This window comes from Amblyomma maculatum, chromosome 3 (assembly GCF_055883805.1).
Source record: "Amblyomma maculatum isolate TAMU_Amacu chromosome 3, ASM5588380v1, whole genome shotgun sequence".
Classification (NCBI taxonomy): domain Eukaryota; kingdom Metazoa; phylum Arthropoda; class Arachnida; order Ixodida; family Ixodidae; genus Amblyomma; species Amblyomma maculatum.
Window position 1 is genome coordinate 162110989 of NC_139346.1, and position 115738 is coordinate 162226726.

At 46.9% G+C, this 115738-nt stretch overlaps 3 protein-coding genes across 5 annotated transcripts; 2 read left to right on the forward strand and 1 right to left on the reverse strand.

The window, feature by feature from the left end:
• Window positions 1-596: 596 nt before the first annotated feature.
• On the forward strand, window positions 597-9297 carry LOC146196684 (nucleoside hydrolase-like). The gene is made up of 4 exons (XM_084596388.1): window positions 597-620; window positions 2165-2456; window positions 4168-4304; window positions 8936-9297. Exons 1-4 carry the CDS (start codon window positions 612-614, stop codon window positions 9278-9280), a joined length of 783 nt encoding a protein of 260 aa, XP_084452514.1. The 5' UTR covers window positions 597-611; the 3' UTR covers window positions 9281-9297.
• A 4805-nt stretch (window positions 9298-14102) lies between these two features.
• LOC146196685 (uncharacterized) lies at window positions 14103-46989 on the forward strand. Its single transcript, XM_084597054.1, has 15 exons — window positions 14103-14136; window positions 14656-14819; window positions 18551-18700; window positions 20776-21252; window positions 28356-28513; window positions 29195-29388; window positions 30062-30116; window positions 31116-31235; window positions 31744-31863; window positions 32285-32365; window positions 35356-35439; window positions 41555-41717; window positions 42028-42195; window positions 42984-43118; window positions 46831-46989. Exons 1-15 carry the CDS (start codon window positions 14103-14105, stop codon window positions 46915-46917), a joined length of 2190 nt encoding a protein of 729 aa, XP_084453180.1. The 3' UTR covers window positions 46918-46989.
• Window positions 46990-76408: 29419 nt separating this feature from the next.
• On the reverse strand, window positions 76409-115427 carry LOC146196686 (chromosome-associated kinesin KIF4-like). Of its 3 annotated transcripts, none has more exons than XM_084598460.1 (27): window positions 115155-115427; window positions 114356-114599; window positions 111723-111913; window positions 111056-111145; window positions 110361-110622; window positions 109611-109721; window positions 107411-107586; window positions 104070-104282; window positions 102796-102854; window positions 101469-101550; window positions 100891-100935; window positions 98935-99195; window positions 97657-97754; window positions 96299-96461; window positions 94489-94776; window positions 93034-93171; window positions 89942-90053; window positions 89262-89341; window positions 88454-88624; window positions 87807-87896; window positions 87646-87723; window positions 85773-85853; window positions 84835-84960; window positions 84096-84149; window positions 83028-83159; window positions 80684-80715; window positions 76409-77642 (listed from the first exon to the last, which is right to left on the reverse strand). In XM_084598460.1, the coding sequence occupies exons 2-27, from the start codon at window positions 114585-114587 to the stop codon at window positions 77564-77566; spliced, it is 3444 nt and encodes a 1147-aa protein (XP_084454586.1). In that variant the 5' UTR covers window positions 114588-114599; window positions 115155-115427; the 3' UTR covers window positions 76409-77563. The 3 variants fall into 3 exon arrangements, with proteins under 3 accessions (XP_084454586.1, XP_084454587.1, XP_084454588.1); XM_084598461.1 differs by having other exon boundaries at window positions 115289-115413; XM_084598462.1 differs by lacking the exon at window positions 80684-80715 and having other exon boundaries at window positions 115155-115426.
• Window positions 115428-115738: the final 311 nt, after the last annotated feature.

The window sequence follows — 115738 nt, forward strand, 5'->3', positions numbered from 1 at the left end:
ACCTGATGGAAAGGCCAAAACGCGCACTGCTAAAACCTACGCCCGAAATCCCATCACTTCACATTCATTCATTCATTTATTCTTTCCGCACCTTTTGTGTTCTGTCTTTTTTTTTTTCTCCAGAAACCGAGGTGCCGGATGTCATTCCTTTCGGCAAGTCAAGTTTTGAAATCTATAGTCGTTTTCTTCGCATATGCCGATAGAAAGCAGTTTTCTAATAGCGTTCCATCCATCGGCAGCAAATGTATCATTTCATTATTCCCATTGCAGAGAGAGTGCCAAACACGGACACCAACACTGCGGGCAAGTACGGTGTGGTCGCTTTGGAATTTGAATTATGCTGGCAGCTTGCTGCTATATAGTGACCGCCCGCTTGTCTTGTAGCAGCCCCCGTATCCACGCAAAAGGTGGCCCACTCGCCAGAGCCTTCACTGAAAGGCGGCCCTCTGCGTTTGATCATGGACGTAGACCCCGGCGTCGACGACGCCCTGGCCCTGATTTTCGCCTTGACTTCGGAACGTGCCACCGTGGATGCCATCACCGTGGTGGCAGGAAACACCGAGCTTGATGCCGCCTATGACAATACGCGGCGAGTACTTCAAGTCCTTGAGATGCCCGACGTAAGCATAGACGGCGCGTGCGTAATACATGCATGGCGTGCACGTTACATGCGGTGGGACGGAGCACCATACCTGTCTCCTGAAGCAACAATTGCATAATTTGCTGCTAGGCAGCGATGGATGCACCAATCCGAGAATCATTCACGCCCAGATGCACCGCCTCACTCTCTTCCCCATTAGAATGCTATTTTTGGGGCTAATGTTGGCATCATGACGTACAGCCTTTGTCAAAAGTGTAGAGCCCGGGGGGGGGGGGGGGGGGGGGGGGGGGGGGGGGGGGGGGTCTGCTCTACACTTTTAACAATGACTGTACGTTCACCTTTTTTAGGAGCAAGTTAGGCCTATCATTTTGGGCGTCAACCGCTCTCCTAGCCTGACACATTTTGCAAATACAAACCATTTCGGTGGTATGCCGGTGTCTGTACTGTTGAATTTCGCTGGATCGTATGAACAGCCTCAATGTCAATGTTTCATGCACTAATCGAGAACAACATTCGTCTACAGTGAACAAAAATGTGTGGCTGGTGGATCCAAGACATATGTTTGCCTGGTGTACGGACCCACTATAGGCACACCCACCATTACAAGGTCCATGGCAGTTATGCGCGCCAGAAAATGAAAGGGGAGTAGATGGTGCTACCTATGTACATGTGGTCCAGATTTGCTTGCTCCACAGCTCTCCAGGTTGTGCGATGTGTGGTTATTTCATAAAAGCGGGCCTAGTTCAGGTGAGATGTGGGGTCGGCGAACGCATGCTCAAAGTGTGGAAGGTAGCTGGGAATGACCTTTAATTTTCTTAGACCTGGAGGAGGGCAATATGTCCGAGCTTTTTTTGCCGCTGTGTTCGCGTCGAAAATGCAGCGGAAGTGTGTCCGACATGTGTTTCCGCGTATAATATGGATTCTTTTGCACTTGCTAGTTGAATAGCGGGAGAAACACCGGCGCGCCGTTCTGCCTCCTCCTGCGGCGGTTGTGGGCGCATATTCTATTGCTAATAACCTCTTGTTACATACCTTTGTGACACTCTGTAAAAAACATGTGCAGCACGTACAGAGGACGCAACCTTCCTTGTAGTGCGTTCACTTTGATTCGTCTTGTATGTGCGCGTGGATAGGGGACACGTATTGCTGAATCAAAGCGCATGCGCCGTGATACGACGTATGGTCACTGCACACGCCCAAACTATGTCAAACTGCTTCGAAGCGTTATTTGACGGCGCTTAAATTTTCAAAGTTGCAGGGAACTTCAGCGCTGCCGATGGCGGACTCGCTTCGGGGTTTAAGGAAAGAACTGCGCTAGCGAGGAGCGGACGAAGGAGAGGCAAAGACACACGCAATTTTACTTCGCGGAGAAATACAAAGCATATATAGAAGCGATCTCAGCGCCTCGGTTACAATCTACTTCGGGAGCTGCGAGCGCACTAAGGTTGGCCTATAGCTGCGAAGTCTAGTTTTCTGTTAATTGGTAGCGCAATACAACTCCTATCACCAACTGGATGTGTTGGGGTCATGTACCTCCGCCTTTCAGAGCCTTCTCTCCTGCAGGTTCCCATATACAAGGGCGCGAAACGACCAATCTCCAGGCAGTTGCATGTCGAGGAGACGTTTTTCGGCCCGGACCAATTCGGCGGCGTCAGCGGCAAGTACCCGGTGGCCCAAGTGCGGGAGAGCAACAAGCTTGCGCACATCGCCTTGAGGGACATGGTCAAGCAGCGGCCCAGAGAGTACACTCTGGTGTTCCTAGGCCCTCTCACAAACATGGCCACCGCGATACTTACGGATCCCAGCCTTACTGACGACGTAGCGAGGATCTTCATACTCGGAGGCAACGCCTTCGGTTGGTACCGAGCAGACAGCTGGGCAAGTGGCTGACATGGGGAGATGCGCCGGCGTCGCTTTGGGCTGGGAAGGGACTTATTCGTTGTTGCCACTGAAATTCATGGATCTCCACTAACTTTCCGTGTTAGCGCTTACAGTCCTAGCATATGATATCTGCAAAAGGCTCTTCGAGCGATTAAGTTCAAGCTGAGATGTATAGTCTCAGACACACGGTGCAGACGCGTTCCAATATTACGGCGCTAGCTCTATCAGCCTTGTTCCACCTCTTTCGCGTCGTCATGTTCCCTGCATGCTCTATTAATGCAGGACAACGATCGACATAATAGCCGATATGTGCAAGACTGAAGACGCTGGAACGGCTAAACATATATCAAGGACACTTTGCACTGGACTCCATCGGGCGGTCAAGGCGAGCTTGGGCAACCGAACTCAGACGAAGGCTCTAAACTAGACGGTTGCCAAGAGCACTTATAAACAACTACGGACCAGCGCAATCATTCATAGGCTCTATACGGCACCTATTTGTGCGTTTTCAGTGAGAGTGGGACACGTTTTTACCGGCAGTGGAAGTCGTGCGTGACATATCGCTTTTGGATGCATTTTTTTCTCAGACCAACTTGCTCTAGCCCCTCGGCTTAGGCTGAGAGAAAGCACATGCAAATTCTGGGAGCACATTAGCATTGCAGTAAGCTCACGTCATCAAATTTAGTGATTGGTTGTTAAATAGCAGTGTCTGGCTATCCAGTTTTGGTGTAGCGTTAGTTATAAGCACACAAGGCCAGGTGTCCTTTACGGTTCAAGAGCCACTGGTGCATATCTTCCTTACGATTATCATGTAGATAACAGGATGAAATAAAAATAAAAGCATTGGAGGACGCTTAAGCTTCGCCTTTAAATATTTTGTTGAGACAGTTGATAACAATAAATTGTGTTGATAAAAATCAACACAGTTAAACACAGTTCAACATAATACCGTTATCAGGCCCCGTTCGCAACGCCTTCTCATGCTCTTAATCCTCACAACGACATACTTCTCATGACACACCACTCCTTTTTTGTATTTTATGCAGGGTGAAATTTAACTTCTGCCTTGATTTTTAACCACCAATCAGATAACCTCGGTTTGGTTATTTCTTCCTGCTTAAAGTATGCAGTCTGTTTTCTCTCCGCTGTCCTTAAACCCTGAGTGCTATGAAGACTATGATATGAGGCTTTGAACTGGGTGGTGGTTCGCGCCATCTGTTGCGGCTGTGCCGTATGATCGAAGGAATTTTCCAGTCAGTGCACGTCGCATGGTAAGCAAAGCGGAAATGCTCTTTGCTACTCGCTTAACTATTACTTCCGCAGTTAGTTTGTTTCTAATGACGCACTGACACTCATAAGGCAATACATACATTAGGTCCACCTTCACTCGGAGAGAAAAAATGCGGTTCTGTGGCGGAGTTGTGTAGTCCTCCCTTCGCACTGCGAAGGAACCGTGTTCGACTTCGTGAGTTCCTGCAAAACATTTGTTATTTCTTTACTTTCTTCTGATTTTCGCGTTACAACCACAACGACAACACCGGCTCTTCAGCGATACGGGACTCTTAACACTATGGCGTTGAAACGTAGGGGAAGGAAAAAGCCGCTTCCAAATCTTTTCTTCCAGACCCGCGCGATCAAATCACGCACGTTCGCTGGTGACAGAAAAAAAAAATTGTATATTGCAGGCAAGGGTAACGTCCTACAGGGCGGCGAGTTCAACTTCGTCACCGACCCCGAGGCGGCACGCGTGGTTCTCCAAAGAGCTACTTGCCCCGTAACAGTCGTGACCTGGGAATCTGTTCTGCAGGCCGCAGTACCGTGGGTATGTCACCTTTACAAGCTCATCTTTCTTTCTTTATTGCCTCATTTTTTTTTTACAAGTAGCATGGCTGCACAACATATGTGCTATGAGTACGCTGCTTTAAATGCGGGCTGACTCGCATAAGAAACCAACGCATAGTCGTCAAGGAGGCTTGCCAGCTGACTTGAGACTTCAGCATCGTTAGTTGACGAAAGCAGCGTTTTCATAGGCAGTGAGTACCGGACGTGTAATCTCGGGAGGTTCACATGCAGGAACCCGTGGCTTATACGTGACAGAAGACGACAGGACTGACGACTGTCGCGAGATCACGTCATTTCGGGCAAAGCATACGACTTCCGCACAAGACATATGGACAACTGGTCCCATTAAAAAGACATTTGACTGAGTGTCATTTTATGAATTAGATGTCAGCAAAACATTTGACCCATAAACTTTATGCACATCCACCCCCATCGTATGGTTCTCTTCATCTGACTCTGAAACCAGAGCCACGCTGAGTGGACGCTTCATCAAATCTTTTGCGAGTGCGAGTTCTTGCTCAAGCAGAGCCCCCGATATCACAGATTCAAATTCGTACTCTCCGACAAATTACGAATGCGCGACAAGGCAAAAAAGAAGGAAACCATCCTCTGACATGATGGATGTGTCATGCGACCGCTTTCTCCCCATTCGTCGGCACTCGTTACCTCGCTCTTTGTCGCAATAAGACGCGCGTGACTGTTCTCTGGTCCAAAAAGACGCACTCCATATGGTGCCTGCAGCAAAGGGCGCCGCTCCCCGGTTTTCGCAAAGATGACCACGCCGCGCGAGCTTCGCGGGTCAGGGTCGACAATGGCGAACGGGATGCACTGAATGGACCAGGAAAAGTGGCTCGGCCGCCGGAAAACGAAGAGTGGCGCTGGGCTCGGTCGCGCATGGGAACAAGCTTGTGTATAAAGACAAATGCGGTACGACCTCCAGGTCATGGGTCAAAAAGATGGCAGCATCATCACGACCCTTGGCTTAGGGCAAAGACTGATCACGAGGCCGCTGCGGTAGTTGCCGAAGGGTATATATACCTAACGATCTATGAACAGTTTTTCGATATAAAATTTTCTGCAACACCGTATCTCACAAACGTTCCGGTGTCACATCTCAAATCCTCCTCTGAAACAATGTCAGCAGCCATACGTCAGGGCACAGCTGCCGCTCTTATTAAAACGAAAGCCTTTAATGCCTCATCGTTGTCGACAGAAAGTGGTCAGTAGAAGGTTGGCAGCAGAGGTGCCACGCTTTCGAGAGCGAGAGTTAAAAATAATCATAAACCTTGCCTCTACCGGGAATCGAAACTCCATTCCTTGGATCCCCAGCCCAGTGCTTTATCAACTGTGCCAATGGGAAAACTTCCGTAAAAAAAAAAGAAAAACTTCACTTGCACAACCTTGTTCATGTCTAAAGTTACCGGGCTGCTTAATACAAGCCCGCTATATCCCTAGCCCGACAATGCACTATCATCAAAACATCAATATTCTTGGAGGCACACACATGCACTAGATACGGCATCCAGTTTGCAGGTTCTTCGCGTGCAGCATATACACTCCTCACCAAAGCACACTGCTCCCGAAACACGGATTTGGACGATCTTGGTGGCTCGGCATGCCTGTCCATCATACGGCTTTTCCAAAAATTGAACAGTCCCATCAACACAAACAGATTTCTGTCAGGAGGCAAAAATCTAATTGTATATGGTGTAATTTCAATGTCCTTTTTAAGAGTTCTTTGTAGTATGTCCCAAAAGAACATAGCATCACGGCACAGAATAAAGCAACGATCAATTATCTCAGGCACGTTACAGAGACGGCAATTCACAGTCTAGGGCCCAAACATCTCCTTATCATGAAGAAATGTCTTGGCAGGCAACGTCGCGGTGTGTAGGTTGGAAAAGAACGTTTTTACGCCTCTGCAGCCTGGGCAGAGGCGTGGGAGTCATCTGTGGACACACAGACACCTACCACCCCTGTTAACCCGTGACAACCGGACGCTGACTAACCTGGCCGTGTCTTCTCGCTTGAGGCGAGCTAAGAGAGGCGGGATTAATGCAATGCATGCATTTCGAATGCCTAGAAGATTGTACGCAATTACTGTGCAGCAGTTTGTCGCGTCGGTGAAGCGAGGGACGTCATTTCGCCTAAAAGCACGCGTAGTCAACACTTCCCCTCATTTTCGCGTGGCATCCCGGCGAATATGGCAGCCGCGGAGGCTTCGCTCATGCGCAATATTGTTACTTGAAAAAGGCCCATTGTGATACGCGCCACTCTCTCATTGGCTGCAGCAGTGAGGCCTCTTCGCCTTCTCGCTGCTAAAAAGCGCGACGCGGCGCAACACTACCTAGGCTCATGACGTCGCCACCGTCACCGTTGCGCCTCAAGCTTACGGGGAGAGAGAGTAGGCGTCAGACCACCGCAAGCAGAATCCGTGATTGCAGCCAGAAGTGCTACGCACTGAAATTTCGCATTGTACGCATTATAGGAGGTTTTTATGAACACGAAATAGCCATTCACTCGAAACTGTTGAAAAAACAACCGCCGCATATAATTCCTCGATAATGAAAGACCCAGCTCGTCACAACTTTCCTTGTTGCCTGAACGAAAATTTAAACCGCCACATTCAGTGAAACTTCAGAAAGCAGATTTCGTTTACTGTGTTACTGCTGAAACAATAGGCTGGGCCGCTTGGAGAAGCAATCGACTTCTTGTTCGTTGAGTGGACAAGTTATGCGATCAGTGAAGATATCGCTTTGTCTGCTTGTCGATACTGAAGTTAGAAGCAAAGGCCATCGTTTCTCTAACTGAAGCATCATACAAATTCAAGAGTAACATTTATCAGCTCGCTCATCCAGCGCGCTATATACCTCTAGTTTGTTTCTCCATCCGGACGATGGAGAGGTATGCGGATCAGCTGCTTGGCTTGTGTCGCTTGCGCCAAAGAGAACTCTGCTGGCAGCCGGCAGCACTTCTTTGATTCCAGAAAATGTAAGCAAGCGCCGACGTTAACCGGCATGGCAAAGTGAGCCACATTTGCGCTCGATGCCAGCAGTTGTCGGACAGAATTGTTTTTTTTTTTTTTTTTTTTTTTTTACAGTGCAGCAACCAAATACAGAAATTCCTATCCTACTTCAAGCTTATAATTCTAGTTACACTTTTGCTATATAATTGGGGCTCTCCGCGCTGCTAATTTCAACGTAGTGTTTTAGGTTTGTTGCGAGAAAAATGTAAACATGCGAAAAATAAAAAAGAGCATTTCAGATATTTTTATCACAAATTAAAACTATGAATTTTTGTAATTGAAATCTTATTTGTACGAAGTTCCATAAACGTCGTTTCGATTAAATCACTGCTCAATGTGGCTAGTGGCAAATATCTCGAATAAAAATATCAGACTATCTGCTACGAATTATATCGTTAATATTACTCCTAAAGTCACGTACAGCCAAAAGACATATGAGGCATAATTGTAATAAAACTGCCCATTTCAAACCATTGTGAGCCTCAGAAAACGTATTTAGGTATTTATGTCAAATCTAAATTGGCCAGAGCATCAGCTGCTTTTATTACGACTTGTTTTGCCATTAACGATTAAAAGATTCTCCCATAGAGGACGCCAGCTACAACAGCGACGTAATGAAGCGACTATTCAGCGACTAGGCAGCCCTACTGCAGTCAAAATGTTAGTGCAAAAACAATCATACGTTCACCACCATCGCCCTATGTGGTGGTGAAGATTCCATGAAGACACCATGCAAGGTTCGGGGATGTTATATTTAAACGCCTTATAAAAGGCAGCGCTTAATACATCGGGAACCGGCCATTTCCCAGAGCTCAATTCGTCAATGGCTCTTTTAATTTCACCTACAGTGATGTCTCTTTCTAGGGCTATCGTAACTTCGAGGTACAACTTAGGCATGACCGGCCAAGGATCATCTCGAATCTCGAGTTTGCCTAGTATTCAGTGTCCAAAAAGCTATACACCATGATCATGAAAGGCGCTATTGATACGACTGGTCGTATGACAGCTACCCCATAGGAATCTTCAAGATCTCTTTTCTTCGGGCGTAAGCTTTCTCATCCGATAAGGCGCTTTTATAACTCGTTGCCCCACCGGCAATAAACAGCCTATTTCTCCGTGCTCGGATCATAGCACACCTGTACTTATCCTTGTCGAGGGTCGACGGGTGCTTTCATTCGTTATAACCACCTATAATTTAGGCTCAAACGTTCGCCGTTTGAAGCGGCGACTCCCAGATGGTACCACTGACCCTTCGCTTCTGCGGTCAAGTGTGCCGTTGCACCACAGCTGATCGCGGAGGCCACGGCTGAATCTGCGTCATTTGACACGGCGGTGCCCAGATGGCGCCACATGTTCCGCTTAAGCTGCAGCTTCACATGCGTTCGCATTATAATTCGTTTTGCATAGATAACCTCTGCCAATTTTTAGTGTAGTGACCCTGGTACGGATGCTACATCCTCGCAGCATTCTCTTCACTGCCCAAAAAGATGTAGCCGATTACAGCCCTCTACATTTTTGCCCAAAAAGTTGTGGTACAGTCTTCTACAATTTCTTTAACTCTTGCTTTGATCGGTCCCTTTTCACAGGGCGTCTACAACGATGTAACCGCAGAGGACATGAAGCTTGCCCGATTCATACGCGACATCAACAACCACACTATTCATTGCTGCCTCAAGCACGCCCCCGGGTACACACTGGGTGACTTCCTTGGCGTGCTGGCGGCCCTGGTGCCCGAAAGCGTGAAGGGTTTCATCGAGAGCCGCGTCGATGTCGAGCTCTACGGCGAGTATTCCCGGGGTCAGATGGTGCACGCATGGGTGCCCAACCTGCTGCCGCACATCAGGCACAATGTGACGGTTGTCCAAAGCTTCAACAATGACGTGGTGATCGAACACTTTCGGAAGATGCTCGGGACGGACGACGGCAAGTGACGGGGCAAGGGCAGGAACGTCTGAGTGTCTTCATATTCCTAGCCCTTCCGCACTGCCATCGAGTGACGACTGCGCATGCTCCTAGGCAATAGCGCATGTCTAGTCGGGATTCTGCGGCATTGCATAGCAGGCATAGCATGTGAAATCGCTAGATTGTGTTTGCGCTACTGAAGACGTTTACGAAGTGTTAACGCTGTAGGCGATCAGTGTTGAGTGAAGTTCGTGAGGTTTTTTTTTTTTTTGTTTTGTTTTTTTTCTACGAGCGCACGCGGTATCGTAAAAAAATACATTTGCGAAGTAACTTGCTTGAGTTTTATAGATATGGCGATTTGCTGCCAGAAATTTCCCTTTTTCACACTGCCGCTTATGCGCATGCGCGCACCTTTCCTCCTCGGACTATGGTTGAAAACAACCGCCGACTTACAAGCGCATAGATTGATGCCATCTTGAGTTCAATCATCACCTGCGATATACGACTGACGGTGGCAGCAATGAACCGTTCACCTGCCACTTTGCCATTAACAGGTACAGCTGGCACCTCGTACAAATGTATCGTAACATACTTCCACGTGTGTTTACGTTCAACCAACAGCAAACGTAATTTCATCAGCCCCTGAGGGCGCTACTTCCCGTGAAAAAGGCGGACTGCGGGCCTGTTTTTTTTTTTTTTCTTGATCAAATGTTACACCTTACAACTGAAGGTTTAGAGTATTAAAAATGCAGCCTTTTACTTTCGACTGACAGTTACAGTGCGTATGCAGACTACGCTGTCTATTTACTCGTATGCGTTTTATTTGGGGGTGACGCTGTCCAAGCATCTGAAGCAGTATTGCAACATAGCTCGGGATCCTTGCATTACAGTCGTTCATTCAGGCTGCAATCGCATCGCAAACTGCTTTACTTGAGGTAGACACTGCACCGGCGAATCGTATCTACTAATCAATTATAATGCATCAATGGAAGGAAGCAGAAGTTCCACATATAGAAAACGTATGAACGATGTGCTCAAATTTAAGTTCTGCTCCCAATTCGTGTCCCCTATATATTAGATTACTGTTGTTTATGATACGCCTCATCGAAGATGCGTGGTTTCGCTAATAGACATTTGTAATCGCAAACCGCACTGGTTAATAATAGCGTATACGAAGCTGCGGTTCTCTAAATACTTGTAAAATTTTGTACTGTACAGACCATGCTTGAAATGCCCATCTTGATTAACTCGTTGAATTAAAAGCAACGGAAAGAAATAAAAGGGTGTGTTTGGTATGATATTAAATGGTACGGTACGGCATGGTATGGTATGGTATGGTATGGTATGGTATGGTATGGTATGGTATGGTATGGTATGGTATGGTATGGTATGGTATGGTATGGTATGGTATGGTATGGTATGGTATGGTGAGTAATCTTTGTTTTAAATGAAGCTGCCATGATGCACGGGAGAAAGAGAATAAGGACACGGAGATCACATTTAAACGTCAATGCCTATGCCTCATGTGCAGGGGTCGGCCCCGAGCGTCGTCGCTGCTCGATGCAGTCCAATCAGGTGATAGGGTAACATGTTTTGGAAGGTATTTTTTTCTAATGTCGTGGTAACCAGGGTCGACCCAAAACATGTGCTGCATCTTTGCGTGGGCGTCTATATGTTGCATTTTCTGCACGTAACTCTGACCACGTATTCCTAGTTGCATTCTTGCGCGTGGTCAGCGTTGCTCTGCCGATCCTCTGGCTCTGCTGCGAGGTCATAGTGCTTGAGTTTCTTATTGCATAGCTATTTGGGAATAAAATTTGTATGGTATGGCATTGTACAATACGGTATGGTATTGTATGGTATGATATGGTATGGTACGGTATGGTTGGTATAATGTGGTATGGGTGTGGTATGGGTATGGTATGGTATGTAGTATGGTGTGATGTGGTGTATGAGGCATGGTGTTAGAAGTAGTTTAGGTGATGCGACGGCGCCTATGGAAGAGAGAGATTTCTCCCTACTTCCCTCGTCCGCCTCGAGATGGCACTAGCGGGAGTCAGGCCAACCGTTCCCGCTTCCGGGCCTGTTCCATGTTGTGTTCAAAAGAACACACAGGAAAGCATTAATTTGTCGAGAACTGGCAATAAAGAAAAAAAAGTGACCTATATGTTTCGTGGACTATGTGCACGTGTGCGCGCAGCGTGTGAGGTACGTGTAACGTGGGAGGTGGTCATTACTTACTATTTGGCGGCTCTGTGTCTTCATGAAGGCAATACAGGGTCTCGACCGGAAGCAGGCTCGTCCTGGCGCCTCTCTTGAGTGTTTATGTATTCGCGCGTCTGTCGCTTTCGGTCGCTCGCCTGTCTACTGTACAAAGCTGCCTATTATTGACAGTGCGCTCAACACTTTACTCGGCCCGACTTTTAAATTTTAACAACTTATGTCAAAACCCCATGAGCGATCCTGTGCACTCAAACGCTGGGGCATTGATTTACTCTGATTTACTTACCTTAAGCGGATATCATTAACGCTACATGTTATCATTGCTGGCATCTTGGTTTGAATGCCAAAAGAATATAAACGTTTTTAAACGTGAAATCGCAGTTGATCACGATGTGCTTATCTACGGTCGCAACGATCGTGTTGCTTTTAAAACAGCGCATTATTGTGTTTTAATATATTAAGTTTTGCCTCATTGTAATCTGTATTTTTCCACATGCGCAATGCCTCGCACTCGACTTCATGAGGCTGCGTAATATGTATCTATATTTCTAATATTTTAAAGCTGCTACTTGTGGGAAGACAGACAAGCTGCACATGTTATTCTGGAGCGTAGAGGAAACTAGCCAAGTGAGACACTTTGGCATGCACATGATTTATTTTGGCGGACGCCAGAGAAGCGGAGCAGTCATCAATAATGCTGGCACGTCTCAACAAGCGATAACGATGGTAGTGACAAGCTGTAGTGACAGAAATTTTAACAAAATAATTACAGAAGCGGCAGAAAGAAGATACGACGAATGGCAACGATATACCGTAAAAATATTTCTGTGCATCCCTCAGCTCATCGAAAAGTGAAGATCGTTGGTATGTAGGGCGTCCATAGCAAATAGGTGAAACAAGTAGACAAAATGCCTTGTAACGCAAGGCAGAAATCAACATTTTATGCAGGGAACAGGAAGCTTTGTAGGTGACGTGCAAATAATCATACCTCTTTTTTAAGCCCAGTAATAATATAATATTATACCCAGTGAGGGCTGTCAAGAGTCTGCACTGATGGTGTAGAAGTCTGGCAGCCCAACTTAAACATTTACTTCTGGTCCGTGCCCCGCGGGCCGTGCTCGGGCTTCAAACAACGCGCCTGGACTGGGCCGTATCACGGTTGAGGCTCGCGTGGCTCAGCCCACCGCTGACGCCAGTTATTAGGTTTGGGGTAGCGCGTGCCTGTGTTATCGTACCGCTGCCACCAGTTATTACATGTGGCGCGCGGCCCCTCGGTAGCGTTAGCCTGGCGGCTCCGTGGCTCGGCGGACGGCATCAATGGTCCCAGCAGAGACGAGGCGTCTTCTAACGAAACAACCTTTACTACAACATCATGAAGAAACGGGCAGAGAAGCTGACCCGGAGAGAATACAGACACTCTCACACAACTGGTGTCTAGCGTCGTGTCAACGGCGCATCAAAGTAGTCTCTGTCGCAGCGGAGTCTGCCGCTGCTTTTTATAGGCATGCCAGTTCACAGGGAAAGGGGGAAGCCCTCACAGGGAAGGGAGAGCCAAACACGTTTGGACAAGACGGGATGACTCAATCGCAGGTGGTCCGACCGCATCTCCACCTCCTGCAGACGGGCGAGGGCGACGCAATCTCCCTCGAGCTCCAGGCTTGGCCGGCGTTTGCCCACACACGCACGCACACACATTTCGCGCGTGTCAGGATCACGTCGAGACTTGCCCGCGGGAGGAAGCGTTGGGCGGCCTATGGACGGCGCCGAAATGGCCGATCCGCTATTCTGCCTGTTGCTATGCGGTGGCCGCGTCAGTTGTCACACTTGTCGACGGCGAAACGTAACAGCCGGAAAATCAGGCCCGTGCTGTGCTCTGATAGTGCCCTCTGGATGCACTGGCGACATGCCAACACACTTCGTAACAACGTGCGCCACGCTCTCCTGAACCTCTCCGCAAGCTCGGACGATAGCTCTTTGCACTGCCGGGGATGGGTTGAAGCGTTGGCGGTATACAGGAAGGTTCGGAGCACCCCCGCGCGCGACTCAAAAAGCAGAGTACTGTCTGTGTTGTTGTCGTAGTAGACCTCGGATGCCGCAGTAGACTTGTGCTCCAGGGTCAACTAGCTGAGCATGGCAGAGCGCCATTGGTCGATTTCTACTTTGCGCACGCGCTGTCGCGCCGCTTGGCTAAATCGCGGAGCGTCTGCTACTGAAGCGGCTGTGCAATGAAGCCGAACTTGTGGCTCAGTGTGCGCACTCGCGAGGTCCACGGGGTCTTGGCACTCCTGGAACCCATGTAGCGGGAAACCAGGCGCATTCATCCCTGGTCATCCATCCGGCGCAGCCGACCCTCGAAGGCCCGAATAAAGGTAGCGCTCTCTCTAAGCTTGCTTAGAAAGCTGAAAAATCGCACAGCCCTTCTTCCAGCCTTCACGAGGCGCGGCTCCCACGCTACCTCGTGCCTGCATGCGTCACGTTCAGTGAAGAAGAAGGTGGCTTGCGCTTACGCACTCCGAAGCCTGTCTTGCCAACAAGCTTTCCTCGACTGCCTTCGTGCTGTCTAAACGCTTCCCTATCTGCGCCAACTGCACTCCCGCATTCATTGCTTCTCAAGCCAAGGAGGTCGCCATGGTTCTGAGAAGTTCACAAGGCAAAGTAGAAGGTAAGTGTTCACACGATCCTGTGGGTCTCCATCCGCCCTATATAATGGGCTCGATTGGACATGCCGGGCTAAAAACTGTCTGTCAGATTTGTATACGCTAATGGGTCATGCGAAGCGACCGTTGAATCGGGCCAGGCCAGGCCAACTGGAGGCTGGGGGTTCACCCGGCCCGGACTGCTTCCCCGTAGAACCAGCGGCTCCTCTCTTTCATCCTTTCTGGCCAGGCAAGAGAAGAAAACCGGTAACTGTTTTTCTGGGCATCGCCGCTTCCCCCCCCCCCTCCCCAATGTCCTGTCTGAGTGTAGTATTCTTGCTCGACACTGGGTGTAGAGGCGGTCTCGATGCGACACACTGGTTTAGTCAACGCGGCACATGCAGCGCGCCCTGACTCAACACCCTAGCGTCGCGCTTTTTAAAAAAGGCTCCTTTGCTGGCTGGTTCGCACATTCTAAAGGTATTTTCCTGTCGTACAGCAAGAGCATAACTTACCTGGAGTCCATGCTTTGTTGATTTGTTCAGGCGATCGACCAGCATCGGCGGAGACACCGCGCCGACAGTCTGCTGTCTACTCACTGCGCTCGATGAGCCTTCCACTAGACGACCACAAGGAATGCCGCAGCTTGTCACACCTAGGCATCCTCATGCCACTCTACCTGATGCCGCTTTTCTTCCTGGGCACCAAGGTAAGATGCACAAGTTCCGCTCTGTTTTTAGGCATTACTCTAGGGGCTCTTGTCGTAACTCATAAACGAATGATTTGTCAAGTGAAACATTTTGCAGTCGATTGGGATAACTTATCCAAGCGTGAATTATGTCTGCTGCCTCGATGCGTTTCATTTCTGTTTTCGGTTCCAGACTACTCTTACAACGTTAGGCTTCAGGCAAACATCTGCGAAATTGCGGTCTGAGGGGCTTAGTTGTAGCACTCTAATACTTTGGCGCCACTTAACTCGTTTTGAGAGGGCAGTGCGATAGCTTTGTGTTTGGATCCATTGCTCAGTGAATGGAATGGAAGATGACAACATTCCAAGCACAGCGCGACAGAGTGGCTGTTTATAATTCGAGCGGTTACCGGCTTCCGTGCTCTGTCCAGCGAAATCGACACACTGTCTTGGCGCAGTTGCCGTTCTCAGATGGGAGGAGGTTTGGCTCCGGAAGGCGCTGCACCTCAAGGTCTCACATAACCTATCAGCTCGTCATCATTCATACGTCATCCCCGGCAATTTCCCCTCCTCCCGGATGTCCGGGGGGCAGATGTTTTTGTTTCGGGATGACGGCCGTACCCCGGCAAGGGGGCAGTCCTGTGGTGACACGCACACAGCTGTTACACCGAACACTATGCCGACAGTGTTTAAGGTCCCTACTGTGACAGCAGGTCAACACGGGGACACCGGACCTTCATTTGAACTTGGATGTCTTAAAGGACAACCGTACTCTTGGAGTGCTTCATATTGTTACTTATGGTACCCCCAGAGACCGTGCAGATAATCGGTGGCGTGCTCCACATGTCTATGAACGCCCGCTCGCCGAGGTGACGCTGCTCACGACTTAGGTGAAACCAGACCTCCCTGCGGACTCGTGCGAGTACCTCATAAAGGCCCGGGATACTGCGTCCAAATGCAGTGGCGCACCTGGCTAACCAGACTTGGTACGTGCACTCACTCAACGAGCAAGAGCACAAACTGCTTCACCTCATGCTTAGGCAACGGGTGGAGATACCTGACAGTCTGATATGGCCCTCCTGGAATATTAAATAAGGTAGCCACTCGACAAAGGAGGGCTGCTGAGAGGAGACACTGAATGTACAAAGATATGTACTTCGTCCTCGCGACCACCACAAAACGGGCATACTGGGCGCAAGCTCGCTAGTTTAAACGCCCTGCTGCGGATGGGGAGACAACCGTGTGCGAGGCGATACATGAACGTTGCCCTACTTGCATCCAGGTAATCCGCCAGTATCAATTTCAAGCTTGGACGCATGTCTGACCGGTCACTTCTACTGTACCTAGGGGGGGGGGGGGGGGAGCTTAGGCGTTAAAATATTGGCTAGATACTTTAACGGTACTGCCAGAATGTCTATGTCGGCCTTGAGGCCTCTGAGTCACTCCAAGCAGTTGGCTGCTTGTGCATAAAAGGGCGAAGGAGAGCCAGAACGGGGAACCCAATGGGATAATGTACTTTGAGAAAATAGACGTAGGCGGTTGCTTAGGAAGAACGAGGTCAAGCTTCGAGTCAGGGACATGTCTGAGTTCAGGGCGATCTGGGTCCATCTTAGGTGTAGCCCTGCGGTTACTATACCAGGTCCGGGATGCCGAGGCCTCCCTTATCCCGAAGCTGTTTCACCACAGGCCTCCCGATTTGATCCGTCATTCTACAAGAAACGGAACAGGATCCTATCAAGCTGGAGCTTTGTACGTGCCTGCAGAGGTGTTATACAGGCTACATACGTCAGGAACGAGAACAGAATGGACCGAACAACTGTAGTCCGTGCCATGAGAGGACACGCCAATGTCCCGTATTCTCTAACTTTCTTCTCAAGCTTCTCTTTAGCAAGAGGCCAGTTGGTCTCTGACAACCCGTCGGAGCGGAAGTGGAAGCCTAATATGTGAACCTAATCTCTCAAAGGGAGGCCATGAGGGTGATTCGGACTGGACGGTGCTTGCCTGATGTACAGGGCTGCACTCTTGGTTCTATTTAGCCTGGCCCCACTCGCCCTTCAGTACCCATTTATGACGTCCAGGACAGAGCACACAGATGCTTCATCCGGGACGACGATAGTCAGGTCGTCTGCATAAGCAAACATGGGGACAGGCGGAGAACCTGGCGGTAGTGGGAATCTGCCTATCTTGGAGTCTTGCTAACTTCTGGAGGATCGAGTGGTTCGATTGCAAGTACGTAAAGAGCAGGTGACAAGGGGCAACCCTGCCGAACTCCACGGCTTACATCGAAAGCCTGCGACACCGTTCCTTGAACTATTACTGCAGAGGTAGGCCTTGAGTACAAGACTCTCACCATCCTCTGGAAATCAGAGGCCAGTACACTCTGAAAACGTAGGCATGACTGATTATGTCAAAAGCTTTTTCCTGATCGATTGAACAAAGGATGCCTGACTGATTGTGCACATGCGGCCGAAGAAAAAGGTCTCTAAGGGCGAAACCATGGAGCTGGGTGGAGCTGCGACCATATTTATTTTGTTTCTTTCAGTCAAAGCCCTTTTTCTCCACGCCGACTGTTGCCCTTTCCACGAGCGGCGCAGCTGGCGGTGATCCCTCTCTCTCTCTCTCTCTCTTCTCTCTCATTTCACACACACACACACACACACACACACACACACACACACACACACACACACACACACACACACACACACACACACACACACACACACACACACACACACACACACACACACACACACACACACACACACACACACACACACACACACACACACACACACACACACACACACACACACACACACACACACACACACACACACACACACACACACACACACACACACACACACACACACACACACACACACACACACACACACACACACACACACACACAGAGAGCCCGGCTTAGCTAGCGGCTCAGCACAGCATTTAATATTTAACCACCCCCCGTCACCATAAGGAAGGCCCGCCGGTGCCTTTCCTCAATAGGTGTAGTTCTAAACGAGCATCGTAGATCTTGATCTACCGGAGTGTGATATATACAAGACTCTGTCTACTTCCATGAGGCGTCTGACTCGTAAGCAATTTGCGACCCACAGTTGCAAAGATCAAGCCATGCAAGAATTTGCTAATGTCGCCTTTCTACCAGAAAGGTTGCGCAACCTGTGCAACTTGTAAGTGTGCTCAATGTCGGAGTCGCCCGCCTTACCGAAGCAGCAATGATCTTCCTCCGTTCGACTGCAATGTTATAATAGGAGTGGCCTCGAACAGGAACAGAGACGCACATACGCAACAGGTCTTGTTTTGCTTGTTTACTGGTCCACAGCGAATGCGATGCGGAACTTCTACGGTTACTCAAGATGTGGCGTGAGGCCCTAGTTTACGGCGCGGTCGGCATTCACGCTCCGCTTCAAATTAAAACTTCTTTCGGAGGCTTTGCTCTGTAACCATTCCGCCATGATAGCTTATTTGCAGTGGCAACCACGACGGGATAAAATCCATGGTGTGCGCATGTTAGTGGCGATGAAATTCAAGCACGCCCATGCGAAGCCCGGTGTCAGTGCTCGTATAATAACTCAGGAAACCAATAATTAACATTAAGCATTTAAGGAGTCTCACACATTCCTCCACGGGCAGCGTAGAAGCGTCTACCTCACTTACTGTGTCATATACTACATTCCTGTGCACTGACAGCGTCGATCAATGTTACATTAATACGCATAACGCAGTACGGCGGCTGCCTGTACTGCGTGCTGCTGCCGCTTCTTCTGTGGGCCTTCAACTCACTCCCCAAGCCCAGTGCTGCCCTGGTGCACCTGGTAACCGTGCCGCTATTGGGACTCCTGGCTGCGGAAGACATTGCACGCCAGTACCTCTCCGTGAGTGCTAGTATATTAAGGCGAAAGCCTTTAATGGCTCATACTGTCGTGGACAAAGTATGTCCCGCTTTTGCGGCGGCTGTCGCGTGGCGTTCCTTGGCACGCGTTCAAGTGCGGGATTGCAGATGACAAGAACGCTAGACAAGATGAGACTGTCGCTAAAGTCCCTCGTAATGATTACTTTCTATTTCCATCGCTGCGCCCGCCTATCCTGCAATTCTCGCTCGCTCTTATTAACCTCGTTCTACTAAGAGGCGCTTAGGAACAGCAAAAAGAAAAGGTACAGGTACCCTAACCCGCTGCCTTGTTTATTTTAGACAAATATCTCCAGAGGCAAATCGAACGCATTTGTGCATGGTACATGTTTTGCAGCTCTCTAATGGTAGCCACAGAGAGGAGCCTTAAGCACTAAACAGTCCGCGCTTAGCGGTGACAGCCTGAGCGCATGTGCTGCTTGCTGCAGCAGAGCTTCGCTCGAAAAATTAGGCTCAAGGGCAAGGGGACATAAAATTGGTCTAACGTTTTGCGGAACCCGACTCATGGCTTGTTCACGAAAACTATTTAGGCAAGTACTGTTGGCGCTGCCCTATAAACGATTGCCGCGTTATGATGTTACTGTCTTCTAATAACGTAAAAGTTATGCTTGGCATGGTAAGCTGCTTGTCTCAGCTTATCGCAGGAAGCTGGCGTCTAGCAGATTTCTGCTTACACTAATACTACGGTATTGTTCTTAAATCTATAACTTTATCATACCTTCGATATTTATCGTTTCCCACTGATCAAGTATCGTTCGGTTCTTGAGCGTCCAAAAAACGCAAGTGAATGCGAAGATGAGACAGCAAAGTTTCTTCATGTTCGCTCTGGGGGCCACATATGTTCAATACTGAATAGTTATGCAAGTATGCTGGGAAATACTAGATATACGCCAACGCATTGAGTTTCGCTAAGCTTGTGCGCTTAAAAATCGAGAACTGCTGAAATGATGTCCTTTACGCAAGAAACCCTACGGAAGGAATGAATGACGAATTGAATTCACGCTTGTTAAAATTTAGTCATACATTAAACACGAATTTACGCACGTTTCTTTGCATTTCGCAGCTTCAGAGAGCCCGAGTCATGCATCCGGCATCCTACATCAGTTTCAGCAGTCTTTAAGGCTAATCCGGTATTATCCCTGCACTTTCACAATTCAGCACCAAGGAAAGCAAGATTAAAAATTCATGCGCACAACAATGATTGGAAGCAGTGGTGGAGCACCATCGCTTATGAAATGCTTCTCGACTTTCCCAATTACAGCAATTAGTGTCCTCTAATTTGTTTTACCTACCATGCACTGATGTAGTGTCCTCCTTGTCCTAACCTATAGACTTAAGTGGGCTGAAAGCGATCATAAATACAACACAATTAGGACATCCCTGGAGAACCACAACTGCAACTCAGGGCAATTGTTCTTCTCGTGAAATGAACGTTATCGGAAAAACCACACTGTACAACAGTTTAGCTAAAGCATATTAATGGCTACAGTGCGGGACAGTCATGACTGCAAAGCTTGGCGAGAAAGGCACGGAGATAACAAGTCTTCGTAAGCTTCGCAGTACGTTACATCTCATCTACGAGGATAAACGCTCCCCAAAAATAAATGGGATCGTCTGTAGCAAAAGGGGGAAGGGGTGAGGAGAGGGTACCGGATAGATGCGGAGAAAGTGCAAAATATATATCGAAGGGAAGGAGACAGTCAATAATATTTTCTGGTGTTAACAAAAATATTACAAAATTTTGGAGACGAAGGCTCTCACGGCGACAGCTACTTGCCTGGTGTCATAACTGTGGTCAATGAAGCATCTCAGTTTTCAAAGAAATTTGAGACATTCATGTATGAAGATTGTTAAGGTCACGCACTTCACGCTGTCTTTGCCTGTCAACAAAAAGATCGAATTCAGAAACTACAAGTCAAATGTGAATGGCCTAAGTCTGCAGCACGCAATGTCGACCCACTTCAAGCGTGAAAAGGCACACAACTACGTGTATTTCTGGGCATGGACTTCTGTCATTGAAGACCTCATCTTTCTGCGCAGGCCAATGTTCTAACCGTGGCCCTGGTGCTGTGCCTGATCATTGTGGTCGACCGGTGGAGCAAGCTGGTGCTCTTCCTTGCGTACGGCGTCTGTGCGCGCTTCGGTCTTCGGCGCAAACGACTTTTTGTCGGTACGTGTCTCTGCTCGTTCGCCTTCGCCTGGCTCTTCTCCGGACCTTTGGTGGCCGTGACGTTGCTCTACTTCCTGGACCGCGTGATGTCCACCATATTCAAGGAGAACATGGACCACACTCCGGACGGGGTGGGACGTTCCTCACGCCACGGCTCAGTACAGGAGTCGACATCTTTGCGCTCTGTGTCGGCAGCCGACCAGGTGCTCTTCGACCGGCTCGCGCATATGGCAATGTCATTGAAGAAGCTGGAGAGCAGAAAGTGGCCCTACAGGTTACCTCGTTCCGGGGGCAAAGCCGACAATGTCGCAGCGCCGACGGCATCTTGCAAAGACGCTGTATCGCAGGTTCGTGTGCACATGAGAAAGCACAATATGGCGGCTCTGCTTTTCTCGGTAGTAACTTCCCTATGCGCAACCAAAGATAAACCGCCCAATCACTGCAGGTGATAAACTGGCTTGTCACTTTCTGGCGTCCCTCGTCGGTGTCATATGTTGTTTCATGCCATACGGGCACTGTAGGTGGACCCTGTATTTCTCTTCTATTTTGAAGTATATTAAAGTGTTGACCTCACGGCAGTTAAACCGCATCACATATTTGCAGTTATATATTCCGCATTACTTTCCTTCTACCTGGGGCAGAATTATGCTGTAAGATATGTTAAAATTTAGTTGTTGTTTTTTTTTTCAATAGTAATGATATCTATGATGTGTTTTAGAATGCAGTTATTTTGGCACAAATTTCTATTGCGTCGATGCGTACTGTTGGGAGAAGGGGGGGGGGGGGGGGAGTGTCGTATTTTATAAAGATTTATTTCCTATGGATATTTATCTTTAATTTCATTGCGCTTGACATTGGCGGGGCGGACGTAGCCCACGATAGCATTTGCCACTCTCCGCTAGGTCCAGTTAAACATTGGCAGTGATAGCGTTGACAGCCGAAGAATGGTGAGCCGATGGTTAACCACTGTGCATATCTCAGACAATTATTAACTATTGGCTGCAATGTGGTGCCCGTGTCGAATCTTGGTCGCGAATGAGACAATGCTTCCGTCGCTTCCAATAGACGACTCAAAGCCTTGCTATATCACCGCCATCATTCTTTGGATGGTTTTCCTGACATTATCGTGTGCATTTCTGACCATCAGTCATTCTACGACCAGCTACGCGAACATCTTTTCAGATGATATCTTAACATACTGTTACCTTTGTTCTGCAGTATCACAGTGTATTGTTGTTTGTTTTTTGTTATCGCCTTTTGTTTTTGTGTCTTGTGCGTTTTAATTTTTCGACAGCTCACGTTGGCCTCCACCAGGAATCTATGTGTAATTTTTGCCATTATGCCATGTGCAATAGCTTTTATATATATATATATATATATATATATATATATATATATATATATATATATATATATATATATATATATATATATATATATATATATATATATATATATTAAATTTTCCTCTTGTATGTGTCATTTTGTCCCCTTACTCAATTGCCTTCTGGGCTGTGTAAGGAATCTTGAATAAATAAATTGACAGTGGCCAATGCCACAGAAGCAGAGGGTCGTCCATTGAATCCTCTCCTTGGTGGCCTCCGCAGATTTATTTAGCCCAAATGAATTCATTTTCCCCTCTGGGGTCGTCTAATTGCGACCTGTCGGCCACCAGCCTCGGTAGACAAATTTCAACGACTGTCCGACTCTCCCAGTAGGGTCACAAGCGGATATACGAAATGCATCAGCTGGTACAATATCAGCATCGGAGCTGCTCATTTGGGATATCACTATTTCAAGACATATTTGTGCGCACGCTTCCAAGAGATGGAGGGGACAGGGAGAGGAGGATGAGGGGAGAGTGGAATTTGTGTTCCGCCTTTAGTACATTTCTTTAAACGGCCGAGCTGGGGAAGTTAACGAGAAAAACCATGTTGGGAGAGAAATGGTTCGGAGTAATGCTCTCCAAGCAGAGTGCTTGTATTTGATCTGGGCGGTTTCGTAAGCACATGAACAGGCGAAAAGTCCGCAGACGTGCAGCCTGACCTTGAATGTGAGTTGCTATAAGTAGTCGGTACGTATGAATGCGAGGTCCACACACATTTACGCATGTGTCCCAACTCTAGAACACTGACTAGAACAGAGGTCGTCACTACAGCTTTTTGATTTCGTTGAGTCTGTTGTTACGGCACACTTTCAAAGGAACACGTTGAGGAGCTTTATTCGATTATAGTTCTAATGAAATTTGTTTATCCGGCTCTTTGAGGCTATTTTAACATTTGTCTATCACCTAAAGACTCATCTGTCACCTCATAACGTTGACTTCAGGCATTTTTATGAGAATGCCAGTATACCGTACACTGATTAGAATTGCTCGTCGCGCGCATATTATTTGCTAACTTAGGGGGCTGATGGCAATAACTGCGTTTTGCTTTGTTATTTCTTATAGCTTATAAACCTCCGGTACCGATGACGGTGGGCTTTTCCTGATTAGTAAGCGATATCATATACCTACAGACCAACTTTTGCGTCTTCTGAGTTCGTCTTTTCAGTGTCAGTAGTGGGCAATTGCACTGGTATACTGGCAGCATTGCTTTGACGAATCGCTGCGTATTGCACAAAGTGATATTGGCTTCGTGAATTGTTTACAATCGTATGCATAACGGTAACTCTGTGGAAATGGATGGCTGTAATGGGCACCCATGGACGGCCATATTGCCTAGTGTACCGTCGGGTAGGCGACGTAGACTACTCGTATCAACTAATGTTCTGTAGCACTCATCATCATGTGCTATTAAAGATTCCTCAGGTGGTCTTGCAAGTTTCGTTAATATATTTTGTTCATTTTTTCAGCAGGACAGGTGAATGTTATGAAATTCTCCTTCGAAAATAACAAAGGAATGGTTCAACCATATATCCATTTATATTACGGTATGGTGTTTGTCGTTGTGGAACACGGTATGGAATACGGTTGAGCAGTATTTGTAGAAAAACCAACGTTCCGCAGCCATACCAGTAGGCAGGGCTGCGGAAGTGAAACACAAGCGAGAGCGACATCAACTGATTTGAGCAACGTCGAATAGTTATACCAACCTAGTCTCAACAACAGAGCCTATGTATGGCAACAAAGCCTATATCTGTATGTATATGTTCTATAGCGAAGCATTTTTCCACTTATTTTTCACAAGTATAATCTTGTTTGTAGTATTCGCCAGTCCATGTGGCTTTTTAGAGTTGATTTAGTTAGCACATAACAACGGAGTTTCAGCGACGGTTAAGTACAATTTAGTTATAGGTGTATGCTATAGAGAAAAATACATAATAAAATTCGCTACTGTCCTGCCGCGATCAATAAATCAGTTCAAAAATGCAGAATTAGAATGCAATATGTAACACCACTGAGATTGATTTGTAGCGTTCCTTGAGAAATAATACTCGGGCGCATGCTTACTTGCCTTAAATAAAGCACGATATTAGTTAAAACAAACTGACAGAGTGAGGCACGTAGACAGCGCCTGTTACAACCAAGGTTCAATCAAGTTTCATTTGCTACCCCGTCACAGATATTGCAAGTTCCGTTGTGAGCTCAACAAGTACAAAATGTCACAACTAAAGAGTATTTTTAGTTAATATGCATTAACTTCATTTCTTCACAACTAACTCACAAGATATCCTGCGCTCAACTTTTTTACTATAAGGTCACGATTCTCGGAGACTCGAGCCCTCAAATTGCCTTAAACGCAGAGAAAATGAAGAGATCGTTACGCACAGCTACAGCTCACACATCCACTCCTTTCGAAAAATCGCCTCTAAAGAGTTAACCTTCCCGTGCTTCGCTTCACTGTGATCAAGGCCTCCGTGTATGCGCGGAACTTCAATCTTTTTCCTTTCCTTCACCTTTTTTAAACCTCTGACGAGTGTGTGCTTTGTTACGTCGCTATGAATTTTCCTCGCAGACGAGATTCCGTCGAACCTTGGAGCTGAAGCGCATTATAGATAATTGACTGCTGAATCCTACATACATCCTGATAGAATATGTTTTTCCCATTTAGGGAGGGCGTCTTTGCCCGCTTCTGTTTTAATGCCTAGAAGTGCGCTCTGTGTCAAAAATGCAGGAGCGAACTGAGGGAGTGCCCTCCTCTGCCGATCCAGTCTGGGCAGTGAGGGCCATAGAGGTACCTCCTTTGGAAGCGCTCGGTACTGGAGCATACCCAAGCGCCGCTCTTCCCTCCCTTCCTGACTCAGGGCTCACTACAGTCGTCACGGACCAAAGAGGTAATAGTTAAAAAAACCTTTTTGCCGTGTTAGTGCTCCTCTTTCTATCTATATGGAGTGTATTGCGAAGAAATGTGGTCTGAGCGTGGCCGGTCTTGCGGAAGAAATGTACTTTACCTCCGAGGTATAGTCGTCGGTAGGGGGGTGCACAACCCCCCCCCCCCCCTCTACCCTACGCCGCATAAGCCTAACCGGTCCCTTGCGCGCTGTGGAATCTCAAATTGATTGTTTCAACCCCCCTCCCCCTCATGCTGCGATGCAACGGGCTTGCCGCCCTCAATAAAAGATCCTGACGACACCATAGCTTTTGTTCGTACGTAGACCGCAAATGGATAGCCGGCATATTGGAGCGAATAGCCGGCATATTGCAACATTTACGAAACCATTTTTACTCTATGACCGAAGTCATGAACTTTTTCATTCATTGCGCTAATAAACACAAAGTTTTACGGCTGTTCGATGACGCTGATCTTACTTTCATTTTATCGTTCCTTATTCAATTGTACTCCTTCTATTTTCGGCCTTCATGTAGCAGTTTTAGTAAAGAAGTTAGCTATGGATGTATACTTGATGAGCTCACTGGTATAGAGCGGTTATTTATGCAAGTTGGTAGACACTCATTTTGAACGACCAGAGCACACCGACGACAGAAAGTGTGTTCTTAAGTTATTTTTTGCGTGTCCTCTCTCAGAGCATCGTCATTGTGCGCTGCTGTTCTTTCAAAATGAACTCACTGTTTTGCATGTTTAATCTGTGACCTTCTCTACCACTGGTTTTTGTATGCCTCAAAAGTAGCTTGAAAAGAAACTGACTTTTAAAATTACCCACTCGCGACACTAATGTATCATGCATCTTTTGGCATAAACAAATTCTGTGTGTAAATGTGGGAGGAATAAGCGCATTTCATTCTGTATAATTTTCCCATTCTTCATATCTTCTTCGGCGTCGCAGATACCCTCAACCCAGACAAGTCACGCAGTTCTACCCAGGCAAATGAAATCCTGAAAGGCGAGAGTAAGCAGCTGCAAAGCCAGCAAGAAACTGGAGCACTGCCGTCTCTTCCCTCTTCGCTTATAGTTCCACTTCAGGGAAGAAATGACAAGCAGTCATCCCCACATTCAGCGACAGACGGCAGCCCCGGCAAAACAATCAAGCCTAACCGACAGCTCAGCTTGAAAGCTGTGTTCCGACGTAGAAACCAACGTACCAAGAGCAGGCGCAGCACAAACGCCGATGGCGTCAGTCCAGCCTCCCCGAGAAAACCGCGCAGTATATTGCTTCGCAGTGTAAGTTTCCTCGCCAGCCGGATTGCTCGAAAACCAATCGGTGATGCGAAACTACAGCAGACCGACGTAGAGAGCTCCCGTAGACACAACACAGATGGTGTGCCCTCTCACGAGTCAAAGCGCCAAGGAGGACTGCAACCTGACCTGACCAGCGAAAGAACGGCGCCTGTTGCTACCGCCGCTAGCGGTGGGTTCATGAATTCTTGGGAACGAGGAACAGCATTTGTCCCAGGGCACCCTCTTCCCTCTGCTCAAGATGATTCCGCCAATTCGAATGCGCCGCCTTCTCAACATGAGTTGGCAGCTGTGGTCCATATTCAGGGCGCTGGTCCGGTCACTGGCAATGTAATGCAACCACCAATTGCTCCCGCTGCCTCTGCCACCCATCTTGGCGCCCAAAACACGCTTCCTTCCATCACTGCGAGCGCAGGCTCCTCTGTCTCTGTTAGGCTTGCTTCCGTGGTGCCTGACCCTGAGCTCTTGACGAAACCGATTGGCGCAGGTATTAAAACTGGCCGTACAACGCCGGAAAGACGGAGTAATCTGCCCAGTGAAAATTCTGGTTTTGCGAAGGCTTCTGAACCTTTCCAATGCGAGGAGAAAGGCCTGTCGCACGAAGCCAAAAGCTACGGCGCAACTAGTACTGAAACAGCACCTCAGCCAGCTGCCACAGAGAGTGAAAAATCGAGCCTCTCGTTTACAGGTAAAGATCCTGTGATCATATCGGAAAAGCGCTCACAAAAAACAAAAAAGGATTCTCTGGGCAAGTCATTGCACCACCATTCCCGACATAGGAAGAGCAAAACATCTCTACCAGGGCGTACTGGTGGATTTCAAGCCATTTGCGAGGAAAATCGAGAGCACGTTTCGCGCGAAAGCTCGGCTGCAAATCTTTCAGCTAACAAAGAGCGATCAACGGGAAAAAAAGTTTCATCCACTCCACCGGAAGAGAAAAAACACCAGTCAAAATCCAGCATTCACAAAGACGTTCCTGCCAAGACAAATCGGAAGTCGGATGTAAAGGGCACAGATGAGGCTCATGGCAGCCATCTTGACGAAAAGGGAGAAAAGGTGAAGGGAAAGCATTCTCACAAAATGAGCAAGGATTCGCTAAATAATCAGCCGCACTTACACCCTCAGAAAACTATCGAAAAGTATTGTAGCTTACCAGACGGACACGTGCATGGCAAGAGCCCATCGGCACAGTTGGCTGTGAGCATGCCTGTAACCACAGAAGCTCCGGAGGCTCAGTCAAAACGCGGATCGACGCGTGAAAGACACCACGGCAACTATGGAGAGGACCACAGCAATGGCAGCCGAAAGTCAAAGACGTCTGTGAAAAGCCGTCTTGGATGGAACGTGCCTGAAGTCAAGGACCACGCTGCGGAAACTCTGAAGACTTCTTCAGCACAGGAGGGCGAACAAAAGCATGCGAATAAAAGGCTCAGTAGCAGAGATGTCTCTTCCAAGTTTATAGCAAGCGACAAGCTGCAAGCGGAGCAGCCAACCGAAGTCAACCAGAGTTCATTGAGCATGAGCGCTCTCAAAGCATCGACGCTGGCTAAAGAAGAAGAGCCTATTCAAACAGCCGGATCGGCTCCTTCTGAAGAAACTCGCCGAAGCCAGAACTACAAACTGACGACAGATTCCGTGCCATTGGCACCACAACCACAGCGGGCTGCAAGCAGCGCTACTGCGCTGAATGCAAGTGGTCCAACTGAGTTTGATGCCACCAGCACAATGGAGCTTAAACGGAAACAATCCGGGGTATCTTTTGACGCGGACATTTTAGGAGAAATGAGAACTGAGTCAGTGCCTCTGATGGTAAGTACACCGAAGCTCTTGATTAAAGCTCGCGGCTGACGTAGCATATTATGTTTCCGTCGCAGTCTAGGGTAACTCTGCATCCAGAGGAAGCGCCTGCCCAACCCTCGCAGGAGCGGCGCCAGTCTATTATACTAAAGACTTCCAGCCTGACGGCGACGCCGTTCCGAAGAAGGCGGGAATCCTCGGTTGACTTTCGTGGTGCAAATATTACTATCATAAGGTAAGTCTTAAAATTTCCAGAAACTTCATTTACGGAAGCACCGTCCCCACTTGTGATCAATTCGCTCCCGCCTTACCATCTGATCTGCTGACCGCCCTGGTTAGCTCAGTTGATAGAGCGAATGCCCCAGAAAGGCGGTTGTGCCAGGTTCAGTCCTGATCCTGGATAGCTGAGTTGGTAGAGCTACTGCTCCAGAAAGGCGATTCATGGTCCCGGGTTCAGTCCTTGGACCAGGACGAATTTTTCTTTACATACAAAGTTTCTGAGAAAGCTGTATAGATTTCCTTTGTAGCCCCATGGCTGCGCTTGGGTGGATGTCAATGAGTAATTACTCCCTTATTACTCCTTCTTATGACCCTTTAAAGAAGGGCTTTCTATTTGTGTTGCTCCTGCCAAGTTGGGTAGCATACATTATACCATGTGTCTACCGATATGAATCACTTCAAGTTAAGGGGAAGTACGAAAAGGAAAGAGAAACCTGCAAAACCAGGGCTAACCATGCTAATTCGCGATAATTCGCGATTAGCCCAAGGCTAAAGCATCACGGTGATTTTCTATTTCGCTCACAAGGTCAATGGCGGATATTCTCAAGAAGGAGATGTAAGAAGTAACCAGCGCCCAAACGCATCTAAGAATTATCGGAAGGGAATGTACCAAACGAGTTTCTCTGCCATTTTGCAGCCCTCTGCAGCAGCTGGCAGGCGCTCCTCCACTCCGTCGTCTATCCGTGTCCAGCCGCGCCTCCAGCGGCAGTATTTCATCCCTGGGGGCGGACCCCGAGAGTCGAGGCCGAATTCCCATCACGTTGCGCCGCATGACACGTACGCGCAGCAGCTACGGCTTCGAAGACACCATCTCGCGTCGTCCTTCCATCGGTGAGGAGGAGTCCCTGTAACCTTTCGATCTGTCCAGTCATTTTCCCGGTGACATTTGTAAAGTTTCGTTGGTTTTCTTTCACTGGAAGCTACTCTCCTGGCGTGATGGCATCACGCCGATCGTGGCAGAAACACCGCGAAATGCCACTTGATTTCGTGAACGCGCCCCAATCTAGCGCTAGGATGTCTTAAAGACGTGTTTTGAGAAGCATGACGAGATTTATTGGCATCGATGCCATCTTGTTGAGGAAACTACGCGATAATTGCGCAAGCAGTTGATGGATCAAGATACTTGCCACTTGACCGGACAGAGATGCACTAGCAGAAGGCTAATAAGATTTTTTAACTGCTAGACTAAGCTGCCACGGTCCGGTCGTTTGGTGAGAAATCGTCGTATTCAGTTAAGGATGAGTGAGTATTTAAACGTGATACCTAAGAAGAACGTTTTGCAGGAAACTCTAAGGAAAGCGTTTTTTTTGTTTCAAATTCCAGGAATTGTCAACACGTAGTATTGTTAGGGTTTGGATTGTAACTCATTTTAAATCTGATAAGAACTTATGTGGTAGTCTGATAGATGTTTCTTAAATAGGTTTCAAATATACCGCTTATGACACACATTATTGACAGGGAAACCTCAGAATTCTGGCCTCTAGTTAACGTCTTTCTCTTTCAGGCGGCCAAATAGCAAGCCAAGACCTTTCATTACTGAGGATGAAGAAGGCCAATTGGTAAGAGCCACCGCGTTCATGCCAACACGAGTTTCGATGCATGTAATGGAGGAAATGATTCCGTTTCGCAAAAAATACCGACATTATACCCAAGACTTGAAGACGGTGAAGCCGGTAACATCTATCGCGAAGATATCTTGTGGCTGCCGAAGACAAGGCGCCTCTAATCCCTCAGAAAACATTCTGTCCCTACGCAGGAGAACTTGTAAGTGCAAGTTGTCCGATTATGAATCTGCGTCATTGGATTCTAGGCGCGTAAAAACAATGCGCGAGGAAACTGTGTACATCGTGTACGTGGATTCCGCTTCTCAGCCGAAGTTGAATTGTACCAGACATAGCGCGCTTTTCGTTTACGAATGTGAGAAAGCCGCCATGTTTCTCGAGACATCTCTGATCCTCTAAGAAACCCTATCACATTTTACCAGTGCCCAAAAATGTCTATCAAAGTCCTAGGCCCTGAAAAACTTTCCTCCTAAAAATGTTAATAAAGAGCCCATTATGATGAGAGGGTTTAAGCACAGATATTTATTACGACAATGCCTGAATACCCTCAGGAATTCGGGCACCCTTACAAAGCTTATCTAATTTTTCGCGTCTATGTAGCACACAGCGAAGTAGCCTGATGTATTTCACGGTCGAATGAGCGCTGAAGCTGTCCCAAAATTTGTGAGAACATTATCTAAAACTGGTGGTCTGTTCCCGTTTTTCGCTCAGTTTACTATGGTGCACTTTCTTTCGTGTTATATTTCTCAGGCTTCTCACATTTCCCCTGGCACTAACGTCGCGTGTGAATTTCGCTCATTGTTTGTTAGAATGCAAACTACCAAAACTTTCCATTATTCCTTCCAAGACTAACTGAACTTCACTATTTCTTTATCTTCCTCTCTCCATCTCTATAGTGACATTTTGTATTCTAATCATCATTAGATTTCATGGTTTTCGATACACAATGTCAGCTCCCATGCACTATAGCTTAACCCACTTCTGTCATGAATGCAGTGCCCGAACCGACATCCACAACGCGTTCCTCCTCGGTTCGGCATTGATGATCGTGCTCGGAAATATTTGCAGCTTCCGCTCCGATGGCAACAATCTGGTCCTAAGAAGATTTTCCAACACGTGAGTCTAATAGATAGCTTTGAACTCCATTACATTGACCACAGTTCTCTCGACAGGTTCACCTGTAGATGCCAACATTTTGCAACGCCATCACGATTTTCTTGAACACACCGGCGCCGAAGGCTCGTGCGATTTAGCACTCCCGCATTAAACATGTGCACTCACTGTTGGAAGCGAAGTGTAGAAATCACTATCTAATATAACGAAAGAAAGTTTCTGATTATTGAAATTTCGGCACTCTGGCTCACTGAAACAGACCGTCGGATTTTCCACTTGAGTCATGCGTTATATACTGCAAGCATTCATTCCCAAGTTTATTCTTTTGTAGCAGTAATTATTTAACATGACAAAGCATAATTATGGCGAGTGGAAAGTGTATTTTCCAAGAAACAAAATAAAGGTCATCATTGCTTGTATAGAGCACAGCCACGACATTTACTTTTTCTATGTAACAACTTTCCTGTCCATAGTCTTAACGACAGCAAACCGAACATGCTTTTGCTTGTAGGGCTGACACTGCCAACCAGTCCGTCAGCACTTTCATTTGGACGATCGCGACGCTACCTGGATGTCTTGTGGCACTGTTCACGTGCACGGTCGTCATCTGGCTCGTCTACATCAGGCCCCAGTAAGGAACTTTTCTGCCACTTCGCGAGTGAGCGCGAAAGTGGCCTTGTCACGTCGCGGACTGAATGGGGCAGTATGAGCGAGAACGGGGAGAGAACCACGGTTTGACTGGAAACAGGCTTCCACGTTGATGTATAAGATGGACTTGTTAGATTAGTAAATGCGATCACAACCTGTATCGAACTTACATTTGGTTAGTTGCGTCAGTTACGTGATTGTTAAACCTTCTTGAATCGCATCGTTCATATTCTTCACTCTATTCTTCATATTCCAACTATGCCCCTTAAAAGAACACTGCCACTTGTGCCAGGCAGTCGAACAAGGGACAGTTTAGACATGTTATATCTGGTGATTGCACTGTGCTTTCTAGAGTGAATCTGTTGAAAAGTCTCAAAACCTTTTTGTTTTCTCTTCTTGCGCAGCGAACCAGAGCCATTGTCGCCCGAGAATATTGCCGTTATGCGAAATGCTCGAGACAAGGCTGCGAGCTCAGCTAAGCGAAGGTGGGGAGTAATTTATTTCACCTACCACTCATTGCTACTCATCAATTCATGAGTAGAACTCATATTTCCTTTTGAATTCAGTAGATGAGAATTTAATAGGTGCAATAAACGCCGTATCAATGTTCTACAAACAAGAAGCTTCAGTGTAGAGAGCCCATTGTACTACGTACCCAAGCTAAATGTAACCATTTTAAAAAGTCGGGAGATACCTAGCCCATTATTACCGGCGGAGAGCTTTTGAGAGTTTCATGACCTAGCCAACAGTATTATTTTGTTCTCTATAACTTATTAAATAGTACAGACTAATTAGACAGAATTTCAATTATTGGTGCCGGGAAGAAATTGTCAACGCGAAAGTTTTATATCCTTTTGAAAGACAGTTGACCGAAACAGTGTTGCCAAGTTAGCAGCTTTCCCACTAAGTTTAGCGGGTTTTATAACTGTTTAGCGGGAAAAAAGTGTTGCATAGCGGAAAGCGTGATTTTTAGCGGATTTTAGGATTTGTTGGCTTTTATTTAAGCGGTTTTGCGTGGTCCTGCACTTTAAACCGAAAACTTTACTGGCCTATCAGGAGCGCGCAAACTCGACCTCGAGAAACCAGCCATGCACACGCACGTGCACGTGCGGCGCGCCGAGTCGGCGGCGCTGGCTTCTTCTATTTTGCACACCTGCTGCTGCTTCTTCCCATACCCAGTAAACTTCATTCATCTCGGCGAACATCTCCACAGATATGCAGACATTTAGTTTAGCGCTGCCGCTTACCGCGGCCGTCTACTGCTACCGCGCACCGTCAGCACAGCACGCGCTGATTGGTCGCCGCGTGCGGCGTCTGCTGAAATTTGGTAGGAACGTGGCACCATCTGTCGCCATCAGGGTGATCTGAGTATGCGTACTGACGCTCGCGCGGTAGCGGTAGGCGGTAGCGGTAAGCAGTAGTGCTAAACTAAAAGCCTTTCAGTCCCCTGCCTACCATATCCCGTTACCTCCACCGCTGCCCATCTGGCTCCGTTCCTGATATCTCCTTCCTCAAAATTCTCTCGACACCTTCGTCTAGACCAGCTTGAGGTGTCCTTGAGACTTGCATACAGACATTGAGTAGTCGTGCGCTGGTCGCAGACATCCATTGGGGAGTTAAACCAGAGAAAACCATGTCTGACCACGCTTAATCAAATTTCCACTCGCTAAACTGGGGTCAGGTCTGTGTGGGTCTTACCTGGTTTAGCATTACAGAATAACCAAGCATAAAATATATTTCGCTTACATGACCGGACTTATCCGAGCTAAGCCGTACTCATATTTTTGTTAGATTAGTTTTGTTTTTCTTAAACTTATGCTGTATTCTGCAAAAAAGCTTTCATGTGACAGCACGAGGTCCCTGAGATGCCAAGGTGACAAATATCGGATAAGCCCAATAAACCTTGAATTGATTTAAGGAACATTTCTTTAATGTAATTGTCGGGTCTGCTGTTTCCGGGCACGCAGTCCGGTAGACTGGGACCTGCCATGCAGAAGCAGAAGTTTAGGAAAGAGTGGCTCAAGTTTCAAGTCAAAAGGATGATTTGTATTATATTTAATCAATCAATCAATCAATTTATTTCCAGTTTTCTTTACAAGGAAACTAAGGGCGGCAAGAAAAAAAGCAGTCATTACGACCGCTTGACAAGCCTCGCCAAACCTACAAGGAGGCATTTTTGTAGCGAATGAAAGGGGGATTATTTATATTAATATTTATGTTGTTTGCAGAATCAATACAAGAATAGAATGCGCGAAACCTAGTAGTTTAATAGATTTTGGGCCTTCTTGTCGTGGATTTGTTATTTTTGAATTGATGACACTGGACTGAAATGCTTGCAAACAACTGTTTGCACAAACCACATTTTTGAAGCAAAAGCTCCACTACACCATGTATCAGCCAGCTAAACCTAGCCGTCCGCTTTACCTTCAACGAGTAAGAGGTAACGGTGTGTCTAATAGCTTATAAATAATCATATGGTACCAACTATACATGGTGTACCACCACTTGACCTTTGCAATTTGATCTTAACGTTTGACGGCGGATACAACATCACGTGTTCCCTCTTGTATATAGTTGACGGCGTCCTCGACTCCATAGTATGACCAATTCAATCGCTGGACACCACGTCTGTCCCTGTCTAAATCTAAGCCTAACCAATGCAAACCAAACGAAATATGCTTCTTCTAACTAGTTTTAGCGGGGTTAAACATCAGCGCATTTGTTTTTTGGTCTTAACGAGAACTCTCACAATCAAACGTTCCAAGTGAGAGCGGCGCCACTTCGACGTCCCAAGCACCTCTCAAAGAAGGAAATCCGCTATACGAGTCGCCTGTCATGTGGCAGGTTTCTTCAATGTCTTTTAAGTAAAGCTAGCCGTTTTTCAAAATGATCTACGTTTATATTGACGCTCGGTTCTCAAAGGCAATAAAAATGTTATCTAATTAGTATTTATTATGTAGATTGGCAAGCAAACGAATACTGCTGACAAGGCCAGGCGACTCTCAAAAGCTCTCAGAATGCTTCACTAAACTAAGACATTCCGTGTTTTTAAATTCTTGGTTACGCTTGGCTTGGATATTAGAATATTTGGTGCATGATTTCATTCTCGCTTAAAGGAAGTAGAAAAAGGCTAGCCTCGGCAGATATTTCTCGACGCTTGGATTGTGCGCCGATTTTATTCGAGGGCCACAACACACCACTATTGGTCATGTAGAACGCAATGTTTATTCGATCCCATAGCGTATCCATCTGTCCGAATATTACGTAAGATATACACAATCGGACAGGTGTTACGATTTTGCGAATCTTACCTCAAATTTTATGTAGAAAATTGACTTGTGGAAACATGCGCAGTTTATGAAAAGGACACCGTTGCTGCCGATATCGAACAAACTGAAAATAGTTTCCACTTTCTTTTTTAGAATTTCCATCTCGTTTTCACCGCCATCATGTGTGTCCTGTCCTTTCTTCGCAGAGGCGTCGAGTGTGCCTACGCCACGTATTTCGTCCTTTTCAGCCTGTCGTACGGGCCTCCGCTTGTGCTCGGGATGGAACCACGGTAAGCCATCCTCTTTGTATTCAGCCTTTGGAATTACAGGGGAGGAATTACAACACCTTGCAGGTCATTTAACGACGCACGTGAACTTCTGAGAAACAACAAAGTGGTCAGGATACCTGGCGGCATTCGCACTGACCTGGCTTTGTTTTAGATTTGCTTGCACTCCTGTGAGAAAAACGATGAGTGGTGTGGAGACTGCTATTTACGGCAGGGAAAGGCTGTCACTGATATACGCATGTCATCCCTATTGAAAAAAATGTGTATGTTATTTGGTATGATCCCCTACAAACCAAGTTGTACGAGGTTATTGCATCCCACACACATGGTCCATGTGATGCTTTATGATCCATATGATCCTGAATGATCCATATGATCTATATGAGATCAGACAAGTGTGATCCGAATGATCCATATGATACCAGAATCTGTATGAGAGATCAATCATCGTACACTCATATAGATCCCAACCATATGATGTTACAAATGCAAATTACATTATTCCACATGATAAATGATGTAGATAGGTGACTGTCACGCACAGCTGACCCTATAGTAAAACTTCATCGGACCACTGCAAATGATACCACGATACCACCGCCACTGCCTTGAGGAAGCATGTAGTGGGTATAGGCAATATGTTCATTGATATATAGCTCTTGCTTCCACTACAAATTATTTATTCTGACTCAACAGGTAGCGAAGAATACAAGTAATATGCCTGTTGTGCACTTGCGGTCATGCGTGCTATTTGGTAGTTCAGGGCACGGACGCGGTCGATGACAACATAAGGGCCAGCATAATGCGCCAACATTTTCTGGGCTAAACCACGCTTCCGGAGAGATCGCTAAAGCCACACTAAGCCTCCAGGTGCGTGAGGCACATGGCGATTCCGGCTGTCGTACCGAGCTTTGAAACGCTCTAGAGAAGCGAGTATCCGCAAACGGGCAAGAGTTTCGGCGATGCATGGTTCGTCATGGACGGGGAAAATGGCATCGAGAGAACACCGAGTAGCACGGGCATAGAGAAGAACGAACCAGCTGTATGCGGTCGTTTCATGTGTTGCAGTGTTGAAGGAAAACGTTATAAACGCAGTATAGTATCCCAGTTCTTGTGGTCTTATGCGATGTACAAAAAGAGCACGTTGACGAGTGTGCAGTTTGTGCGCTCCATCAAACTGTTGGTGGGAGCGTTATATGGTGTGGAGGGTCGAAAATGCGACGAGCACCAACGGAGAAGCTCTTCCATATCATCTGCCATACACTGACGACCTCGGTCCCTGATGATCACACGCGGAGGTCTATGGGGCAGAATGACAGAACGGAGCAAAACCAGGGACACATGACCAGCGGTGGCTGAAAGAAGAGCAACCGTTTCACAATAGTGGGAGATGTAGTCTGCACAAAGCACGATACAACGATTTCCGTCGGAAGACTTCGGGAAGGAACCCATAAGGTCGATTCCGACTTTCTCGGATGCACCACGTGGTGGAGTCACAGGATGCAGCAGGCCCTTTGACGTGGACGTAGAGAATTTATGCCCCTGGCCCTGAGTGCAGCTCTCCACACATTGCTCAGTCGTCTGGCGCATCTTCGGCCGATAAAACCTGTCGCGGGTATGGTGGAGCGTTCGAGCAGAGCCGAGGTGACCGGAAGTGGGGTCGTCGTACATGGCACGCAGGACGTATGAGCGGTTGCTCTCGGGAACCACGAGTAGAAAATTCGTGTCAGTTTTTAAGTAAGCCTTTTTGTACAGGGGTCCACCATGGAGACAAAACCGGCTGGTAACTGGAATCGCGCGCAGCCGCAAGCAGTGGCTCGAGGCTTATGTCGGTCGCTTGCGCATTCCGCAGAGCCAAGGCGTCGGGAAACTCAGGCAGGACGGAGGCGATATAGCGATCGAAGTCGGCAGAGTCAGTTTTGAGTGTAAATGTAGCAATCTAAAATACTGCATATGAAAACGACCGTGCATCTCAAGGTATATGCATAGACGGCAGTAAGTACGCACGTAATGAGCCTGCACGCATAAAGCGCCCGTTCTGCCACCACGGCTCCGGTGTATGTACCTGCTTCGTGGATACAACAGGAAAGATTCAGTTTGCAGTCTACCGGCAGTGTAACACCCCTGTCACACAGGCATTTCGAAGACATTCCGACCGATAGTTAATCGGCTCAGAAGCCTTTCAGCACTGCTACACGGCGCGGTTTCAATAGCGATTGAGTCATTGAGAGGAGCAGTTCGAATCCTATCGAAATCTCGGAAGAAATCGAGCCTTGGCAGCTTCCACTGTCGGAAGCGCCGCGCTCTTTGCAACGCATTGGGAAATGAAATCAGAGCATAGTAATCACTTAAACCGTATGAAACTTGTTCCTGAAAAAAAAAAAAATTATCGGCTTCGAAGCGCAGTAGCAGTCGCAATACCGCTGTTGCCAGCGATACAAAAACAACCGAAACTAGCTTGTTGAAAAATGCAAGAATACCATTCAGGTTTCCCGAAACGACAGTATTTATTTCAAGAGTGGATATGATGGAGGGGGGGGGGGGGGGGGGGGGGGGGGGGCTTTAACTAATGATAATTTGGCTTGTTTGCTTTTCGAGGTTAAAATTGCCGGTTGATTTCTTGGACGCCCAGAAATTATTGTGGGCTACATGTGGCGCCCCTGCACCTCGGTGTGAAAAGATGAAATCCCTCAACGGCGATGGAGTTTGCTGTGAACCAGGGGCACAACTGCTAGCCGCAAAGGACTACGGGTAGAGGCACCGCGGTATTGCAGGCACCACAGTAATCAGCACCAGAGCCAGCTTCTCGCGTAGAGGAGACCATGGCTATGGAAGTGGAGAATAGGGGGATGGTCAAGAGGCCGCCACCAGCGGATGAGAAGGCTAATGCAAAGAGGGTGGCAGAGACATTGGCGGCGGACACGCCACAGCTGGTAGTTAAAGTCACCAGTCTTAGGGCAGATTTGATTACTATTGCAGAAATAGCAGGAAAACTAGAAGAAAGACGGGATAGGTTGGAGGCTCTAGCGGAGACTACTGAAGCCAGACTGAACAAAATTGAGGAGAGCCAATTGATGCCTTCACCGGTAATTTCAGGGCGGTACAGACTCAGATTATGGACTGTTTCAGCAGCCCAATGCTATGCTGGTGGCTAGACTGCTTCTTGTGTCGGCCAAGCACCGACGTTAGTTAGGGCATTGCCTAATCATGGCCTGTGGCCAGCAAACTGATGTTTGGCAATGGAATTGCAGGCGCTGCCGTCGCAAGCGGGGAAACCTGCAATTACATATACAAAATCTGGACAGAAAGTCGGACATTATAACTTTACAGGAGGCCAGTGGATCTGTGAAATTACCGGGATATAAGGGATGTACGCCGCCTGAGGTTCATCCAAGGGATGTATCAGGCGTCCTCACGGCGGTGCTAGTTCAACGCAACACCACTGCAATTCAGCATACCATAGACGGCAGCAGGGAGGACTACGTCCTACTAGATGTTGTTCCCAAATTAAACGACGAAAAGAGTCTATTTGTTCTCAATGTCTATTGTTCTCCAAGAGATAAAGGGGTGGGCTTGCCAGCTCCTGCTAATGACCAACGTCTAGCGGCTAGAGCACAGCTTGTTGCAGTGGGAGATTTAATGCACATCATCTGGAGTGGGGTTGCATTAGAGCCAGCCCACATGGAAATCAGCTTTGGCAGGCGGCCCAGGATCTGCGGGGGATGATCTTGAACAACCCATTAGATCACACGAGGATAGGCAACAGCGTTAGCATGGATACATCTCCCGACCTCACATTTGCGAAGAGTATCCGGGTTGCAAAAGTGACAAGCACGGGACAAGCGCTGCAAAATGATCACTATATCCTCTCCACGGCGTTTAGTGCCACGAAGCGCAATGATTTGGACAGATTTTGGAAAGTCATGCAGAATGCGGTTAATGGGGAAGTCACGGGCTTAGGAGCCTGGATTGAGGCGATCAAGCAGGATGTTACGAATACTACGAAAGAGGTTCCGATGGAGGAGGAGGGCTTTACGGCGGTCTCTAGACTTTTACACTGTGGGAAGCGCATTCGAATCTCCTGGGGAGGTGGAAGAAGCAAAAGTATATGGGGTTCTCTGAGCTTTTTGTATTTAGAGCTAAACCAAGGGGGATACAGGCGAGGCACTATGTGCCACCACCGCAGCTAGAGGTAACGGTTAGGGGTGCGCCTTTCACTGAGGTTCGAACGATCAGGATTCTGGGCATGTATTTGCAGACTAACCGGAAGAAGGCCTTAGGAAAACTTAATAATACGGGAAACGCTATCCTGACACTCATTAGGAAAATCGCCAATAGTAAGGGAGGGGTGCGAGAAAAGGAGTTATGTCAGCTGGTGCAGGCGTTCGTGATCAGTAGAATAGTATATGCAACACCTTTTATGAAATTGCCCGCCACGGAGAAAAACAAGGTGGATGCTACAATTAGACAGGCGTATAAGGCGGCCCTTGAGTTACCTAAATATGCGTTCACAGAAAGGCTGCTGAAATTAGGGGTGCACAAAACCCTGGAAGAACTACGGCAGGCGCAGCTGGTGGTGCAACTCGGTAGGCTTTCGAAAACAAAAGCGGTAAGGGACGTATTGGACAAGATTAGCATTGGGATTGAGGCTCCAGCCGGGGATATGAAAGTACAGGTGAGGCAGGAAAGGCACAAAGGGATGTACAGTCTTTGTCAAAAGTATACAGCCCAAGGGTTTTTCTTTTCAGCCCCGTAACAGGGCTCGTAACGCAACTCTATCGTTCGAAAGCTCGTATATGACAAATCTTGTCCTCATCCTCCTCTAGCTTGCATTCATATTCCAGTATTGCTGCCAGGAGCTGCGTTACAGGACTTAGAAGCGAACCACTTGGGCCGCATACTTTGACAAAGACTGTACATAAAGCCTTTTCCCAAAAATGTGCATCCGGTATATTATGAAGGTCGCAGGAATGCAAGAGCCAGAACTTCGCAAGCTAAGTTTGGGAACTACAAAGGAGCGGTTATGTAGACGTTGCAGATTATAAGGACAAGGACGCATTTGCAGTTGTGGTGGACGGACGAGGCGATCGCTGACCTCTGGATCAGTCAGAACTCGTTCCTCAGAAACTGAAGAAGACGCAGATATAGCATTTGCTAAATCTCACACAACGCTGACCTGATATTGAGCAATTCAAAAACAGCCATCCGAAATTTGGCGAGGGGCAGAATATCTGGTACAGCGGACTTCTTAATCAGGCCAAAGGAGGAGAGCATAGGGAGGTGGAAATTGTACGGGTACCGGCACACTCTGGGAACCCTGGGATCGAGGCGGCTCACGTGAATGCTCGAGAATTCGTCAGTCGGTCAGATGAACCGTTGGTTCCGGGTGGTCCACGAAAGATGGGCTGGTATCCTTTCACGATATCACAAATCACTATAAACTTTAGCTGAGGATTTATCCTCCCCGGGCAAGCAATTGATCAAGACACAAGAATGCGCCTGGCGAAGTCTGCAGAACCGCTCTTTCCTCAATCCCTATATATTGAGTAAAATAGTAGATGGTGCCAGGAGCTGGCAACATATGACCATGTCCTATGGGAGTGCAGCATAGCACCGCCGCCAGCGGATATAATGCGAGATCCTTCTTTCAAGTAATGGGAGGCCGTGTTGGACAGCTCAGATCCGGTCGTCCAGACCAGGGCCTTGGATTGGGGCGACCAGGTCACCGTCAGCTATGGGTTGATGGCCACCCAGCACGGAACCGACTGCACGTGCTGTCTGACCAAATAGTTTTCCCATCTATCCATTCGAGTTCGATTGCGACTAAAAATATAAGGCTCTCGACTCAAAGGTCTTTGAAAATGGCCGTGTGATTGGGATGTAAATATAAATAGCAGCACAAACCAGCGTGCGGAATGCAAAGCGTTACACTAATTAATTTTGTGCACGTCCATTAGGGAATGTATTTTAAAGGTGATGTGATACTTAGGTGTCTTTCTGTGAACACTGCACGAAGCCAAATAGGAAGGATCGTCGGTCGGAGCGGGATCTTCCATTTATCAGCGGTTAAGCCACCGTAGCGAGCCAATGTGAACCGGATACCTTGTCGCACTTGCAGGAATACACTGCTGGTCGCACTGGCTTCGATGATCCTCCTGACGAGCGCACTGACATCGGGCGTGCGAGCTGCCTTTGAGTTCATCCGGAATGTCTGGGAGATGCTTCCATGGGGCGTCCTATTGATCCTCGGAGCGACATTCGTCGCGTCGGAGCTAGTGCAGGTAAGCTGCGCGCTGCATGTGACTTAGCAGTGAAGAAAGGAATATTTCGGGGCATTTATTCGCTGGTAGTGACTATAATTCAGATTTTATGCCCTGATTTCTAATAGTTAACATTTGTTAAGTGTTAGGGCTGCTCTCAGTGAAAAAATGACCAAAGCGTGTTTGGGTGAACTGCGCCCCGAAGTGGTTCCAGCTGTACAAAAAGAGGAGTGTGCTTCGGTAGCGGTCCAGACAAACTATCTTAGAGCTTTCAGAAGTACCAGTTTCGTCTAAAGTGCCTATACAAGCAAAATTTTTCTGTTGCACGCAGGCGCACTCCCTCCTGATTGAGGCGTACAATTTGATGCCCATATCGTTTTGGGAGGAACGAACAATGCTCGAGGTGCAGACCCTGCTGGCCTTTGCCGCGTCACTCTTGGCAGAGGCAATGGACAAGCAAGTGCTGGTCGATATAATGATGCCCGTGGTCGCACAAATTGTAAGTCAACATCGCCACGTCTCGTTTTGCTGAACGTACAGGGGGTGAAAAAAACAGCGAAAAGTGCGGCGCTCGCGCTCTCCGCTGTTTACATTTTTCTCATCGTAATTGTAACAAGGCGACAAACGAAGAAACTGGAGACGACCATGATTCTATCACAGGCATCTCTAGCGTGTTATTCTTTATTTTTCGACTCGGGCACAAGCACAACGTTAAGAAGTTCTAACAGCGGAGCGATAAGGCCGCGTGCTGTACGCAGTGTTTAATCCTTTAGAACATCCGCAAATTGATACGGCTTATCTTAGGCACCGCTCATCAGCGTTTTTGAGTCCTCGGCTGTATCTAGCATCGCAACGAACACAAGAAGTCACACACTTTGTAAGCCTGCGATGTTATTTCAGACAGCGTGTGTCCCAACAATCTCTAAGCAAGAAAAACATTCAGCGACCTTTGAAGTATTAACCCGCTGTGTTAGCCAGACCCTATTTTAGCAGCTTGGTTTGTCAACCCACATCCTGTTGCGCACTATTCCAAATACGCGTATAAGCTTCTGAACGTAAGCAACCATATCCCTCATTGTCAGCATAAATTACTTTCTTATATATATATTCTGAAGTCCCTAAGAGAGGAAGTATCATAGCTTTCAGACTTGTCTATTGCCTGTGTTTCACCCCGAGTTATGTACAGCATTGTAGTTATTTTTTTTTACGCGATGACGCTGTAGCATAACACCATTACCACTCCTTGCCTCTGTTACCCTTCCCCCTTACCTGACTTTTCTCGTGCAGTCCGAAATAAAACAAACTCGCCCGTCCTACTTCGCCATCCCGATGGTCGTGGGCGCCTCTAGTAACTTCATCATGCCCACGTCGGTACCCATGGCCCTCCTGCATGATCTTTCTCGGGTGACCTTCTGGAAACTGGTGGGTGCACCGGCCTTAGCAGATCATTCGAGATTTCTTAATATTGACTAACTGGCAGGAATGTGAGTTCCTCAAAAAACTGAAGTGAATTCTTTCTGGCGGTTCACCTTATGCGAGCAAAGTAAGGGCGATAGTCCCCCAACGGCGTCGTTAGCGACATGTTCACTTAGGTCGCATTGATCACGTACCAGACTGGAAATACACCAGCTTTTGCAGGCTAGTAGCAACCGGCCCCATGCACAGCTGATATACGCCTAAACGATCTGTGGTAGTGCCAACCTGGTACGTCAACGCGACCCAAGAGGACATGTCTCAAACGACGACATCGTGGGAGTGCCACCGAGGGAAAAATAGACTTGAAATAGCGGGAACAAACTAGAAACATACATATTTCAGTAACATTACGAAACACCGGTCTGAGAAAAGCTCAAAATCGCACCTCGTGCCGTCAGTCACTGTGCTATCAGTCACCGTAGAACGGCTGCCGTACTCTTCGAGAGTACTTCAGGAATTATGCGTTTCAATAACAGACCGACTGAGGCTACGGAAACTGCCGAGAAAGTAACAAGAGTTCAGAAGCAGGCAGAGTCTCCTCGGGAGTTTCCCTGCGAAATTCTTTACGGGCCGCCTATGCAAGAAGATTTCGAAAAAGTGCAGGTTTGTGTGCCCCTCAGTGACATATGCCCACTGTGTGATACTGCAATGAAATCAAGTCCGTCAGCCTTCTGAAATACGTGACTGACGAGGAGGGCTTCATACGAAAACCCCAGAAGATGGGGGAGGAAGCAGCTGAAAAGGCATTTACCGGATCTCAGCGAGCTGAAATAGGAAAAGACAGGAAGGAATACTTAGACGACCTCGAAGTGCTCTGTCCTGCAGTCTTCTATATCAAAATACAAGAGCAAGCAGCAGCATGGATGCAGAAACACGCAAAGGTGATTATGTTGTAAGCCACATGCAGTGAATGACAAAAATACTACTGCATTTGTGCATTGAGGCGCAAATCTGACTCCGAAGAAAAGGCGGTGTATTTAGTTCATGCGCCATGGGCACATCGTTTTCACTATGTGCTGCCTAGCTCTGTGTGTGTGTGTGTGTGTGTGTGTGTGTGTGTGTGTGTGTGTGTGTGTGTGTGTGTGTGTGTGTGTGTGTGTGTGTGTGTGTGTGTGTGTGTGTGTGTGTGTGTGTGTGTGTGTGTGTGTGTGTGTGTGTGTGTGTGTGTGTGTGTGTGTGTGTGTGTGTGTGTGTGTGTGTGTGTGTGTGTGTGTGTGTGTGGACGATTGGTTTGGTTTATAGGGATTACTGTCCCAGAGTGACTCATGCTGAGAGAAGCCGTAGTGGAGGGCTCCAGAAATTTCGGCCACATAGGGTTGCTTAAAGGGCCCCTGAAATGCTACTTGCCGTAGTATCTCAATGCAAGAAATCCGTGGAGGTGCTCTTTGTGAGTATTCGAGTCAAATTTCAAAATTTTGCATGAAGCTTGTAATTCAAGAGTAACTTTTAACAAGCGCTCCTGGCAACCTCTAGCAACCGATTTCTGCTAAGCATGTCAACCCCCACCAACGCGCAAATCTCGACAGTGACGTCAATGGGACTTGCTCAGCGCGCCCACTCACAGGACGCCGTCAAGTCTCGCGGGCGGAACGAGGCGTGGTAGGGCTTCTTTATTGTAAAACTCTCAAGACATAAAAAAATTAAAATAAATAAATGTGAGAGAAAGCCCGCAGCGTACCGGGGATTATTGCAGGCAAACACCATGTGAAAATAAAATTGCGATTTTGCGAGAGAAAAAACAATTACAAAATAAATAACGAATTTGTACAAATTACAATTGAGAACTGTGGGCAGAGACGCCCCTAACGCTAATCATTATGAAATAAAGGAGTAAAGGACACTAGATCCTGGGGAGGGGGGGGTGGGAGGGGAGGGGAGGGCTCGATTAAGTGCACTTGACAGGTGAAAGTTAAAAAAAACGTGAGCAATGCGAATAAGCAGCGTACGAGAAAGAGGAAAACAGTAAAGAAGGGAAGTCGTCGCTTAGGTAATGGAGGACGTCCCCCATTGCGTCCCCGCGTGGACAGGAAGTGCGAAACGATGGAAGTACGAGGGCAAGCGGCCGAGGCGTGTTAGGAGAGAAGCAAGAGAACAGGGTGAAGAGGGAGAATAGAGGCAGCGCCATCTAGAATTTTCTAGGTAGCACTGGGGACAAACAGACAAGATGGTGTCAGAGGGATCCGCAGTCCATGCTCACAACCTGAGGGCAGTTGTGCGCATGGTGGTGCGACATGGGCGATAGATACGACGCCCGCAGAAAGCCGCGCGTTGAATTCAGAGAGGCGGTCCTGTCTGCAAGCTCGTGTTCACATTGGGCAGGGAGATGACATAAGAAGACATGGCGATGAAGCAGGTTGGTGGCAAGGGTTCGCCTGATATCTCGGACGCGATTGCCTTCGGTAGAAAGAGAATAAATAGCTTGAAATAAATAAATAGCTTGCAAAAGTGACGGGATCCGTACCATTTAAGAGGCTGTACTCCACTCAGAGGCAGTGAAGCTCCTGAGGTACCCAGTCGGGAACTGTGTTTTCTTCTTTTTTTCTTGCGCTCCGGCGAGGGCTGAGCTGAAAACGGCGAGGAGGAGCATTATGTTCTATCGGCCATATTTCTATTTCTCGTTCGCGTTTTCTAGTTTTAGTAAATAGCTTTTCAGCGGCCCTTTAACATACACCGACATCGCACTGTACACAGGCGCCTTATTTTCCGACTCGATCGAAAACCGGCCGCCCCAAGCGGGATTCGATCCCATTCCTTGTGTACAGTAGTCACCGCTGTTATGTCTCTGTAGACGGAATTGTTATTTAACCACATGTGTCAATATGCGCGACAACAAAACGATTAACAAATATAACTAAAAAGGTATCGTGCACGTTTTAAACAATCATCATCATGACTTCTTTCAGCACGTAATTCAGATAGCACTCACATCAATTTAAGCTGTTCTGAGAGAGAGAGAGAGAGAGAGAGAGCTTTTATTTGTCCAACAGAGTGACTATCCCGCTATTCGGGGGTTAGACCCGGAAGATGGGACAGTCGCCTTAGTTGCAGGCCGGTAGTTCTTAGGCTCCGGCGGCATCTTCGGCCAGTCGAACAATTTCTCTTTGGACTCTTGGGTCTAAGCTTCGCAGAAGGGTCTCCCAGGTGTCTTTAGTTATATTTTTAGCCCTGCCTGGTGTCTTCGCACATTCCCATGCTTTATGATCTAGTGATCCCCTTTCCTTACATAATGAACATAGGTCTGATCGTATTTCTGGCTGAAGCAGGCTGAAGGTCTGAAGCAGGAAAAAGCTGTTCTGAGCAATATCTGTTGAAATGGGAATACTCCGAATGTCTAACTGTAGACACCATGCTGTGTTAAGTTTATAACGCATTCGCATATTGATAATAACCCAAGTGTGTTCAACACAGGCGCTGACAACTTATGCTTTCACTCTGCAGGCTCCGGTAATTACGACGAGACGTTCTTCCCTTACTCCTAGGCTAAACTGCCTGCGGTTTGCCAGAAGTTTATTCAAAGTCTTGCCACTAGTACTATACGTTTTTTAACTCCTTTTCCTCCTTTATAGCGAGGTAGTAATTAACAGTAAACTCGCCCATGCTTTTCACTGATCGCCTTCAAATTCTCTTGTTCTGTTTTTTTTTTTTTTTCTCCACCCAGTTCTTGCTGGGGCTGTTGTCCAAGATCGTCGTCATCAGTATGGTGATCGTGACCGTCAACATGATGCACTTGCAGGGCCTCCTATAGACAGCGATGCCTCCCAGAAATGAGTCACCGCGCAGCTGACGGACCGCGAAGCCCCAGTACAGCGTTGCTTTCTTTTTTATTTCCAACGCGTATCATAGTTGCATATACTTTTTGTAGGATATGTTTTGTTTTATTTTTTGCGCTTACAATTTTTCAACGAGACGGCTTCTTTGAGGACTCTCCCTTCTTTTCCCTCGAAGCAGTGTTAAGAACATGGCCCATTATGCGATGTACGAAATGGTGCTAAAGGTACAGCTCTCGTGCTTTCATCCAGCAAGGTTCAACGTGACGAAGCACCGATGCGATATGTGCGAGAGTTCAGATGCTCTCATAAACGTGTTTTGTTCCTATGGAAGTACGGTGCACTTCGACAACCATTAACGTGAAAATACAGCCGGATAACCAGTGCGCGGCTCGCAATAAATGTTTTTATGTAGGGAGCAGTGTAGCATTGTAGTTTCATGACATCGATTGTTGTACGGCGTTCACTTACCTTTATCCTGAGCAGTCAGTTGCATGAAAAAGGCACACATTTTTGGGTCGAAAATAATGTGTGGAACAAAAAGGCGCAGTATATAGAGGCTTGCGCAAAAAGAAATCATATTGCGCGTAGCTTCCTATCTTCTAGTCTATTATGGCGAGGAGTACAAAACTGCTTGAACTTTCGTAATGTTTCCGTACATTCAATAAATTATTGTTCACAGTTTCAGGAGCTATGCTGCTTCTTTAAGCATCTTTGTCTGCCGGAATAAAATTGGTGTTTTCTGATGTTTGTGCCGTTTCATTCGTAGGCTAGCTATAATTAACGTGATTTAAGAACTCAAATAGTAAGACTGCTTCGTTGTGATTTATTTTATTGCCTATACGCAATTTAGGCTCGAGGTGCATTGCGTTTTCTTTGCGGTGGATAAAAACTTTTTAGTTATCAACTTGTTCAACAGCATTGTTTCTTGTAAAAAAATACTAACACTGAAAATATCGGCAAGTACATTCTTTCCTAGGAGCAATGAGGGATGTAACGGTATACGTTCGATGTAGAACCGTGTGTTTAGATTTTTCAACCTTTCAGATATTGGCTTCTTTTTTTTTTCATCTTCGCCGATGAGGATGCGACAAAACAAAAAGCGTTTCTGATGACTGCATCATTTCCATTCCTCGATGACTTGTGTGATATAGTTCGTAGTTCATTTTTTTTTTTTGTCTCACCCAAATAACTAAGACTCTTATTTGAAGAATCAGGGAATAAATTCTCATTTATGCAGAGAAGGAACGGCAGCTTTCATAAAAGCTTTTCGACTATAGACCTTATTCACGCAGTCAGTCAGGTGATAAAATTTACAGGATTGCACATAGCTTCACTGAAGAGCTTAATGGCGATAGCTTCTTCCTCCTCCTTTTCTACCTCTTCTGTCTGCATACTCGGCCTATTATCATCACTATCTTGCGTGTTTCTGTAGTTATTTCATTTATTTCTTTCCTTTAGCTTCGTCGTCGGCGACATCGGCATCTCAGGGCTCCTCTCAGCACGCGAGAATAACCTGGCTTCTACCTCTGTCACACGAACACTTCCGATCCTCATCGAACTCAATCTGTATTAAGTTTGCAAGAAGGATTGAAGCGTCCGGTGCTACACGGTCATTTTGAATGACCACTGAGAAGCTTTCTTCGTGCACATTAGGTTATGTCGAAGTGGATCGGGTTCAATGAGGATCGAAAGTGTTCATGTGACAGAGGTATTACACATGGCCCCACGGAGATTCTATAGACAAGCGTCATGTTTGTAACGAAGGTGGCACTGCGATCAGCAGCGACATAGGGTGTAAGCAAAAAAGTTGGCTGAAGGCTTAGCTTGGTTAAGCCTGGAAGATTGCGAAAGCAATACCCTTGACTGCGCCTTGTTCGGCGGCTGTGCCTCGACTACTGCGAGGAGCCGAGCCAGCCCCATTTATCCTCCTAGCGTGACGTCACAAACAGCGAGCGCCCTCTCTCGGCTGCGACACAGCGCCGTGTATGGACTCGCCGCCACCATCCGATGGCGCGAGCTAGGGCCCCGTCTTTCGGTCTGGCGGGAAGTCCCGCGGTCACGTGAAAGGTCATGTATGGAGGCGCCACGAGACTCCAAAGGCTCGAAGTGCTAGCTGTATTGCTTTCGCATTAAAACGCAGCGTGCCTACACAGCGCCAAGCGACGCTGCCTTCGAAACCAGTTCGCGCGTGCGAATATTCTGAAGCGTAAGCTTCGCTCGTGCATAGAAATAGTTTGGTTTATGCCTGGAGAGTAGTTCAGCACTTTTCCAGCCTATTACTGCTGGACTTACCCGGCGAAGAGCTTGGTTGGTTGTACAACTTTTATTTCCATCGGAAACGGGGAGTCGTGCGCCCGCGGATTAGAGGCTGGCAGGTAGCCCTTGGCTTCTTGCGGCCTCTTCCGCCAGATGGACGGTGCGGTGCTGGATCGCAGGGTCCGCGCTTCGCAGCAGGGTATCCCAGGCTTCTCTACTTGTAATATTTTGCCCTATCCCTGGAGATTGTGGGCACTCCCAAATTATGTGGTCGAGGGTCCCTCTCGCCCCACAGTGTTTGCAGAGATCATTGTCCCTAAAGTCTGGTAGCGCGTGAAACGCCCAGACCGGGTTCATGAACGTATTAGTTTGTAGCCGCCTCCACGCGACAGCTTCTCTATTATTTAGTCTAACATCTGGCGGGGGTACCAGTCTACGTCCCAATTTATAATGTTCGATGATTTCCCCATAATTTTGCAGACGCTCGTCGTATGCCCAGTGTTCGGGGGGCTCGACGGCTACCCGGAAGTAGAGAGCTCGGGCTAGCTCGTGAGCCGCCTCGTTACCAGGGACGGCAGCGTGAGCGGGTGTCCAAATTAACTGAATTTTCCTATTTATTGTTCTTTGGGTGAGGATTTTGGCCGCCTCCGGCGATATCCTCCCCTTCCCAAAATTTTGAATGGCAGTTTTGCTGTCGCTAATTATGAACTTGGCTTCTGTTCCTACGCAAGATAGCGCTATCGCAACTTCCTCCGCAGTCTCTATGTTGCGGCCTCTGATGGCTGCCGCGGATACCGGTGCCCCTCGGCCATCGACTACCGAAGCTACCGCCGCACCTGTTCTGCCACTTGCCGCATCAACATAGACTACTTCCTTTGTTCCCATGTTCTTGAACCGTCGCTCTAGAGCTTCAGCTCGTTTGGCCCTTCTTTCGACATTAAATTCTGGATGCATATTCCTAGGGAAGGGGGGGACTACCAAGGCATTCCTGATTTCACTATTAATTGTGACTTTTTTTTTAACTCCCCTGTCTGGGTTGAGGCCTACTTTTGCAAGGATTACCCTGCCCGTCTCGGTCATGCTTAGTCTCTCTAATTGGGAGACTCGCACTGCCTCCGCCAATTCTGCCCACGTGTTATGCACCCCGAGTTCAAGCAGTCGTTCGCTCGAGGTACCCATGGGCAGTCCTAGCGCCTTCTTAACGCATCTTCGAATCAGGCAGTCTAACTTCTCTTTTTCGCCGGCCTTGATGTCCGGCGAAGAGCTGAGTTGGCTTCCTTCGTCGTGGCCTCAGCAGCGCGCGGCTATACGGTGGGCGGCTGTAGTGACTGATTAAGTTAAATGAAAATGAGGAAGCGCAATGAATAAGAAAAACTAATAACCAGCATTGTTCAACTCCCGGGCCTATTGCTAGCGCATGAAAAGAGGACGACGATATGAATGACGAAGGGTGTTTTTCATGTGACGACTTTGATGGGCGTCCCACTGGTCCAAGCACTAGAAATCACATTTCTAGGTCACTGTGCCTGCAACTTAAGTGAAATAATTCCATCGAAAAAGAACTCAGTCTTTTAGTTCTTTGTAACATTCGCCTATAGTGCGCTGTCAACTTGTTTTATCCTGGTCGATAAAATAAAATAAAAAATGTTTCACGTCTGTTTCATCGCATAGACGTGTCAAGGTCATTCACATAATATATACATGAAGGCTTTTAAGAATGCTCTCGTTTTATTCTCTTTGCTCTATATGACAGATGCATGAGCCCAATGCAACGTTCTGTACGATCGTTTGCAGCGAAATTTAAGCGATCTGCTGATCTTTTTTTAATATACTTGGAACATTTTTATTCAAATGCGCGTCGTCTTATTCTGCTTATTTTGCACCCCTCATAGCCGAATCCAATTTCAAACATTAAACCATTAAACTCCATATACTATATATACCATACTTAAATATCATTCTCGATAAGGGCTAGGTTGTACGTGGATACTTAATCCGTTCGTCAGGTTTCTAATGACCTTCAAAAGAAATTCAATAATCTGAGAAATAAAGCTGCGTGACTTTGCCGGGATCCTAACAATGTTTATTCGCTTTCTTGGACCGGTGATGAATAGTCACTTGTTGAAACTCGCGATAATTATGAAAGCAGGGAAAAGCTGTACATCACAAGACCGGGCCTGTTTCGGCAATATCGCGCTGGAGTGACCGCTGAAGGTAACCACAGTTACCTTCCCAGCATCTTTTGCGTTCTTTTCTGTACGAACATATACACGGACAGTGCTGCAGGGGAATGGGATGTCATAGCGCTGCATTCCTGCCTTCTATTAAGACCATACGCACATGAAATATCGCGTCAAAATTTCTTATAACTTGATAATGCCGCGAATCATTCGAATCTTTGTTCTTTTTAGACAGTCGCTGGCACGCGGCCTTAACGTTGTGAACCTAGCGCGCGTATCAATTCTGTGTTGTTCGTTTATTCGTGCATGTTGCCCCGAGACGATGCTGTATCATTTTTTTTTTTTTTTTGTCGCGCAAGATGCTCTGAGACGTTTCTCAAAGATTCCGACCACTCGCGTGTGTTTCTGCAATGTTCCAGGTTGTGCTAGTTACCGTATGCGGCTTTCTCTCGATGTTTCTTCGCAGCCTTTAAATTGAGCGTTGACGGGTGCAACAGGCATTTGTTCGACGACTGCCGAGCACGATTGTTGCTATCGCCGCAGCCGAATCGCTTAGTTCTTTTGTGGGCGCAAGTCAGCCCAATAAAGAGTTCCTTCATTGCACTTTGAGAGTTGTCACCACCAGCCGAGTCGCAGCCGAATCGCTTAGTTCTTTTGTAGGCGCAAGTCAGCCCAATAAAGAGTTCCTTCAGTGCACTTCGAGACTCTTCATTTGTGTCATCGGCCTTGTCACCACCACGTGACAATATAGTGCATACAACAAAGTGTGCACAAGCCTCAGGCGTTTGCTATTGCGTTCTTCATCATGCGGCTGAACAGCACAACGAAAATTAGTTGCAAACGAACTGATCAAGTTTCAGTGCAAAAGTGCAATGCACGTTAGCTGCGATGGCAATCCGTCGACGAAGAGTGTACTTGTCGCGCTCAACGCCGCTACCCTTCGCTCTCCTATTTATCCGATCGCAAGAAACATGTGAAAACCGGTGCCACTTTCATTTTTGTGCATCGTGGCACAACCAACCGCACCAGAGTTTGCAGGAATATCAGGAATTATGTTCGAAAACACAGCAAGAGCCGCGCATCCTATGCAGACGGTATAGCTCGGGCTTTTGCCTACACCCCGAAAGTAACTGCTGTCGCCAGCGCCGCCGCATCTCCATTGACGTCACAGGCTGACGCTTGTATATAGAAACTAGGCCTAACTGCCCGAAAAGGGAAATTATGTGGACGTCAGAGCCTATTGCGACGTCTGCCCACACACCTTGCGAACAAATCTCACGGACAAATCTCGCCGACACGAGATTTTCACCGTGTGCTTAGGAAGGCATTCGCCTTAAAAAAACGCCCCTGTTATCCACATTTTGCTGTGTAACTCTCGAAAAGAACAATCACGCAGTTGACCATGACTCCCTGATTGCACGAAGCGACGAAGCAGCATTATCAATAGGTACTTCTGTTGCTCTGATTGTATCAATATGGAGGCTCCCTGGAAAACCCGCATGGGTGACTGGCCTTTCCAAAGTACCTTTCCAAGTCACAAGGTGGGTGGGCAGTTTTGTTCCAATAGCCTGCTTCCCGAGAATTTCGTTGTCACTTTGTGACTTTTCGCGTGTTTCTCCAGTCTAGGCACGGAGTGAAATTGGCTATATTGGTATTTACGTGACACGACAACCAGCGCATGGATTTCGAATTTCGCGCCATTGTCACTGTCGCGTCTCATCAGCGAATTCCTTCACCGATGTTACTGCGGATCTCTTCGATTTGGTGATGGTGGTGAACTCTTTTATTGCGCCCAAAAACAGGGGACCAGTCAAAGGACCGGTTGCGCTGACTTAGAGGAGGTCGACGGGGATCCTTTGGGATGCCGCGGCCTCCACCGCGCGCTGGATAAGCCAGCGTTGGTCTGCTGGCTCGGAAGTACACAGGAGAGACTCCCATGTCTCTGGGGTGTTAGTGTTGTCTGTGTTGTAATGTGTACAAGTCCACACCATGTGTATGAGTGTGGCCGGACTTGAGCAGTGTTTACACATGGGGGCTATCTGATCCGGAAAGATCCTGCTGTATAAGAGGGGGTGTGGGAAGCTGCCAGTTTGTAATTTGCGCTATTGGACGGCCTCGCGTCTTGTTAGATCGCGGTGTGCGGGAGGATATGTGCACCTTTGGAGTCGTTAGTGCTGGAGTATGTCCGTGTAAGTGGTGAGTGGAGAGGCGCATGAGATAGTAGTGTCAGCGGAAGCAGGGTGGCTGATCATACTCTCGGCTCGGCAGCTGAGATCTCGAGCGAGAGTGTGTGCCTGGGCGTTTCCGCTGAGCGACTCGTGGGCTGGAGCCCAAAGATGTAAGCGAGATGTGGAAGAGGGTGCTGTAGAACGTAGAATGTGTAACGCCTGGCAAGAGATACGGTCAGCATCGTAATTGCGAATAGCCTGTTGAGAGTCACTGATGACCACTTTGGTATTAGGGTCGGCTAGCGCTAGCGCAATGGCAACCTCCTCAGCTGCGGTGACTGTTTCTGCATTGCGAATGCTGCAGGCTGTGTACCAGCTGCGGTGAGGGGCGAGAGCTACCGCCACCATCGCTGGCCTCAATGGATGGTAAGAGGCGTCCGTATACGTGACGTCCGGACGTCCGCTGAAGCGTTTCTCGAATTGACGAGCCCGGTCGGCCCGTCTCTCGGCGTGGTGTTCCGGGTGCATCCGTTTGGGAATGGGAGGAATGCGGCTTGCACTGGCTGCACTAGTTCTGAAAGATTCTGCAGGGATGCCAGGCAGTCACGTGAGCGTGCAGTGCCAGTTCCGACCACCGTGGTTCAGACACTGGCGTGCAACTGTAGCTGCCAAAACGAGTACGCAAGTGTATGACTATGCAACCTAGCAGACCAGTGCGCGCAGTATACATTTCAATTTCATGTACCACGTGCTATAACATGATCACGCCCAATTTCGAAGCCAGCTGCCATGGGCCTACTGCACTCGATCGGAAAGTGGCGACGACTATGACGACAGTAACGTTGACTGTGACCACTTGACCAACGTACGCGCGACTGCACGATCATTATATCGGTCTGCGAAAATGCCATTCATGCCCCCGGGTACGAGAGAACTGACATAAGCAGTTTCCACGAGTGCCTAATGAGACGCTGTACTAGGATTCCGTGGGCTACACGTTTGATGTCGCGGAGTCACTGCGCATGCTATCGTGTGGCACACACTTGGCACGACAGAAACTCGATCTATCGCAACGATTTCTGCCCGCAGCTACCCGTCTTCTTAGATATAGACCAGTATCACACAAAATGATAAAAAAAAATACCGTAAAATGAGGTTACTTTGTGACTGCAGGGGTTACTTTGTGACACGCGCTCGGTTTTCTGTGTTTTACATCTCGCGCCCCGACCAGGCGCTGCCGAAAAGCTACGAATCACTCAACAAGCTCGCCTGATATGCCGTGCCACCTACCGGCAGCCGGCTGAAGTTCCCGCGCTCCGGAGCCACCCAGACGTCGACAGGTTGAATCGTGTTTTAGCGCCCATCTGGTGAAGCACCGTAAACTTTGTGTGCTCGACTCGTCCGCACGAGAAAACCAGCGAAAACAGCTATGTACTTCTGATTGCTAATATCTAGGCTAAAATAAACTGTAATATAAATTTATTCAAGTTATGTTTGTATAAGGTTGTAGAAAGGAAACTGAAATGTTGATACTTCGCGGGGCAGCTTTGTGACATGCCAACAAAGAAGCCAGCAGGACGGGAAAACCGACAACTGGAAAGAAGGGCAGCTCTTCCTCAGGTATCAGAGCTAGACGACCTAGGAAGATGTCTTCTCTTGAGGACGACTGCGCAGAAGAAAGCAGTGACAGCGAATCGTCTTCAGATGGTCAGCATGGAGACAACAAAAAGTGGTCGGAAGGAGATACAAGTGATTCCGAGGTACTCTCCGGAATTCTTGACAACCTATCGGAAACGGACACTCCTACCACTTCCGTGGTTCCAAATACTAGCAACGTCCCGAGGATCCGCGGTACGGTTTCCGGAGAAAGCACCTTCAAGGGGGATGACTTTGTCGTAGTAAACTTCGAAGGGCAACTTTTCCCGGGAAGAGTGACGGAAGTCAAACCTGAGGGGTACATCGTCAGCACTATGGAGAGGACCAAAAAGAATTGGAGATGGCCGGACCGCGAAGACGTTTTTTTGTACAGAAAAGAAGAACTTTTGTACACAAATTAATCCCCTAGGCCAGTAGGCAAGCGAGGCATCTTTGAAGTAAAAGATCTTGATTGAGGAGGTACATGTATCAATCATTTGTAATACAATTGTAACGCTGCCGGAGCAGAAACCAATTGTAGACAACGCAAATAAACTTTTGATGGGGTAACTTTATGTCAGCCCTTTTTTTCCTAATCATATTCAGCCAAAAACAACGTTGTCACAAAGTTGCCCCACACGGCGGGGCAACTTTGTGACAGCTTTTAACCAGAATATTGCCGTTTGTATTAAAGATGCGGATTTGTAGAACATACTGTCGTGTGAGGGAAGGCTTTAGCAGCATTATGCCACTATTCATTCCTCTTTATGTTGATAATTGTTCAGCGAGAGAATGAAAACCTATGAAATCTGTCACAAAGTAACCCCATTTTACGGTACTACATAGGATAAGCGAGCGAAGGTGCTGTATCGCGGCCACGTACCGCAGCGCTGTATCTGTCACACATGTTACTGTGGACACCTGTCTGCGCCGTAAGAGAAGGGGGAAGGTGGGAGGAAAGTGAAAAGAGAAAGAGGAGCTGTAGTGGAGGGCTTCGGAGTAATTTCGACCACCTGGGGATCTTTAACCATCGCACACAGCAGGCGTTCCTAGCCCTACGGGGCTGGGACGGTAGGTCAACGCCGCTTGCGGCGGGGGCTAGCCAGCCACCGAATTTTAACGCGGTAGCGTTAAGGAGCTCGTGTCGCAGAAAAGCCGGTGTCGTCGGCGTCGGCGGCGTTGGCTGTGAGCGATAAATCCCGGCATGCACTTCATCGCACAGCACACGGACGCCTCTTCGTTTCGCCTCCATCGAAACGCAGCCGCCGAGGTCGGGATCGAACCCGGGTACTCCGGCGCAGTAGTCGGGCGTCTTACCACTGCCGCGTTGCTATGGTAGCCAGCATAGCGCTGCTAAGTGCTCTAGGTCTTCTAGAGCACTATATCTAAGGTATTGACTGCTATAACTGCGAGACCGCTTGTGATTGACTAGAATTATGACAGATACTGCGCCTTTTCTGCTGTGGGTATTGCAACTCACCCTTCGGCATCAGGTGGGAGCCCGTGGAGACCCGCGCTCCGGGCCGGAAGATGTCTCGAATGCCAGACAAGCCCCGCCGGGGTGGTGCAGTGGTAAGACGCCCGACGACTGTGCCGGAGTTTCCGGGTTCGAACCCGACCACGGCGGCTGCGTTTCGATGGAGGCGAAACGAAGTGGCGTCCGTGTGCTTTGCGATATCAGCGCACGTTAAAGATCCCCAGGTGGTCGAAATTACTCCGTAGCCCTCCACTACGGCTCCCCTTTCTCTCTATCCACTTTCACTCCCACCTTCATCCCTTCCATTACGGCGCGGTTCAGGTGTCCACAGAGCAAGTGTGACAGATACTGCACCTTTCATTTCCTATGAACCAACCAACCAGACAAGCGAGAGCGGCGCGGTGTAGAGACCCTGTGTTGTGGCTGTAAGAAAAAGGAAAAGAAAATGCACGGGCCTGCTACTGGCTCTGTAGCTGAGTCACCTCTGATGCGGCTGGGGCAAGTAGGTCACCGCCGCTTGCGGCGGGGGCTAGCCTGCCACCGAATATTTATCTGTTGTAGGCCGTCATTGCACCCGCCACCCTTTCGGTGGTGGACGACGGCTGTTGTTGCGGCGCGCGTCTTTCTCTCCCTCTTCCTTTTCTTTCTTCTCTATTTTCTCTTCTGTCCCCGCCGGGGTCGTGCAGTGGTAAGACGCCAGACTACTGTGCCGGAGTACCCGGGTTCGAACCCGACCTCGGCGGCTGCGTTTCGATGGAGGCGAAACGAAGAGGCGTCCGTGTGCTGTGCGATGTCAGCGCACGTTAAAGATCCCCAGGTGGTCGAAATTACTCCGTAGCCCTCCACTACGGGTCCTCTTCTCTCTTTCCACTTTCACTCCCACCTTCCTCCCTTCCCTTACGGCCCGGTTGAGGTGTCCACAGAAAGCAAGTGAGACAGTTACCGCACTTTTTCCCTTCCTATAAATCAATCAATCAATCGCTCCTGTCTCTTCTGTCTGCACGAGGCAGCGGAGGTGGCTCAGCTACAGAGCCAGTAGCAGGTCCGTGCATTTTCTTTTCCTTCTTTCTACAGCCATAACAACAACCGCTGCCTCGTGCGTACAGAAGAGAAAATAGAGAAGAAAGAAAAAGAAGTGGGAGAGAAAGACGCGCGCCGCAACAGCCGTCGTCCACCACCTAAGCGGTGGCGGGTGCAATGACGGCCTGCAACGTAAAAATTCGGTGGCTGCAGCTAGCCCCCGCCGCTAGCGGCGTTAACCTACCGTCCCAGCCCCGTAGGGCCAGGAACAGCCACCCTTCACCATTGCTCAGACCTCTCTATAAATTATCGTGTTAGAGACCCTCCGTAGCTCCGAGCTCCCTGCCAACCGGCGCCGTAGTGCCGCCTGTGTCTGCCTTCCACGACGCTTCTTCAGGTGTCCCCCAAATCGTGAATTGCGACATTGCACATGTGCGATGAATGATCAAGCACACTATATGTTCTTTGATTGTAAACACAGGCCTCAACCCCACAAGGGCAAGACCTTCCAAAAATTATTCCAAGACTATACATGGTGGCGTGCTTTCCCTCATATAAGTAAGCACACGCATGCATGCAATACTCAACCACAGTAAACGCGGCCACCTCCCTCACGTCATCCCGCCATGGTACCCTGGTTGCATTCATTCAATCCGCAATCACTGCAAAGTAGCGAAAAGAAAAATTAGGTCATGTTTCATCTCTTTGATCTAATAAGCGTCAGATTTAACGAGCGTAAAAGCCTTTAGTTCATATCCACCTGTTTCGAAGGAAGTGAAGGTAGAGGGAGCCATTTTCACGGTGGAACGTTTCCCGATGGTGAAACGTTTTCCCGATCGAGTCCTTAAATTTGCATTCCCGGAGCTCATGCGAGCTAACCTAAGCTTCTGCGGCCTCCGCTGGGCTTCTATCAGTTTGTCTAGTGTGTTGTGCAAGCCTAGCTGCGTGTCTTTCGGTGGAGGTGTTTATGGGCGACCTAGTGCGGTTTTGTAGGCTGTCGTATGAGGCCTTCGATCTTGATTTTCTAGGCTCTGAAGTCAGTAAGGGCCTAGGTCATCCTGGTAATGAAAGCTTGGACTATAGATGGCACTGGTCTTTTTCTTTTACGCCTTTCCTTTCGTTTGATATGCGGCGAATTAGTCCCAGCCAGTGGTGTAAATCGCAGGGAGTCAACCTTCCTAGGGCGGGAGAATGCAACATGCGAAAGCCCCCCCCCCCCCCCCCAAGGGTGTGACGTCCCGCCAACCGGAGGTGAATGTGCTTCTAACTTAATGAGCCAAATAAATGCTTGATAGTGATCAGAAGTGTCCGCCAGATGAGTCAGCGAAATTCCGCGAGTGCCAGATGCTGCGAATTATGGGAAAACAAAAAAAAACAGCAACAAATGATGCACTGGTGGTTATATTACTTCAGCTCTTGCAGCAGGTAGCGCAGCCTATTTAAATGATAAAGCAGCAATTACACTGCAATTTTTCATGCCTTCATCATGATCATCAGCCTTACAATGCCTACTGCAGGGCAAAGGCCTCTCCCATATTTCTCCAATTACCCGGTTCTGTGCTAGCTGCATCCACTTGACCCCTGCGAACTTCTTAAACTCATCCGCCCACCTAATTTTCTGCCTCTCCCTGCTATGCTTTCCTTCCCTTGGAATCCAGTTTGTTACCCTAAGCGACCATTGGTTATCCTCTCTTCGCACTCCATGTCCTGCCCATGCCCATTTCTTCTTCTCAATTTCCACTAGAATGTCAGTAACTTGAGTTATTTCTCTCACCCACTCTGCACGCTTCCTATCTCTTAATGTTACCTCTACCATTTTTTGTTCCATAGCCCTCTGCATTGTCCTCAGAACCCTCTTGGTTAGCCTCCACGTTTCAGCCCCATAGTTGAGTACAGGTAAGATGCAACTGTTGTATACTTTCCTCTTGAGCGATACCGGTAAGCTGCTAGTCATAATATGCGAGTGCTTGCCAAATGCGCTCCATCCCAATCTTATTCTTATTTCCTTTTCATGGTCCGGATCTGCAGTTACTACCTGTCCTAAGTAAACATATTTGCCTACTACTTCCAGTGCTTCGCTACCAAACGTAAACTGCTGTTCCTTTCCGAGGCTGTTGAACATTACCTTAGTCTTCTGCATATTGATTTTCAAGCCTACCTTTCTACTTTTCCTGTCTAGGTCATCAATCATTATTTGAGTTCATCCCCCCCCCCCCCCGAGTTACTTAGCAAGGCAATGTCATCAGCAAACCGCAGATTACTGAGGTATTCTTCATCTACCCTTATCCTTAACTGCTCCTATTCCAAGTCTCTGAATACTTCTCCTAAGCAATCTGTGAATAGTACTGGTGAGATCGTGTCTCCTTCTTTCTTTATGCAGAACTGTGGTTGTTGTGCAGCCACTATATATATATATATATATATATATATATATCTTCTAGCACTTTCAAGTACGGCTCATCTACCCACCGATTTCGCAATGCTTGCATCACCGCCGAGGTTTCTACTGAGTCAAATGCTTTTTCGTAATCAATGAATGCTATGTATAAGGGCTGGTTATATTCCGAGCATTTTTCTATCACCTGGTTGATGGTATGGATATGATCGATAGTAGAGTACCATTTCCAAAAACCTGCTTGATCCTTTGCTTGATTGCAGTCTAAGGTTGTCCTGATTCAATTAGCGATTACCTTAGTAAATTTCTTATACGTAACAAACAGTAAGCTGATTGGTCTAATTTTTAAGGTCCTTAGCGTCCCCTTTCTTATGAATGAGGAAGTTTGCATTCTTCCATGGTTCCGGTACTGTCGTTGACACCAGGCACTGCTTATACAGGGTGGCCAGTTTTTCTAGCCCGATATCCCCCCCCCCCCCCCCCGTCCTTCAACAAATCTATAGTTATGTGATCCCCTTATTAGGTTTGGGTCGCGTTCGCCTGAGTATCGTACCGCTGCCACCAGTTATTACGTGCGTGGCTCGCGTGCTCAGCCCACCACTGACGCCAGTTGTTACATGTGGCGCGCGGCCCCTCGGTAGCGTTGGCCTGGCGGCTCCGCGGACGCGGGCGGCAACAACGGTGCCAGCAAAGACGAGGCGTCTTCTAACGAAACAACTTTTACTCCAACATCGTGAAGAAACGGGCAGAGAAGCTGACCCGGAGAGAATACAGACACTCTCACACAGCTGCAGTGTCTAGCGTCGTCTCCACGGCGCGTCAAAGTAGTCTGTCTCAGCGGAGTCGGCCGCTGCTTTTTACAGGCTTGCCAGTTCACAGGGAAAGGGAAAGCCCTCACAGGAAATGGAGAGCCCGACAAGTCTGGGCACGAAGGGATGACTCAATCGCAGGTGGTCCGACCGCATCTCCTCCACCTCCTGCAGACGGGCGAGGGCGGCGCACTCTACCCCGAGCTCCGGGCTTAGCCGGCGTTTGCACACACACGCACGCACACACATTTGGCGCGTGGCAGGATCACGTCGAGACTTGCCCGCGGGAGGAAGCGTTGCGCGGCCGATGGACGGCGCCGAAATGGCCGATCCGCTCGCGGTTCTGCCTGTTGCTATGTGGTGGCCGCGTCAGCTGTCCCACTTGTCGGTGGAGAAACGTAACAGACTGCCCCGCCGGGGAAGGGAGATCCCGAAGGGCAGGGGACTGCATCCGCTGTCCGGGGGGATCGGGATGTTGCTGCTAGCCGGGGTCGTCCGATTCTGCTTCCCTTGAGCCAGTTAGCCTGAAGAAGTCCTTGGCAAGTCCGGGTTTCCAAGGCACTCTGCAACTTGTCTTCAGGAGAGTTTGCTGACAACCCACAACGTCACAACCACGCTAAAGACTCAACTGTTCAGCCAGCAAGCACGGCACAAACTTCACTAAGTTTTGCCAGACTTTTTCCCTCTTATGCCCCCATCTATACTAAAGGGCAGCTCAGCAGCACTTGGAACGCGTCCACAAATTTGAAAATCGCGCTTTCAAAAACACCATTCTCAGACAAAAATAATACAATGCAATATGTTCAAAATCCTATGTCAAGAAGAAAAACACCAACGTGAATAAAGGCTTCTTCTCACGTTAGGGGCTCCGACTTAAGCCATCGGCGTTACCGTTGAGATCACCCTTTTCACTAAAGCTTCGGCTGTCCGTTTCACGGAACAACCGTACCTTCCTGTTTCTGTGCAAAGAAACGCATGAGTATAAGTCGCTCACTTTTCTAAACAACCTATCCCTCTCCTTACGCTTTGCGCACCAGTCACGCATTTTCTGGGCACGGGCGCATTTGTGCCTTTGGGATAGCCTCTTTCTTTTTCGAGATAGCCTCAATTTGCTCCATTCCTTCTCGCGCCTGCCTTTCCGTTTTTTTCTGCGGCAGCACTGGAACACAGGCTTTCTGCTTTCTTTTTGCAATCGTTCGAGTTTGCTCTCCTTACGATGGCAGCATTCTTTCTCGCGCCTGCCTTTCCGCGTTTTTCGTCGGCAGCACTGGAATACTAGACTTCTGCTTTCTTTCTGGAATCGTTTGAGTTTGCTCTCCTTACGATGGCAGCATTCTTTCTCGCGCCTGCATTTCCGCGTTTTTCGTCGGCAGCACTGGAATACTAGCCTTCTGCTTTCTTTCTGGAATCGTTTGAGTTTGCTCTCCTTACGATGGCAGCATTCTTTCTCGCGCCTGCCTTTCCGCGTTTTTCGTCGGCAGCACTGGAATACTAGCCTTCTGCTTTCTTTCTGGAATCGTTTGAGTTTGCTCTCCTTACGATGGCAGCATTCTTTCTCGCGCCTGCCTTTCCGCGTTTTTCGTCGGCAGCACTGGAATACTAGCCTTCTGCTTTCTTTCTGGAATCGTTTGAGTTTGCTCTCCTTACGATGGCAGCATTCTTTCTCGCGCCTGCCTTTCCGCGTTTTTCGTCGGCAGCACTGGAATACTAGCCTTCTGCTTTCGTTCTGGAATCGTTTGAGTTTGCTCTCCTTACGATGGCAGCATTCTTTCTCGCGCCTGCCTTTCCGCGTTTTTCGTCGGCAGCACTGGAATACTAGCCTTCTGCTTTCTTTCTGGAATCGTTTGAGTTTGCTCTCCTTACGATGGCAGCATTCTTTCTCGCGCCTGCCTTTCCGCGTTTTTCGTCGGCAGCACTGGAATACTAGCCTTCTGCTTTCTTTCTGGAATCGTTTGAGTTTGCTCTCCTTACGATGGCAGCATTCTTTCTCGCGCCTGCCTTTCCGCGTTTTTCGTCGGCAGCACTGGAATACTAGCCTTCCGCTTTCTTTCTGGAATCGTTTGAGTTTGCTCTCCTTACGATGGCAGCATTCTTTCTCGCGCCTGCCTTTCCGCGTTTTTCGTCGGCAGCACTGGAATACTAGCCTTCCGCTTTCTTTCTGGAATCGTTTGAGTTTGCTCTCCTTACGATGGCAGCATTCTTTCTCGCGCCTGCCTTTCCGCGTTTTTCGTCGGCAGCACTGGAATACTAGCCTTCTGCTTTCTTTCTGGGATCGTTTGAGTTTGCTCTCCTTACGATGGCAGCATTCTTTCTCGCGCCTGCCTTTCCGCGTTTTTCGTCGGCAGCACTGGAATACTAGCCTTCTGCTTTCTTTCTGGAATCGTTTGAGTTTGCTCTCCTTACGATGGCAGCATTCTTTCTCGCGCCTGCCTTTCCGCGTTTTTCGTCGGCAGCACTGGAATACTAGCCTTCTGCTTTCTTTCTGGAATCGTTTGAGTTTGCTCTCCTTACGATGGCAGCATTCTTTCTCGCGCCTGCCTTTCCGCGTTTTTCGTCGGCAGCACTGGAATACTAGCCTTCTGCTTTCTTTCTGGAATCGTTTGAGTTTGCTCTCCTTACGATGGCAGCATTCTTTCTCGCGCCTGCCTTTCCGCGTTTTTCGTCGGCAGCACTGGAATACTAGCCTTCTGCTTTCTTTCTGGAATCGTTTGAGTTTGCTCTCCTTACGATGGCAGCATTCTTTCTCGCGCCTGCCTTTCCGCGTTTTTCGTCGGCAGCACTGGAATACTAGCCTTCTGCTTTCTTTCTGGAATCGTTTGAGTTTGCTCTCCTTACGATGGCAGCATTCTTTCTCGCGCCTGCCTTTCCGCGTTTTTCGTCGGCAGCACTGGAATACTAGCCTTCTGCTTTCTTTCTGGAATCGTTTGAGTTTGCTCTCCTTACGATGGCAGCATTCTTTCTCGCGCCTGCCTTTCCGCGTTTTTCGTCGGCAGCACTGGAATACTAGCCTTCTGCTTTCTTTCTGGAATCGTTTGAGTTTGCTCTCCTTACGATGGCAGCATTCTTTCTCGCGCCTGCCTTTCCGCGTTTTTCGTCGGCAGCACTGGAATACTAACTAGCCTTCTGCTTTCTTTCTGGAATCGTTTGAGTTTGCTCTCCTTACGATGGCAGCATTCTTTCTCGCGCCTGCCTTTCCGCGTTTTTCGTCGGCAGCACTGGAATACTAGCCTTCTGCTTTCTTTCCGGAATCGTTTGAGTTTGCTCTCCTTACGATGGCAGCATTCTTTCTCGCGCCTGCCTTTCCGCGTTTTTCGTCGGCAGCACTGGAATACTAGCCTTCTGCTTTCTTTCTGGAATCGTTTGAGTTTGCTCTCCTTACGATGGCAGCATTCTTTCTCGCGCCTGCCTTTCCGCGTTTTTCGTCGGCAGCACTGGAATACTAGCCTTCTGCTTTCTTTCTGGAATCGTTTGAGTTTGCTCTCCTTACGATGGCAGCATTCTTTCTCGCGCCTGCCTTTCCGCGTTTTTCGTCGGCAGCACTGGAATACTAGCCTTCTGCTTTCTTTCTGGAATCGTTTGAGTTTGCTCTCCTTACGATGGCAGCATTCTTTCTCGCGCCTGCCTTTCCGCGTTTTTCGTCGGCAGCACTGGAATACTAGCCTTCTGCTTTCTTTCTGGAATCGTTTGAGTTTGCTCTTCTTACGATGGCAGCGCCCCGCCGGGGTGGTGCAGTGGTAAGACGCCCGACTACTGTGCCGGAGTTCCCGGGTTCGAACCCGACCTCGGCGGCTGCGTTTCGATGGAGGCGAAACGAAGAGGCGTCGTGTGCTGTGCGATGTCAGCGCACGTTAAAGATCCCCAGGTGGTCGAAATTACTCCGTAGCCCTCCACTACGGCTCCTCTTTCTCTCTTTCCACTTTCATTCCCACCTTCCTCCCTTCCCTTACGGCGCGGTTCGGGTGTCCACAGAGCAAGTGTGACAGTTACTGCGCCTTTCCCTTCCTGTGAACCAATTTAACTTTAACGATGGCAGCATTCTTTCTCGCGCCTGCCTTTCCGCGTTTTTCGTCGGCAGCACTGGAATACTAGCCTTCTGCTTTCTTTCTGGAATCGTTTGAGTTTGCTCTCCTTACGATGGCAGCATTCTTTCTCGCGCCTGCCTTTCCGCGTTTTTCGTCGGCAGCACTGGAATACTAGCCTTCTGCTTTCTTTCTGGAATCGTTTGAGTTTGCTCTCCTTACGATGGCAGCATTCTTTCTCGCGCCTGCCTTTCCGCGTTTTTCGTCGGCAGCACTGGAATACTAGCCTTCTGCTTTCTTTCTGGAATCGTTTGAGTTTGCTCTCCTTACGATGGCAGCATTCTTTCTCGCGCCTGCCTTTCCGCGTTTTTCGTCGGCAGCACTGGAATACTAGCCTTCTGCTTTCTTTCTGGAATCGTTTGAGTTTGCTCTCCTTACGATGGCAGCATTCTTTCTCGCGCCTGCCTTTCCACGTTTTTCGTCGGCACATTCCAGAAAGAAAGCGGAAGGCTAGTGCCTTCCGCTTTCTTTCTGGAATCGTTTGAGTTTGCTCTCCTTACGATGGCAGCATTCTTTCTCGCGCCTGCCTTTCCGCGTTTTTCGTCGGCAGCACTGGAATACTAGCCTTCTGCTTTCTTTCTGGAATCGTTTGAGTTTGCTCTCCTTACGATGGCAGCATTCTTTCTCGCGCCTGCCTTTCCGCGTTTTTCGTCGGCAGCACTGGAATACTAGCCTTCTGCTTTCTTTCTGGAATCGTTAGAGTTTGCTCTCCTTACGATGGCAGCATTCTTTCTCGCGCCTGCCTTTCCGCGTTTTTCGTCGGCAGCACTGGAATACTAGCCTTCTGCTTTCTTTCTGGAATCGTTAGAGTTTGCTCTCCTTACGATGGCAGCATTCTTTCTCGCGCTTGCCTTTCCGCGTTTTTCGTCGGCAGCACTGGAATACTAACTAGCCTTCTGCTTTCTTTCTGGAATCGTTTCAGTTTGCTCTCCTTACGATGGCAGCATTCTTTCTCGCGCCTGCCTTTCCGCGTTTTTCGTCGGCAGCACCGGAATACTAGCCTTCTGCTTTCTTTATGGAATCGTTTGAGTTTGCTCTCCTTACGATGGCAGCATTCTTTCTCGCGCCAGCCTTTCCGCGTTTTTCGTCGGCAGCACTGGAATACTAGCCTTCTGCTTTCTTTCTGGAATCGTTTGAGTTTGCTCTCCTTACGATGGCAGCATTCTTTCTCGCGCCTGCCTTTCCGCGTTTTTCGTCGGCAGCACTGGAATACTAGCCTTCTGCTTTCTTTCTGGAATCGTTTGAGTTTGCTCTCCTTACGATGGCAGCATTCTTTCTCGCGCCTGCCCTTCCGCTTTTTTCGTCGGCATCACTGGAATATCTCTAGTTCTACTTTTTTTCGGCGCGAGCTCTGGCAAGCTAGCGGTCAACGTTCTAGCGGTAACCGGTGCTAGTAGGGCATGGTTGTCGTCGAAGTGGTCAAAGTGTGGCGCCGCGCCTGATTCGCGGCCAGCAGCGCATGACTCACCTTCAGACAAGTCCGCACAACAACTGCTCACGCCAGCCCTCAAGCTGGGCATTTCCTATGGCGGCGCCGCGGCTGCATCGCATGACTCACTTTCAGTCAAATCCGAACAACAACCGCTCATGCCAGCCCTCAAGCTAGGCATTTCCTCTGGAAGACAAGGTTAACGCCCTTATCCGACAGGCGTACAAGGCCGCCCTCAACTTACCCCGCTACACTTCCAATGAACGCCTTCTTCACATGGGCATCCATAACTCCCTAGCTGAGCTCACAGAAGCCCACCGCTCAGCCCAGTTGGAGCGATTATCATCTACCCTCACCGGCCGGAGCATCCTTGCTCGCATCCATCTCTCACCTCCCGGTCACTGGGAGTGAAGCAAAGGGTTCGGAGCCTGCGGACGTATTTCACATCGGCTCCTGTGGTTTTCAACTTACGTGGCTGAATTACGACCTGAAATGACCTGATCGCCATCAAATCGGTCAGTGAAGGTGCTCCGCGCCAGTTTGAGACATTTTCGGACAATCTACGTCCATATTTGCTCATGTTTTGAAGATTTCGTCTTCGTGCCGAGCGCGTCTCGTCAGGCCTAGCTCACCAAGGGCTCATACATTTGCCGGTCAGGCCTAGCGCCGCCGGCTGCTCATCGCCCAAACTCCTTTACTGCTTCATCTTTCAAGATGGAAGTTGGTGTAGAAGGAGAAGATATTTCACCAGAGGAATTTCATAACGATCCTCGTTGGACCCGTGCGGTGCGGGCCCGGAACAAGCTCTACCCCAACCTGAAGCAAGCCTCGGACAGCGGCACGTCCGCGTCTCCTGGAGCCTCAACAAGTTCGGACAACCTTGCTTCCGCGCCGAAAGGCAAGACATCCACTCTAAAGCTGAAGAGGCATGCTCCTCTTCCCCGGTTGCCGACATCGGACTACAAGGTTGTTTTCCGACCGGGCGGGGGCTTGGATCTTCGCCTAATAAATGGAGGTGCACTTCTGCCTCTGATCTGTGCTGAAGCAGTAGTCGATTACCACGAAGCGAGAATCAACGACAAGTTGCGCATCAACCCGCACAACAACTCATTCACGGTGAGCACACCTTCTGAAGCTCGAATGAAACAGTTTGTCCGCATGCAAGGTCTTCGCCTCAACGACCAGATGTACCCCCTGAAAGCTTATGTCGCGGCCCCCGACAACGCCGTAAGAGGCATTATTTACAAAGCCGTCTACAATCAGACGCAAGATGAAATCTTCCAAGACCTTGTGGCCCTTAATCAGAGCAAGTACTTCACCATCGCCGACGCCCGGCAGCTCGGCAGGACCAAGTCAATTTTAGTCACGTTCATCGACACCGCGGAGGTACCGCGTCAACTGAACTTCTACGGCACTATTTATTCTTGCTACCCATTCAAGGCAAAAGTTGAAGCTTGCTTCAACTGTCGGAAGCCTGGACACCGTGCCGACGTCTGTCCCAAGGAGAAGACTGACCTGTGTTCCCGCTGCGGCGTTGCCCATCCACCCAAGCAAACGCCGGACTGCACGCCCAGGTGCATCTTATGCGGTGAAGCCCACTTCACGGCGACCAAACGCTGCAAAGTGCACTTCGAACGCTCAGGAAACTCCTCCAAAAAATCCACACCGCCGATAAGGCTTTCGGACGCTCGACCTCCTGAGACAACTCTCAAGTCATCTAGACCATCAAGAAGCCGGTTTCGATCGTCTTCGAAGTCGCGCAGCCGCTCGAAGACGGGATCCCGCCATCGCCACAGCAGAAGCCGCTCGAGGTCCTTCCCGCCACTCCCGGACCAAACAGTCCAGGAATCCACGAAACAGGTGAGCTGGAGGCCGCAGTCTTCCCCGCTCGAGCGAGAGAACGCGGAACTTAAAGCTCAGTTAAAAGCACAGTCTGAAGAAATTGCCGAGCTTAAACGGCAGCTGCAACTCCTTTTAAGGCGAGAGCAGTCCCCTGCAGTATTGCAAACCCAATCACATCCCATTTCCAAAACTCCTTCAAACTCTCCCCCCTCCGCGTCCTCTTCGCGCGCTACGTCGCCTGCTCGTGGCGTTCCCGCAAAACGCAAGATAGCCACTGGGGTAGTTCCTTCCGAGCCATCAATGCCAGACCAGACTGCCCTCTTTATGACGGCAATGCAGTCCCTGGAACGCTCGGTACAATCTTTCCGCGCCGAAACCCAGAACTGGATGACGAACGCCGCAAAACGACTAGCTATTGAGAAGCGTCAAAGTGCTCAAGAGGCCTCGTTTTCTCAAATCCAAACCCAAGTTTGTGAGCTTCTCCCCAGAGGTTGCACTGTACTACCCATCCCTTTAGCTATTACTGATAGCACCCAACATGGCGGCACACCCCAACAGAATTAGCGTGTGGCAGTGGAACTGCAGAGGTTTCCGCACAAAGCGGAATAATCTGCAACTTCACTTATCTACCCTATCCCCTAGCGAGATACCAGCAGTGATAGCGCTGCAGGAGACGCTTGTTTCGGTTAAGCTCCGCGACTATACTACTTACGAGCCCTCCACCCAGCCTCAATCCAGGGTAGCGTCGTTGGTGCACCGCAACTTTACCGCGGTCGAACACCCTCTTGAGGTGGATGACGTGGATGGTCTCTTGTTGGAACTCCTGCCCCGCACACGAAATGCACACACCCTTTTTATTCTCAACCTCTATAGCCCGCCCAAGAGCCCTCCTGCCCCCCTCATTGGCGCAATCAAGAAAGCCCTCACAGTTAGCGCGGGAGGATCCCTACTAGTGGTTGGCGACTTCAATGCTAGCCATACCAGCTGGGGTTACCGAAAAAACTGCCGTAAGGGTACGGCAATTTTGTCCTTCGTTCAGGACGAAGGGCTTTCTATTCTCAACGACACCTCCTATCCCACCCGAATCGGATCTAGCGTTCAGCACGACACAAGCCCTGACTTGACTCTCTCAAAAGGCGTTCGAGAAAGCCGCTGGACTAATACCACTCACTCATTAGGCAGTGATCACTACATTTTATGCACTGAGCTCTCCATCTCTTCCCTCACCCCACCCAAACGCAATCGGGCCTGCGTGGTCGATTGGGATCGATTTCGCCGCATCCGGCAAAACGCACCGGACACCATTGTGGACTTGGAGGCCTGGGTGGCTTCTCTCACACAGGATGTGGAGTCGGCGACATCCACTATCCCGGAAACAGAGGACACTTCGGCTGCGGATAGTCGCCTTCTCCATATGTGGGAGGCACACGCCAGCCTTCAGAAACGCTGGCTGTCCCAAAAGCATAATCGCACCCTCAAACGGCGAATTTCCCGCCTTGTGAAAGCAATTGAAGCTTATACAAGGGACCTCGCTCGCCAGCAATGGGGGCAGGTCTGTGACCGCATGAGCGGTAATCTAGGCCTTAAAGACACCTGGTCGCTTTTACGCTACCTCCTTGATCCTGGGCACACCAAGGCCACGCAGCGTAAGAATATTACCCGCATTATTCATCAGCTTCCCCTAGACGATGACACCCTCCTTCAGACCTTAAAAGATCAGTACGTCCCTACAACCCCCTCTACCCCCCTCCCTTCTTACACCGGTTCTCCCAACCCTACCCTTGATGAGGAAATCTCTTCAGCTGAAGTCAGGGCGGCCATGCACCGCCTCAGGACGACATCAGCTCCGGGGACGGACCGAGTCACAAATAAGATGCTTCGTAACTTGGATGACCCGTCTGTCGATGCGGTCACGGACCTCTTCAACCAATGCTGGCGCACGGGAACCCTTCCGGCCCAGTGGACACACGCCCGTATCACATTTATCCCTAAACCCGGCAAACCACTCGACATCAAGAATCATCATCATCATCATCATCATCATCAGCCTGATTATACCCACTGCAGGGCGAAGGCCTCTCCCATATTTCTCCACTTAACCCGGTTCTGTGCTAGCTGCATCCACTTGACCCCTGCGAACTTCTTAATCTCATCCGCCCACCTAACTTTCTGCCTCCCCCTGCTACGCTTTCCTTCCCTTGGAATCCAGTTTGTTACCCTCAGCGACCATCGGTTATCCTCTCTTCGCACTACATGTCCTGCCCATGTCCATTTCTTCTTCTTAATTTCCACTAGAATGTCATTAACTTGAGTTATTTCTCTGACCCACTCTGCACGCTTTCTATCTCTTAATGTTACCCCTACCATTTTTCGTTCCATAGCCCTCTGGGTTGTCCTCAACTTAAGTAGAACTCTCTTGGTTAGCCTCCACGTTTCAGCCCCATAGGTGAGTACAGGCACATCAAGAATCTCCGACCCATATCTCTAACTTCCTGTCTTGGCAAACTCTTTGAACATGTTGTGCTGGCACGCCTCCAGAACCACATAGATGACCACAACCTCTTCCCTGACACAATGATCGGCTTCCGGCCACATCTCTCCACGCAGGATGTTATGCTGCAACTGTCAGAAGATGTCCTTCACCCCCGCCACGCAAAGCGCACCCGAGCAATTCTCGCCCTAGATCTCACAAAGGCCTTTGATAATGTCCGTCACGCAGCCATTTTAGATGCTCTCTCATCGCTTCAAGTCGGCTCGCGTGTCCACCAGTACATATCCGCCTTTCTTAGTCATCGCACAGCAGAAATCACCATCGGCTCGCTCTCATCTCCATCTTTCAAACTCGGCAGCATTGGCACCCCACAGGGTTCTGTCCTCTCTCCACTGCTTTTTAATATTACCCTTATCCCCATGGCACACGCCCTCAACCAAATCCCTGCCCTGTCCCACTCCTTATACGCCGATGATATTACACTGTGGACCACCACAGGTAGCATTGGCGCCATGGAAGATACATTACAGGCCGGAGCAGACATTGTTGTATCTTTTGCAGCAAATGTCGGCTTGGCTTGTTCCCCTACCAAATCGGAGCTTCTCATACTCCGACCTCCTAGGTGTCGTACAGACAAAGGCCCTCCTCCCCCCATCTTCTTGACAATTGACAACACCCGGATACCAGAAGTGGACAACATCAGAATTCTCGGTATTCTGATACAAAACAATGGCAAGAATACCGCAACCATCACTAAGCTGACGGTGATGGTTCATCAAACAATCCGCCTCATTCGCCGCATAGCCAATCGCCATCGCGGCATGCGCGAGCATGACCTCAGACGCCTGGTACAGGCATTTGTCCTGAGCCGTGTTGTGTACTCGCTCCCCTACCTTTTCCTCACGCGGGTGGAGGAAGACAAGGTTAACGCCCTTATCCGACAGGCGTACAAGGCCGCCCTCAACTTACCCCGCTACACTTCCAATGAACGCCTTCTTCACATGGGCATCCATAACTCCCTAGCTGAGCTCACAGAAGCCCACCGCTCAGCCCAGTTGGAGCGATTATCATCTACCCTCACCGGCCGGAACATCCTTGCTCGCATCCATCTCTCACCTCCCGGTCACTGCTCTACACAACATACACTTCCCCCTGCGATACACCGCGTTCTTAAGGTGCATCCCCTGCCAAAGAATATGCACCCAGAGCACCATGTCGATCGCCGCAAGGCACGCGCAGAAGCTCTTCACAAAAACTATGGCTTCCAGCCAGAGACCGTTTACGTAGACGCTGCCTCATACCCCTCCCGCCCAGCGTTCGCCCTCAGCGCTGTTTCCAACTCTTTGCAACTGGTCGCGGCCGGTACAACTTTTGCCTCCACTTCCCTGGAGGCGGAGGAGGCGGCGGTTGCCCTCGCCATAGCTACCACCCGAGCCACAACCATCTTTAGCGATTCTAAATCCGCCGTACGGAACTTCGCCCGCGGTCGGATCTCTACCCCAGCCTTCCGGTTCCTCGCCTCCCTCTCCCCACCCGAACACCCTATTCAACTAATATGGGTGCCCGCTCACACGGGTCACCCAGGCAACGAAGCAGCTCACTCTTTTGCTCGAGGATACGTCAGCCGAGCAGGGACTGCCACTGCCTGGGGAGATGCTCGCGAGCGCATGGTATCCTATCACGAAATCTCTTTCCATTACCGTGATCAACGAACCATCTACCCTCCTCCTCATAAATCTATGACTAAGCTACAACAGGTGACGTGGCGCCAGCTTCAGTCCCGTACATTCCCATCCCCCGCTTTCTTATCTTTGATCCATCCAGGACTGTTCTCGCCGCAGTGCACCCTGTGTGGGGCACCTAAAGCTGATTTTGAGCATATTATGATCAAATGCTCGGAATTCCACCCTCCAGCCACTTGGCAACTCTCCGACCTCGAGCGATGGGAGGCTGCGGTGTCCAGCTCTGACCCGGCCGTTCAAAAGCGGCTGACAGACTGGGCTTTGGGTGTCGCTGTGAAGCACCAGCTTTCGGCCACAACACGCAGCCAAGAGCCGACCCGTCATTAGAATGTAATCCCTTAAGGCTCCCAAATATAAAGTTTTTCACCACCACCACCACCACCACTCACGTCACACGGGTCCTCCGATGAGCCGCATCGCTCAGCGCTAACCGGCGCACGATCAAGCTCCTTCGACAGCTGGGGCGCTTCGGATAGCGTGAGGGTCACGAGTGCCACGTCCGCGTTCGCACTGGGGTTGCTTTCGCGGATACAACCTAGCGTGGTATCAGGGCACGAACGATTCTGACTCTGCTCTAGACGTTCGCTGTCGCCTTCGCAAGTCTCGCTCTCTACAGCGAACGCGCACTCCTCGTCGGTCTGCCCTGGCTGATCACAACTTGCGGGCTGCGCAGTTTCCTTGATCGGCACTTCGTTTTTCTGCGTACCCTGCTCTACGACACAGCTGATTTCGGAAACTGAAATTTTCTCATCTCCTAGCTCGTTTTCATCTCCGTCGCGCTCTACACAAGCTTCTGCTTTTGACTCGAGAGGCGGTTCAGTTACTGATAGTTCCCCACACTCATTTGATGGAACTGTGTATCTCCTACAGCCACTTGGGTCGGCGTGCAGTTCACCTCGCTGGACAGCGTCCCTGCGGATTTATCGCCGTTGGAGCCGACGCTAACCCTCTCAGATAGTGGTTCGACCAAGGTAACACGATGCTCTTCTGTTCGAGGATAGGTCGGCTCACTACTGCGGTCACGCGTTTCTCGGCCGCTGTCTCACACTCCGGTGCAAGTTCGATTTGCTCCGGAACTTCCGCACTGTTTAGCCAATCGCTTACAGCGTCTTTCAACTGATACGCCAAATCAAAGTACGACTTGTAACAATTTTTCTCGCTCTCATATCTTTTCCGAAGATCATGAGGCGTTATCTGATATCGTATCAGCAATGACTCTTTTAGTTCATAATTTTTCAAGCGGTTGCCAACCAATCGCTTGATTTCTTCCGACGCTTCAGCGGAGAGAAGAGCCACCAACATCTGCGCCCAACTATCTCGCTCGAAACGTTTACTTCTACACACACTTTCGAAGTCTGCCAAATACTTTGCCATATCCTCGGCGATGAGGAACGGTGGCGGACCGTCTCGCGGTATTGAACCGTTAGTGAATGGCATTAAAAGCTTTAATCTTTTCCACGCTCATTCCATGTGCTGAAATCTCCAGCTGCATCAGTTTCCTTACGCGGGCGCCCTCTTTCTCGTGACGTTCCCTACGCTCACGATCCTCTTTCTCGTGACGTTCACGTTCCTCTTTCTCATGACGTTCACGTTCCTCTTTCTCGTGACGTTCGTCAATGATCTCAAGGCATTCCAAAAGCTCGTCATCTTCAGCTTCCAACGCAAGAATAGCCTTTAACACTTCTGGTTTTCTGAGTTTGAAAAATCCAGACCAAACTCCTCCGCAAGCTCCAGCAATTTCGGTTTGCGCAAAGACTTCAAATCCAAACCCATGGCTGTTCCGAGTGCTGCCTTCTCTACTGCTCACTATTGCCTTGCTGCAATTAACCCAGCAACAACGACAACACAATTACCAGCTCTGTTCTCTATTTAACAAAAGCCTGGCAAAACTCAGTAGAAGAAAGTCCCGCACTCATCAAACCTCGCAGCCAAGAATCCAACGCAGTCGTTCCGCTGCAGGCAACCAGTCATCACACAGGGCTCGTTGCACTGCTCCCGGCTTTCCGCTGAGCTGCTTGTTTCACGGGTCACGCCTGGGACATCTCCGCCCTTCCCACCAGATGTTGCACCTCGGTCAGGCCTGGCTCGTTTCACCGACCACGGTCACTGCTTGGTCGTCCTCGTCTCTCCGCTGTTCACCAGTTGGACGACGGTATCGCCTGGCTCGTCCCTCCGACCACGGTTACAGCTTGGTCGTCGTCGTCCCACCGCTGCCTACCAGTTGTTAGGAGGACGGTATCGCCTGGCTCGCCCCTCCGACCACGGTTACGGCTTGGTCGTCGTCGTCCCACCGCTGCTTACCAGTTATTACGTGCGTGGCTCGCGTGTTCAGCCCACCACTGACGCCAGTTGTTACATGTGGCGCGCGGCCCCTCGGTAGCGTTGGCCTGGCGGCTCCGTGGACGCGGGCGGCAACAACGGTGCCAGCAAAGACGAAACAACTAACGAAACAACCTTTACTACAACATCGTGAAGAAACGGGCAGAGAAGCTGACCCGGAGAGAATACAGACACTCTCACACAGCTGCAGTGTCTAGCGTCGTCTCCACGGCGCGTCAAAGTAGTCTTCTCAGCGGAGTCGGCCGCTGCTTTTTACAGGCTTGCCAGTTCACAGGGAAAGGGAAAGCCCTCACAGGAAATGGAGAGCCCGACAAGTCTGGGCACGAAGGGATGACTCAATAGCAGGTGGTCCGACCGCATCTCCTCCACCTCCTGCAGACGGGCGAGGGCGGCGCACTCTTCCCCGAGCTCCCGGCTTGGCCGGCGTTTGCACACACACGCACGCACACACATTTGGCGCGTGGCAGGATCACATCGCGACTTGCCCGCGGGAGGAAGCGTTGCGCGGCCGATGAACGGCGCCGAAATGGCCGATCCGCTCGTGGTTCTGCCTGTTGCTATGCGGTGGCCGCGTCAGCTGTCCCACTTGTCGGTGGAGAAACGTAACTCTCCAGCCGCTTTCCCCCTTTTCATAGTTTCCATTGCTTTCTTAACCTCGTCCTTCGTCACTGGTGGAACATCTGACTGTTTTTCTCTACCGCCAATCTCATTACGGTCCCGACTACTTTGGATACTGTAGAGATCAGTATAGAACTCCTCGGCTATTTTGACTATCTTGTCCATATTCGTGATGACATTGCCCGCTTTGTCCCTTAGCAAATACATCTGGTTTTCGCCTATGCCAAATTTCTTCACCGCTTTAAGGAACGCAACAGACTAGTAAAAAAGAAATCCACCAACGAATTAGCGGTGAGGGGGAGGGCTGAAGAGTTCAGGATCTCGCTACAAAATAGATATTCAGCTCTAACCGAGGATGCCGACATTACCCTAGAAGCAATGAACAAAAATTTCAGAGATATCATTACTTGTGCGCTGTAGAAGTAGGCGGTAGGATAGTTAGACAGGATACCGGTAAGCTGGCTAAGGAGACGAAGTATTTGATTAAGAAACGCCAGAGTAGAAAGCTTCCAATCCAACAGACCCGATAAAATTGGCCGAGATATCAAAGCTAATCAATAAGCGCAAAGTGGCCGATATAAGGAAGTATAACATGGAGAAAATTGAGCATGCTGTAAAGAATGAGGGAAGCCTTTCATGCCTTGTGTGGGCTATATTAGACTACTGTCACAGCCATCTTTTGGCTCCTGAAACCGAAACAGCACGAGAAAAATGCAATTGCAAATTCAGCAGTAATATGGGAACACTGACGATCCATGTGCACCAGTGTCTTAAACATCACTGCAAGAAATATGCAACCTGAAATTCGATATCTTAAACAGCTAAATTTTGTCAAGATGCTGGGTGAACAGAGTACCTGTTATTGTCATATAAATGGCAATCTACCCTTTAATGGAGGAGACAGCATCACATCCATCACAACCTCCACAAGGCCACAGATGTGGATATGAGAGGCAACCATGTTCAAAGAATCAGACTCAATAAGCAATATTGCTAGCTTTTATTGAGCAAAAATAAAATGATGCTTCATAATGAAAGATGAGCAGTCTTATGGCTCACACTACCTTGGCTGTGTTAAACACACTGTCAAAACTTAGTCGCCTTACCTATGACATGCTAATGGGACAGTGATCACATTGTCAAGTGTTAACTTATGAACATGTAAGCAAGCAAACGTTATTGACAACCTCCAATTCATTTTCAACACTGAATTGGGCAGCTATCGTTAAACACCCTAATAAGAATTTGTTCAATGACTAATTTCAGCTTGGCAAGGGTTAGGCTTGTAAAATAACCGTATGCGATCATTTTTCTTCAGTAGCAAAGCAAATATTCTTAAAATATTGATAGCACTGTGTTTATGACAAGGGTGAAATTTGCAGCTCGCAAAATATACAATGCTTTGAAAGTTGCCTTTTCTAACATGCCATTGGCATGCTTTTGTTTTCTCTCTTCACATTCACACATTACAATGTTATATAACTTATTACATTTCATAGCACAGCTAACATGAATGAGTGAAAAAGTATTAAGAAATGCAGCTTCCATACATGCTTTAAATTTAAAGCGTTAATGAGTGAAGGCAACTTTGTGGTTTAGGAACAGGAGTATAGCTGGTGCTTTCCTGGCTTCTAGAAGCTTTTTTATTTTAGTTTTGCCCCAGTACATAGCTTCATTCTAAAAATAAGCAGGTAACTCTTATGGCCTGAACACTAGCAATATGAATGAATGAAGCCCACAATGTTATATTAGTGGTACACAACGTCACGTTAGCTAAAAACACCAATTTGCTTGCACTGAAATGTACATGAATATCCCGTGTGCTATATTATGAGCAAATGTAAGAGACCCCTCTCTCCAAATTCGAACTGTGCCACACTGCATGGGGCACCATCTGACGAAGCACTACTGGTGTAATGTGCACGTATCAATGCCAAGAGTGCATTGGTAGGTGGCGTCACCTAACAGCGTAACTTTTGCTCAAAATAGAGCACAACTTGTTGTGCAGTCAAGTCGGCACTTGCACCAAAAATAAAATTCAATATGTTGCAAGTTGTATGCGTCATTACACATAGGCTAAAAATGCCAATACAGGCTTACAATAAGATAAAAACATTATGTACACAGCTCTTGAAGTTGGTCAATGCTTGCCCAAGAGGGACCGATTTTTGTTATGTGGTCTCAAGCGGGCTGTTGTCTGCAGTGATTGACTCTGAATCCTGAAAAAGAAGAAAGGGAGGAGGAGTCAACTAAGGGTGTTCAACCAACCAAACTCAAAGCCCACTGCATACAGTCATAAACGTCTACCCAATTTACCGCTCAACCCTTTCGAGCATCGCTCACACCGCTCTTGTAAAAAAAAAATCAAAGATAAGTCTAGGGAGGTTTAAAAAAGGTAATTTTTTTTCATAAGAACCATCTTTGTTACATAAGAAGCATCTTTGTCTGGGGGTGGAGGCAGGTTCAAGCATCTTGGAGCAGCTCAGGGAGCAATATTAATGCCATTTTGGAGCAGCTTTGAAGCAGTAAAACGAGTTTTGGACATTATAATTATATATTGGAGCCACGTTTCTAAAATCAAATTTTCTTGATAATTGCAGTTTTGCATTCCTGGCGTACGGAATCCTCCATTTGATTACTTTTTATGCAATAGTCGATGCTTTTCCGACTATGCATTCATTTCTGACAAAAGACAAACGGCCGGAACATGCAAAGGTGTTTTAAATAACACAGGCTGAGCAACAATTAACTCGCAACAATTAACTCGCAACACAGACTAGCAGCAAATGGAATGCCTGCTTATGTGCTTCATAACTGAACACTAGTTTAACCTAAAGCTTTTTTTTGGGGGGGGGGGGGATCAAGTCTACCACTTCGATGCACTCGAGCAGCGTCCCAAAGTTTGAAGTTCACATCAATGGGCACGACCTTTCCACTCTTTGTCTTGTGTGCATCCTCGATCATTACCTGCGCTGATAAATTCCCAAGCACTTGTTAGTGCCTTCAGAGAGGATAGATTGCTTGGAAGGTAGCCCTTTCTTCCTCCAGGTTTTTTACTTCACTGCCTCCTGCCAGTAGCTCATAATTTTGATAGAGTTTGGAGATTTAGTTTTAGCATCTTGGTGACAGACCCTGCACGGCTTTCCAACGCCCTTGAGCACGTTTCTAGTGATTAGAACCTTCGACCACCCCATACACTTCATGCATGCTTTTGCCTTACATAGGCCTGACAGGCTTGTCATTGACAAAGAGGTTCAAAAGTGAAGTACCTTGCTTGTTTTTGCAATAAGAACAATTCGTGTAGTTTTTGCACCCAGAAGTTTCTAACGGTGGTTTTCGCTATCTTCTTCATTTACCACTCTCACTTCTCTCTACTGGAAATTTAAAAGGCTCGGAGGAGGATCTACGGGAGGAGGTGCTATGTCACATGCGCAGTGCATTTTTTCACTAACAATTCCTTCAAATCGCTTGTGGCTCATATTAAATTTACTAGCGAACAAATATTTATTGTGCTCCACGCTTCTCTAGCTTTTGAAAACATTATTTGTATGAAGCACAGTGCAAGATGTGTTATACCTTTCGTTCCCTTGTTGAGCTAGTTTTTAAAGTAAAACGCCAAGGCAGCTCGTTCAGAGTAGTTTTGGATAAATATTGAGTTTTGGAGCACGGTGGAGCAGGGGAAGCAATATGAAGCAGCACTTCCCTTCCTGCTTTGTGTTCACAGGTCTTTGACACGGGTCAGCACAACATAACACCTTTATTCATTCGATTCTACTTCCTCAGCACTAAGTTGCTATATCGAACTCTAGCAGTTATAACACTATGCAGTTGCTGAGTCAATGACGAACCACAAATAACACTATATTGAAATAGTTACTTTGGCCATCCTTGACTAGAAAACACAAACGGTTAGGCATAAGGTAATCTCTCTCCAAAAGCAAATGTCCGAGCTTTGGAGATTTGTTGTTCATGGTAAACAAGCTACGCCAACATGCTTTAGCACCAGATTTGGTACGCACTGCTACCCTAACCCCAAAGGGAATAACAATGGAGGTGTCTATTGATTCAGCTCAGCACGGAAAGGACACTGCTGAAACACTGAAAAGGGAGATAACCTGCAGATAAGGCACATTTCTTGCTGTGGTTCCCTGCACAGCACGATGCATTTGCATGTCAGGACTTTCTAACTAACCCAGCGAGTAAAGTACTCTGAAGACAAAGCACATTGCCAGGAACCATTGCCTGGCTTCAACAGTGTGAAATCTTTGCCTATACATTGTGATGTCGCAAGTTGCAACACAAACTGCTTCATTAGACAAACAAAAATTAGACGAAAGGTTAACCCTGCTCAACCAAAGTAACCAAAGTGAAAGTATCGGCATGCTTCACTTATTCATCCCTGTGCGGTAGCCTCTCAGCGAGCTATGTGCGCCAAATGGTCGGATTCGGCCTGTCACCATTGCGACCTCCGAGACGCATACAGTTCACGAGGCTTCTCGTGTGGATCATCCACGACGACAGCTGCCGTTCAATTGTCGAGAGCTGTTGCGATCCGTTGGCACCGGCTAAGAGGCCTCACTTTTTAAATACTAAATCACCTATTTCATCCCCTTTATGAATTCAAAAAGCAGCAGCAATTTCAGTTCTAAACACTCCCCGGAACTATCTAATAAATCCTTATTTCCCAATTTAAATTCTTAAAGTTTCCTGCATACGAAAATCTTCCCAATGGAACATTACTGTTTTTCAATAGGACACCAGCTTGAGAAGAGGAGAGATTCTTTGTAGCAATTTAATTATTGGTGACCTCGTTCCTTTTCCTTCATTCACTATTTAACGGGGTCCTGCAACATAATTTGGGTGCACTGTTTTGCTTGTTTGTTGTAATTATTGAGTTATGGTGATGCTATTACCACAGGTAGTAACCCGTATATTTCGGTACCTAATGTCTTAATTTGCGCGAGAACGAAAATCATGGTATTGATGGTGACAGCATACAGCGGTGGTTCTCTGCAGCACATACGACTTCAACTGCAGAGCGTTTGACGAGTGGATAAATAGCAAATGCACTGCAAATTGTGTCCATTAGGAAGTATATGTTATGCCGCATCGTTGCATTTTATATTAAGTCAATGAATCCAACATGTTTGCTTTACACAAAGGCACTCTGCAAGCGACACAAGAAGGCACCGACAGAGGTGCTGGTTACTACTTTGCATCAAAGACTTTCATGACCTATACATGTGGACAGCTACCTCACCTCGCTAGCCGCTCCTTGCTATTGCAGGATGCCTGCAGATGGAGAGAAAGGACCAGTCAAGGAGCGGACTTACGAGAAAAGCATAATAGTTGAAGGTGCACGGTGACAAAGTGTCTCCTAACCCTGCCTGCTACCGGTCTCTGTTCCTCATATTTCTGCGAGGCGCCCACGCGATCTTAGCCACAGGGGAGAGGTCGTCAACTTCAGCAAAAACGTGTTACTGAGACCAGGAAACCACCAGAAGCCATCTTCCGTGACACTGTAGTGACGTGCTCATGTAGACTGTTTCGATCAGTGTCGCAACATGTCAATAGGAGAATAAAATGAGAAAGCGAAAGATTGAAAAAACTGAGCTGAGGGTTATTGCCTTTTGCTTGTAGTATTTTGAAAAGTCATTCCTTAATCACTCCCGCTCAAGTGCACAGATTCCTGCAATTCTTATTGATTCGGTATCTGCGTGACAAAGAATTCATCTAAAACATAGCGGACAAGCATGCACCCCTTTAAGGTTGGAGGCCCCACATAAAATACAATTTATATTTGACTGATGCCTTAAAGATTTTTATCTAATGGCACGTTTTATTTACCTTATCATTTATGCAAGTGTAAATAAAGGTGCAATTACTGTTCAGAAAATAATTGTAAAAAAGGTGTTCCAACATGATAGTCACATCAGTCGTGTTATAGGTAACCTTTGGAATGCCGAAGCAAAAGAAGTTCTTGTTTTAAGCATTGGTATATGCGTATAACTGAACAAAGTGAAAAATGAATTAACTGGATCGATTATAGCTGTTGCAACAATACTCTACTGTCAAAAATATCAGGTCAAAGTTTATTTACACTAATTAAGTACACGATACCTCATGTGAAGCATAGGCACTCAAAAGTTTAATTCAAAATATATCCACTCAGAAAAAAATCTCTCTTCACTTAACAAAACGTTGAGCAAGGAGGGTTCAAACTATATGCCGTTCACCCAACTCGCTTACGCTGATTGTGGTGGTTGCTTTTCCGGACGGACAGACACTGCAGCAAACTCAATCCAAAACTAGCGATCAGAGTTTGGTTTGCCACTCGGGCCTCGAGTGATGGCGCATTATTATAGTCTTATCTCCATTTACCTCTGGCTGCTAGCATTGCGACTGCATCGTTGCCTGTATATTGCTCTGAACTGCACATATGCCGTTCTTACGCAGATATACACAGTTTAAGTTGCCGTTTACGCAAGTATGTACACAGTATATACCGCACGTTTTTACAGTTTTATAGAGCATTTAGGGTGAGCTTGCTAAATCTTGAGCACCCTCGTTTGGTAGTCTTAATTTGAAATAAGTATGAATGCACAAAATGCACAAGTACATTAACTCCCGCAGAACAAAAGTAAGGGCGTTTTCATATAATGTACATGCGGGAAAGAATCACACCTTTAGCAACAAGAGTAGAGGCTCCAGTTAAAATGCGAGTGCATCAATTGTGCGAGGTTCCCAACTGTAAGACGGAGACTGGATCGTGCGGTCCCCTGAAAGTCGTATAATCGAGGTTCTACTCTCATTACTCAAGTGATACCAAGCACTTTATACCCATCAGCTATTGGCGATACTAGCATTCTTGGTTAATGATTAACAATATACATATTACACTGAGGTGGTTTGACAGATAACATTTCTTAGCTTGCTGCTGTGTAGCTTACTGCTGCCGCTAACAAATATTATTTTGTCCAATTACCTAGAACAGGTCCTCTTGCAGTAGCCATACTTAGAGACTTCTTTCATTCCTAGAAAATGTATTCATCTTGCGTAATTGTTAAACAAACTGCATAGCTTGAACTAGCACACATTCTTATAGTCTATAATGAAGAAGTTTACCTCTTAGAAATATCAGTTGTGCAATCTGTGGGCGACAGCAAAATACTGCGCAAATGAAAATGAATGCTATACATTTTTCTCGGATTAGAGGACGACCCCAGACAACTGCTTTAGTTGAAATTGAAAACCTGCTTGGAAAACATCTGCTGTTCCAAATACGCATCTTTCAGGAACCAAACTGCACGTTGAAATTCTGTCTGAACAGACTCGTAAAGGAAGGAAAAGTGTGCGACGATGTGCACAACCTTCGTCTCTTCTTCTTCTAGGCACACTTGCAAAACATTACGCATTAAGGACTGTACTGGCACCCCCTGAAGACACGGATTGTGACTTAATGAAGCACCTGGGGAAATTGGTCAATAAGTTCAAGCCCCCACAGCCAAGCAATGCCAGTGAGAGAAGTTTTGTCCTAACAGCACAGCATCTCTATGATAGTCAACCATAAATGTGACCCGAGACTCTGAGGGAAGGCCACTTGCCGAGTGCTGAGACACGCAGCAGTCTCCCTTGCAGGAGCACAGGGAGGTACAGTTCTTCTGCTTCCTGGAACATCCGCAACGTCCAGAGCGGCACGCACCACGGCACTTGCAGGCCGATGCCGACGTGGATCGCTGCGCAACCACCATCCATCATTTTCATTTTTTTTGCTCTACAGCTACACAATTAGTTCTAACAGTGCACGATTTTGTGAAAGCAATTACCAGGGGAAGCAAATCGATGCAATTTTTATGAACTTTTCAAAAGCTTTCGATAAGGTCTCGCACAAAAAACTCCTTCACAAATTGGGCAAGATACTGAAAACTTTGCGGCTGATGAACTGGCTTGAAAATATTTGGACCAACAGCCTCGCAACTGGTCCAATAGGAGCAATTATACACAGGCAAGCTACCCCAAATTTTTCAAATAGAATGCTTATTTACTTTGTTTTGCATTAGTAAACTGTCTCTATTAAAATATTTTGTCTGACAGGCAATAAAATTCACCAGCAAGCTGAACCTACCTGGCGAATTCGATTTCGAAACCTAATGCGGTAAAGTTCCCATATTATCATGCATAATAACACATGCTATTATGCACGTAATTTAAGCACAGTGCCCATGATAAAAACTGCCTCAATAGCGCAAGCCTTTCCTGCTTGAAAAAGAGAACCAGAATTTTTCATATAAAGCACGAGTCAAGCTCCAGCAACTGCTCATTAAATAAAATTTGAGTTTCTTAGCGAGAAAACTGGACTGAAAAACGTCCCACCACATGATCCCTGGTCGTCATCACCAGCTGCGGACAATTTACGCCCACTACAGGAAAAAAAATCTTTTTCCGTCCCTCCAATTAACCACGACCTGCCACCTTACCCCAACTCTGTATGTTACCTCACAAACTTCTAATCACATCCACCCACCTATACAAGGCTAAGCTGACTAGATCATCGTTTGGAAGAAAATGGCGGCACTGCCTAGCCATAAGGATCAGCACACAAGAAAACTGCCTGAAGTGCTGCAAGCCAACCCCAGTTTGTCCTGTATGACCCACTCAAGTGAAAAACCCACCTTCATGGTTTTGCTGGGGTTCTCATCCTCCTGGGACTTCCTTTTGCGGGTGCCCTGTAGGAATAGCAGACCAAAATTAGAAACCACACACTCTTTCCAGCCTATTAAGTTATATTAGCTTCTGCACACACCCAAAACAAAGCAAGGAACGAACGCGCTCAAACTGCTACTTGGCAGGCTCACTTGGGAAAAAGAAAAAAAAAATGTTGATTACTGCTTTCCAGCACCAAAACATGACATGCTACTATCTCCCTATAGAAACAGTGGCCTCTGAGCATCTTTACTGTACTCTACAGCGGTAAACTACATGTGAAAAGAGCACAGCAAACAAGACAAGTGAAAATGCAAAGAGGTGAAACTGGATAGCCTTGTTGACATAAAAAAAGTAACCAAATAGAAAAGTAGTAATGCATGAAAGAAAACAGTATAAAAATACTTAGTTTCATATAAACCACAGCTGCACGAATATTGTAAGTGCAAAACTGTGCCGAGAAGACATTGCAACTACAGAAAGGAAGGAAGAAGGAAAACGTTAAATTTGTGCATGAAAGCAGCGCTAGACCACGCTGAAAAAAGGCTATTCAGAGAAAAAGAAAAAAGAAAGGTTTTCTCTGACACACTGACATAGCCCTGGAGCATGCCATAGCAACTGTCATGTGGGCATGCGCCTATGGCATCAGAGTGCTCAAAAATACCATTACATGCTAGCTCGTTTTAAAATTGTAGGCTTAAAACTCACCACAACCTTGGTGCCCTCGCTAGGGAGGCACCAATCTGGGTCCTTCTCAGGGGCATCATCGAAGTCACTCTCTATGCTAGTCTCCAGATCATCAAAGGTGAGCAAGGGTACGTTTCCAGTCTTTGTCTGTAAAAGCACACAATCACAAGTGATGACATCCCGGACACAGTAGCTGCCTTGTGACACAAATGAACAGTACTAGAATACAGTACTGTATCTAACAGGAACATTTGTGGGAAGTCATCCCAACGGAAGTAGTCACAATGGTGTGTAAAGTTACATGTCCCCACAGCATCACAAACACGATACAAGTTTTGACTGCTGAGCCCTTCTCTGTTACTACGGTCATTCATTTTGTTCACTCACTTTTCACCATTAACTTTTATGTATCCTTTCAGTCACGTAACTTGATTTAATATACTCTTCCGATACTTGGTAAAGCACACACACAGACATGCGTGCTCAACCATACAGGCGTGCTAAAAAGAGGAAGAAGCGTTACTGACACTGCAGCACACGTGGAGCTCTTTACTTCATCTTCCCTTCCCTCTCACTGTCTCCACTGTTCTACCTACATCCCCATTGACATCTCCTGCCCCTCTGCATCTTCCCTGACTGTTACCCTACCCTCCCCAACCTTTGCACTCCTTAACAAGTGCAAGTGGAGTCTGCACTCTTGAGCAGAGTAGGGTCAGGGCACGGTAAGTTTTATATGTATGTGCCAACTCTGAGGACGCCCTGAGTCATGAAAAGAAAAAGCGGCCAGATATCACTGCCACATTTCTGCTGAAATCCTTGATGGGGTGCTTCATGGCACCTTAGCAGCTAAGTATGATGTTGAAAATTTTTCAGCTATTTAGGTCCACCACCAAAACTGTGCGGATTAGTTACGCTGAGTTATGCCGCTCCATGAATAAATACCACGCCATGCTTCTCACCTTGAGTGGTGGCCTCTTTGGCTTCTTGGCAGACAGGTCTTGGAAAAACACCTTGCGGCCAGTTTTAAATCTTTCAAGCTCCTGGAAACATAGAGAACGGTCGAAGGTATATTTTTGTGTGGCTGAATATCGACTGCAGCAAGTTTTATGTGCAACATATGTGAACGAGCATTTTACATTAACCATATCGGGCCATAAGACGAATGTCTATGACAGCACAGGCTTGAACATTAACGGTTCTTGTACTGGTCTCACTTACAAAAGAATCCTACAAAATTGTCGACTGCATTGTTCATCCCTGCGCTACACAAAGATGGAGGACATTGCAGAAGGAGAACAGCATAAAAAGATGGCTTCCTCTTACAGTTGACGATAGCTTAAAAAACTACCAAATATATATTTAAGCTGTACAGTGTTTGAATTTAGGGCAGCCTTTTATAATTCACATGACTTTGATGGAATTTTAATGTCAGTTCAAACAAAGCAAGAGATGGAATTCAGGAAATTTGAAATAACGAGTTTCCACTATGTCCAAACTTGAATAATTTAGCAAACAGGCAAAAAATTGTATAAACTAGTTTGATATAGCCGAAATGAATGTACAAAATTCTGCCAAAAGCTGAAGCAGAAGCGCTTTGCAGTTAAGGAAAGGAAGGCAACAAAAAAAGAGCTTTTCCAAGGTTTCAGCTCCGCTCTTAAACTGCTCGCGATGATTGCGACGGCCGCATTAATCTGAGTGCCAAATGTCAGTCAAGTTCGCTTTCCAGCATCAGGGAGTCTCACGAAAAACTCGGCTGCCAAAACAAAAGTTATTACTCTTGTCATCACCTCCAAGGCAGTCAAAACGTTCACAAGATGGCTACAACTGACCACACAACTGATTCCAGGAGCCCGATCGACGAATACAGAATGAACAAATGCGTGCCAACTGCTTGGCTACAAACTGTTTATGCTGCTGTAAGAAACCGAAGCTGGAGTTTGCTCAGTGAGACGCCAACGCTCGGTTTCTGACGAAGCAGAGAGAAGCGGCATTACCTAAGCATAGCCGCAGCCACCCAGCGCACAGCTGACCACGGAGGATGTGCAGCCCACCCATGCAGCAGCGCATGCCAGGCGCCGCCGCATGTGCACACGGAGCAGGAGAAAGAAGAGGAAGAGTCAAGTAGAGGCACGTGCAAAGCCGGCGCTTTCTGCCCCAGGGGCTTCTGATTTTCGCATTTTTCGGTTCTTCGGCTGGCAGAGAGGCCGGTTGGAAATGTGTCTTATCAGTGCTTACGAAAGCGAGAAATTATGATAAGCTGATCAGCTGTCGTCACTGTGGACTGCTTCAGGTCCTAAAAAACGAGCTGCGAACATTATTTTTTGGAGAGCACTTGTTGACAAGCTCTGAGACAAAAAAAAATCATAAAAGCGGAGTTTTCTCATAGAAAATCATTGATATGCGTGTATACAGCGACGGGTGCTCCGGGCGTTCGTTGGGGAGCTTCCCTTCCCTTTGTGACCACTCACTTGGAAGAAGCCCACTCAACTATCTGACGACAGGCGTTTAAGGCAGAATATCTTAACTCCGGAGACTACTGTATTAATTTTATTGTAAGCCACATCACATATATAAAACAAGTTGCATAGGTTTGTAAACAAATATTGAGAACTGTTTGGCAAAGCCAATAATTTGTAATTATCTCTTAAATGTACTGAGGTTGGACTGCCTATGTACTAATATTAGAGAGCTTTCAAAGTAGAGAGTAAGCATGATCCTTTGGGGAAAGAAGATTATTTGGGGAAAAGAAAGTAACAGTATAATGAAGAACACACATGCATTTCCAGAATAGCTAAGAGTTCACAAGCTGACTAAAAAAGACAGGACCCATACCATCTCCAGAGCCTCCACTTCTTCAGTTTTCTTCTTGAGCTCGTCGTGGACGTACTGGAGCTTTGATATCTCCTGAACCTGAAGCAGTTGCAGGCAAGAAAAAAAAAATTCTGAGTCTACGCCCCGTGTGCAAAGAGATGCAAAAAAGAAAACAAAAGTACCTGGCTCTCCAGTCTTTCCACCAGTGAGGCATCCATGTCTGGATTTGACTGGAGGGTGGAGTTGGCCGTGTGCTTGAGCAAGAACAGCTTCTGCATTGGACATGCGCAAAAGGCATTAGAAGGAGTCTTTTTTTTGTCCTGTCATGCAATGTGTAATGTAACGGTGAAATGTCCGCAGGAACTAACAGTTTAAAAAATATCTTTCCCAACCGTAAATCGAACAGTTATCCCTCCGATCCTCAGCCGAGCGTGCAAACCACGAGGTCACGCTGGGCACGTGAGAAACCAATCGCAATTCTCCTTGTCTAGAGTGAGGATGATAATAGCGACGACGACTATGCAGTTATTAGTGAATAATGGCGACAATACTGGTGATGATGATGGTGCATTTAGCTGATAATGATGATAGTAGTGATAGTAATGACATAGGGATGACAATGACGACGCAGTTAATGAAAACAGTCCTGTAAGGTGCCTTTCACCCCCTCTGCTCTCAAGTAAACTTAAGCGCAGCCCTATAATCTATTTTGTAATTGTAGAGGAAACTATACTCTTGTGAAGGTAAACGTCTCGCACAATGCATCAAAATAAACAGAGTTTAAGGCGAGAATTGCCCTAGCTATAAGAATGAGTATTGCAATGCCAACCTCCTCCTGGTGTTCTTTCCTCAGCTCAAGAAGCTGCAGCTCGAAGCCCTTCTTGAGCTCGTCGACCTCGGCCTCGAGCTTCTCGATGTCGGCCCGGCTTTCGGCCAGTGCCTGCTCTGCCTCGGCCAGCTTGTTGAGAGCCACATAGGTCTCCATGTCCTTGTCCACAAGCTGCACACAAAGTAAGAAGTGTTGCCAACGTTCCCATGCAACTTTTAACAGATAATAAGCTCAGAATAAATGTGCTTGCAATGAGCCAGGAGAATGTGCACACAGGGACCTGCAATTTCTCTCTAGACAACAACTAGTACAAGTAATGTCACTGAGACCAGCAAAAATATTTACTATATCAGGGTCTTTACTATATCAGTTGTTGGTGATGATATGGTCCTGAAGAAGAGAGAAAGAAATTTTAAGTATGTCTTCATCTTTAGCATGCCCACAAGAACACAGTGAATGTTGAACCAGCCTTCCATTGTATTCTGTTCACTCGTAGCCTCTTTACAACACTCAAGGGGAAAATAAACATAAAAATAACAGAAAAAGAAACAAGAAACAGAACAAAAATAAGCAAAGAAAGTGCCACTGAGAACGAGCAAACAGATTCCTCTTCAAACATTACCATAGTACAGGAACACTGTATTATGTCGCTCAGTAGCTAGCAAGTTATCTGATCTAAGTAACCAGAATGAAGCAGTGCTTGCAAGACAGGCTTACAGACGAAATAAAGGATAAAAATGGGAAGCCTGTGAAAAAACCAAAGGAGGACAATCCACCCGGAAATGAGCTAAAAAAAAAAAAAACTCACCATCTGGAAAACCTGCGTTGTGATTGCCTTGCATTCTACGAGATCGCTCACATTGGTGACCAAGGACTTGATGCGTTTCTCTGTAAAGAAGCAGGAGGTGCAATCATCACACAGACATAAGTTTATGAGAGGTTGCCTGAGAGCAACAGCAGCTTGCCCTTGAAGTTTGTATACAAGGCAGTGCAACACAAGAAAATTGGGTATCAATATCTTTGTTACACAAGCATGTTAGCTGCAGTTAAGCATGACCCTGTTTTGCCAGATTCAGCCGTGAGGAAGGTTGCTTGCGTAAAAGGGATTAACCATGAGCCCAGAGAAGGTGATCGCCAAAGTGGCTCGCTAGTTCCACTAAGAAAGCAGTCGCCAAATTAAAACAATGTGCTGACTAGTTACGCATTCTAACAAACAGCAGAAGTTCATAATATCTAAAAATTAAACTGCCATTCCACAAACCAGCATACCAGTAACCTAGGTGACCTAGGCAACCTACAAAATACGAACTAGAATTCATTGACATTCAAAATTCCCTTCATTTAGAAACAAAATTGGGACAGAGAGGTTATTGCCTTTTGTCTGCCATTGCAGTTAGATTTTGTAAATGCTAGACTGGCTGCAATAATTTCAAATGTAAGACAAATACAGTTTTGAGAATCAAGCCAACCGAGCTGCATTTCACTCACCAGGCTCAACGTCCAGTATCTTGCGCTGGAGCTCGGCAATGCGGTCGTTTTGTTCCCGCTGCATATCTTTGAGTTCTTTCAGACGAGACTGCACGTCAGCACGGTTTTCTTTCTGCAGCGTTAGTTTTAGAAGACAGCCACATCACAAACACACAGTGATATGCCTAGGCTGCCAATTATTTCCTAAAGAGGCAATAGTTTACAATGGACTATGTACCATGCCTGGCTGCGTAATCGAACTACTATTTGATGAAGTAAATAACTACTATAGGTATAAGTATTCACGACTAATTACTAATTTTTATTCATGTGATCTATGGCTGGCGGTCATGTGATGTGAATGAATGAATGAACTGTTAGTTGAATGTTACTGAATTATAACCAAAGAACGCTTAATGAAATAACTAGCCTATATATATGCTACAGAGACAGCACAGTGGGGCACTCTGAAAATTTCAGCCACCTGGGGTTCTTCAAACTTGCACAGACATCACAGTACACAAGTGCCTTGCTTTAAGGGATTTTCAGACCGAATGTCAGTCTAAAAGTCTGATTTCAGATTTCTTCATTTTTGCGGTCCTGAAAAGTTCCCGCAACTAGCTGCAAATTTTGGTTTAAAAATACCACCTATTGTATGTCACAACGTCCCAAAGTAGCGAATCTGAACACTTGGCCTTTAAATTGAAGTCAAATTGCGCTGACCTTTGATCGGCCCCACTTCAAGAAACATGTGCTCTACCAGCATCAGTTTGGTCTCGTTCGAAAGACCGGGATTCGAGCTATTCCCATATATCGGTTGGCGTCCGTGAGTAAACACTCGAGTGCGAACAAAAGGAAAAAACTGAGAGAAAAAAAGCACTGCTATTCGGATCCAAAAGTATATGACCAAACTGACTTTTGTTTGGCTTCCGGCATCAACTGCTTGCAACCTTGTGCCATTTAGAAAAGGTCGCGCAATTAGGCCTAGCTAGAGCACTGTAGCCTAGCCAGTTTAACGCCATTCCATCATCAAAACCACGTCGTAACACGTGGAAAATTTAGATTCGAACGTCATACTGGCCTAAAAAGCAAAGAAAGGTAGAGATAAGAGGCGAGAAGCACGATCCATTTCCTCCGGGCGATTCCTCCCGCGTACGGGCAGCGCTTACAGATAGAACTAACGATACCTAAGCAGAGTTCATGAATGGCCGCAACACATCAAGCGCTCGTTAGGAAAAGTTAATGCCGATTCAGTACCAGCTGTGACCAGCTGAAATTAATTGAAACCAGTCGGAACGAACTACAGAGAAAGCTCGTTAATTCGAACCTCCGTAATTCGAATTTTTGGATAATTCAAACTACACTACCTGGTCCGGCCAAGCTCCATAGAGATCTGTGTACAAAAAAGCCCGCTAATTCGAACACGAGTTGGTTCCGCAATGAATCATTCGAACTACGCGCTGCCGCATATGTGCGGCTTGGCGCACAGCACGTGGCCAAAGAAAATAACCCTCAGCGAAAGAGCGGTGCAGTTAGAGGCTGCGTTCGTCCAAACCGGAGACAGAAGATGAAACCAGATAGAACCATGGAAGAGTGGGCAAAGCCTAATTGGTGCCATGACCGGCGTGTTGGCGCCGGAGGGTAAGGGTTGATGGCTGCAGTTGCTTGCTCTTTCTTCCATGCAGCCTCCGAAACTCTCAAATACTCGTTAATTCGAGCTCTCTTAATTTGGAAATAAGAATTAGCACAGTCAGCGCGGTCCCAGCAAATGCCCATGAAAGGCTACGACTTCGGATGGATGTTACGAGTTATGCTGAATTTTTTTTTTAGTAGTCCATCCTTCCATCCATCGGCCGTTAAAGAGAGCACGCTGTTGGCCGCGATCATGACGCCAGCTTTCAGCATCCACCGCTTTAAAAGGCGTTTGCTGCTATTGTACATGGCAGTAGACGGCGTCCGCCCTGATCATGTATGGCATGATAAAGCGACCATACTGAAAATGAGACTTGCACAGCCGGACAAGCGCTGGCACTCTATCAAGTTTGCTTCCCCCCCTTGCTATAAACAAAAAAAAGCCAGCGTCAAAAGGTAAACACATCACTATATTATCGCTGCGCAGCTCTTGGCACACTGCCAAGAAATACGTTGTGGACTGTGACAGCACGAAACAGAAGGACGCACTAACGGCTGACGCCTTTTTTTGTTTTTCAAGTTCTTGGGTAAAAATCGTGGGTGGGTGGGTTCATTATGCGAGTGGGTTCTTTACATGAGTAAATACCGTAAATTTACCGTAGTGCAGATGGTTCTTATCAGTTTTTTCAAGGCCATTCGAAAATTCAAACATCTGATAAGTCAAACGTTTTCCCCGGTCACGTGAAGTTCGAATTAGCGAGTTTTTACTGTATTTGGGCAAGTGCAAAGTTTTTACTTTGACTGGCGAAATATGAGGCTTGCTGGGATTAAGCGTACAATGTGACGAACAGCTTTTGTAGCATTTGACATTGTAATCCATAACCTGCAATTTTAAACATGGTTGATATCAAGAAGAGCATGGCTCGACTATTTTTCAGAACAAATCTCGAAATCGGCCATTCTTTTCCAGTTCTCAAGGGGCCCCTGAGAACGTAGGACCTGGTTCATTTGACCCCTTTGAACCTTGGATAATCCAGCCCTGGCTGCTGGCATCGCACACTGGCCTCAACTGAAGTACTGAAATATCCAGTGCAACTACTCGACGATGACAACACTAAGGTTACAGTGAATATGCGGTGTAGAGAAATTAAAGGATTTCTCGTGGGACGCCAGTCCTTGAACTCTTGAACCCATCTACACGCAATGCTGTGGTGTTTCTGAGTTCGTCTGCAAACAGAGTCACTCAAGCGTCCCGCTGCGTGCCTGGCGCATAAAACAACAAAATATTTGTTTTTGGCTCTGCAACCAGTACTCCGACAGTGTTTTGAGAGCAAAATAGCAAAGTGTCATTGTAATCCATAGGTTTCTGACGGCGCTGCAATTGCACTCTTTTGAAATTAGCCCGAAATGGGCAATGTTTTTCTAGGTGACTATACCGAGGTGTGTACAAAGTTGTGCAGCATGCAAACACAGTGGCCCACCTCGCCCGAGTTCTTGAGCAGTTTCTCGAGGCTATGGATCTCCACAGCAATGCTCTTGCGCTGGTCAATGAGCGAGGCCACGTGGTGCTCCAGCTTCTTGCTTTCAGACACTACAAGCAGCTCATCCTGCAGCCACTTCTGTGAAAGAAGAAAGGTGAAGGGGCATTCACATAATGTGACAAGATATGCAATCTCAGCTGGTCAAGAGGTGGTAAAATTACCATATTTACTCGCATAATGCTCGCACCCCCCACACTGGATGTCAAAAATTGGAATTTTTCCAAAATCACCACTGCGAGAGTCGTCTGCTAGTAGTAGCAAGCGCTATCTTTGGAGTGCTACTGAAACTAGCTGGCCTAGTTGTGTGTACACGCTACCAGGTGGCGATAGCATGCTCGAGTATGTCATCATCATGGGTTATGCTCGTTGAGTCGTTTATATTCCGCTTCGCCATTTTGACAGGTGTCTCTATATCTTGTCACTATTCCTTCGTTCCGTCCGCGTTCGTCTACCAAGTTCTTGGTGCCGCATCGCGATGGGGCAGTTTTTAAGCTTAAAACTATCGAGTATGTGCTAGAGCATGGTAACCATGAGCAAGAGCTTTAACGTCGAGTTCTGCAGAGTATGTTACTGGAGACGGCGATTGCAGTGTCGACACGGACTTTGATCACGACTCTGATCAAGAGTAGAGCTGCATGGTCTGCTTTTAACATTATACCCTGAAATTTGGGGAGTGATGGTGAGCTGCATGCGGCAAATGAAGTGCTCTAGCAATTTGTGCTTTTGGCGACTGTACTTCTATAACAAAGGTAAGTTCTGCTTGAAAGCAATATTTTGATTATATATTTACAATAGCTGGCCTAAGAATCCAAATTCACAACTATTTATATTTGCTTTTAGTGCTCCAAAACATTTGCTCTAAATTTTTCCTCGCATAATTATCGCACCCCAGACTTGACATCAATTTTCCGCGAAAACAATGTGCGAGTACTATGGGAGTAAATAGTACGGTATAGTATTTAACTGAGGGGGTAGGGGGTGACCACAACCATTAGTAAGAGGTAGTAGATTGTATGATCTAGCCAACCAGTAACAATATGGTCTAGCTACGCAAAGTCATTTCATGTGCGCACCAACTACGAGATTTCGAAAAAAAAGCAAGGGCAGAGAGAAGTGCCTGGCTAAGTCAGAAAGGAAGAATTGCTTAGGAAGAAAATTAATGGCGCATGAGTTGCACTCGCTGCTTTTGCACTTCTCAAAACGTATCCTTTAAAGCATTGAAAACATCGTCATGTGCAGTGGCTTAAGTCATGTGACATTGAGAAGTCAATGGTCACGTGATCTTGTGATGCAGCAAAGCCATTTCATGCGGACAACAATGAGACCTCAAAGAAAGGAGAGGCGGAGAAGATGCTGCAACAAGAGAAGCTATGAAGGACTGAGAAGAAGCTTTGCCTTGATGCGGGGACCCTCGAGGCCATAAGCGTGGGCATTTTTCTCCAGGCGTCGGCGGCTAGCAGCCTCTAGACGGTGCTTGGCCGTGAGCGCTTCCTCCATGCGTCGCTGCAGCACGTTGATGCGCATGGCGCTCTGCCGCTCCAGCCGGGCCATCTGCGCCTTCTGCTGCTGCTCCCGGTTTCGGAGGGCGCGCACCTCCTGCACGTGCTGCGACTGCTGCCGGCGGTGGCGCTCCGCTTCCTCCTTGAGCCGCCTCATCAGCTGCACCCGAGTCTGCTTCATGGTCTGCACATATAACGGAAACAAAAGAGGCCCTGAAACCGCCCCTTTGTGAACTCTACTGATTACAAGTTTCCTGGTTTCTTAATCACAGCAGTATAGATGGCCTCTTATAAATAGGGTTCAGATTTGCGCCTTAAGCAGAGTGCTGCCAGGCTGCCAGTTGCGACTTGCGAGACGTTGTTACACTGTCACAACCTCTTATTCACACACTTGCTCGTTTGAGCGACATAGGCCGCATCGCAACAGAGTGGTATCTTGTACAGCACTCCTCCTCCTAAGAACACAAACCTGTTCTTGTGCTTTACACTGCAAGGCCATTCTTTGGTCCCCTTTTCTGTTAACTTTTGCATACAAGCTTTTCAGCTTCTTTGGTGCAGATGTTTGATGTTTGATGTTATGATGTTATGTTTGATGTTTAACGTTGATGTTTTGTTTTTAGAATAGTTACAAGATGAACCCTGTACCATGTATTTCTGTTTTATATTATTGTATTATCGACCAATGTATTATGTCACGGTTGTTCCCCCCCTTATGTAATGCCCTAACAAAAGGGCCCTTAAGGGTAAATAAATGATGATGATGATGAAAATACGACTGACACTTCATACCTTTCTGCTACTTTTTTCAGGCTATGCGACAGAGCATGAACATAAGGCAGAACCACAGGCCTTCTTTCGTTCCTTTCCTTTGCCTTTTCACTTGCCTTTTCTCAAGTGTTCAGCACCTTGCCAGAAGCCTTGACGATGGAGGTGATGATGAGAATGAAGTGTAGTTGCTAGTTTGCGCTTGCATTTTGCGCTGTCCCTTTGTATTTTGTTAGTGCACCTCTACAGACCAAACAAACTAAAACGTTTCAAGCGTTGCGCACAGTCACAACCTTTATCAGAAAAACCTGGTCATGCCGACTGTGAGAAATGAAGAACGTTTGCTGAAAATGGAACTGCAAACTTTGCGGCAATGTCTTGACAACCCACCAAGGAGTCATTTATTGATTGAAGATAGAATCTCATAAGCATGACTAACAACTCTGGACCAAATAAGGTGCATGCGTTAACCGATTCTTAGCATGTGGATGATATAGGTGGTCTTGTTATGGCGAGCACAATCCCAGGTGGCAACGTGATGCACATTTTAAGACTCCATTCCTGCCACAGAAATTTATGAAACCTCCCAAACATTGGTAGAGAATGGTGAATCTAAAGTGATCAAACCTGGATGTTTCAAATTATCGGCTATATCTAATATATACAGGTTAGCTCCTTGGAAAATCCAGAGCATACAAGTGTAATAAAATTGTGCATAATATAAAGAATCTTAATTATTTTGCCGATTGCTCGACAGTGAATGCTGTGCAATGACCTTGAAAGGGGCGCTCCTCCTGATCACGGTACGCAGAAAATAAAGCTTCTACAATTTGCGGCTGAATGACATAAGGCATGAAAAGAGTGTTCAGAGTTGCCAGCACCAAAATACAAGCAGTTATTTTTCAATGCCTTGCGAAACAGTATGGCGATCCGTGGCTCACCAGGATCTCCTGCTGGAGCTTCTTTGCGCTGCGCTCTGCGTCCTGCTTGAGCCTGATCACACGAGACTGGTCGGTGACCTGCTTCCGCAGCTGGTTCACCCGTTCTTCCAGGTCCAAGATCTTCTTGCGCCGTTGCTCAGCCAAGCCTTTACTGGCAGGGTTGCTGGAAGGATACAGAAAAAAACGTTACTTCTAAGCAAAATATTTTGGTTTCATTTATGAACTTTGATGTCCTAAAGCAACTTAGGTTATGAGAGACGCCGTAGTGGAGGGCTCCGGAAATTTTGACCACCTGGGGTTCTTTAACGTGCATTGACATCGCACAGCACACGGGCGCCTTGCTTTTCACCTCCATCGAAAAACAGCAGCTGAGGCTAAGATTCGATCCCGCATCCTTGGGCATAGTAGCCAAGCGCCTTAACCACTGCAACACTGCAGCAGGTAAAGAAAGAAAAAAAAAGGTGGTAGGGTGTTTCAGGCATTAATTTTGCAATGACAGTGCATTACACAGACACCACAGACCTAATGCAACTCCAGACACAGCTGTCATGGTCTAATTGCCAGAACATGCCAGTAAAAGACTCCAAAAACAACCTAAGAAAAAAAAGTAAAACAAGGTCTGTGCTAATTGTTAAATACAAGTATCTGCTCTAGAGGCTGTTTAAAAAAAAAAAAAAGAAAAAAGTCCTTCCTGGTAGCGGATCTGAAGCTGTACCCATCAGTGTCCACTTCTAGTTTGTGATGACGCAGTATTGCATAATTCTCGTTTTTGTAACTAATGTCATGGGATCAAATAAAGTGACAAAAAGCCATGGTGGTGCAGTGGTTAAAATGCCGACTACTGTGCCAGAGTACCCGGGTTTGATCCCAATCATCACCGGCGGCTGCGTTTCGATGGAGGTGAAACGGAGTGGCGTCCGTGTGCTGTGCAATGTCAGTGCAAGTTAAAGAACGCCAGGTAGTCGAAATTTCCGGAGCTCTCCACTACGGCGTCTCTCATACCCCAAGTCGCTTTGAGACGTTAGATTTAACGTCTCATTTATTTTTGACCCTACAAACCAAACCAGAAAAGTATTAACCTTCAAATCGAAATTTCTCTGCAACAATTAGACTTATTTTGTTGCCAAACTAAGGCTAGAACCATAAAGGGCCAAAGAACTGAATTTTGAATAAAACAGTATGCAGTTCTTCTAGGTGCCGCTGCATGCACCAAACACTCAATGTCCAAATTAATGCACTCTGTGGGCTGAACATTCGAGGCAAGAGTTCAAGGCAATAATATCCCACAGAAGGAGCCATCAAAACAGTGAAAAAAAGAACAGCAATACAGCGCCAAGACAGGCACCACAGCTTCCTACCTTTTGGCAGATCCTTGCTGGCTTGCGATTAATGCAGAGAGCTCATCTCTCTCCTTTTTGAGGGCAGAAATCTCACGTTCGAGCTCACGGTTGGTGGCCTGCATTGAAAGGAATTGCACGTCAAATGAAGCAGACAGTTTGAAGATAACACACACACCGTCTCACTGAAGCAGACACACATGATGACCACACAATATTTGGTGAATATACTAGGGCTGATGAGGAGCGGTAACTAATGTATTTTTACTGGCCACTATTCTGAGTATGTGGGACAGAAAATCAAATTGGGAGTGCATCAACGAGTTGAAATTTCATAACCTGCTGCTGCCGTGACTAGCAATTCAACCAAAAGTAGGCTGCTGACAGCGTGCAAATGTAAACTTGCTTCAGGTTTTAAAGGAACTAATTAAATGGAATTTACTAGCAATATTAAGCATAGTACACCAGTTACCAGGACAGACAAAGGTAGTGCCAACTATCAGTTAAGGCACTGAAGGGCCACTGACCATCTGCATTTTGAACATTTGTTTAAACTAGTTGTTGTGAGACACCACCTTCGAAACGTGCAGCCAAAATTTTTTTTGGAACACTTAACAGCAGAGTTACAGCCATTAAAATCAATATATACATTGTCATTGCAGAGAAGTAGAAGTAGAGCAGCAAGCCAACAGGGGCTAGGCAAGTTCAGTCTTGTTTCAAGGGCAGACCAAGTAGTACTGCGAGCAAAAGTAAGACCTTTGCCAGCTTATGCCGGACCATGCCAAATAGTATGACAGTTTATTGTGTTGCAGTACTCTGAGGACAATCTCTTGTTTGTTGAGGCATATGAACGTGCTTAAAGCCACAACAGATGGACCAAGAAAGGAATTCACCTAAAGCGGCACCACAGGCTAAGGCATACAGAATCCTTGAAGTGACCACTAGATGAAGAGTAGGAAATGAAAGTGCACTCAGGGGGCCATACTCTGATGAGTTATGTGCAATGAGGACAGAAAGGGTATGCCAAATCTTTACACTGAACAGTGCATGCAGTACACCTGTCCTCCTAAATGGATAACCTGTATAACGAACCTACTAGCTTACTACTTCACAGGCACCTGATTCAACGACGCAGCTTGAAACATTCTTTCATGATATTGTGACAACGATTACGGCCAGCAGGTTTCACGGCAGTTTAACTGAACCCGCAGCTTCAAAGTCACTGCATACCACATTTCAGCATTAAGTGAGCAACAAACAAACAAAAACAAAGAAACAAAAGCAACCAAGGGTCCTCACCTCATACTGAACCTTCATGACCTCGAGCTGTTGATCGCTCATGTGCATCTTGCTTGCCAGTTCTTCCTTGGCTTGTAGCATGCGGTTCAGGTCGTCCAGCTCTTTGTTCAGTGCGGCCCGCCGCATGGTTGCATCGAGGCGCAACTGCTCACGCAGCGGCATTGCTAGACTCTGCTCGCAGGCCGTGGCTTCGTCGTCGGAAACCCCTTCCTCCTTGATGGCAGTCATCTCTTTGTCATCGGCACCTGACTGCTTGTCAACCTGCCCAGCAAAATGAAACTGGTTGCAATATTAGACAAAAAAACAGCCAGCACGTGAAATGGTCTTCCCCAACTACAACCATACCTCTGCCAAAAAAGCAAGCTAGCTATATTAAAAAAAAAATTGACACGCAAAAAAAAATCTGAAGCTGACCAAAGCGCAGGAAACCTGTGTTTGACGGAGGAATATATTAGTTGAATCATTTTAATTGAACCAGCGAGATTGCATCAGACTTCTAGAATGGAGGTGAAATGGAAGAACAATAATCACAAATAAGGAAAGAACATGCAGGTGCTTGGAAAGCGGGAGGGGATATACAAGGAAAAAAGAGAGTAGGAGCAGTTGCAATGCAGAGATGCGTATTATTAAGCCTCGTGCCAAATTACGGATGACTAGAGGCCATAAAATCAATGCTGCAATGAGGTTGAGTGGTGGGAAGAGGACAAGTGAAGTGCTTTTTAAAAATGAGCAAAATCCAGAAACCAAAACCAGATGAATTCTTATGTTGAAAGACCACGGACCTTAATTTTGAGACCGAATTTTAAACCTTATTTACTGAAGGTTTGAGGCCAGAAAGCCGTCAATAAAGACAAAAAGTTGCACACAAATCCTGCGTCAAATCAAAAGTGAGGAATATTGTACTGATGCATGGATAAAAATGAGCCTAATCCACTCTTGACAGCCTTATTTCACAGCTTCAGCCTCAGGTCAGAGTGTTTCGGGCCTTATTTCAATTATTCCTTCGCCCTTGCTACTTTCCCTTTGATTCAAGGAAGTGATCAGTTGTAGACAAATTCCGAGAAGAGAAAATGATGGGATCATCAGCCACACCGCGGACGAAGCATGTGTCTTTGCTACGAAGAACGTATAAAAGACTGCATTTAGTCAAGCAAGATGGCAGTGGCTTTCTCAGTTGTAAGTAAAAACAGCTGAGGCAGGCAGGAAACAGCAGTCGTGGCCTTGTTCTTTTGTGCCCTGAACACGTCTACCATTTCACAACTACCCATAAATATCCAACGCTGCTGCGATTTAAAATAATCCTTGATATCAATACGTTCTGCTAGCTTATTTTCTGCTGACGAAGTGTGAACAATATAAAAGCAGAAAAGAAGCATTTACTTGCTCACTTTAAAGCATACAAGTGCTCCTGATAACGCACAATGAATATTTTAATTGCTGTTCTGCTGTATTCATAGTGTGATCATTTTAGCTATTTTCATAAAGAGAGCTCAAAAAGGAATCAAATTTTTTTTTCTATCAGAATGGGGTAGCATCTAGATTTTCACATTGAAAAGATTCAAACCAAAATTTAATCCCTCATATTGTCTAAATTATTGCAGAAAATTTCATTAAATTTTGGAGTAGAGAACCACATAAAAAAATACTTCCAGTGCCTCTACCACTTGTGCTGATTACCATCTTTCACACTTTTCTCAGTCTGCTATTGTAGAGCTTAATCATTAAAAAAAAAAGAAATTAATAAAGCTGTTAGCAGCTAGAGAGCAAACCTTGCACATAACCCTCGTCAACAAGGGTTTATTATATCACAATCAATGGACTTCTCCTGCAAAAACTGCCACTTGCCTCATGCTTCAGGTGAAAGAGTAGTTCACAGAGAGAATGAAAAGGTCATTTAGAACCCCTGCAGAAAACAAAATGAAAGGAGAATAGAAGCTTCTATTAACCGAGCCTCACCTTAAACAGAGACTCGTTCATCTTGCGTCTCTTCTGTTCTCCTGCCTGGGGTAAAAAAAACAAAATTGAACATAAACAACTTCCAGTGGATAAGGTCTTCAAATGTGCAAGAAAAAAAGAGTACTGTGAACGACAAAATTCGCATTCTTTTGCAGCAATACCTACATGCACGCATGCACGCAAACAAACGCACTACCGTTTTGTTAACCCTTCTGTGGCTCTTAAAGCGCTGAAAGCGGACACAGAATACATGCCAAATTTAATTTGCCCTTCCTCAATATCCCTTTTGTAAGTAAGGCGCTACTTTCAGTGGAATTTTCATACACAAGAAAAGATCAAAAAGTGAAACACAAGCATCTTTCTCATCAGCCGATCTGCCGGCAAAATGTGAGAGTCAATGTTTGTTTGCGGACCATCGAGGCTGTGCCATACAGCCATTTAGGTTTTGGCATTGTTGGTTTAAGAGGAGCTCAATGCCAACCATAGAAATGTGAAAATTCTTCCTTGGGAATGTCCCACTGGATGATTCCGCGATCAGAATGAATGCACAGCAAACAAAGACTGCCTGCAGAGCTCACCGAGAATTCCAAGATGGAGGTCTGGAGGTCCTTCAGGAGGCTGGCTGCTTGATCCCCATCAGCATCGGCAAGGTGGCTGTTGCTGGGATGCAGATGAGTGCACATTTGCATTTCTCATATGAGTAAGCGCTCAGTACGAAGCAGCTTGCATTTGTAATGTGCATAGCGATTGCTGGCCAACAACAAGAAACACAAACTGCAGCGGAGAAGTTCTCTTGCAATTTGTAGCCCTTTCTCTGCTAGTATGGTTATGGGCAGTAAAAACGTCGATGTTTGGCCAGAAATAACCTTGCTACGTACGAGAATACAGTGCAAGTGAAACTAAGAAGAAGGAAGAAAGACAAGCCCTCGATTACACTTCTGGAAAAGGAATTGCTGAATCTGGATTCTCCTGGTACTTAACTTTTTTTCTTTTTTGTTTTGTCCTTTGGGTTTATGTGGCTTGTTGATCTCTGCTTTGCTCTTGAGATCATGTGGTGTCAGAACGCAACATGGCAGTTTGTGCAATAAGAGAAATGTAGGCACCATTTTGGAGCCATTCTTGAACATTCCCGACAGTGTGCACAGTGTGACAGTGTGTGAAATACATATGTATGGCTAACCATATATTCCAGGCATTCATTAGATAAAATTATTGCAATGAAGTGAATGCTTGGCAGTTTAACAAAATTTGGTTTTGGTTTGGTTTGAGGGGTTCAACGTCCCAAAGCGACTAAGGCTATGAGAGACGCCGTAGTGGAGGACTCCGGAAATTTCGACCACCTGGGGTTCTTTAACGTGCACTGACATCGCACAGTACATGAGCGCCTTGCTTTCTGCCTCTATCGAAAAGCGGCCGCCAAGGCCAGGATTCAATCCCGCGTCCTAGGGAACAGTAGTCGAGTGCCGTAACTACTGCGCCACCCCAGCGGAGCTAGTTTTGACATTCAATAATTTGAACTTGGGCTAATTCAAACATTTGCTTCCGGTCCGTTGGAGGCTGAATGACCAAGATTTTACTGTACATTAAAGGACACACGGGTGTTATGCACTAATGTGTAGGAGGATGTGGTACTGAAAGCAGACATTTATCATGGTTCTCTGCCCCAGCCATGTTGTCTCACTCTATCCTACGTTTATGCACTATATTTCATTTGATGAGCAGTACATGAAGCTTTGACAGATCAACAAGGATAGAAAGGACAAAGAAAAATGTTAACAGGAAACAACTGCTTTCCGGCAGGCATTTGGGTGCAGTTAAAACTGATGCACAAAAATTACTTCACAAAATGAACTCCTGCTTGTTTCGAACATTGTGTCAAGTCAAAAGCAAAAGTGGTGTGCTTACTCTATTTTTTCCGACAGCTGCATAACCAGCTCCTTCATTTTCTGGTTCTCCAAGTCGCCCTGAAAGAAAAAAAAAAGAAAGCATGTTAGTGTACACTGTAGCAGCGTCAGAATTCCAAGTCACTTCAATCTACATAAAAATTGGGAGGACATTTAAGCTATGCCTCTAAGGGCATGACACAATAGGCTAAATAATGGCTCTGGTCCGCAGCCCCCTTTGCAGTTTGCGTCCATTACATTGCTACTCACTTAATCAATAGTCTTATTCGGGTCTTATCTCACACATACTCATGAGCATAGTCATAAGCTACCACATTATGCGAGAAACCACCTAGCACATATAAGTGACCAAACTGTACAAACATGCCTGCATGGCCTAGGACCAACGTGTCTGACTTGGCATCGAAGCATCCCAGAAGGTTCGATTCCCACCCTGCGCTCCCATCACAGGAGAAACCCGAGTGGGCCCGAGCACCTGCCCATTTGGCCATGCCCATGTGGTCTCGTAACGTCACACCATCCGACAACAAGTCACTGCATGCCGTGTCACCTGCCAACTAGCACCTGTCGGAGCCGTGCCCCTGATTTTTCACTGATAATGCCAAACCTGGATTTTCTGTAAGCCTTTAACACTATTGTGCTGGTACTGATTACATAAGTTTAGGTTCCCCAGAAATTATGCACAAATATTTCACAAAACGAGCACTTTAACTTCGCCCCCATTAAAACCAAGGCCATTATTCTGAAGAGCTATTCTTGGCATGTCCCAAGGACAGAGCCACAAAGGTACGGGTCAAGGCATCCATGGATCTAGAAGTTCAGGGAAGCAAAGAGTGAAGTCCAAGAAACCCAGGGGTTGTGTGGAACCCTGTTTAAATAAACTGTGAGGGTTTAAGCATTAAGTTATTTTGAACTTATTCTGAAGTTAATTTAAACCTACTGACACAAGTGAAAGAGGGATAATCCCTGAAACACAGCCTTTTCAATCCAACTTTTTTTTTTTTTATTTATTCATATATTTTTTTTTTTAAGTTAGGCTTTAGGGAAAGGAAGGTGCAGTATACTTCTGGGTAGACACTACAGAATGGTGGACACTAACACTTAATCAGGTCAACGACACACCACCTTTTTTAAGGTCAAGAAGCTGGAGATTTTGGGGTAAGGATGGTGCCTTATACTCATAGCCACACCGCTTGAAGGTCAAATCTGGACAGCCAGTAGGCTTGGCTCCTGCTAAGCCTACTTCAAAACCACCCCGCGCAACAAGGCACTCACGAGGATCAGGCGCTCCGACTGTTCACTCAGCTGGTCCAGCGCCTGATGCAGTTCCGTGACCAAGCGCTTGTTCTCGCTCTCCAGCTGCGTGTTGCGCGAGAGCACCATCGCCAACTCCTTCTTTGACTCGTCGTCGTCAGTGCCAACAGATTCTGCTCCTCCGTCACCCTGAACTGCTCTGCATCTCATGAGCTCTATCTTGGCCTCCTGGAGCTGCGAAGCATTGTATGCAAGAAAAGGAGTGTTGAACAATTAAACATATGCCAACTGCAAGGGTTTAGGGATGCTGAAAAATTTCCAGTCACAGTAAATACTACCGACCACACTCCTGAAGGCACTGAAGGAGCACAACTCCAGAAGTAATCCATGCCTGCAGGCGACAGGTAAGTTTATCCAGCTCTCATTCAGCAGAACATTTGACATATCAACTGCATGCCATGACCCTGCAAGGCGTGCTTCTCCTAAAAGCACTCCCACAATAACTTTGTACATGAACCAAGTCGGCTGAGCATCTTTGGGCACCCATTGGCAGCTGTATAGCTGTAAAACTGCACAATGCAGTAAATATCAAAGCTTGAGTACTCAGAACCCAACCCTTGATTTAACAAATTTCTTTTGGAGAGAGGGAGGGAGGAAGCTTTATAGACACCTGTTCAGATGTCTTTCTTCTCTTTGAAACAATACATACTCTTCTTGGTACAGATAACTAAAATACAAGCTGGCGTTAAAAATGAAGGGCTTCATCTTGTAGAGTAAGCAAGCCTCCAAAATACTGCTGCATATTGCCAATTTTTAATCAACCTTTCTTTCAAAAATGACCTTCCAAAGTTCAGGGCGGGGGGTCGAGAGCTGACCTATGTGCGGAGTCAAACTCGACCTATACGCGAATTAAAAGTAATTTTGGCCAAGCTACGAGTAATATCACATGCGTTCAAGCATAATTTTGCAATAGCTGTCGGACAAAATAGAAAAGCAGGGTGCTTAAAAAACAGGAATTCATCTAAAGATATGTCCCAAATTTGTTTTCATACGACAGATATGCTTTGTAGACGAACCACAGGCATTCCAGGTAAAAGCTGCCAATGCTGTGCCTCAGCTTCAATCCAATCAAATCACGTGACAAGCTATGCTCTCACAAGGGTCTTCGCACATTTTTTAGTCCCTTGTCACCGCTTCTGCTTTTTGCTTCGTTGGTGCCAGGTAGTTTACCGTCAGTGATGTGCACGATTTGTGTGCCCGACAGACCCCAACATGCCACCGCAACCTCGGCAACAATACATCGCAGCTTTCAAGCAGCAAGTGATCCTCTACGCAGAATCAGAAAACATAGCAGCAGGGTGGAAGTTTGACGTGTCATAAAAGTATGTGAATGATTGAAGAAAGCAAAGAAGCAAAATATTTGCATAGACTGCTACATACAGCTCCTTGCGTGGACCGAAGTATGGACAATACCCTGCTGCTGAAGATTCAGTTCGAGGCTGGGTTCACGACCAAAGAAGCAAGAGCCTTAGGGTTTGATATGGTGACGTGGAAGTGAAGGCGCGTGCTGTCGTAGTGGAGATGTGCATCCCACACACAGACTTCAAGGTGTCTATGAAATGGGTAACAAAGTTTATGAGGTGGAACGGCCTAAGCTTAAGGAGATGCACGACCATATGCCAGGAGATACCCAAAGCATATGAAGAGAAAAAGAGTGCATTTTTGCCCAGAGTGAATAACCCGAGTGCAAAACATTCTTTTCTGCTATATCAGATCGGGAACGTCATCCAGGCTCCAGTCTGATTTGACATGCCTAATTGAAGAGTGTCCACGAAAGTGCAGTGCCAGGTTCGGGTGAACAAAAATGTTTCTTTAACAATGAAACTGTGAGTAGTTTCGTCTAGTGTGGTACAGGCGTTCCGATGCATTGCTGAAGCCCCACTGCATGTTCACCGCGACCTCCTTCCGAACGACATCACTGATTAGGTGAAGAAAGCAGTAGCGGAAGCTGGATGTGACTTGGTCATTATTCCGGGTGAACTTAAAAAGCAGTGACTCGGATGACCAAGACTGCGTCCTTCTTGCGAACAACAATGAATCTTAAGAGAAGTTTCATGTACGAATAAACGTCTTTGAGGGACTCTGTCTTCAAAAGAACTTATTGGCGAGCTATAGCAGCAGCACGATTTAGGGTCAGCCTATATTCGGGGTGAAGGTTTCGCAAGTTAGGAGTTGATATTCTGAGTCTACTTATAACCGGCAATATACAAGAGCCATTTTGCAGTTACTGTGAGCAGGTTTTACTACAGCGAGGCACAACTGGTATATAACTATTGGACAATGGGGCATGGTCCGCGGTTCTCTGTATGACTTACAATCAACACTGAAACCAGCTTTTTGATGCTTGACTAACAAATAAGCAAGAGGCATAAAAATTGTCAGGATATTAGCAGTTTAATTTATTTTCCCCGAAATTTTTATCAAGCACAGTCAGGAACATCTAAACCCTTGACCCGAGATGCTTGACCAACTAAGCTATGACAGCCACTGGCTGAGGGATGGCCAAAGTAAACCCCTACGCGGTACAGGCTTGTTTTGGCTACACTTTTACTACATGGGCTGACAAAAGACAGGGTCTAAATATGGTGCCAACCCATGTATCAGCAACCAATTCAAGGATTCTTTGAAAAATTAAACCTTCCGCTGGTGCCACCTAACACGGGTGCAAGGTTATGTGCAGTGCCCGAGAAATTCGCTCTTGAAGAAAATATGGACTTTTGGCACAGACAGGTTGGTTGGTTGGTTTGTGGGGTTTAACGTCCCAAAGTGACTCAGGCTATGAGAGACGCCGTAGTGGAGGACTCCGGAAATTTCGACCACCTGGGGTTCTTTAACGTGCACTGATATCGCACAGCACACGGGTGCCTTGCTTTTCTCTTGCATCGAAAAGCGGCCGCAGAGGCCGGGATTCGATCCCGCATCCTTGGGAACAGTAGTCGAGCGCCGTAACCAATGTGCCACCCTGGCGGGGTTTGACACAAACAGGCTTGGCACAAATCATCCATAATATAGCAGCATGTAGGAGACTGGCTTTCAGTACGCCAACCACATCACTGAGCGGTCAGCATTTAGTTTAAGCAAAGAAAAGCTTCAACAGCAGAATGCATTCTGTTATGCAGGAATTGAGTGTGGTAGTCACTGCAGACTTAATTTGTATGCATATGTGCTCATTTCAAAGGCCCTGCCAGCTTATATAATTGCAAAACCACTGATTGAAAGCCATTAGTGCGAGATCATCCAAATGCTACGAATGCTGCAACGCAAGGATAAGCCCTTGGTGTATACAGAATAGGGGATCTCACCTGCTGGCGAAGGAGAGCGATCTCTGCTTGGGTCGGATCAAAGTTGACAACCGGCTTGTTTTTGATCTTCCTAGCCCTGTCTGCATAGCGCAGGGTGTTGAGGGTCTCCTCCAGGTTGCTGTCTGCCGGGCTAATGCAGGCAATCATCACGGTGTGGCTGTTGCCCCCCAGTGAATCTGGAAAAATAAAGTCGTGAAGAGGAAACTGAGTGCTACAAAGTGAGGAATTTTTAAGATAAAGCAAACAAAACACAGTGCTACCTGCAAATAATAATCTGTATGCCCATGAGCATATCGAATTAACACTGCAGACGGCTTCATTAAATTACTGATAGTAAAAATTGACTTGGCTATGCTGAAGCTAGCTTGGTGGCAAAATATTCATTTATGAACCATAAAAAAAATACAGAAAATTTTCCCCGCCGATCGATTCGTTAAGCCCTTGCAAGAAAAGGAGAGGCTGTCGCCGTTTCGAAGCAAATGGCAGTGCACCCTAGCCTCTCAGATTCATGTCTGAAAATCATTGTTGATGCAGGCATCTGCTAACAAAATCGGCTAGTGGTGGCAGCACCTAATCTTTTTTTTTTTTTGTCTTCTATGCAATGAAAGCCCCAACTTCATCAAGGGTGGCCTCATTAAGCGCTAACCGCATGAGGCGACAATTCGCGGCGACATGCCGCGCGACGGGCTGAGGGCCGCCAAAGCATTGCCGCTCGTCGCCGTCGCTCGGTTTCTGGGTTTTTAGAAAATTTCGCGTGTCGCCCGGAAGCAGCTCGCGAGGCAGCCAATCGCAGAGGGCTTTAGGGTGCTCAACTTCCGTTCTGGCTTTTTTTTTCTTTTTATTGCGTGTGAAGTTAGTTTTCCTAGTCCGGTTTGGGCGAAGAACCTGGTGCCTTCACGCGCTCACTTCGTCTTATCCGTGTATATATATGAGTGCATCGAGATAATTCATTAAAAGCTTGGAAGGGTAATAAAAGAAAGAAAAAGGTTAGCGTGGCTTGATATTGTTAATTTCCAAAAGGAGCAGGAGAAAGTCGCTGCTTGCAATGCAAGTCGGCATCGCAGTGTATAGTAACGCACCGCTGCGCTGTGACCCTTTAAAATACGATGCGTTACAAGAAATTTCATCAGTGTTTTATCGTACTTCATGCTGTTAAGTGTTAGAAATGGGATACAGCGTGATTGCATTCCCCTTGACCGAATGACGAGGCGGCGGTAACGGAGCAACGCTGAAAACTCTCCTCTGTCACTGAGCGCCGTCGCTCCGTGCGGTATGCACCAGCGACGACAGGCGTTGGCGGCGGCGTCGCGCGACGGATCGCTAGGGGTTGTCGCCTCATGCGGTTACCGCTTTACAGCTGCACTGCAACAGTTTTTAGAAGCACTCTTTGTACAAACAGAGTGAGCAAGGGTAGTTTACATCACACAAAACTTAATGCTAAAAATACTTCTCAAATTTAATAGAAATAAAAATTGTGTTATATTATTTAAATACACAAAACACCAAGACACAAATCAAAACTTACTTCTATTACATTCTAAGCAGTTACACATGGTTGCAGCACAATTGGAGGCCTCATTAGCTCTGGGCATACCAGCATCCAGATGATCTCAAGAACAGGGCTGAACAATGACGAACTTCAAGACAGGACAGTCGTAGAGAAAGGCAATGATGCGAATAGTCGGAACTGCAATGACCGCATTTTCAAACGAGGTAGGCGGCTCCCGTTCAGAAAAATGCTGCTATGTTTTCATGCGAGGAGGACAAAAAAGCAGTGCTAACTTATGTGTGTATGCCAACATTATTTCCTCACTAGCATTCAGGCAAGCTTGCTACACAAACTATTCAAGAGTAAGATAAGGCAACACAATGCTGTACGCAAGCTTGCACGCCTGTTATAATTTTATACATAAACGGCATATCAAAGTATCCAGGCGTTACTGCAGCAAACCATGTTCATGACTTTGCAACAACCAATATGTGGCATAGAAAGCTGCATAATATATAGATAAGACCATGTTTCATGATTCCCTGAAATACTGAAGATGTTGATGCCTAGTACTTCTAGTAAGCGAGATGAGATGTCACTGACACAGATTAGAAATTGTACAATTTGCTGTGCATAACATACAGTATGTGTCACAATCTCTATGTACAACTCAGAAGTGGAGAGACCCAGATGGCAAATTTCTGTACGCACCTTGAAGCAGTCTGGTCAATTTGGAGTCCCGGTACGGTATGTGAAGGTTACCGTCACATAGAGAGCTGATGACGTTGCCAAGCGACAGGAGGCCACGGTTGATGTTGATGCCTGTAAATTAAGTGTATGCTCAGCCATATTTTGGCACTGAGAAACGAAAAAATATATAAAAGTGTGGTGCCAGCCAAATGGCAGAAAAAAAGGAATGAGAAAAACAGGATGGAAATTATTATCACAAGCACTAGCTCTTTCAAAATGAAGCACTAAAATACTACTTTATGCAGTGAGTACAAAAGATGATTTACGCAGAGACTCAAGTCCCCTGCGACATAAGCTACGTACAGACAAGTGGGTAAGGTGTCCTCCTGACCACTTGCGTGAGCCATGAAGTTAAAGCATATTGTAAAGAGATGTCAGTCACTACATCACAAGTGCTGGGCTTCAATAAAAATTATAAGAACTCCCATTATCAAAGCTGCACACAGTACCTGGTAGAGGGCAAGCTGCACGAATAATGTACATTCTTGACCTCCCCCCAAAAGAAGAAAAATGATAGAAATCTCTGACTATATAAGGCAGTGCAACAGTAATCCGCCCTATTCTAAATACTATACATTGCATCTACCTTTTGCTGCCCTTCGACTATTGTGCCTATGTGCCTGTTGCACTTGTGCCATTTTGTGCAATTCCCATTATTGGGGTCGTCCACCAAAAATTACGAGCTCAAACCTTGAAACCTAAGTAACTAACCTTCCTTAAGCCTCTCGCCAACTGCCTTTGTCTTTCCAGCCCGTTCAGAGCCGGCCAGATCGACGAGGTGGAACTTTGAGACTCTTGTGGAGCCACCATCCTCTTTGTCCTGCTGCTCCACAATCAAAGTGAAGATAGCGTGTGACCGTGAAGACCGCAGGTTCATGTTGGTTGATGCTGTACTCCGAGATGCAGAGCCAATCTCGAGGAGCCGGACTGTCTCCGCAGGGGTAGTCACGTTGAGTTCGGTCAGGTTGGTGACCTGTGAACATAAGATTTAAAAGGAAAGCACATATTATGTATCGGCAAGTGTTCTTGAATAGGGTGATAACTGCAGATGGGAACGAAAGGAACCACAAGAACTTCTAGTAACCCCTCCCCCCACCCCCTTAGTTACAAAGAAAAGGCACACAAGGAACACTAACCAAAGTAACTGCCATGAATAATCCAAAAACGCAAAGGTTTGGTCACCAAAAAACAAGCGCCGCGATTATGTCCAGTGCAATGGACAGAAATTTATTCACAGAACTTTGAGAATGCATCCGAACGAGCAAGCCTCGCCCAGTCGCTGATGCATTATGAGCCTTGACGTATGAGGCAGCTTATTTACGCCACATATGACTACTTTATTTTTTTTTTGCAGACACTACTCGAACTACCTACGAGTCAAGTGGAATATACTAGTGAAGACTCACCTTTATGGTGCCAGCTTGATCTTCCCGAATTGCCAGTGGTTCTCGATCAGGGCTTTTCGAGAACAAGTCGTAGACATCCTCTTTGTATATCTGCAAGAAATTGGCAACGCCATTAAATCTATGAGAAGCTGGTTTCACATTGCAAACATGATGCATCCTCCATTTAGGCCCATATTAGACATCAAGCCCAGTGAAAAAATTAAGTTACACTCGAATATTCACCTCAGGAATTTTGCATTAAACAAAAAGAAAAGGCCCTTGATGTGCAAACACCATGTGGTGTTACTTCGAAACCAATAAGGACATACACAAAACAGCAGTGAGCAAATAATGGCTAAAAAAAAATTTTCCTTGGCTAAACTTAAGACTTCACACAAATGATTCAGCCAGAAGTTGACACCAGTGCTTCGTTTGGCTACGATGTCTACCATGATCCCATTCTGTTTAAAGCACAGATGGATCTTGTTGCCATTTGCACTTCCGTTCCCGGTCAGGGGTGGCAACACTCCAGTTAGTTTTGCTTTATACCATTTTAGCCCACCTGGTGCCTGCTCTAGCGGCTAGAACAGCTCCAGCAGTTTATCGCTTTAAAATTGATTGGGCCTATCTTTTAAACATCAGCCGATGCCGTAAATTTAAATGTTCCCGTTTTTAAAAATACACTCACCTCCAGGAACGAAGCTCGCACAAGAAAAATTTTGCCTGTGCTCTCCGCGATGTGCTTGAAAATATCTTGGACTGTCCTAGGGATGATGCCTGCATCCTCAGAGTTGACGCCATTGGAAGAACAGCAGGTGCCCATAGTAAATGTTTTGCCGGATCCGGTCTGACCATAAGCGAGGATCGTGACGTTGAAGCCTTGAACACAGAGCAGAATTCGAAGGTTTCAAACATCTCCACCGGCATGAACTCTTTGTGGATTACACAGTTCGATCAAGCGAATATAAGGAGATGAGGGGGGCTTATTAACACAAAAGACACCCACTGTCACTAGAACTAAAGGCAGACAGAATGCACGTTTAAAGTTTAGTGTGACAACAGGAAAAACGCGAGATTAAACCACACATAACACGAATGCATTCAAAAGCAAAAGCCAAGCCAGCCACTGCCTTCACTCGGCCATAGTTTGGATCTAACTGGCAGCATGAGATTTCTTTCTTCAGTGAAAGCGCTCCCGACCTAAAATTATTACACAATTTGCACTTTTCAATTAAGTCCTCAAAAACAATAGGAAATAGCATTTGCCTAGGTTTTCTCGGGTTTCAATGGTGCGAGTCTTCTCTCATGCACACTGCTTGATCTGGGCACTTTCAGCCTAAAGACACCGAACAGAAAGAAGCAATGTGTGCGCAGCTGTTCAATTTCAGCTGGTGCAAAATATGATGCTTGGTATGCTACACATGAAAGATTACCGTGCCAGTATATCTATGATGCACAGGGCATAGTGTATGCTGCAGATATTATTACTGCAGGGAATTATATTGTAACTACAGCACTAGAATACCATGCTAGCGTGGGCCAGGCTGTGATCAGGCCCAGTCGATAAAAAGCATGGTTTTGGTTTGAGTTCTTACCACCTGTTGCACCTATGGAGTTCGACCAGAAACATAGATGAAACAATGGAGTTGCGTGGCTGAGAAAAAGCTACTCAATGCTTCATTATTTAACTTCACGTCTTCTGTAGTTTGTAATTTTGAAATTTTTTTTAATGCAGAAGCCCGTAGTCTCTGAATTCACAGGGCTGGCTGTGAACCCTCATTCGCGCAACCGTTCAGAAAAAAAAAAAAAAGAAATCTTCCTATGTTAGACCACTGTGCCATTTCTATGGAAAGTTTCTCCCTATGCTAAGTTGCCAGTCTTTCACATATTGCACTCGTACGTCATCATCTTAATTGTCATTTCCTCTAGCCAAGTTGCACTAAAGGGCTTAGATTTGGCTCAGTTTACAATGTTTACCGTCCCAAAGAGACTCGAACTATGGAAGATGCTGTAATGAAAGGCTCTGGAAATTAAGACCACCTGGCGTTCTTTAACGTGCATTGACATCGCACAGCACAAAGGCACCTTGCTTTTTGCCTCCATCGAAAAGTAGCCATCACAGCCGGGATTCGGTCAGGGCCCTCGACTGCTGTACCAACCACTGCGCCATCGTGGTGGGGCAGGCCTCAATTAGGCCTCCTACCTCCCAATTAGAGCCTAAAGCACCCATTAAATACTTCGCTAAACATAGCAAGACATTGTTCCAAGACAGTCTTCAACTGTATCTTTACCTCCCAAAAAGATCTCTATAAGAAGAAGTGGTTCTGCATTTCCCTTACATTGTGTGCTCATGAATTCAAACTATGAAATTGTATGCATTAAAAAAAAATTGCCTGCTACGGCTGCAAGGATATTTCAAAGTCTAGATATTGTAAAAAAAAACATATATTGACTCAACACCTAGAGCTAATGCAAAGTAGTTTAATATGCGTGCATGAAATGACTTGCATTTGGCTCTTTGTAATTTGAAGCTACTCACAGGCCGTCACTATTGAAAAATAACAAAAAAAAAAAAAAAAAACAGCGGGCAAACTTGCATCATCTTCACGCGTTACTGCCGTTAAGCGCCTTTGCCAGCCATTTCTTTACTCATGAAATAGGAGTACACTTCTACAGATTGGACAGTTCATCTCGTGTGCTGTTGCGGTAATTCATCAGTGCAATAAACAGCACCGCAAAACCAGATAAGCAGTGCACGATGGTTCAGGTCTAATTGTGCGCTTTGGAACAAAACTACAATAACCAGCATTTTATTCAGTACAACTAAAGCATTTAAAGTGCAAAAGTCTACTTTTTAAATAAATAATGCTAGTGAGCACAGCGACACAATAATGCTGCCTTCCCAGCATCTCTTCTAGGAAAGCAACCACATATATGGCACCAAAATGCCTCCTGAGAAGGGAAAGTGCAGCAATGAACAGCAGAGGTACAGAGAACAAGCCAACAAGAAACGTATGAGCATGTAAAATAGCACTGATTCCTCATTTCAGTCACAGACATAGAGTTCATCAGAACCTGATAGTATGACAAATGTCAAAATGTTGGCACTGCAACAATGAACCAGCACCGCTGTTCAGCTTAAATGTCATGCAAGAAAGGTACCAAAGGACGCTGCTATCTTTTTCGCGATTTTCGAACCCAGCTTATACGGGGGATCCAAAAGAAAGAAATTGAAAAGAAGGTATTCTGTTTGTTAGTTTTTTTTTTTTTTTTTTTTTTGAAGGGGAAGACTGAGAGGTCGTTTCGCTGAGGTACACTCACCTTCAAATATCTTGGGAAGTAGGCTGGAGACACAGGCATCGTAGACAGCAGCTTGGCTCGATTCTTCACCAAAAACGTAATCGTACGTGAACGTCTTTTCACCACGGATAACTACAGTCTTCTCATTCGGTAATGGTCGTGTGCAGACCTGGCATCCTTCAATTAGCTCCTTGGACACGAGTGGACGGCAGCGTACCGCTACTCTAACGGGGATGGTTTTCTCGGTGTCCATTTCGCGAGAAGTCTGTAGAAGAAAAAAAAAAAGCAAATAAAATGTTCTGTCCGAAAACAGTTAAAGGGAGAATGAAAGAACAAAAAAATTGCGGAGGTACAGCAGTTAAGCAGCATCAGTCAGAAGCGGTGCGCTTGGTATTTGGCTGCGCAATGAGCTGGCGCGATTCACTGCAAAGTTGGCCGACACATTCGTTCAAGCGCGTAACAAATCCGATACGTTGAAATTCAGCAATCTTCATCAACAGTTAATAGTAAATGAATGCGACAAACAGAATAGAGAGCCGCTTAATGAATATTGATCTGTAAAAGCGGAAGCGTGAAATCAACCATGCAGGTATGGGAGGCGTTTGAAAGTAGGCAACGAGTCGACACTGCCCCAGCAGAACCACGGCTTCCCTGTCCATGCTTTTTCTCACAGTGGCACATGTAATTGCATAATATGTGAACTATTAAAAAGCACTTCAGTGAGCATAACTGAATTTGACACGAAGGGGACAGAAAAGGCACGTAAAACCGAAAGGGTTACCAAATGCCACAGAGACAACTTACTAGGACCGGTACTTACTGCAATGATAAGAGGACTTCCTAAGGAAACAGCAGAAGCAGCAAGCGGAACAACCCGTTTAGAAGCGGCGCATTTGCAGCATGTTAGCACCTAGCAAGCGAACTGCAGAAAAACTTGCGACGCTGTGACCGTACTTTCTAATTTCTTTCACCACGCGTTTTCACTACGTGCGAACACATCGCTCCTTTGCGCATTCAAATTTGAGCCGTTCGGACGGTCTTCGTTTGTTCGAGCAAGCACGCGCTACGGCGGTTATGATTGGTTGCCGAGACGCTGGATATGGCTGCAACTCTACATATCCGCATAACCGTATCTACCGCTTTCAGTGCGTTTCACTTCAGTGCTCTCAAGTTTTAATGCGTGGAATTGAATGCGCTGATAAAATATTTGTTTGTGTCATCGTATAGTCCTATGTTAAGAAGCAAGACCAATTGAAGTCGGTCTTGTTAAAAAGAAATGACAACCGGCTGTAATAGTTGATTACGTCTGCCTTAACGGCGAATTCTTAAGCGACTTATGGCGCGTTGTTTGATTTGTTATTAGTCGTGTATGTGCGCGTAACACGTATACCTCCTCTGGCATGT

Coding starts and splice junctions, on each gene's coding strand:
- LOC146196684 (XM_084596388.1), top strand. Junction 2,457..4,167: donor ACTCGGAGGCAACGCCTTCG/GTTGGTACCGAG, acceptor TGTATATTGCAG/GCAAGGGTAACGTCCTACAG. Junction 4,305..8,935: donor TGCAGGCCGCAGTACCGTGG/GTATGTCACCTT, acceptor CCCTTTTCACAG/GGCGTCTACAACGATGTAAC.
- LOC146196685 (XM_084597054.1), top strand. CDS start 14,103: ATGGTTCTGAGAAGTTCACAAGGCAAAGTAGAAG. Junction 30,117..31,115: donor AGGATGAAGAAGGCCAATTG/GTAAGAGCCACC, acceptor TCATGAATGCAG/TGCCCGAACCGACATCCACA. Junction 43,119..46,830: donor GGGTGACCTTCTGGAAACTG/GTGGGTGCACCG, acceptor TTCTCCACCCAG/TTCTTGCTGGGGCTGTTGTC.
- LOC146196686 (XM_084598460.1), bottom strand. CDS start 114,587: ATGGACACCGAGAAAACCATCCCCGTTAGAGTAGCGGTACGCTGCCGT. Junction 111,146..111,722: donor TGCGAGCTTCGTTCCTGGAG/GTGAGTGTATTT, acceptor AATTTCTTGCAG/ATATACAAAGAGGATGTCTA. Junction 94,777..96,298: donor AGCTCCAGCAGGAGATCCTG/GTGAGCCACGGA, acceptor TTATATGTGCAG/ACCATGAAGCAGACTCGGGT.